This window comes from Capricornis sumatraensis, chromosome X (assembly GCF_032405125.1).
Source record: "Capricornis sumatraensis isolate serow.1 chromosome X, serow.2, whole genome shotgun sequence".
Lineage (NCBI taxonomy): Eukaryota > Metazoa > Chordata > Mammalia > Artiodactyla > Bovidae > Capricornis > Capricornis sumatraensis.
Window position 1 is genome coordinate 36474165 of NC_091092.1, and position 144179 is coordinate 36618343.

The 144179-nt window shown below is 37.3% G+C and overlaps 1 pseudogene; it reads right to left on the reverse strand.

Annotated features, from left to right (window-relative positions):
• Nucleotides 1–1238: 1238 nt before the first annotated feature.
• Nucleotides 1239–105975, reverse strand: LOC138071630 (mRNA export factor-like; annotated as a pseudogene).
• Nucleotides 105976–144179: the final 38204 nt, after the last annotated feature.

A 144179-nucleotide genomic window follows, 5' to 3' on the forward strand; every position in this document is an offset into this window, starting at 1 on the left:
TGGTTAGCTCAAGGTTTGAGAAAAGTTAAGTTCAGGTGGAACCAGGTGTCATGGCAACACAACATTTTAAAAGAAACCTTTTAATTTTGTATAGAGAGGGGGAAAAAAATGTCTGACACTTGTAGTTTGTTTCCGCCTGCTGCTTAAGAAAGAGGAAGAAACAGTCTGACACTTGCAGTCTATTTCCTCTGTTTGGGGGCCCGAAGCCTTCCTGCTTGTTACCCTCTCATTCCCCACTTTGCTTTCAGGAAAATTATATCCTCACCCTGCTTATTTAACTTATATGCAGAGTACATCATGCTAAATGCCAGGCTGGATGAAGCACAAGCTGGAATCAAGATTGCAGGGAGAAATATCAATAACCTCAGATATGCAGATGACACCACCATCATGGCAGCAAGTGAAGAGGAACTAAAAAGGCTCTTGATGAAAGTGAAAGAGGAGAGTGAAAGAGTTGGCTTAAAACTTAACATTCAAAAAACTAGGATCATGGCATCCGATTCCATCACTTAATGGCAAAAAGATGGGGAAATAATGGAAACAGTGAGAGACTTTATTTTCTTGGGCCTCAAAATCACTGCAGATGGTGACTGCAGCCATGAAATTAAAAGACACTTGCTCCTTGGACGAAAAGCTATGAGCAACATAGCTAGCATAGTAAAAAGCAGAGACATTACTTTGCCAACAAAGGTCCATCTAGTCAAAGCTATGGTTTTTCCAGTAGTCATGTATGGATGTGAGAGTTGGATTATAAGGAAAGCTGAGCACCAAAGAATTGATGCTTTTGAACTGTGGTGTTGAAGACTCTTGAGAGTCCCTTGGACTCCAAGGAGATCCAACCAGGAAATCAGTCCTGAATATTCATTGGAAGGACTCATGCTGCAGCTGAAACTCCAATACTTTGCCCACCAGATGCAAAGAACTGACTCCCTGGAGAAGACCCTGATGCTGGGAAAGATTAAAGGTAGGATGAGATGGGGACGACAGAGGATGAGATAGTTGGATGGCATTACTGACTCGATGGACATGAGTTTGGGCAAGCTCTGGGAGTTGGTGATAGACAGGGAAGCCTGGTGTGCTGCAGCCAATGGGATCTCACATAGTCGGACACGACTAAGTGACTGAAATGAACTGAACTGATGCTGCCTAGGGAGTGGGGCATTGTTCTCTTCCATAACTGCTTCTGAGCTGATGAAGGGCATTGTCCCTAAACTGATGAGGGAACATTCTCCTAACCCTCATATTGAGGATCTCTGATCCAGGGGCCCCAAGTAGTAGTTGGAGGAAGCTGTCATAGTCGTAGGAGTTTGAGCAACCATTTGTAACTTAAAAACCTTCATGAGGCTAGAAACAAATCCAGTTACACAGTTATAGATGCAGGAAGCAAACAGCAAAAACAGAACAATCAGAATTATTGCAATCAGGATAGTTTTCCACCAAGAGGAACTAGTTAACATTTCCCAAAGTGAGGAAATTGAGGTCAGGAATATCCACAGCCTGAATCATCTTGTTCATGCGTTTTGTAAAGTGAGTAATATTAGTGCTTATATCTGGTATATATGTACAGCACTGTGTATGAATAATGGCACAAGTTCCTCCTTGTGCAGCTGTTAGAATATCTAAGGTAAATCTGCTTTGTAAAACCACCATTCTAATCTGTATTAGTATTAAGAGCTGAAATAGCTTTTTGAGAATCTTGTAAAGCCTGTTGAGTAAAGTTAGTCAGAGCATCAACTCACAGCATAACATCTGTATTTCCTAGAGAGAGAAGAAGTATTGCAGCCAAATAATCATACCAGTTTAATACAGATTTGGTTCAACGAGTTCTAAGGTGTGGCAATTTAGCAGACTTCTCTGGAAGCTCTGAAAATGTGAAGCCATGAATAAAAGCTAGATCTAGGGTGCATCTCCCTAACCAGCCAGGGGCAAACCACACCCATAGGTAAGATGCTAATTCTAATATATTCTCAAAAATGAAAATGGAAAGCCATTTATATATGTGTATATATATATATATAGATATAGATTTAGATATGATAGGTAAATGGAATAGCAAATACTTACATAGAAATATTCATTATAGTGATAAGAGGTTGAGGAAAGAAACAGAATTAGAAGTGTTCTGAATATCCTATCTCAAATATGGGGCATCACATTAAACTAGTTTATTTTTTGACTCAGAAGTTAAAGAATTATTTTGAACAACATACAGGATAATATAATGAGATATAAAACATGACCCTCTAAGTCATTGGAAAACACAAAAATGAAGTCTCTATACTGAAAGTTAGAAAAGCACGGATTTTTTAAAGAAAGCATATAAGACAAATGGGCAGAATAAAATCAATATCAATTATTAAAACAAATGTGAGTTTAACTCCTACACTGAGATTGAATAGACAGATAGGTAGGTGTGTGTGTATGTGTGTTACACTGAGTTGAAAAACAATTTGTGAAAGAAAACCTTTGAAAAAGTTAAATAAAAAATGTTACACAAATGAAAACAAAAGGAAACAGGGGTAGCAAAATACCACTTGCAGTAAAATTCAAAACATTAAGTTTTAAATTTAATTAAATTAAGTAAAATTCAAAACATAAAGCATTAAGTGGGACCAAAAGTTCATTTTATATTGATAAAGCATAAGATTCTTAGTGTAGTAAATGTTTTATTTAATTGCTAAATGATTATCAGGAAAAATACAAATAACTGGTTTATTGAACCCACAAACTTTGAGAGGTATGGATAACAAATGTTTTGTTCTGTTTTGTTTTTCCAGTCACTGCCTTCAGTCACGCCCTGTTGACCTTGTCTTCTCAATCCATTTAATGACATTTCTGGTAGTCTCCTCAGTTGGTCATTTTTAGTGATCATTAAGCAGGATATATTCTAATTAAAAACTATAAACTCATTTCCTTCTTTCCCTCCCTGTCTTACTTGACGATCACACCAAAGGACCTGTAGAAGAGAGGTATGGGCTTCTTTTCTTTTAACCCTCCTTCCCTCTCTTCTGGTTCTAGCTTTTCTGGGATATAAAACCTGAAAAAAGGAAACAGAAGAAATAGCAGGGGTTCTTTCACATAATTGGCTGCCAAGGTGATATTTTTTTTTCTCCCAATGCTTCCCTAGCACACACTGTCTGACAATTAACATTTTCTCTTAGGTACTCACAAGAGAGAAAAAGAGTGTGTGTGTCAAGGTCTCCTGCAGGGCACATTATCAATTTTGTAGTGAGTCCCACAGAAGGTCCGTCCTAACATGCAATTTTTTTAACAGTTGGATTTGCTCTCTTCTACTTTCAACACCAGATCTAACCCCTCACATTATATTTCAAAGACTTTGCTGCTGTGGTCCTGTGATCTATCTGGTGGTCAGCCCTTTTGAACTATGTATGGCTCAAGGTCAACTAATTTCATCAATGTCCACTTGATCCCAGGAAATCCATTTCCTTGCCATGTCAAACACAGGGAATTCAAAGTAAATTGGAATGAACCTGGACTGGTGATTCGTTTCATATATGATATACATGTTTCAATGCCATTCTCCCAAATCATTCCACCCTCTTCCTCTCCCACAGAGTCCAAAAGAGATATCAATATACTTCATATATAGGCACACATTTCCTTGGAAAACTTGCTTCAGTTAACTACGGATGGGAGAAGCACTTCCACCTTTCCTTATGGAAAGGACAGGGAAAAGTTTTGGCACACATCAACAGGCCAATGGCTCACTACTCAAAAAAATCTGCCCACTGCACAAACAACTGTTAATATTAGGAGTGCCTGATCCTGACTTCTGTACCATAGAATGTGGAGTACTTGACATATTTTTGTCCTCAGCTTTGAAAGCTAACTCTCCAAGTTCAGGGAAATATGAAGTCTCATACAGTATTCTATTATATAGAATTAAAAAAAAAGAAATGTAGATGTAATGGTTATCCATAAAAAGAAAACAACTAGAAAATAATGATTCTTTTTTTCTCAATTTTCATTACTTGAATTGACAAAACTTATTTTAGAATAATGAAGACCTAAATATCACAGTTAATAATATTGACTTAAGAATAATCTATGGACTAGAGATCAGCCCTGGAATTTCTTTGGAAGGAATGATGCTAAAGCTGAAACTCCAGTACTTTGGCTACCTCATGCAAAGAGTTGACTCATTGGAAAAGACTCTGATGCTGGGAGGGGATTGGGGGCTGGAGGAGAAGGGGACGACAGAGGATGAGATGGCTGGATGGCATCACTGACTCGATGGACGTGAATCTGAGCGAACTCTGGGAGCTGATGATGGACAGGGAGGCCTGGCGTGCTGCAATTCATGGGGTCGCAAAGAGTTGGACACGACTGAGCGACTGAACTGAACTGAACTGATTATAACTAATAAGCTAAGATTAAACTGTATAACTGTGCCTACAAGTTCTTTAAATGATCTCTTATCAGGCCACACACACACAAAAAAAACTCAATAAATTCTGCAAAGTATTCAGTATACAGGTTCCAATAACATCTCTAGTGCAATGAGATGAAATTAATAACTAGGGGATAAAAACAACAACAAAAACTAAACCCACATGAAAAAGATTATCCTTAATTCTATTTAGGCAAAAATAAGAATCAGAACTTCACTCAAAAACCAAACTGAAAATTAGTGATTTCAGTCTCAGTCCACAGACTTTATACTTAAATCAAACTTTTGGCCTCCATGCTTAATAGTGACAGACACTATAAAGAACAAAAGTGAGCATACAATGGACTACAGGTAAATTCTAATCCACCACGCTTCTTTTTAAGAAATAAAGTTTTATGGGAACATAGTCACATTCATTCATTTTTACTTTTTCCATGGCTGCTTTGCTGCTAATCACAGTTTAATAGTTATGACAGAGATCATTAGACCAGAAAAGTCCAAAATATTCACTATCTAGCCCTTAAGGTGAGGTGAAGTCGCTCAGTAGTGTCTGACTCTTTGCGACCCCATGGACTATAGCCTACCAGCCTTCTCCATCCATGGGATTCTCCAGGCAAGAATACTGGAGTGGGTTACCATTTCCTTCTCCAGGGGATCTTCCCGACCTAGGGATCGAACCCGGGTCTCCCACAATGGAGGCAGACACTTTAACCTCTGAGCCACCAGGGCCTTACAGAATAAATTTGTAAGCTCTGATAAAGAGAGGAAACAAAAAAATAAATTCATGATCAAAACAAGATAAACATTTTCATGGACCATATATACAAAAAATATGCATTAACTTGAATGAAAAAAAAATAGGAATTGTAGCATAAGATTCAATAAATGCCAAAAGACAAGAGGTAAACACCCTTAAAATGTTATAAGAAAGAAAAAAAATGCCTGTCACCTTAGATATATGTGCTATGTTTAGTCACTCAGTTGTGTCCAACTCTTGTGAACTCATGGACTATATAGCCCATCAGGTTCCTCTGTCCATGTAATTTCCCAGGCAAGAATACTGGAGTGGGTTGCCATGTCCTTCTTCAGGGGATTTTCCCGACCCAAGAATTGAACCTGTGTCTCCTATATCTTCTGCATTGCAGGCAGATTCTTTACACATTGAAAATATATCCTTTAAAAATGAAGGTGGGGCAGCCAGTTTGGAAAATACTCTGACAGTTCTCCAAAAAGAGCAATGGAAAACTGTTCACACACACAAAAACACAAATCTTTTAAACCAGTGTTCTAGCAGAATTATTCACAAAAGCCGAAGGTTGAAAATCCCAAATGGGGACATCCCTGGTGGTATACTGACTAAAACTCAGTGCTTCCAATTCAGGGGGCCTGGGTTCCATCCCTTGTTGGGGAACTAGCTTCCACATGCTGCAACTAACAGTCTGCTTGCCACAACAGGCTACAACTAAGTCCTGGTACAGCCAAATAAATAAATCAATTTTTAAAAATCCCAAATGCCCATTCACTGATAAGTGGATGAACAAAATGTAGGCTATGCATATGCTGGAATATTAGTTGACATAAAAAGGAATACTGTACTGATAAATGGCACAACATGGATTAACACTGAAAACATTAGGCTAAGTGAAGAAATTCAGACAAAAAAACCCTACATATTATATGATTCCGGCAAGATGAAATGTATAGAATAGGTATTGAATTTATAGAGATAGAGGTCTTCCCTGGTGGCTCAGTTGTAAAGAGACTGCCTGCAATGTGGGAATCACAGGTTCGATTCCTGGGTTGGAAAGATCCCCAAATGGCAACTCATTCCAATGTTCTTGCTGAGAAATCCCATGGGCAGAGTAGTCTGGAGGGCTACAGTCCATGGGATTGCAAGAGTCATACACGACTTAGTGATTAACTACCACCACCATAGAGATAGAAAGCAGATTAGTGGTTGCCAGAGAAACTGGGAAAAGGTGTAAATGAGGAGTGACTACTAATGGGTATGGACTTCTGCTTTTATTTAGAGCATATAAAGCTGGAAAGATCACTACTTTCACTTAAATAATAATAAAAAAGTCAAATAAGCTTCAAAATCATAACTTTTCCTGAGTGCACTAGAAGACTTGAATTCACACGGCAAGCAACCAAATAAATAAAATTCCAAAGAGTGACAAGCCCCACCAAAGAGAAATATGATACCTGAACTGTCTCACCTTTGACAGAGCATGGGAAAGAGAGGCATAGCCATCACACAGGCAGGTAAGAAGTCAGTTCCTAAAGGCCAATTGTGGACTACACTTTGAAACTAAGCTCTTTCAACACAAGTAGGTGTCTAGTAAAATTTAGTGAACATTTTATATTCTTCCTTACATATTTTCATATTGTTTGAATTGTTCAAAATGAAATTTTTTCATTATAAAACCAATACAATGGAGGTTGTTTACTGTAGAGGGAGGGTGGGCATCTACAAATTATATGAACAGGAAAATCACAGAAGAGGAAGCTGAATGCCCCATGTGTGCATGTGTGCAGGGTCATCCCCAACTGTTTGAGACTCCATGGACTGTAACCTGCCAGGCTCCTCTGTCCATGGAATTTTCCAGGCAAGAATATTAGAGTGGGTTGCCATTTCCTTCTCTAAGGGATCTTCCCAACCCAGGGATTGAACACTCATCACGTGTGTCTCCTGAACTGGCAGGCAGATTCTTTACCACTAGCACCACCTGGGAAGGCTCAATGCCCTATAAACATACAGAAAGTATATAACCAATATTATTGATAGTAAAGGAAATGCAAAATACAAAAATAATGAAATACCATTTCATATCTCTGTAGTGACAAACTATTTTTATAAACTCCCTGTACCATTTGTTGGTAGGGATGTGAGAAAATAGGGAGAGGAGCTCTCACACTCTTGAATAAATTGTTATCACCACATTCTGGAAAAATCCTTTGAAGTTAAACATGGTGATATCCAAAGGAGCTTCGATTTCACATCCAGAAATACACCCTAGAGAAATTTGTATACAAGTGTATATGAGGTAAAGTAAGAATGTGCATTTGAGAAATAAGAACATCAATCAATAAACTGCAGTGGGTTAATGAAAATATACCATCACAAGCTGAAATTCAAGACTGCTGGTAGAAATGTCAACAATATCATATAGGCACATGATACAACTTTAATAGCAGAAAATGAAGAATAACTAAAGAAACTTTTTAAAGCGGAGAGTGAAAAGGCTGGGTTAAAGCTCAACATTAAAAAAAACTAAGATCATGACATCTGGTCCTATTCAGTTCAGCTCAGTTCAGCCTCTCAGTCGTGTACAACTCTTTGTGACCCCATGAATCGCAGCACGCCAGGCCTCCCTGTCCATCACCAACTCCCGGAGTTCACTCAGACTCACGTCCATCGAGTCAGTGATGCCATCCAGCCACCTCATCCTCTGTCGTCCCCTTCTCCTCCTGCCCCCAATCCCTCTCAGCATCAGAGTCTTTTCCAGTGAGTCAACACTTCACATGAGGTAGCCAAAGTACTGGAGTTTCAGCTTTAGCATCATTCCTTCCAATGAACACCCAGGGCTGATTTCTTCAGAATGGACTGGTTGGATCTCCTTGCAGTCCAAGGGACTCTCAAGAGTCTTCTCCAACACCACAGTTCAAAAGCATCAATTCTTCAGTGCTCAGCTTTCTTCACAGTCCAACTCTCACATCCATACATGACCACAGGAAAAACCATAGCCTTGACTAGACGGACCTTAGTTGGCAAAGTAATGTCTCTGCTTTTCAGTATGCTATCTAGGTTGGTCATAAGTTTCCTTTCAAGGAGTAAGCGTCTTTTAATTTCATGGCTGAAATCACCATCTGCAGTGATTTTGGAGCCCCCAAAAATAAAGTCTGATACTGTTTTCACTGTTTCCCCATCTATTTCCCATGAAATGATGGGAGACCAGATGCCATGATCTTCGTTTTCTGAATGTTGAGCTTTAAGCCAACTTTTTCACTCTCCACTTTCACTTTCATCAAGAGGCTTTTTAGCTCCTCTTCACTTTCTGCCATAAGGGTGGTGTCATCTGCATATCTGAGGTTATTGATATTTCTCCCAGCAATCTTGATTCCAGCTTGTGCTTCTTCCAGTCCAGCATTTCTCATGATGTACTCTGCATATAAGTTAAATAAGCAGGGTGACAGTATACAGCCTTGATGTACTCCTTTTCCTATTTGGAACCAGTCTGTTGTTCCATGTCCAGCTCTAACTGTTGCCTCCTGACCTTCATATTACTTCATGGCAAATAGAAGGGGGAAAATTGGAAAGTGACAGATTTTATTTTCTTCGACTTAAAAATCACTGTGGATGGTGACTGCAGTCATGAAATTCAAAGATACTTGTTCCTTGGAAGGAAAGCTATGACAAACTTAGACAGTATATAAAAAGCAGAGACATCACTTAACCAACAGAGATCTATATAGTCAAAGCTGTGGTTTTTTCCAGTCATTATGTGCAGATGTGAGAGCTGGACCATAAAGAAGGCTGATCACCAAAATAATTGATGTTTTCGAATTGTGATGCTGGAGAAGACTCTTCAGAGTCCCTTGAACTGCATGGAGATCAAACCAGTCAATCCTAAAGGAAATCAACTGAAACTGAATGATTCCAATACTTTAGTCACCTGATGCAAAGAGCTAACTCATTGGAAAAGAGCATGATGCTGGGAAAGATTGAAGAAGGTAAAAGGAGAAGGGGCAGCAGAGCATGAGATGGTTAGATAGCATCATCAACCCAACGGACATAAATGTGAGCAAACTCGGAGATATGAAAGAATTATATACCCATCTATAGAAGAATTACATATTGTGTATGGATAAATATATATAAATGAATGGTAACAAGAATGTGAAAGATGAGCATGGAAGTCATAATAAAGGGAGGTATGCTGCTGCTGCTAAGTCACATCAGTCGTGTCCAGCTCTGTGTGACCCCATAGACAGCATCCCACCAGGCTCCACCGTCCCTGGGATTCTCCAGGCAAGAACACTGGAGTGGGTTGCCCTTTCCTTCTCCAGTGCATGAAAGTGAAAAGTGAAAGTGAAGTCGTTCAGTTGTGTCCAACTCTTCGCGACCCCATGGACTGCAGCTTACCAGGCTCCTCCGTCCATGGGATTTCCCAGGAAAGAGTACTGGAGTGAGGTGCCATTGCCTTCTCCGAAAGGAAAGCATAGAGGGAGATTAATCTTAGGCAGGGTAAACTAGAGGCTTCAATTGATCACTAAAGTATTATATCTTTAAAAACATCTAATTGAAGCAAATATGAAATTATAAGATTTTTACAAACTGTCATGTTTGCTTCTGTATTCTTTTTGAGACTGAGGATTCTCTGGTGGCTCAGACGGTAAAGAATCCACGTGCAATGCAGGAGACCTGGGTTTAATCCCTAGGTTGGGAAAATACCCTGGAGGAGGGCATGGCAACCCAGTCTGCTTTCTTGCCTGGAGAATCCCCATGGACAGAGGAGCCTGGTGGGCTACAGTCCATGGGGTCGCAAAGAGTCAGACACAACTGAGCAACCTAGCACAGAATGCAGCACAATACTAAAATTTAAATGAGTGCAATTACAACAAAAATTCTAAACTCAGGAAGTTTGGCCTAAATCTGGTCACACCTGTAAAATTTTAATTTTTAATACATCCAATATAAAATTTGAAAGATGAAAAAAACTATTCATTCGACTTAAGAAAATAATAAAATCACTCCTCGGGGAGTAGGAGAAAGAAGTTATGAAAATAATTAGAGAAATTCTTAAATTATAAAATGGAAAAATATGTCAACATTGGTAAATACAAAATTTTCCTCTAAAAAGGGGGAAAACTTTAGCAAGCATAACAAACAAAATGAAAACATAAAGAAAGCAGATTAACAACATTAAGAATTAGAGGAGAAAAAAAAAAAGTAAATTATGATAATAAATAAACTTGAACAGTAGGTAATTTGCTAATTAAATAAAACTTAGATTGAATTTAATTAAGAAAGCTCAATATACAAATATCAGCTGATGTAATTACATGATATGCTATAGCATAATCTCCATATTAGTTGCCAGAATCAGCTTAAATTAATCCATCCTTTTAGTTTTAACCTATTTCAGAAATTATAACATTTCAGGAAAGTTTATTTTGCAAACCTAACAGAACCCTGAGCCCAATACCTATGAAAGAGAGCCCAAAGTAGAAAAATGAATCAATCTCAACTGTAAATAGAAATAATTAAATCATAAATATGAAGGAAATTATTGTAACTGAGTTGGATTTTTTCCAGGAATGTGAGACTCATTTTTTTAAATTAAATACATATTTTACCATAACAATTGAAATAATGGAAGCCCAAAACTCAAACTATGTGGTTTCCTCAGTAGGTACAGAACAAATATTTGATAAAATTGATATTCATTCCTAATGAAAAAAATCTTAATAACTTAAGGGGAGAAACATACTTAAAACACTAAATAGTACTTGTCTCAGACCAACAATAAATATTGAACATAATAGTGAATTAAGTGTATTAGAATTATCTGGGAATCTTTTTACCATACCAATTCCTGAGCCCCAATAATTCTAATTAAGGAAATTGCATCTGTAAAACTTCCCTGATTGTTCTAACGCAGACTGTGGAACACACAGTGAGGAACACTACATTACAGGCTGTCCATTATAGTGAGTAATAAGAGAATACCAACTATTACCACAGTTATTCAGCATTTTCTGGAAAATCTTGTCAAAAGTATTATGAAAAACATAAATAAAATACTCAAAGGTAGAAATCATTTTAGATATAATATTATCCAGAGAATAAGATAGAGGACAAATGAAAACTTATCAGAAATAATCAAGGCATTACTGTGCCAATAAGTCAGAAAGACAATTCATAAAACTTTCTATTTTTCTCCATACAGACAGGAATTATAGAAAAATGTTCCTAACACACAAAAAATGAAACATCTGAAAATAAGGACAAGACATTCTGAAGACTAGAAATTACTGCATAATTTTTAAAAAGTAATGCCACATAATGTATGATTTTTAAAAATGGAGAAAACTTCACAAGGGAAAGTAGAAACAGACGACTACTGAATTGCTTACCATGAACAGCTATACCCTCTAGCCCAGAGTCTCAACTAGAAATAATTTGATTTTTACAAAGAGCAACAGCTCTTTCTGCCAAATAAAGAGTGTATACAGGTCCAGTATTCAAGACAAAAAGGTGAGCAAATGCCAATGGAAAGTCAAGTTCACAGTCATAACTACTAGGTAGAGACTAGGGAAATGAACATATAATATACGGGATCATTAACATAGTCTGTGGAGCACCCTGAAGAAACTGACAATGGAAGATAAGCTTAGAAACACAGCTTCAAAAGTATGTAATAAAAAAGCATTAATAGCACAAAAGAATAAGGAAATTAGATAATTTATAAGAATGCAAAGACATGATTATAAATTAGAAAATTAAAGTCCTATTCAAACATTTCTAAAAATTTACAAACAAATAATTCCTTGAAATAAGTAGTGGGCTTATAAAATAACCCAACAAAATATATATGGAATAAACGTGAATCTTTTAAAGTAAGATTATTTGGGTAAATGAAAAATTAGCACACTAATTTTTCTGAAACTGGCAATTTCAAGGAAATAATAGGTAAGTTGATAGATTCTTAAAAATTAAAACATGTAAGTAGAGGAGGCTAGTTAGGTCATAGTATATATAGGACCTGTCACCCTATTACAGAGAAAGGATGCAAATAGATAACATTTTTATTAATGCAGCTTTGTATAAGGGATTTCCTATCACTTTTAATAGATCTCACCCTCATCAATATATTTTAGTTTTACATTATTCAACAAGCCTGAAGTTCTCAGAGTAGAGCTTGAAAATGTAAAGTTACTTTAGAATATTTTAGGCTTTAAGTTTGCTCCTGTTTCCAGGATCAGTTCCTAAAGAGAGAAGAGCCTTGCAAATCAAAGTGTGGTCTGAGGACCAGCAGCACTGGCAAGACCTTGAAGTCTGTTAGAAATGCAGAGTTTCAGACCATATGCAAGATCTGCTGAATTAGAATATGCATTTTTTAAGAGAGCCCCAATTAATCGTTATAATGTTAAAGTCCAAGACCACTGGCCCATAAACGGCAAAACAGTAAAAATTTAAGGATTCTGGACCACTCTGTCATTGTTGCAACTATTTGATCCTACCATTGTAGTGAAAAAGGAGTCAGAGACAATATATAAACAAATGAATGCATCTGTGTTACATGAAAACTTTATAAAAATAAGTGGTAGGGAACTTCTGATTTCACTAAGATGGAATATTCCCACTAGTCCTTCCACATAGAAATAATACAAAAAACAAACATAGAAGGAAAGAAAAACCCAACAAGAGGAACAACATGTTAGCAGGTTCTAACAATTTCCTTCTTGCTTCCGATATATCAGAGATCAGGGTGCTGGAAAATCCTATAACACAAAAGTACCGACATGTATAAATAATTCTGCTTCTTTTAGGAAAAGTAAAGAGGAAAATGGTAGCTTAGCAGAAAAGACCCACAAAAGGTGATAATACCCACAATTCTCCAGCCAAATACCAAGAAAAGTTGTACTTCAACCTTGTAGAGCCAGAAGGGCTGACACTTGGAGAGAATAAAAGAAAAAAATGAAGGTAAGATTTTTAAACTTTGCTTGAACTACTAAAATGTTGATACAAGAAGACTGGAATAAGTTACAAATATTAATAGTATTTGTAATATTATTATTATATTATAATAATGTGTAATATAAATATGTAACACAAAGATAAATTATAATAATAATAAATATAGTGTAATACCTAGAAAATCTACATATATATATATACACACACACAGATAAACTTAAAATTCTATATATAACTCTAAAGGAATTACTAAAAATATTCAACTAACCCATGTAAGGATGTGAAAAGAAGAACAAGAAACATAGCAAACAAACTAAAAACAAACTAGCAATCATTAATGCAAATAGTCTAAACAAATTAAAAGGCAGAAGTTTGCAGAATAGATACATATTTTAAAAATTCCCGCATGATCCATCTATATGTTATTCAAAAGAAACTTCCCTTTAACTATAATAATGTAGGTATTTTGGAAGTAAAAGGAATACCATGTGTACTAGTCAGGAATCTCCAGAGGAACCAAACCAATAGAGAGGAAAGAGGGAGAGAGCAAGCATCTACAGAACAACAAAATTATAGCTATCATTATACTTAATTGTAAGAAAACCTGAAAGTTTTCTCCTTAAGATCAGAAACAAAGCAAAAGTGTCTGCTTTCACCACTCTTATTAGATATACTGCTGGAAATCCACACTATAGAATAAATTTTAACAAAGAAATAAAGTATTATGATTACAAAGGAAGAGATAAAACTGTTGGTATTTGCAGATCCTGGAGCTAATAAGTACAAATCGACCAAATGTGTAAAGTGGTGACTCTCTTGTTGAGAAGCAATTATGTTGAAAAATAAGGAAGTGCGTGTCATAATGACACAGCAACTGCATTTCTAGAGAACATTTTCAAAGATATAAACAAGGAGTTACATATAAGAATATGTCATATCATTTTCATGATATCATGTTATCAATATTCATTATACCATTAATTATACTAAAATAGAAAACACACATAATAATATATTTTTATCTTTAATAGTAAGGTTTGGTTTTCTAGTTCCAAGTCCTAAGTACTACCATTGTCATTTTGGATCAGTCATTAAATAATGTAAAGTGCTACTGTAGATATTTTTATTTCCATTTCATGTTTTCTGTTAAAGAAATACAATTCATAATACTGGGCTTTCTTTTTTATTGAAGTATAGTTGTTGTACAATATTATACTATTTTCAGGTTACACCATAGCAATTCAATATTTTTACAGATTATACTCCATTTAACGTTATTTCAAAATAATGGCTATATTTCCCTGTGCTGTACAATATATTTTTGTTGCTTATGTATTTTATGCACAGCATGAGGAATATAAAAAATAAATAAATATAACAACAAAAAAGAAGAAACAGACTCACAGATATAGAAAACAAACTAGTGGATGTCAGTGGAGAGAGGAAAGGGAAAAGGAGCAAAACAAGGATAGAGGATTAAGATCTACAAACCACTATGTATAAAAAGAACTTTCTTTTTAATTTATTAAATGTACTTAATGTTGTTGAACAAATCAATTATCCTTCTTTATTCATTTTAAATGAAAAACTTTCTAAAAATGAAAAAGAAATCTTCATTGTTTATCTCTTATATTCCGGTACTATACTAGGAGTTGAAGATACAGAATTAATAGAGATGTGAGACATGTGTAGAATACTAATATTAAAATACAGACAATAATGAAATCCTAAATTAAAGTATCAGCAATGAGAACTTCAAAAAAAGTTTTCATTCAAGACATGACATGGAAGTAAAAATGACAAGACTTGACAATAGGTTGGATGTTGAAAATGAAAGAAAATGATAAGATATAATTAACTCCCAAGGATTTTTACTAGATGTTTGGGTGGATGGAGACACTCCTAAGTGAGTTAAACAATACAAAGAAAACACAACATTGAGGATAAAGATGGCTAAGTACAACTGAGATATATTTACTTTTCTGTGCCTATGAGACCTCTTGGTAGAAAGGTATATTTCTGATTTCATTGCTCTTTTATAGTTCATATTGTTCTGTTCTTGCCTAGACTTATTGCTGTTACTTTGTTTTTCTTTTTACATAACTCTTAATCCTTGCCTTTAGTTGCCCCTTATCTGATCTTTCCAATTCTTCTTTATTCAATTAGAGCAATCAGAATTTCTTACCATAACCCGGTTGATGTACCATGGTTCAGCACAAGTGGACACAAATATTCTGTTGTTTTCAACTGTCTTCCAGTTATACCAGAATTTCACTAGTTTTTCTGACTAATGACTCTTTCTTAGGACATAACAGCTAGAGAGCCGAAGTGTTGTGGGAGAAAGCTTATAAAACTCAACAAATCTAAAGAAATTATGAAAGTGTTAGTCGCTCAGTCACGCACAACTCTTTGCAACCCCATGAACAGTAGCCCACCAGGCTCCTCTGTATATGGAATTTTCCACTCAAGAATACTGGAGTGGGTTATCATTTTCTTCTCCAGGGGATCTTCCCAACCTAGGGGTAAGACCCAAGTTTACTGCATTGCAGGCAGATTCTCCACCACTGAACCACTGGGGAAGCCCTTTTAGTGCTTCAGTTCAGTTCAGTTCAGTTCAGTCGCTCAGTCGTGTCCAACTCTTCGTGACCCCATGAATCACAGCATGCCAGGCCTCCCTGTCCATCACCAACTCCCGGAGTTCACCCAGACTCACGTCCATCAAGTGAGTGATGCCATCCAGCCATCTCATTCTCTTTTGTCCCCCTTCTCCTCCTGACCCCAATCCCTCCCAGCATCACAGTCTTTTCCAATGAGTCAACTACTTGCATGAGATGGCCAAAGTACTGGAGCTTCAGCTTTAGCATCAGTCCTTCCAAAGAAATCCCAGAACTGATCTCCTTCAGAATGGACTGGTTGGATCTCCTTGCAGTCCAAGGGACTCTCAAGAGTCTTCTCCAACACCACAGTTCAAAAGCATCAATTAATTCCTCGGCGCTCAGGTTTCTTTATGGTCCAACTCTCACATCCTTACTTGACTACTGGAAAAAACATAGATTTGACTAGATGGAATTTTGTTGGGAAAGTAATGTCTCTGCTTTTTAAAATGCTATCTAGGTTGGTCATAGCTTTTCGTCCAAGGAGCAAGTGTCTTTTAATTTCATGGCTGCAGTCACCATCTGCAGTGATTTTGGAGCCCCCCAAAATAAAGTTTCTCACTGTTTTCATTGTTTCCCCATCTATTTGCCATGAAATGGTGGGACCAGATGCCATGATCTTAGTTTTCTGAATGTTAAGTTCTAAGCCAACTTTTTCACTCTCCTCTTTCACTTTCATCAAGAGGCTTTTTATTCCTTCATTTTCTGCCATAAGGGTGGTGTCATCTGCGTATTTGAGGTTATTGATATTTCTCCCTGCAATCTTGATTCCAGCTTTTGCTTCATCCAGCTTGGCATTTTGTATTATGTACTCTGCATATAAGTTAAATAAGCAGGGTGACAATATACAGCCTTAACATACTCCTTTTCCTATTTGAAACCAGTCTGTTTTTCCATGTCTGGTTCTAACTGTTGCTTCTTGACCTGCATACAGATTTCTCAGGAGGCAGGTAAGGTAACTATTAGAAAACTCTCAGAAGTGGAGAGTAGAAAGTAGAAGGCAGACCAACTAGAAAACTCATGACTCAAGGAACAACACAATAATAAACTCTCTGACTTTTTTTTTTCCTGCATATATGGCACACTGGAAACTAAACAACCCAGCAACCTGGAAATGCCAAGGAGTGAATAAAAAATAAAATCCTATCCTACCTTGCCACAGGACCATGAACTTGTAGGAAATAAAGCCTTGAATCTAGCCTGACACCATGGAATAAACTGTGATCTCAACACTGCCAGGATGTAACAGAGTATCCCCATATTCCCAGTAGATGATGTCAGGAAAGGCTGAGTAAAGATCCAGGTCATTCAGCCCCATAAGCAGGTAACAAGCACTCCCCCTCTGCAGTGTTACTTTCCCCATTCCACTGCTAGAAAGGTGTCAGAGGAAGTCAGCTAAAACAGAAGATTGAAAAACTGAGTCTCATGGTATAAAATATAGATCTTCAAGCTCTCAACAGAATATTACTAAATACATGAAGAAATAGAAGAATCTTAAACTGAATGAAAAGAAAATTAATAGATACCAACACCACAGTGACAGAAATGTCGGTTTCTGACAAAGAAACTCAAGTAGTCATCTTAATACATCACCAAGCAATGATGTACCTGCTTTAAACACATGAGAAAAAGAATAGCTTATCATAGAAATAGAATTTATTCAGAAAAATACAATAACTGAAATTTACAGACCTCAATGGATGGACCACAGAGTTACAGGAAAGGCATGGAGAAAAGAATATATGAACGATGCTGACCTAGATGGTGTTTCTTCCGATGGATTTGGGCAAAGTCAAATTAAAATCTTTGAGAAAAGATTCACCATTCTAGATGCCACTAGGAACACTTGTGATTCATGTTATGTCTGTTACATGTGTTCAATCACTCATTCGTGTCTGACTCTTTGTGGCCCCACAGCCTATAGCCCACAAGCCTCCCTCTGTCCATGGAATTGTTAGGCAAGAATACTGGAGTGGGTTGCTGTTTCCTTCTTCAGGGGATCTTCTTGACCCAGGGATCGAATCCATGTCTCTTGTGTCTCCTGCACTGTGGCAGGTGGATTCTTTATCACTGTACCACATGGGAAGCCCCTTGTGATTCATGGGAAGAGTTCTCAAAGAGTGGGATACAACTAGTGACTTTCAATGTCACTTTCACAGGGGTTTGGAAAAAGTTGAGTCCAACCCTCATGTAAGATTTTGAGGGAGACTGCAGATATGACGAAAATAGCAAGAGAACTAGAACCTGATGATGTGACTGAATTGCTACAACCTTATGACAAAACTTGAAAGACTGAGGAACTGCTCCTTTCGGATAAGCAATAAAGGTGGTTTCTTGAGATGGAATCTGTTCTTGTTGAAGATTAGGGAAATAACAACAAGGGTTTAGAATATTACATAAACTTAGTTGATAAAGCAGCCACAGGGTTTGAGAGGATTGACTCCACTTTAGAAGAAATTATGCTGTGGGTTAAATGCTATCAAACAGCCCTGCAGGCTACAGAGAATTCCATCATAAAAGGAAGAGTCAATCACTATGGTAAGCTTCACTGTTGTCTATCTTAAGAAATTTCCACAGCCATTCCCACCCTGAGCAACCACTACCCTGATTAGTCAGCAGCCATCAACATCTAGGCAAGACCCTCCACCAGCAAAAATATTACAACTAGCTGAAGGCTCAGATGATAGGTAGCATTTTTTTTTTTTTACCAATAAAGAATTTAGATATAACGCTACTGCATTACTCTTAGGAGACTATAGTGTAACCATAACTTTTCTATGTACTAGAAAACCAAATTATTAGTGTCATTATTATAATATTCCCTATATTATGGCGATCTGGAACAAAATCTCCAAGATATGCCTGTATACATATTTCCAGTTGTGTTGTATCCTGCCTCAACCTGTAAGTAGCAAGCTCAATCTTCACTTTTTCCAAGAAATATTACTTAATAAATTCCTTTCCATTTCTCTACCATCCTATTTCTATTTTGTTCTATTTCCTTAAGTCTTCTCACCAACTAGATTATAATCTTAACTACAGGGATTGTGTCATTCCTTCTGTGTCTTCTACATTTTCATGAAGACATAAAAGATAGACATATTTAGTGGGAGCAGGTATAGAGATGGAGAACGCATTGCCTGGCATCCCCTATCTACCAAATGGATAGGTCCACAGACTTGAAAATTTCTATCAGCTTATTGGATTGCATATTGGGAATCGTATAATGTCTTTTCTTGAATTGTTTATTGCTTTATCATGAAGGTAAAACTGGGGCGAAAATGAGCATTTTCAACAGCAGCCAGTGAAAATGTTATTGGTTTTGGAATAAGAGAGGCTTAGGAATAAAACTGAACTGCCATGAATTAGTTATATGATCTTAAGCAAGTTATTTAACTTCTTTGTGCCTGAGTCTATCTTATGCAAAATGGGAATTATGATAGCACCTATTCTACTGGATGACTGTGGGAAAAATAAGATAATATATACAATATATTTCATAGTGCCTAGCAGTCAATAATCAATAACTTAAGACAGCCATTATTAGCTATTCACCTAATATCCATTGAGCAATCACTATATGACAACCCTGCAGTAAGAACTAACTATATAGAGATAAACAAGATGCATTTTCTGCCTTTTAGCAGCTTAGATAATACCTGCAATCAGGCCTTTGTATAAGAGTTCTCTCATTTGAGGTTAAACATCTAGAAACAAATTTTTGTAGTCAGGAAATTCACCAGGTTCTTTTAAACATGATTTACTGTTAAGCTATATATACACCATCCTTTACTTACAAAATTGAATATTTTAAGTGAATTATATAACTGTATAGAATATTTGCTGAATTGCACCTGGGTTACTTCCAATTAATCAATTTATCTTTTAAATATTTTGATCTATAAATTCAATGCAGTGTTTAATATTACCAAAAAAATTTATCAAGTCTACCATTTATTCAAGTATTGAAAATTCTGAATTGGACAAGAACATCTTGCCTTATATCTAAGGCAGTGCTTAATTAAAATTCAACACTCATATAGGGTACATGTCCATCTGCAAATCCTTCAAAATACAGAATTTATTCCATATCTATCATAGCATTTACCATAAGACCTTGTACCTTAGAATTTAAAAATATTTACTGAAAAAATGTATAAATATATTAATGAAAATGACAATTTTAAACCATAGTACAGTCATGCATCAATAATCATTAAATAAATGGCACAGACAATAAAACTAAAGGAATTGGAAAAAGAAATGTCAAGAGCCTCAAGGAAAGTTTTTGAAAGAAAGTAGAATTTTAGTTGAGAATTTTCTGTAGAAAGCAGGACTTAAAATTGGGTCATTTTAGACTGCAGAAAATATTAAATGCTGACTAAGGTGTTTACACTTTATATTTCAAACAATGGAGAGGCAGTGAAGGTTTTTTGAGAAGAGAAAGTCAGATAGTCAACGTTCTACCTTAAGAGACACGAACATCACTGAGAAGAATAAACTGACAATGATTTTTGAGCAATTATTTATCATGTACTTTCACATAAATTATATGATTTATATCTAACACAGACATAAGTTAGCAGTTATTTTTTCCATGTTTTAAATAAGAAAACAACTTCAGAAAGGATATATGGTTTACCCTCGACAGCAAAATTACAACAAGTATTATTTCTATATCCCCAGTGCCTAGTATATTATCTAGCACATTATATGCTGATAATATTTGTTTAATACCTAATTGCTCATGTAATTCTTCATTCCAAAGAAAATGTCTTTTATCAACCAATTGGGTTGGAATTACAAAACATAGTCTTAGATGATAATGATGCCAGGTATAATCAGCATCATTATTCATACTGCAAATTTACTTTATCAAAGAAATTTGACTGGAATGCGAAAGTAGGAAGTCAAGAAACACCTGGAGTAACAGGCAAATTTGGCCTTGGAATGTGGAATGAAGCAGGGCAAAGACTAATAGAGTTTTGCCAAGAAAATGCACTGGTCATAGCAAACACCCTCTTCCAACAACACAAGAGAAGACTCCACACGTGGACATCACCAGATGGCCAACACCGAAATCAGATTGATTATATTCTATGCAGCCAAAGATGGAGAAGCTCTATACAGTCAACAAAAACAAGACCAGGAGCTGACTGCGGCTCAGATCATGAACTCCTTATTACCAAATTCAGACTCAAATTGAAGAAAGTAGGGAAAACCGCTAGATCATTCAGGTATGACCTAAATCAAATCCCTTATGATTATACAGTGGAAGTGAGAAATAGATTTAAGGGCTTAGATCTGATAGACAGAGTGTCTGATGAATTATGGAATGAGGTTCGTGACATTGTACAGGAGATAGGAATCAAGACCATCCCCATGGAAAAGAAATGCAAAAAAGCAAAATGGCTGTTTGGGGAGGCCTTACAAATAGCTGTGAAAAGAAGAGAGGTGAAAAGCAAAGGAGAAAAGGAAAGATATAAGCATCTGAATGCAGAGTTCCAAAGAATAGCAAGAAGAGATAAGAAAGCCTTCCTCAGCGATCAATGCAAAACAACAGAGGAAAACAACAGAATGGGAAAGACTAGAGATCTCTTCAAGAAAATTAGAGATACCAAGGAAACATTTCATGCAAAGATGGGCTTGATAAAGGACAGAAATTGTCTGCACCTAACAGAAGCAGACAATAATAAGAAGAGGTGGCAAGAATACACGGAAGAACTGTACAAAAAAGATCTTCACGGCCCAGATAATCATGATGATGTGATCACTAATCTGGAGCCAGACATCTTGGAAAGTGAAGTCAAGTGGGCCTTAGAAAGCATCACTACGAACAAAGCTAGTGGAGGTGATGGAATTCCAGTTGAGCTGTTTCAAATCCTGAAAGATGATGCTGTGAAAGTGCTGCACTCAATATGCCAGCAAATTTGGAAAACTCAGCAGTAGCCACAGGACTGGAAAAGGTCAGTTTTCATTCCAATTCCAAAGAAAGGCAATGCCAAAGAATGCTCAAACTATGGCACAATTGCACTCACCTCACATGCTAGTAAAGTAATGCTCAAAATTCTCCAAGCCAGGCTTCAGCAATATGTGAACCGTGAACTCCCTGATGTTCACGCTGGTTTTAGAAAAGGCAGAGGAACCAGAGCTCAAATTGCCAACATCTGCTGGATCATGGAAAAAGCAAGAGAGTTCCAGGAAAACATCTCTTTCTGCTTTATTGACTATGCCAAAGCCTTTGACTATGTGGATCGCAATAAACTGTGGAAAATTCTGAAAGATGGGAATACCAGACCATCTGACCTGCCTCTTGAGAAATCTGTATGCAGGTCAGGAAGCAACAGTTAGAACTGGACATGGAACAACAGACTGGTTCCAAATAGGAAAAGGAGTATGTCAAGGCTGTATATTGTCACCCTGCTTATTTAACTTCTATGCAGAGTACATCATGAGAAATGCTGGGCTGGAAGAAGCACAACCTGGGATCAAGATTGCTGGGAGAAATATCAATAACCTCAGATATGCAGATGACACCACCCTTATGGCAGAAAGTGAAGAGGAGCTAAAAAGCCTCTCGATGAAAGTGAAAGAGGAGAGTGAAAAAGTTGGCTTAAAGCTCAACATTCAGAAAACAAAGATCATGGCATCCGGTCCCATCACTTCATTGGAAATAGATGGGGAAACAGTGGAAACAGTGGCAGACTTTATTTTGGGCTCCAAAATCACTGTAGATGGTGACTGCAGCCATGAAATTAAAAGACACTTCTTAGAAAAAAAGTTATGAGCAACCTAGATAGTATATTCAAAAGCAGAGACATTACTTTGCCGACTAAGGTCCGTCTAGTCAAGGCTATGGTTTTTCCAGTAGTCATGTATGGATGTGAGAGTTGGACTGTGAAGAAGGCTGAGCACCGAAGAATTGATGCTTTTGAACTGTGGTGTTGAAGAAGACTCTTGAGAGTCCCTTGGACTGCAAGGAGATCCAACCAGTCCATTCTGGAGGAGATCAGCCCTGGGATTTCTTAGGAAGGAATGATGCTTAAGCTGAAACTCCAGTACTTTGGCCACCTCATGCAAAGAGTTGGCTCATTGGAAAATAGTGTGATGCTGGGAGGGATTGGGGCAGGAGGAGAAGGGGACAACCAAGGATGAGATGGCTGGATGGCATCACAGACTCGATGGACCTGAGTCTGATTGAACTCCGGGAGTTGGTGATGAACAGGGAGGCCTGGCGTGCTGCGATTCATGGGGTCGCAAAGAGTCGGATACAACTGAGCGACTGAACTGAATTTCATCCTTAAATATGTCCCATGAGTGCAGGTATTATTATTTCCAAAGGGGAAATTGAGAACCAAGTCATTTATCTTAGGGCTCATGCCTTAGTTATTGTAATGCTGGTGGGACCGAGTATAATTTTTTAAAGACAAAGTTATTCTTGTGTATATGGCATGAAGAGGGCTAAAAACCACACTTCGCATAATATAACATGAGATTTTCTTCTCTATAAGCCACTTTAATATCAATAATTATCCATTTCACACAGATAGAATCTCCTTATAGAAAATTACAAAGAATTGTTGAAAATACTTTCGTTGAGATGTTCTATGTTTTACTTAATCCTTACTCTTGAAATAACTGAGCCAGTTTAGAAAGAACAGGAATAATTTAGTTAAAATTGGCTTCTTCAGAATTAACTATTATAGTAATTTTGGGATGAGTACAACTAGCCTTACAATGAAATCACTCTGTTTTATCAAAGCCCTTAAAAGGTGAAATTAGAAGTGCATTCTGTTGGTTATATTAATAAAATTCACTGTCATAATATATTCATTATGGAGATTTCATAGGAGATCATGGCTATCCTTCCAAAGGTTCAATGCTTGTTCCTGGATCTCTCACGGCAAACAAGTATTGGTGAATCAAAACAAATTCATATGATTCTAAAAAGGCTAAATTCAACATTCACATATGGTATTTATTTCTACATTTCTTAACTCTTTTGTATATTTTCTTCCATCAAATTCAAGATTCGAATGTAATGTAATGTACAAGAATCTAATGTAATTGTACATTTCAATTATGACAAATGGCTTTACCTACTTTTGCTATTCTTGGCAAACTGTGCACTCACAGTTCTTTAGCAATCAGATCTCCCAAGAGTCCTATCTACAGGCTTTCTATAGCACAAGGCCAAGGCATAATTCATGTACTGCACGATAAAAATTAAGTTTCAGTGTATGAACCTCCAAGCAGAGGTTCACAAACGTATCTCACAACGTAAAGCTGAGTGTTCGGAAGATAATAGGAGGAAAGCAACTTAACCAAAGGGATCAAATTCTAAACTGTCCCCTCTTAATTACAGTTTTCTTATCCTCCTGAGAAAACTTCTTCCACATTCTCAGCCACCATTTATATATTTTAGTGATGAATGGAGATATTGTAGTACAATGTAGTAGCAGATTATAGTCAACTTTCTAGAAAATTTGAGGATAATTACAGTATTCTCCCCTGGAGAAGGAAATGGCAATGCACCCCAGTGTTCTTGTTGGGAGGATCCCATGGACAGAGGGGCCTTGGTGGGCTACAGTCCATGGGGTCCCAGAGAGTCCAACATGACTGAAGTGACTTAGCACACATAATATTCTTTCCAGAATGAAAATTGATTCATTACACATGTGTATTCTAAAATACGAGTGGCATGTGCACCAAGTTGATTCACAATGCCTTTAAAAATCAATAACAGAAACAAAGTTTATCTCTGTATTACTTGATCAATTGAAATAAGTAATTTTATCATTTTTTAATTCACATATTTATTGGTTCCTAGTAGTGTGATTTTTCATATGCCAACTTGTTTAATAGTCAAATAACTTAATTATATGTTTACCTGAAATAAATAGATTCAGTTCAGTTCAGTCACTCAGTCGTGTCCGACGCTTTGTGACCCCATGAATCACAGCACACCAGGCCTCCCTGTCCATCACCAACACCTGGAGTTCACTCAAACTCATGTCCATTGAGTCGGTAATGCCATCTAGCCATCTCATCCTCTGTCATTCCTTTCTCCTCCTGCCCCCAATCCCTCCCAGCATCAGAGTCTTTTCCAATGAGTCAACTCTTCGCATGAGGTGGCCAAAGTACTGGAGTTTCAGCTTTAGCATCAGTCCTTCCAAAGAACACCTAGGACAGATCTCCTTTAGAAGGGACTGGTTGGATCTCCTTGCAGTCCAAGAGACTCTCAAGAGTCTTCTCCAACACCACAGTTCAAAAGCATCAATTCTTCGGCACTCAGCCTTCTTCACAGTCCAACTCTCACATCCATACATGACTACTGGAAAAACCATAGCCTTGACTAGATGGACCTTTGTTGGCAAAGTAATGTCTCTGCTTTTGAATATACTATCTAGGTTGCTCATAACTTTTCTTCCAAGGAGTAAGCGTCTTTTAATTTCGTGGCTGCAGTCACCATGTGCAGTGATTTTGGAGCCCAAAAAATAAAGTCTGACACTGTTTCCACTGTTTCCCCATCTATTTCCCATGAAATGATGGGACAAGATGCCATGATCTTCGTTTTCTGAATGTTGAGCTTTAAGCCAACTTTTTCACTCTCCTCTTTCACTTTCATTGAGAGGCTTTTTAGTTCTTCTTCACTTTCTGCCTTAAGGGTGGTGTCATCTGCATATCTGAGGTTATTGATATTTCTCCCAGCAATCTTGATCCCAGGTTGTGCTTCTTCCAGCCCAGCATTTCTCATGATATACTCTGCATATAAGTTAAATAAGCAGGGTGACAATATATAGCCTTGACATACTCCTTTTCCTTTTTGGAACCAATCTGCTGTTCCATGTCCAGTTCTAACTGTTGCTTCCTGACCTGCATACAGATTTCTCAAGAGGCAGGTCAGGTGGTCTGGTATTCCCATCTCTTTCAGAAGTTTCCACAGTTTATTGTGATCCACAGAGTCAAAGGCTTTGACATAGTCTATAAAGTAGTCTGGAACTCTTGCTTTGTCGATGATCCGGCGGATGTTGGCAATTTGATCTGGTTCCTCTGACTTTTTTAAAACCAGCTTGAACATCTGGAAGTTCATGGTTCATGATGTATTGCTGAAGCCTGGCTTGGAGAATTTTGAGCATTACTTTGCTAGCGTGTGAGATGAGTGTGATTGTGCGGTAGTTTCAGCAATCTTTGGCATTGCCTTTCTTTGGGATTGGAATGAAAACTGAGCTTTTCCAGTCCTGTGGCCACTGCTGAGTTTTCCAAATTTGCTGGCATATTGAGTGCAGCACTTTCATAGCATCATCTTTCAGGATCAGTATTCTTGTCTTGAGAACCCCATGATCAGTATGAAGACAGTATCAACAGATTAACAACCCCTAATTAATCAGACATTAGCTAGATGTTACCATAAAGTTATTTTCCTAGTATAATTAAAGTTCCTGTTCAGTTGATTTTAAAAGAAAACTATCTTATACAATTTGAGGGTAGCTGTCTGAGTCTTATGGAAGGGTTTAAATGCAGAATTGAGGTTTCACCAGGGTAGAAAAGTAATTCTGCTTGGGAACAACGGCTTTGGCCCATGCGATAGGTTCAAACTTTCCCATAATCATCCCTTTCTGAGTACCCATCCTAGGAATTCAGCCCTGGCTTACTTGCCGTAATAGTGTAAGCCAATTCTTGCAATCTCACTCTTCTGTGTGCTCTCTTTCTATATGTGTGTGTGTGTATACGTCAGTTTTTTTTCTGTTAATTTGGCTAGGTTATCATACCACTGATCTAAATGTCGCCATGAAAGTATTTATATAATCAGCTGAATTTAAGTAAAGGAGATTATTTTGTATAATGTGGGTGAACCTCATCCCATCAGTTGAAGGTCTTAAGAGTAAAAATGAGGTTTTCAAAGAAGAAATGAATAAGTGTGTGTGAGATATATATATGTATAGATCTCATATGCTTTTCTCATTATGTATTATAGTTACATACATTGCATATATTATATATAAATCATTATAAATATATAGTATAGGCATACTTCCTATGGGATCAGTTACAAATAGATGCAAGACACTGTACTGTGTTCTCTAGGAGATACATACATACATGTGTGTGATTTAGGGATTTTGGTGAAGTCGCTCAGTCGCTTCTGACTCTTTGCGACCCCGTGGACTGTGGCCCGCCAGGCTCCTCTGTCCATGGGATTCTCCAGGCAAGAATACTGGAGTGGGTTGCCATTTCCTTCTCCAACATACATACATAGGAGTTCACTATTAGTAGAAAAAATACAAAGAAAGCATTAATATGCAATAGAAAGTGATAATAAGACTATAAACAAGATAAAGGTAAAATGATTTGGAAGTTCAATGCAGAAAAGTTATAGACAAACTGGAAAAACCCAAGAAGGGTGGAATCCAATTATTCATCAGTTTACACCTAATTTTATACTTTAGAGTGTAAGAGTAAATTTAAGACATATAAAAGTTATTTCAGTTATAAACTCACACAGAGTATATATATATAACTTCCATTTTAAAATCCTTTTCACTGTGAACTCTTAAAAAATGTGCTTCATGGCTTCACATATATAAATATATAATATAGATAACCTATGATAAGTTCATTAATTTATCAAAATTCAGCAAAAAGTATGACATTTTAAGGTTTTTAAATTATACTACTGTTTAGTTCAATAGCTGACTTATAAATACATTGTCCTGAGGGCAAAATATATAATCTATTTCTTTGGTATCAAATAGAAACAATTTAGGTCTTCCATCATGGCTCAGTCAGTAAGATTCTGCCTGAAATCCAGAAGACCCAGGTTCAAACTCTGGGTCGGGAAGATCCCCTGGAGAAAGAAATGGCAACCCACTCCAGTATTCTTCCCGGAGAATCCCATGGACAGAAGAGCCTGGTGGGTCCACGGGGTCAGTGTCAGACATGACTGAGTGACTAAACTTTCAATTTAGAATAAAAGGGAAAGATGATTAGATTTGAATATCTCTAAAGGCATGAATTTTTTAAATTAAATATTTGACCATGTCTCTATATTTAAGAAAAATTCATACCTTTAGAGCTATTTGAATCTAATAATCTCATCCCTTTTATTCTATTTCTAAAGTGAAAGTTCTAGAACTAACACCCAAAAAAGATATCCTTTTCATTATAGGGGACTGGAATGCAAAAGTAGGAAGTCAAGAAATACCTGGAGTAACAAGCAAATTTGGCCTTGGAATAAAAAACAAAGCAGTCAAAGGCTAACAGACTTCTGCAAAGAGAAAGCGCTGGTCATAGCAAACACCCTCTTCCAGCAACACAAGAGAAGACTCTACACATGGACATCACCAGATGATCAGTACTGAAATCAGATTGATTATATTCTTTGCAGCCAAAGATGGAGAAGCTCTATACAGTCAGCAGAAACAAGACTGGGAGCTGACTGTGGCTCAGATCATGAACTCCTTATTGCCAAATCCAGGTTTAAATTGATAAAAGTAGGGAAAACCACTAGACCATTCAGGTATGACCTAAATCAAATCCCTTACGATTATACAGTGGAAGAAACAGATTCAAGGGATTAGATCTGATAGAATGCCTGAAGAACTATGAACAGAGGTTTGTGACATTGTACAAGAGGCAGTCATCAATACCATCCCCAAGAAAAAGAAATGTAAAAAGGCAAAATGGTTGTCTGAGGAGGCCTTACATACAGCTGAGAAAAGAAGAGAAGCAAAAGGCAAAGGAGAACAGGAAAGATATACCCATTTGAATGCAGAGTTCCAAAGAATAGCAAGGAGAGATTTTAAAAAAGCCTTCCTCAGTGATCAGTGCAAAGAAATAGAGGAAAATAATAGAATGGGAAAGACTAGAGATCTCTTCAAGAAAATTAGAGATACCAAGGAAACATTTCTTGCAAAGATAGGCATAGTGAAGGACAGAAATGGTTTGGACCTAACAAAAGCAGAAGATATTAAGAAGAGGCAGCAAGAATACACAGAAAAACTATATAAAAAAGATCGTCATGACCCAGATAACCATGATGGTGTGATCACTCACCTAGAGCCAGACATCTTGGAATGCGATGTCAAGTGGACCTTAGGAAGCATCACTATGAACAAAGCTAGTGGAAGCAATGGAATTCCAGTTGAGCTATTTCAAATTCTGAAAGATGATGCTGTGAAAGTGCTGCACTCAATATTCCAGCAAATTTGGAAAACTCAGCAGTGGCCACAGGGCTTGAAAAAGTCAGCTGTCATTCCAATCTCAAAGAAGGCCAATGCAAAAGGATGCTCAAAGTACCGCACAATTGCACTCATCTCACACATTAGCAAAGTAATGCTCAAAATTCACCAAGAAAGGCTTCAACAGTACATGAACCATTAACTTCCAGATGTTGAAACTAGATTTAGAAAAGACAGAGGAACTAGAGATCAATAGGCAGTATCCATTAGATCATTGAAAAAGCAAGAGTTCCAGAAAAACATCCAATTCTGCTTTATTTAATAAAACAGATCTTTGACAGTGTAGATCACAATAAACTATTGAAAATTCTTAAAGAGATGGGAATACCAGACCACCTTACGTGCCTCCTGAGAAATCTGTATGCAGCTCAAGAAGCAACATGGAACAACAGAACATGGACATGGAACAACAGACTGGTTCCAAATAGGAAAAGGAATATGTCAAGGCTGTATATTGCCACTCTGCTTATTTAACTTCTATGCAGAATGCATCATGTGAAATGCTGGGCTGGATGAAGCACAAGCTGGAATCAAGATTGCAGAGAGAAATATCAATAAACTCAGATACACAGATGACACCACCCTTATGGCAGAAAGCAAAGAACTTCTTGATGAAAGTGAGAGTGAAAAAGTTGGCTTAAAACTCAACATTCAGAAAACTAAGATCATGGCATCTGGTCCCATCATTTCATGGCAAATAGATGGGGAAATAATGGAAACAGTGGCAGACTTTATTTTTTTGACTCCAAAATCACTGCTGATGATGACTACAGCCATGAAATTAAAAGATGTTCCTTGGGGAAAGGCTATGACCAAACGAGACAGCATATTAAAAAGCAGAGACATTACTATGCCAACAAAAGTCTGTCTAGTCAAATCTATGGCTTTTCCAGTGGTCATGTATGGATGTGAGAGTTGGACTATAAAGAAAGCTGAGCGCCGAAGAATTGATGCTTTTGAACTGTGGTGTTGGAGAAGACTCGAGAGTCCCTTGGACTGCAAGGAGATCCTAAAGGAAATCAGTCCTGAATATTCATTGGAAAGACTGATGCTGAAGCTGAAACTGCAATACTTCGGCCACCTGATGCGAGAACTGACTCATTGGAAAAGACCCTGATGCCAGAAAAGATTGAAGGCGGGAGGAGACAGGGATGACAGAGGATGAAATGTTTGGATGGCATCACTGACTCAATGGACATTTAGTCTGAGTAAGCTCCAGAAGTTGGTGATAGACAGGGAAGCCTGGAGTGCTGTAGTCCTTTGTAGATCACAAAGAGTCGCGCATGACTGAGCAACTGAACTGAAATGAACTGACCATGTCACATAAAACAACATGTATGTGTTGCTGCTACTGCTACTGCTACTGCTAAGTCACTTCAGTCGTGGCCGACTCCATGTGACCCCATAGACGGCAGGCCACCAGCCTCCCCCATCCCTGGGATTCTCCAGGCAAGAACACTGGAGTGGGTTGCCATTTCCTTCTCCAAGGAAATGTATGCATTGGAGACCCTTAATAAACACAAATGAAATATGTCTGTGGCAATTACTCTTCATTTCTGGGACACGTCAAAATTCTGTAATTATTTCAAACAATGATACTAATATTTTAATAGTCAGTCTTAGTTGGTAGACTAAATTATAAATGTTATAATACTTAGATATGTATCCTGGCCACAGTTACCCATTTGTTTTAGCTTGTAGTAAACCCTGTTTCTCCATCATTCATACTTTCTGTGTTCTTGTTCATTTCCCTTTATTTTCACTTTAAATCTATATAACTGAAAGACTAAGTTTTCCACTGATGATGCAAAGTAAAGCACAGTCATCAGTCAATCTTACAAACTTTCTGAAATGAGAAAAGGATTTGATTAAATTAAGCAGATAGTATTCACCTGGTCAAAAATGTATTACTAATCAAATTCCTAGGTAAACAAATTTCAAATTTTAGCCAGAGAAGAAAAAAGTTCTCTCCATGCAATATGAACACAGGGTTAATGTTGGCTCTCCTGATATAGCAGTCTATATGGCAATGACACAACATATACACATAAGTTAATTTTTAGTAAATTGGACCAAATGTCTCTGTTTACATTTGGTAGACACATTTTAAAATGTATTATATTACCTCCCAGTGAAATAATTAAGAAGCTCTCTTCTACCTACAGCAGGCTGTCTCAGCATAGAACACTGTTCCTTGGAAGCAGGTACTATGACACATTTTTAGAGTTCTACTAATTAATCCCCCTGGAATGGTACATCTGAGAGAAGCAAATGCATCCTTTCATTAAAATCCAAGTCCCTCCCATAAAAACCAGTAATTTCTGTTTTCATTTACAGAAAAGATGATGGGAATTCACCAAATTGGCTCCTAGTGTGGTATTCAAGGAGTAAGTGTGAAGGTCAGAAAGCAAATTAACACAGACCTCAATCAGATGTTGAATAGCTTCATACTGACAAGTGTAGGAGGAGAATTAGTTATTTAATTCCAGCTGAATAAGACCATTTAGTTGAAATGAGACAAATTACTGAGTAAACAGTTTAACTGCATCTACATGAGGCTTAATAATATTTTATTTGTTTAACCAAAAATCAACAATGGAAATAGCATAGAAAACCAGTTTTCACTACCACTGGTAACTAACACTGTTTCTGTATCCCACGGCTTTAATAGTCAGGAAATGTGTGATTTATTGCTGTTGAATTAGAGACCTGTTTTCAACACAATTTAATTAATGTGATAAGCATTTATACAGCAATAATGTGGTTACAAGAAGTGCAATATGATAAAGTAGAAAAAGATACCATTGAAAGTATATAAAACTATAAAATCATCCTGCAGCAGAAAGGAAGGCAGTGTCCCTTTGCAAACTACCTCCAAATCCCATCTCCAAACTTCTCCAATGACCCTCCAATGTGAAGATGCTCTCTCAAGATTATATAAGCTAATGAAATCATTTATCTATACAGACTCTAGTTTAAGCTCAAAAAGTTGTAGTATACCAACCCAACTAAGGCATAACCAAGCAAAATGACTTATGAAATCTGAATAAAAATCAAATTACTGAGAGGAAAAATGTAAAATCCACTATTTACACAAAAAAGAGAAGAAACCTGCATGAATACTAGATTTTATGCAGCTATTAAAAATGTGTATTTTTTAAGAAACATGGTTGAATTACGCCACTTTAAATTCAAAGCAAAAAAAAAAAAAAACAATATGTACAACAAACTGCAAGCATCTGAAAATGTGTGTGTAAGTGAATAAGGACAAGAAAGGAATACACGAGGATAAAAAATGTTGCTCTGTTAGGATTATATAATTTTGGAATTTTTCTCTTTCAAAGACTCTTTTAGTATTATTGATACATCAACTTATTCACTAAAGTCCAATGAACAGAAAATTCAAACAAAAAATCAACATAGCCAACAAAGAAAAATTTTAGCCCATGGCTCAGTACAATTTTCATTTCAAGCATTATACTTTAACATCACAAAAACTGTATCATAGACTGTATATGTTAAATGAAAAGCTCTTGTTATGGTTGGGTCCCCTCTCTTCCCACTGTTTCAGAATACTTGAAAAAAGGGCAGAACAAATAGACAGTGGTATCCATTAGGAGGACTTCTATTATAGGGAAATTTTTACTTTAAAACATTAGAATTGCTCATTTGAATATCATCCTCAGGGTCTTATTGATCTTTGTGTTCTTAGTTTAGGCCTGGCTCAGTTGCTCAATAAAGACTTCTACAATTAATAGCTAAATGATTATTATTATATCCGAACACAAACTTTTTGGCTACAATCTTTGTATAATAGCAACTGTGAATAAGATTTATTGGAGATTTCAGAATAATTACATGGTCCATTATTGAAAACATAATACTCAGTGATTTTTATAAAACTGGTCTACTAAATCAGAAGCCCAAGATGATTTATTTTATGAAACTTTGCAAATATTTAGTAAGCTTGTAAAAAAATTTTGAAAATATACTTTGTGTATGTTAACTGACTTTTCAGGTCTCTAAAACAAGAGAAATAAACCAGTAATGTATTCTACAGAGAATGTACTCCCAAGAAGTTTGGTAATAACAAACATCATGAGAACAACATAAAAACTATTATTGTATTTCATTACTATCCTTTCATAAATATAGGCAGAAGCATATGTGCACATACACACACACACTCTTATGAGTGGTAGTGTAACTATGCATTTAGTAGAGGCAACATGTTATAATAGCAACTAGTGATGACAGATAATTGGTGTGAACTTTCATCCAAGATAACTTCTGAGGAAATCAACCAGGTATCTGATAAATGCTGTTCATTTTTTTCAACAGAGTGAACTGATCTGGCATCACAGGAATTTTTGAATCTTTAGAACAGAGTTCATCCTAAATTGCTTCTCTGATGTTTATGAGAAGAAAAACTTTTCTCAATATCTTGAAGAAAATTTGTGGACTAAATAATACATCACTGCTCTAAGCCAATTTGACATATAGGATTATAATTTTATAACATTTCTAGAGCATATAGTATATTTATTTCATATAAATCAGACAATAAAGGTTAGGATATTCCCACCCTGGATTACAGTATGTAACATCTCATAGAAAAAAGAAGTAATTTGCAGGTTAGCCTTATTAGATTTGGTATATAGGCAGAGGAAAACTGAAAGTACGATAAAGTTGAGTTTTTAAAAACATGTAGCCACACTACCCACACCAGCGGTCCTAATGATGATACAGCAGGGTATTACCATCCTCCCCCGACCTGATGGCAGCAGAACTCTGCTATCCCTGCAAAGGGGGTGCCAACAAGACTAGTGTTTCCTGGCCCCCTACTCAGCAGCAGTAGTAGCAGATCTTAGTCTTGCATCTCCCAGCCATTCACACAGCAGCAAAAAGCAACCAAAATCTCCAGTTTCCCAGCTCTATACTCATGAGAACAAGATGGTCCAGACTTGATGTCTCCCATCTAACTACTCAACAGTAGGAAAAAAAATAACAGGCTTGATATCTTCCTGGCTCCAAATCTAGTGGTAGATGGTGACTTAGAAACAACATTTATCAACACTTCCACCCAATGACAAAAGGTAGCCCAGGCAGCTGTCACCACCCCCCACCCCCCCCCACCCCAGCAACAGTGGCAGAGATTGAGCAGGAAGCTAACTGGCAAGGCAACTCAGTGCAGAACAAGATAAATGCTCTGGTCCACAAACCCAGTGTTACTCATTCTCCTAGTGGCATATCAAGAGGCCTAGGGAATCCCTTTTGCCCACATGGGATAACCAACAGGGACTGTGACATAGGAAAAATGCTTCATCTGGCAATTATTAATTATCTTGAAGCAAATGAAAAAAAAATTACAAAATCTCAGCAAAGAAGCAGAAGCAAGGAAAAGAACCAGATGGAATTAAAACACTGGAAAAGACATACAAAAAAAATAGAAATCAAAACCTTACTGAATGGTCTCAATACAGGAATGGAGAACACAGAGAAAAGATTTAGTAAACCTCAGGACATAGAATTCACACAAATTGAAAACCACACGCACACACACTCACACACTCACACACACACACACACACACACACACACACACACACACGCACACAAGAACAGGGCCTCAGAGACCTGAGAGGCAATAACAAAAGATCTAATATTTGTATCACTGGATAAGGAAAAGAGAATGGTATTCGAAAAGAAGTTAAATCCTTAAAAATGACTAAAGAAAGCTCTCCAAAAAAGAAAGAAAATAAAAGCAGAAGAAGGCGTGAAACTTCAGAAAGGAAAAGAAGGAATAAAAGAATGAATAATATACGGATGACTATACGGTGAGTTTCTTAAATCATACTTGATGTCATACTCAATGTTTTTATATTTATATATTTTAATATCTATAGCAACCATGAAGCAAGCTATAGGGTGATATAGTTTTAAAAAACTATAAGCACATCAAGATTTACAAAAGTATCCAAATCATTATAGGAAGACAAGAGCAGAGAAACAAGACAGTGAGGGGGGAGAAAATAGTAAATATATGTTAAAATGGTAGACTTATGCATAACATATCAATAATTTATCTATAAATGGCATAAATACACAAAAGAGATCAGCAGAGTGGATAAAAACCAGTACACAACTATATGCCATTTACACAAAATTCACTTCAAACAAAGAAGATTGAGTATACAGGGATGGAAAATATATATAATTGAAACACCAAAATAAGTGGGAGTAGCTATGTTAATGTACTTTTCAGAGCAAAAAGCAAATTATTCAGTTTGAAACGGGACATTAAACAATAATGAAAGGATAAATCCATCAAAAATATATAGAGATCCTAAATGTGTGTGTATCAAACAAGAAGCTGCAAAACAGGTGAAGCAAAACCTGAGCTGTACACAGAAATAGATAAATTCATGATTATACTTAAGAAATTCAACACCTCAGTTGCACCAGTTAATAAACTAACCAGAAATCAGGAAAGACATAAAAAATGAACAATATACTGTCAACCAACAGCACCTAATTAACATTTATAGAACACTCCCACACTATAGCAAGATAGGTATTATTTCCAAGCACCCACTAAACATTCACAAGATATACCATATACTGAGTCACAAAACAAATCTCAATAAAATTGGAACACGTGTACACCTGTGGTGGATTCATGTTGATGTATGGTAAAACCAATACAATATTGTAAAGTAAAAAATAATAATAAAATTAAATTTTAAAAAATTATATAGAATATGTTCTCTGAATATAATTGAATCAAACTAAAAATCAATAGAAAGAACACAATATATTTTAAAGACAAATATTTAAAAATTAAACAATGTACATCTAAATAACCATCAATCAAAAAGGAAGTCTCTTGCTAAATTTTGGAAAGTACTAGAAATTAAAGAAAATGAACACACAATATATCAAAATTTGTAGTATACTATTAAAGCAATGCTGAATGAGAAATGCATACAACAGAAAAGAGAAAAGCCATCAAGTAAATATGCTTAGTTCCTTCCTCAAGGTGATAGAAAAAGGAAGAGCAAAATAAACCTGAAAAAACATAAGGAATAAAATAATAAAGAAAACAATAAATTTAAAAATATAGAGAAAACAAAGAAAACAAAAGGTTGGATCTTTGTGGCATTTTAACTAATGAGGCAAAAAACCTTCTACAAAATTAGGATTTGCTATGTACTATATAAGATCTTTCCAACTGGCGCTAGTGGTAAAGAACCTGCTTGCCAATGCAGGAGATGTAAGGGACATGGGTTTGATCCCTGGGTCAGGAAGATTCCTGGAGAAGGAAATGGCTACCCACTTCAGTATTCTTGCCTGGAGAATCTCACAGACAGAGGAGCCCCATGGACGGGCATAACGTTGCAAAGAGTTGGACATGACTGAAGTGACTTTGCACACACACACATATTAAAAATAAATGTAGATGCAATCATCAGTTAAACTAATAAACTGCAACTCCCAAATTAATTCTGTGACTTTGAAAGTTAGAAGAAAATTAGATATTATATCAGAAGTCATTATTTAGTCTATACGGAAAAATCTGTGATGGACTTTTAGAATATGGCTACTCAAACTCCTAATCACTCATACCTTCTTCTCTCCCAATAATTTGTAAATATGGTACTGAAGCTTTATGATTTCAAATAACAATTCAATATGTTAAAGACTCAAAAGGGGATTCCTATTCATATATATATATATATATATATATATATATACACACACAAAATCTAAAACTTTAAATCTATATTTTAAAGATATGGGACAGTTGAGTAGGGAAGATGCTTTTGTATTAAGGCAGGATAAGGGCATTCTCAAAACAAGCAGAGGGCAATATTACATTTATTGTACTTATAGGCGAGGATAGCTATAACTTCTGGAAAAGAACATAAACTAGAATTTTGGAAAGGAAGGAGAACTAATTGTCAAGTTCCTAAACTGGAGAATAATATTGTGTGTGTGTGTATTTGTTTAATGATAATATGTTTTCTACTAAAAGAAAAACAAATTTGAAGGTCTTAGATACAAACTAGAAAAACATGTGTAAGATGTGCAATTTAAGATTCAACATAGTAAAGATGTCAAGCCATTGGAATGCTAGGAAAGATTGAAGGCAAGAGGAGAAAGGGACAACAGAGGATGAGATGGTTGAATGGCACCACCCACTAAACGGACATGAATTTGAGAAACTCAGGGAGATAGTAGAGGACAGAGGAGCCTAGTGTTCTGCAGTCCCCGGGGTTGCGAAGAGTGGGACATGACTTAGTGACTGAGCAATAAAAACAACATGTTTATTGCCACATAATTCAAAATAACCAAGATATGTAAACAACCCAAACACTCATCAATAGATTAATGGATAAAGATGTGTTACATATACACTATGGAATACTATTTATCCAAGAGGAAAGAAGATATCCTTTCATTTGTGACAACCTTGAGCACATTATTCTAAGTGGGTTAAGTCAGGCAAAGACAAGTACCATATGGTATTACTTTTATGTGGAGTCTAAAAAAATTAAACCTGTAAGGAACAGAATAAAATAGTGGTTACCAGGGAATGTGGGTAAGATATAAGAGAGAGGGTAAAAACTTTTAATAAGTAGTAAAAAAAAAAAAAAAGCCCATAGCTAATTAACACAGCAATGAACATAGACAAAACTATTATACTATAATTCTGTAATGTGATAACTATCACTACAAGGGAATTGTATCACAATTTATAAATGCATCATTGAAAAGACCCTGACTCTGGGAAAGATTGAAGGCAGGAGAAGGGGACAACAGAGGATGAGATGATTGGATCCCATCATTGACTTGATGGACTTGAGTTTGAGTAAGCTCTGGGAGTTGGTGATGGACAGGGATGCCTGGGGTGCTGCAGTCCATGGGGTCGCAAAGAGTCAGACGTGACTGAGCGATTGAACTGAACAGAATGCACTGTACATCTTAAACTTATACAGTGTTACAGATCAAATTAATTCAATAAAGTGCTTATTAAATAATAATCATTTCAATTCTCTTCATTTCAATTTGTAGATACAGAAAAACCTTAGTGATCTTACCTTAGGTGACTGACAGCTTTAACTACACAGAAATGAGGAGAAAGATACTTTAGCTTTATCTTAGCAAACCAATTCAAATCATTTTCAGCATGTGTTTAGGTTATTGTAAATTCCAGAGATAAGACTGGTTTATGATGAACTGCTAGAGTGGGTGCAGCAAGAAAAGGATGAAAAAACCAATAGCAGAGTTCAAAATGCAGTTCTTAACTGCTTTGAAAAGAATTGTAGAGCATTTTAAGCAGGTGCAAACAAAGGGAAGAAATATCTTTTAACAGAAGTTTTATTTGGTTATCCAGGAAATACTTCCATCTCTGGAGGAATACATTCATTTGCTCTGTTTAGTTATGTGAATTTCATCTACGCATATGTACGCTTTTGTTATGCAAAATGCCATGGGGGTGTTTTTAGTGCTTATTTTCTTCTGTCTCTCTCTCTCTCTCTCTCTTTACATTAAGAATTACATATCAAGGGACAATATATTATTTTGTGGCAAAATACATAACTACAGGCAAAGCAGGAAGAAGCATTTAAATGCTGTTGCTATGGATAGAATCTTGAGGCCAATAATATTTTCTAATTAGAAGTTTGCTCTGCATCATCCTTTTCAAATCCATTATGGTTTTAAACGTTAAACTGTGGTGGTTTTTCAAATATTGCTTGGATAATGGTGATTAGGAAAATGTTGAAATAAATGTCCACTGGGTGCCCCTACCTGAATTGTTCTCAGGCAATTAAAAACGAGAATATCCTATACAGAATTCCATCATTTATGCCACCAATACTCCTTCTGTGTCCCTTATTTTGATAAAATGCTCTAAATTTCTTGCAGATCCCAAATCAAATAAATGTTGTTCCTTGATTCTCCACCACAGCAGCATATTAGGACAACCTAAACAGATTGTTTTTAATCAATAGGCCTTGTTTTCTTTAGAGGAGTTTAAGTTTATAGACAAGAAAGTACAGGGTTTCCACGTCCTCCCTTTCTCTATGTACAGTTTCCTTTAAAATTCACATTTTGTGTCAGTATGGTACAATCATTATAACTGTTAAAAAGAAAGAACATGTCCACAACGGAGTCACTTACGCTAACATCCACCAAGACTTAAAACCTAAACCCACTGCAATCTCAGTCTCTCCCATGAGTGGAATTTTAAACCAAAATAAGTTTAAATTCTGGTCAACCCCATGGAAGTAATTTGCCGAAAATCCCCAATATTCCTCTAAAGGCAGGTGATCTTACTTGCACCAATACTCCATTTTAATTTCCTTGCCCCACCATTTTCCTGCCTATAAAAATTTTTCTTTTTTTTTAAATTGGAGGATAATTGCTTTACAAGGCTGTGTTAGTTTGTGCTATACAACAGTGTGAATCATCTATAAGTATACATATATCTCCTTTCTCTTGAAACTCCTTCCCATGCCCCCATCTCCCATTTTCATTTTGTACAACTCCTAAGAGTGCCTTTCTACTTGCCAGATGAGATACCACCGGGTCCAAGAACTGTGGATTAAAACCAATTAGACATTTAAATTTACTCAGTTGAATTTAAGTTTTTTAACACATCTGGTGAACCAATACTGACACATTATTAACTGGATTTCCATAGTTTACATCAGGATTCACTCTTTGTGATACACATTCCATGAGTTTTAAAAGATGCATCATGACATATTTCCATCACTATTGTATCATATAGAATAGTTTCAGGGTCCAAAAAATCCTCTCCTCTCTACCTACTCATCCATCCCTTACAACCTCATAAGCCCTAGCAACCACTGATCCCTTTACTATCATAACAGTTTTCCTTTTCCACAAAGTCATAGAATTGGAATCATAAAATATACAGCCTCCTTAGGCAGGTTTCTTTCACTTAGCAATGTGCTTGTAATATTTCACCATGTGTCTCCATGGCTTGGTAGCTAATTTCTTTTAACCTCTGAATAATATTCCATTGTCTAGATGGACCACAGTTTGTTTGTCCATTCACTTATTGAAGGTTATCTTGACTGCTTTTGTGTTTTGGCAATTGTGATAAAGATGCTATAAACATTCATATTCAAATGTTTGCATAGACCTTAGTTTTCAGGTTATTTGGGTATATACCAAGAAGCAAGACTACTAAATTATATGGGAAGAGTATGTGGAGTTCTGTAAGAAACCGCCAAACTGTATTCCAGTTTGACTATATCATTTTTCATTCCCACCAGCGATGAATGTCTGTTGCTCCACATTCTCATCATTTGTTGCCAGTGTTTTGAATTGTAGCCATTCAAATAGATGAGTAGTAGGATTCCATTGTTTTAATTTGCAATTAGCCCATGGCATATGATGTTAAGCATCTTTTTACATGATTCTTTGCTATCTGCATATCTTCAAGGATGTGTCTCTCTTCAGATATCTGGTCAACTTTTGAATTGGACTGTTTTCTTTTTGATGAATTTTATGAGCTCCTTGTATATGTTGGATATTGGTACTTTATAAGATATGTATTTTGCTAAGATTTTCTCCCAGCCTGTGGTTTATCTTTTAATTTTCTTAAAAGTCTTTCATAGGGCAGAAGTCTTTAATTTCACTGAAATTCAACAAGCAATTTTTACTTTCATAGATGATGCTTTTAGTGTGGTATCTAAACAATCATCACCAAACCAAGGCACAATATTCCATTTTTTTAAAATGGTGATATGATATCCAGGCCACAGATAAGAGATGGCTTAGGCAATAGCATTTTTAAAGTCCATCCCTCCCCCTGCAATTTTCATGCATGACTATAGTGAGAAACTACTACTAAGAAAGTAACCTTAGAGTCATCTTAGTCTATCATGGTTCTTAAAGCCTAAGAACTCCTAGTTTATAGAGACCTTTCTCAATCTGTTCATGAAAACTGCCTGTTGCTTCTTCATTCCAAAGTACAAAGTGTGTCCCAGATACATGAATACATAACTTATAAAGCCTTTGATGAAACTTCATTTTAAGGTTTTCTTTTAATACAGAACAGCAACATTTCAATGTAAGAATTATGTTGTCAAAATTTAGCAAGATCCGAAGATGTTTCCTTCCTTATAAGAAAAATATCAGTATTAAAAATAATTACATATTTCCATGTTCCACTGAAATATTTTGGGTCACAAATTGGCAAAGCATCATATTTGTTTCAAAAGTGTTTCCATGGTGTCATATTTGCTGCATTAAAAAGCACCACACATTATAATATCCTGGTACCATGACATTCTAGTTTATCCACCTCTCGATAACTTCCACATGCTTCTCTCTCTCCAAAGCTTTTACTGTTACTGCATAATTCAGACCCTCATCATCCTCCAAATGATTTTTCACTTGCCTTCATGACACCCATTCATTGAATTCCCACTGTATATAGATTAAAGGGCAATTTACTTAGCAAGACATGGGGGACTCTGTAAGCCATATCTGTTAGTCCAAAAGTACACAAAGTCTGTCAAAACACAATGCTTGGTCCACAGAAGTGATGAGGAATGTGAAAAGCAAATCTGGCAGATCTCTGAGATCATCGTGTTATTCCTCAACCTCAGTCAATCCTCTCAAACCCTGCTGTTGCTCTAATAAGAAAGTTTATGTAAAATTCCAAATCCTTTGTTACTATTTCAACAATCTTCACAATATCTTCACCAGGAGTAGTTCTATCTAAAGAAACAGCTTTATTTACACATTCCTAAGAAGCAATTCCTCATTCATTCAAGTTTTAGCTTGAAATTGCAGCAATTCACTCACATCTTTAGGCTCCACTTTTAATTCTAGTTTTCTTGCTGTTTCCACAACACCTGGAGTGACTTCTTTTACTGAAGTCTTGAACCCCTCAAAGTCATCCATGAGGGTTGGAATGGATTTTTCTCTGGATTCAGTTCAGTTCAGTTCAGTCACTCAGTTGTGTCCGACTCTTTGCGACCCCATGAATCACAGCATGCCAGGCCTCCCTGTCCATCACTATCTCCCGGAGTTCACACACTCATGAGCATCGAGTCGGTGATGCAATCCAGCCATCTCATCCTCTGTTGTCCCCTTCTCCTCCTGCCCCCAATCCCTCCCAGCATCAGGGTCTTTTTCGATGAGTCAACTCTTCGCATTAGGCTTTAGCTTAAGGGAATTTTGTGGCTGATTTGATCTATCCAGACCATTAAAACTTCCTGTGTATCAACAATAAGTCCGCTTCACTGTCTTATCATGTACGTGTTCACTGGAGTAGCATTTTTAATTTCCATCAAGAACTTTTTCTTTGCATTCATAACTTGGCTAATTCTTTCACAAAGGAGGCTTATCTTTCAGCATATCACAGCTTTAGCATGCCTTCCTCACTAAACTCAATCATTTCTAGTTTTTGTTTTAAATTGAGAGAGATGTTACTTATCCTTTCACTTGAACACGTAGAGGACACTATAAGGTTAACAACTGATCTAATTTTAATAGGGAGGTCTGGAAGAGGGGGTTGGGATCAGGAGAATATCTGGTCAGTGGAGCTATAAGAGTACACAAACATTAATTTTACCATCATATTTGAGTACAGTTTGTGGCAGTTTACAATTTGTAAAAACCATGATATTTGCAAAGCACAAAAAGCTAAGTGCAACAAAATGAGGTATGCCTGTATTTGGCATCTGCAACATCACCTAGCATCCATTTGGTCACACAGTAGGTGGACTTTCCTGGTAGCTCAGCTGGTTAAGAATCTGCCTGCAATGCAGGAGACCCCATTTTGATTCCTGTGTTGGGAAGATTACCCAGAGAAGTAATACGCTACCCACTCCAGTATTCTTGGGCTTCCCTGGTGGCTCAGCTGGTAAAGAATTTGCCTGCAGTGTGGGAGACCTGGGTTCAGTCCCTGAGTTTGGAAGACCCACTGGAGAAGGGAATGGTTGCCCATTCCAGTAGTCAGTCCTGGAGAAGTCCAAGGGGTTGCAAAGAGTCGGACACTACTGAGTGATTTTCACTTCACTCCAAGTGCTCATAAGTTTATTAATTAGACAATTTCAGAACTCTTCAGTATTGGTCCAGTCCATTAATATGTGATTTGCATATATGGCTGCATTAATACTTATATATTACTAAACATTATTGATTGTCCATGTACCAGGAACTCTGCTATGCACTAAAAATACAAAGAATAAGGTAGAGTCCCTACCCCTAAGGAGCCTGAAATCTATGGGGGGAAACATGCTTTTAAACACATTACATTACAGATTGTTGTGTACTCTCTTAAGCATAGACTCCTATGGCCACAAAGAAGACCAACAGGATTTGGGGTTGAGGAGTAGAAAAGCCTTCTTAGAGGAGATGAGATCTAAATTAGGTTGAGCTATAAAGAACAGGATTCACTTGTGGGTATTTCCCAGATGAAATGAGTGCATATATACCTCAAGAGACATATATAAGAATGCTCATAGCAGCTTAATTCATAGTAAATTCAAAGTGGAAACTATTGAAATGTACATAAGCAGTATAATTAATTTTTAAATGGTTGCAAATTCATATAATGGAATACTATATAGTAATGAGAATGTGTGAACTACTGCTACATGCAACAATGTGGATGAATTTCATAAAGAATGTTGAGCAAAAGTTATAAAGTAATATATACATTTATATTAAATTTTAAAAACAGAAAAAATAACCTACAATTATGGTGATTAGGTTTAGACAGAAGGAAATAGTTTGAGGGATCATAAAGAGATTTTTTAGAGTTACTGTAAAGAGAATTTAGTTATGTTCTTTTTTTTTCATCTGGTTACATGAATGTATTCATGGGTATGAAAAAATTTATGAGAATAAGAAATATGGTAAAGGTAAGAAACAACAATCAGTTAAATTTTATTGAAACTCAAAGTTCCAGGCATAAGATTTTAAGAGGTAAAGCTGGAGGGATCATAGAGGGACTTATAATCATTAAGTGGAGATTGAGCTTTATCCTAAAGAGAATTTAGAAGACATGAACTATTTTAAATAGAAAGGGGATATGATACTTTCACTATTTAAAGATGTACTTGGATGCTCTAGGAAAAATAGTTTGGACAGGTTAAAAAATGACAACAGGAAGACAAAACAGATGTCTATTGGAGCAGTATGGGTGAGAAATAAATTATATTAAGGTTTTAGGGCAGATGGAGAAAAGCAAATATATCCTGGATATTTTGAAGATAGTGCTGAAAGAATTCAGGTATTATATAGATTTAATGAAGCGAGAAATTAAGATTAAGATTTTTAGGTTTCTGGATTAGTTTATGTGAATTCATCTCATGTAATAGACAGTCTTTTAGCCATAGGTGTTTGTTTTGAACTCTAAGTCTGAATAGTGAGGGACCAGAGCCATGAATACATAATGCCAGCATCTGTCTGCCCCATCCCTGTATATTTAGAACAGCCTAGTCATAAACAGACACCAGTGTCATACTGCTCAGTAGAGTAGTATCTCACTTTTTTCCACAATACTCTCCTGCTGTAGGCTAGCTATGGCGTTGATTCTGTTTACTTTGTCACTCTTTGCAGCCAGTCCTGCCCTAACCCTTTATTGCCTGATCTTGATTCTTCACATTCTTTTGGTACATCATTTCCCATACTGTGATTTGTAAGGAAGCAGAATCAAAATCACCAGGGAAACTTAGTGATCAATCAGATTCTGAGACCATTTCCATCACAGCTACCTTAAGCATAAAAACTGGGGTGTGTTTGTTTTGCAAAGGTATTGCCATGAATGAAATTAGGTCCACCACAAATTCATGTTGGCGTCTTAACCCCCAGTGTGATGGTACTTGAAAATGGGGTCCTTTGGAGGTAATTATATTCAGATAAGGTCATGACAGGGATTGGGGGTGGGTGGGAGGTTTCATAATGGGATGAGTAATCTTATAAGAGGAAGAAATACCAGATCTCTCTCTGCCATGTGATAACACAGCAAGAAGGTAGCTATCTATAGCCACGAAGATAGCTCTCACCAGAACATGACTATGCTAGCAACCTGATCTAGGAACTCCAACTTTGAGAAAATAATTCTCTGTTGTAGAAGCCACCCAGTCCCTTGAATTTTGCTATGGCAGCCCTGGTTGATTAATATAGATATAGAACACAAAGGCAACAAATGGAGCTGGCCTGCATAATGGAATGACACCAGGAAGTGGAAGGTTGACAGGAGCACGAATTATTCTCTTCTTACCTCTGGAGCTACATGAGCTGTTGTCTCTCCTTCTCTCTGTGATTTTTCTTCAGACTTCTTTCTCATAAGATAGATTTTCTCGTTTTCCACATAGGTCCTAACATGGTTAACCCTGAATGGCAGCCTCGGTTCCTGGGTCTAGATTTTCTCAGTTCCAGGGGTCAGAAGAGACCAAATAAAAGAATTGTTGTGTTCCAATTCCAAGTTTCTAGCATGGAGAATATGAATAGTTCTCCCTGGATCAGGTGTCTACCCCTTCTTCATTTAATTGTAGCCTAAGGTGAAAGTCTTATAATCCACTATTCACCCAATAGGCATACAGAGCAGGCTCTCTAAGAAATAAGTGTATGTACAAGATCAGATGTCTGACCAGTTCAAGAGATATGTGTCCTCTGAGGTATTATAAATGTATCTTTCCAGGAAGTGATATGTGTCTTTGTAGATTGTGACTGCTTTTAACAGCACATGTCTACTTGTTTTGTTATTCTTCTCTCCTCCTCAAATTATCACCAGAATTGAAAGAGACACATGTACCCCAATGTTCATCGCAGCACTGTTTATAATAGCCAGGACATGGAAACAACCTAGATGTCCATCAGCAGATGAATGGATAAGAAAGCAGTGGTACATATACACAATGGAGTATTACTCAGCCATTAAAAAGAATACATTTGAATCAGTTCTGATGAGATGGATGAAACTGGAGCCAATTATACAGAGTGAACTAAGCCAGAAAGAAAAACACCAATACAGTATACCAACACATATATATGGAATTTAGAAAGATGGCAATGACAACCCTGTATGCAAGACAGCAAAAAAGACACAGATGTGTATAGTGGACTTTTGGACTCAGAGGGAGAGGGAGAGGGTGGGATGATTTGGGAGAATGGCATTGAAACATGTATACTATCATGTAAGAATCGAATCGCCAGTCTATGTCCGATGCAGGATACAGCATGCTTGGGGCTGGTGCACGGGGATGACCCAGAGAGATGTTATGGGGAGGGAGGTGGGAGGGGGGTTCATGTTTGGGAACGCATGTACACCTGTGGTGCATTCATGTCAATGTATGGCAAAACCAATACAGTATTGTAAAGTAAAATAAAGTAAAAATAAAAATTAAAAAAAAATTATCATCAGCATAAGTCTACTCATTTCATTTCTTCCTATTTTTCATTTTCTGCCTTTTTTGGTTTTTCACCCTGCTCTTCTCCTCATCCTCCACAACATTTTCCTCTTCCTCCTTCTATTCTTTTTTTCCTCTTTCTGTCTCTCTCCCTTTCTCCTTTCCTCCTCTCGTCCCCATCCCTCCTTCTTTCTATTGTCTTTAAAAGCCAGGAGTGCATTGATCCTTACAAAGGATATACCTCTATTACCAGAAACACTAATTAATGGAATATGATAGTGAGAAGAGACTGACACTGTCAAAGTTAATGACAAATCACCTACAATAAGATATATTTGAAGTAAAACTGGCTGTGTTATTCATGCTATTTGAAAATAAGAATAGCATTAAGTACACATTTCTGAAGGGTTTCACTGTTTCATCTTGGATAGATAATTGCCACTGATTATCTACCAAGTTGTACCTGAGGCTTCTTAGAGATCTTAGTGTTAAAATTCATTCCAGGATGACTTTCTCTCTGAAAAGAGAATGCCAGGAGAAATTATACTAGAGAGGAATAATGGGAATGAAAAACTGTAGTGCATAAATAATGATGAGTCCCCGAGAATTTTCAGTTCATAAAAACCAGTCAAGGTTTTGTATTGGCAGTACAGTCACACACTGCCCCATCCACTTATTAGAAATGCCCTTGAAGGCCAGAATATTTTTCTAGTGCTACCTTCAGTGATATTCTTTGAAAGAATGTTATCCACATTGAGTTCTTTGCCAACAGAATTTTACAAAAGGCTGCACTCTGGAAATTTCAGCATACAGTTATAACCCCAGGACCACAGGACATTGGTGAGACTTTAATTACTTGGTGGTTACCTAGTAGCTAGATATTTAGTTGACTATGGTACTAATCATCTGTAAAGAGCTACTGCTTCCTCCTCTTCAATAAAAGTTCATTAAAATAAAATAAGAGAGAAAAATAAAACCCGAGTAAGCCTTTAAAGAAACAAAACACTGAAACACTATTACACTTCATCCTACCATAAGGAAAAGATATATATTCCCTAATCAAACAACCCTTGGACTGCAAGGAGATCCAACCAGTCCATCCTAAAGAAGATCAGTCCTGGGTGTTCACTGGAAGGATTGATGTTGAAGCTGAAGCTCCAATACTTTGGCCACCTGATGCAAAGAGCTGACTCATTGGAAAAGACCCTGATGCTGGGAGGGATTGAGGGCAGGAGGAGAAGGGGACAAAGGAGGGTGAGATGGTTGGATGGCATCATCAACTTGATGGACATGGGTTTGGGTGGACTCTGGGAGTTGGTGATGGACTGGGAGGCCTGGCATGCTGTGGTTCATGGGGTTGCAAAGAGTCGGACCTCACTGAGCGATTGAACTGAACTGAACTGAATCAAACAACCCCTGATATATTTTCCTCCATGGAAACAAAGGCCAATTTGCCCAAAGCAATGATTAATCCTGATTATTAAGATTTTCTCAGTGCATTTAAGCAAGTATTTTTATAGTACCTATAGCATACAAGGAGCTTCCCTGGTACCTCACTGCTAAAGAATCCACTTGCCTATGCAGGAGACGTGGGTTTAACCGCTGGGTCAGGAAGATCCCCTGGGAAATGGCAATCCACTCCAGTATTCTTGTCTGGGGAATTCCATGGATAGAGGAGCCTGGTGGGTTAGAGTTCATAGGGTTGCAAGAGTTCGATACAACTTCGCAACTAAACAACAACAATTTCACACAAGTCGCTCAGTTGTGTCCAACTCTTTGCAACCCCAAGGACTGTAGCATGCCAGGCCTCCCTGTCCATCACCAACTCCTGGAGTTTACTCAAACTCATGTCCATTGAGTCGGTCATGCCATCCAACCATCTCATGCTCTGTCGTCCCCTTCCCCTCCTGCCTTCAATCTTTCCCAGCATCAGGATCTTTGCAAATGTGTCAGTTCATCACATCAGGTGGCCAAAGTATTGGAGTTTCAGCTTCAGCATCAGTCCTTCCAATGAATATTCAGGACTGATCTCCTTTAGGATGGATTGGTTGGATCTCCTTGAAGTTCAAGGGACTCTTAAGAGTCTTCTCCAACACCACAGTTCAAAAGTATCAATTTTTCGGCACTCAGCTTTCTTTATAGTCCACCTCTCACATCTATACATGACTACTGGAAAAACAATAGATTTGACTAGATGGAATTTTGTTGGGAAAGTAATGTCTCTGCTTTTTAATATGAAGTCTATGTTGGTCATAGCATATCTTCCAAAGAGCAAGCATCTTTTAATTTCATGGCTGCAGTCACCATCTGCAGTGATTTTGGGGCCCCCCAAAATAAAGTCTCTCACTGTTTCCACTATTTCCCCATCTATTTGCCATGAAGTGATGGGACCAGATGCATGAATTTAGTTTTCTGAATATTGAGCTTTAAGCCACCTTTTTCACTCTCCTCTTTCACTTTCATCAAGAGACTCTTTAGTTCTTCTTCACTTTCTGCCGTAAGGGTGGTGTCATCTGCGTATCTGAGGTTACTGGTATTTCTCCCTGCAATTTTGATTCCAACCTGTGCTTCATCCAGTCCAGCATTTCTCATGAAGCCCTAGTAAGGAACAAATATATGTGATATGGCCTATGCATCTTAGAACTTAAAATCTAGAAGGAAAAAGCAGACATGCAGATGGGTGTATATTAGAGTTACTTAGACATAGCAGAATGTGCACAACCAAGTAAAAGAGGAGCAAAGAGAAAATAGCTTTCTATCAGGAGGTGGGTTTGAGTAGGTCCTTGCAAGATTTAAGGCATAAAAGAAAAAATTCTAGGCATAGGTGGGAAGTGAATGGGTGAGAAAAGAAATGAGAACCAGAACTTGGATGATATATTGACTAGAATATAAAAGAGCAGATGGATGACATATTACAAGGGACAAATAGGTTACATTTTATGAATGACTGAAATGCTTATGAAAGGTGGGAAAAATGAGAAAATGACATTAAGGATGACTACAATTTTAATGTGTGGTGACTGGACAGATGGTGAAATCGTAAGAGAGAATATATGAGATTAAGATTACGTGTTTGAAGAAGTAATGATATATTAGACTTTATACATACTGAGGTTGAACTACACAAATATATTCATAAAAATCACATTTATAAAATCAGTCTCAAATGCATGTCCACAATTAAATATGAGTGATATTTAGACATGTGAGCACTGAATAAAGGAAAGAGTTGAATTCAGTAGAATAGACACACCATGCCCGAAAAAGCACAGCGTACATGACAGTTATGGATAGACTTCTGGGGAACCAAAACCTTATGAATTATATAAAAAAAGAGTTGTCTGTGAAGAACATGAAAATATAAAGTCAGAGTAAAGTTAAGAGAAGAATGTAAAGAAGACTTTGCCAGACTAAAATAGATGAGTTCTAAAAAGAACATAGTTAATAGTATCATACCTGTTGTTATAAGACTGTCAATAGAATACATTTTTAAAAATCCTAAACTTATAAATACATATACATGGGCTTCCCAGGTGATGCTAGCAGTAAAGAACCTGCGTGTCAGTGCAGGAGACATAAGAGACGCAAGTTTGATTCCTGGGTCGGAAAGATTCCCTGGAGGAGGGCATGGCAACCCACTCTAGTATTTTCACCTGGAGAATCCCATGAACAGAGGAGCCTGGCAGGCTACCATCCATAGGGTAGCAAAGAATCGGACACAACTGAAGCAACTTAGCACACACATACATATATACATACTTTGTTGTTTTGTTTCTAAATCATATCAGGAGCCTGGCGGGCTACAGTCCATGAGGTTGCAGAAGAGTCAGACATGACTTAGCAACTAAACAACATACACATACACACGCATATAAAAGCATATTTAAGCACAGGTGACAAATGAATGAATGAGAAAAAAATTACTATATGTGTAATTATACATATAAGAATTATATATACATATTTAGATATAGATCTCTAGTTCTGTCTACATTAACTAAGAGTAAAGGTTACAATAAGTATACCCAAGTCAACTTCATTGAAACTTTATTCCCTCTCAGGATTAACAATGTCTATTCCTAATACCTGGGTGTAAACCATTTCCAAATGAGGCCCAATTCTTCCTCTCTCTCTCTTTGCAAAATCCAGTGGCTAACAGCTCAACCAGAAGCCAAAAAGAAACCTCTATATAGTATTTGTATGTCTCAGGTGCTATCACACTGCCTACTGTAGCTTGAAAGGAAAGATACACTATGGACACTTTTTAAACCTTCATATTGGGTAGTCTTTGTACAATCATTTAAACCACTCTGAATAGTTCACTGTGAAAGGAAGGCTATGAATGAATTATTCACTGAAGCACCTGGCCAATGTCTTCAGAGCAGATACTGGAAGAGCTCATTGCTTAAAATGGTTTCTGTTCAAAAAATAGTTTGAAAAGAAATCCTACTCTAGATATATTCCAGAGTGCCATTATGGTTTATTTAAAGCCTTATGAAAAATTGAAGACTTCCTTACTAGATCTCTTTCAAGGACATAAAAAATAGATTATAATTCCTAGCAGATTCTGTGTGGCATAGGGATCACAGCAGGAAGAATATTTAGAAAATATCTTAAGCATCTTCTGTTTATCCCTCAAATACATGTTTATTACCTATTCAGCTTGCAGACTGTGCTTTGTTCATGGGATATCAAGGGCTTTATATTAATGAAAACTATATTCAAAACACATAATCAGGTTTAAACTTCAAAATATCTTTAGCATTAATCCCAGGGAGGTAAACTAAATCAACTGCTTTCATAGAAAAGTCTTCTGACTAGGCTCAAAGGGTGATTTACATTGACATGTTGCTTTTGAAACTAATCTGTACATGGGGAAATAATTTATGAACTTGCTACATGTTATTCCTTACTTCCAAAATGATACCACATTCACCTTTACCTCTAAAAAAGACAGTAAGGAAATTCCATCAGAGGAACAAAGTATATTTCATGGCAAAGTTGATACAAAACCGAGATCTATTTGCATTCCCATCTGGAATAGGTATGTAACTGATTAGAAGGGTTCTTGCTTCAGAGATATTTGAGAAGGATTGCTTTCTTCAAATATCACAAAGTATAGACTTTTTTCCACTGTATTCTAACTCAGTACTTCCATAGTTCTGGTCCCAAAGCAATGCAAATTGTAGCCAGTGTTTTAAAATATTCAAAGAATTTTATCTGCAAGAAGGCTAGGAAGTATGGTTATGCAGAGCTCTTGAGGATGTAGCACCACGATACAGTTTTCAATATTCATGTATTCACAGTGCAACAATTCTTGTTCCACTCCCTTGGTTTTGACTAAGAAGTTAAATGATACCAATTTATTTTAGAGTTTCCTTTTTCCCTTGAGATAATCACTAGCAGTCCACTTTAGTCTTTGAGTCAAAAAGTGATACATTTCATAGAATGAAGAAAAAATCCAAAATATAAAGAATTCATAAAATCTTTATGAGTAAGTAGACTGAAAATCCGTTCATGTACCCGAAAAGGTATTTCTACTTTGAATAGGTAAAGGCAACTTAACTGACTTGAACAAAGATAGCATTTGGATGCTGCTTCAGAACCATTCTACTTATACAACATACCTATTGAGGCTGCAGTAATTTTAACTCATATGGCAACCTAGTGACATCTTCTCTAGTTAAGCTTATCCTTATTCAGATCACTCATTTGCCTCGTGTGCACACACATCTAATTTTTAACTATATTCATTTGCGCACACTTATTTCATAATGCCTAGTTAAGTGTTCTAACTTTCAGTATCATCTGCACAGAGCAGACATTCAATAGATATTTATGCTTAGTAACACAAACAACATAAACAAAGTGAGCAGTCAATAAATACTGCTGATAGACTATTGTTGTTATTCTAAGCATTTTTCAAAATATCATTTAGGAGAGTTATTTTTCAAGTCAGTGATTTATTTGATATCATTCATCATGTTTAAGTAATGGAAAGTAGAATGGCATATTAATTTATTTTGAAATAAGCCTTCCAGCTTATCACATTTAAGAATCTCTTCCAAATGACTGTTGCTGACCCTAACATCAACTAGCACCATTTTTAGTGAAACCCTCTCCTGTCCAAATTCACTGAATATTCTCCTTTCAAACTTCATCATCATGTAAATTTTATTATGAGCTATGTTCACCTGGGCATGAACAGAGGATAAATAGGTACTGTACACAAAAAATATTTCATATCCTGCATGACAGGAGTTTAATACAATAAATGAGTTTCTGTAAGAAAAAAACCTCTATGTTATAAAGGCCATTTTAATTTAGCAGAAATATACCTTTATATTAGTTAAGTCAAGGGGGAGTTGTCAGAGATAAATAATTTGGTAGTGGTGCATACAAATGTCAGTAGTCTACAGCAATACTCTGAATAACTTCATACAAAGTATGCCTGAACTGAATGCTGCTGCTGCTGCTAAGTCGCTTCAGTCATGTCCAGCTCTGTGTGACCCCATAGATGGCAGCCCACCAGGCTCCCCCATCCCTGGGATTCTCCAGGCAAGAACACTGGAGTGGGTTGCCATTTCCTTCTCCAATGCATGAAAGTGAAAAGTGAAAGTGAAGTCGCTCAGTCGTATCCGACTCTTAGCGATCACATGGACTGCGGCCTACCAGGCTCCTCTGTCCATGGGATTTTCCAGGCAAGAGTGCTGGAGTGGGGTACCATTGCCTTCTCCACCTGAACTGAATAAGTCATGCCTAACAGAACAAATTTTATAAAATTGTAATAAAATACCATCTATTCACTTCTAAAATAATCTCTTAGAAATTGTATCATCAATCTCTGACACCAATCCCAGCTGACGCTATTCCATCAGAATATGGAGTAGCTTAAGTGTTTGTTGTACACACAGAACACCACAGTGGTTCTCACATTTAATGCCCTCTTTGATTGATTTTACTATGCATTCTCTCTAAATTAAGGTTGGTCTATTTTACCTATGATTATTCTATTCTTCACAGAAACTGTCATTTCTCTCACAAAACCAGTGTCAATCTTCTAATTCTTTCTGTAGACTCCCTTAGACGGCTCCTCACACCTCACAAGGCAAATAAGCATTCTAAACTAGTAAAATCATCCAATGATCTTACTCATATTTTTCCAACTTTCATTTAAACACAGTCATGGGCTTCCCTGGTGGCTCAGTCAGTAAAGAGTCTGCCTGTCAACACAGGCGACCGGGGTTCAATCTCAGGGTCAGGAAGATCCCCTAGAGAAGGAAATGGCAACCCACTCCAGGATTCTTGACTGGAGAATTCCATGGACAGAGGAACCTGAAGGCCTACAGTCCATGGGATCGTAAGAGTCAGACACAACTTAGAGACTAAGCCACCACCATGAAACATAGTAAAAAATAATATGTCTCCCCCCCAGAAAAAAAAAAACACTACAAATTTACAAGATGTTGAACAAATACGGGTCCTGAAAACCATCCTTTATTACCAAGACATTTAAGAGAATATAAATCCCATGATCCCCAGAAGCCTTTTTTAAAACTAGACCTATCTTCTGAGGTAAATATGCTTCCAGCGGGCCCTGTTCCCAGAAAGAACTCAGATGGCATGTGATCTATCAATTGTTAGCCCACTAAAAAGCACCTGATAATCAGTCTACTCCAGCATAAGGTGCAACAAACATGCGTGAATCTCTCCTTATGCATTTAAATGAACTTCTAAAAGGCTTCTCCTTTTGTGCCTCCACATTTTCCTAATTATTTTAATTGCCTGAGCAATTATCATTTGTCAGTTCAGAAATTAAAGGGAAACAATGATAAATACCAGACTTTGGGTGTTTATTTTTGGCACTGATAACTTTTTGCTTATTACCTCAATTTCAATGGCAATATTTTAATGGGATGAGAGTTATTTTTAATTCAACAAGTAGCTAAACTCTTGTATGCTTTCCCTAAAATGATGCCTCTCAGGTGAGATGACCTACATGTAGAAAAGGCCCATTGAAAGTTTTCCTTTCATGGAAATGCATAGAGGCACAGGTGCACATTTCATTTCCAAGTTTGCATGGGAGGTAGATACAGTGGGGAAAAATATCTAAACTAAAAAACAAAATATAAATATACATAGGAGACTTTCCCTATTGGTTATGATTTAGACATTCACAAAGGAGTATCTTTCCCATTCTAAAAATAAGAAGTTGTACAAACTATAATAATCATATGTTTAACACAAGAGAGGACTAAGGATGCAAAGAAAACCAAATAATCTAAGTTACATAAAGTCATGAGCCTGTCCTAGGAGAGAAGAAACAACTGATTTACTCTCTGAGCAAAGCAGGAGGAACACCAAACTTGTCATAGACTGGAGAAAAGATAAACCAAACAAAATATTAACTTTTAACCACTACACTTGGGCTGGAATGGTGGAGTAAAATCTAGAAAATCCCTAGGCACAGGACAATCTGCTGATGTTTCCTATGGAATCTTTACTAAATGCACAGTGGGAGCAAACCAAAGGCTGGTGGTGACAGGGTAGGAGACCTAAGAGAGACTTCAAAGGTTATCAGGGCCCAGACTGAGTTAATGACACCAACACATCAAAGGATGAGATATTGAACTAAATATGAGATCTTGAGATACACCAGTCTTCACCAAGTGTAAGAAATGGCCCAGCAAAAGTGTTACCTAAACCTAGGCTTGCAAAGCCAGCAGAGAAAGTTTACAGCAAAGAGAATTACACTAAGACTTAAAATACTGGTATTTGAGCTATACAGAAGGGAAAAACCTCTGTGATTTAGAAATTTGATGTGCGTGCTAAGTGGCTTCAGTTGTGTCTGACTCTTTGTACCCTGTGGACTATAGCCTGCTGGGCTCCTCTGTCCATGGGATTTTCCAGGCAAGAATACTGGAGTGGGTTGCCATTCCCTCCTCTAGGGTATCTTCCCAACCCAGGTATTGAATGCATGTCTCTTATGTCTCCTGCAATGGGAGGCAGGTTCTTTACCACTAGCGCCACCTGGGAAGCACAGAAATATCACCAGAATCTTACCACTGTACTGGTAACAAACTGAATAAGGGAAATTCCTGACCCCATCTTAAAATATTTGGTACCATGATGAAGTAATGAACTGACATTAACTATATGTACAACAAGGGCTTCCCCAGTGGCTCAGTGGTAAAGAATTCTCCTGCTAATGCAGGAGATGCGGGTTCAATTTCCAGGTTGGGAAGATCCCCTGGAGGAGAAAATGGCAACCCATTCCAGTGCTCTTGCCTGGGAAATCCCATGGACAGAGGAGCCAGGCAGGCTACAGTCTACGCGGTCACAAAGAGTCAGACACGACTGAGCATGTATATCTACAACAAAGTCATGATCCAGATAGTCTTCCCTGATATAAGGAGAATGAGATCAGAATTAAAAGAGACTGAGACATCTAAAAATTTAGGGGAAGAATACCAAATTGAAAGTAAAACCCAGAGAACACACTCTAGAAAACTGCACAGGGGTCCCCTTGCATCTTTAGATAAATTCTAAGGGGAATGACCACAGAATGAAATTTCAAAAGGTCAGTTCAGTTCAGTTCAGTTCAGTAACTCAGTCGTGTCTGACTCTTTACGACCCCATGAATTGTAGCACGCCAGGCCTCCCTATCCATCACCAATTGCTGGAGTTCACTCAAACTAATGTCCATCGAGTCGGTGATGCCATCCAGCCATTTCATCCTCTGTTGTCCCCTTCTCCTCCTGCCCCCAACCCCTCCCAGCATCAGAGTCTTTTCCAATGAGTCAACTCTTTGCTTGAGGTGGCCAAAGTATTGGAGTTTCAGCTTTAGCATCATTCCTTCCAAAGAACACCCAGGACTGATCTCCTTTAGAAAGGACTGGTTGGATCTCCTTGCAGTCCAAGGGACTCTCAAGAGTCTTCTCCAACACCACAGTTCAGGTAAAGAACAAATAGCAGAGAAAAACAACTACCTGAGGGGAACAGTTAACAGAACGACTATCACTGTTCATACAAGACTGAGACAATCAGAGTAGAAAGAACTCATTGAACAACACTTGAAGCATTCAGTATGAACATAAGGAAGGCCATGACATCAGCTTGAACTTAACTGGTACTATTAAATACTACTTTAGATCTACACTAAGAAAGCTTTAAAAAAGATTCAGAAGGATATAACTGACTCAAATATCTTCACTGCTTGTCAGAACAAAGTTCATCATTTTTTATACAGAGACGTATGAGCAGACACACAACAAAACAATATTCACAATATTCAGGATACAATAAAATCTAATAGACATGCAACAGTGCAGGAAATTTGTTGGCTAGGGGCTAGAGGGAGGGGAAAATGTGAAATTGTTTCTCAGTGGGTATAGAATTTCAGTTATATAGCAGGAATAAGTTCCAGAGATCTGTTAAACAACTTATTACCTATAATAATACAATATGTCACACTTAAACATGTTAAGAGGATAGAACTCATGTAAAGTATTCTTACTACATGCAAATCACACAAACATACACAACACAAAGAACTTTCTTAAGGTGATGAATAGCTCAGTACTCTAACTGTGATACTGGTTATAGTTGAATTGATGTATGCATATGTCCAAACTCATCAAGATGCATGCATTAAATGTTAGCAAATTTTAGATTCTATTTCAATAGAGTTTAGAAAGAAAATATAAACATATAACTATAAACCAAAGTTTCCTTTGAATGCCTAACAAATAACCATAGTCTTTGTTGCTAAAATGACAGAAAATTATTTTCTTAAAAGTCTTGAGGCCAGAAGTCCAAAATCAAAATGCTAGCAGGTTCTCTCTCCTTCTCAAGGCTCTAGGAAGTATTCTCCCATGTTTCTTCCAGCTTCTGGTGTCTGTTGACTTTCCTTGACTTTTCTTGTCTGCATCATTCCAGTCTCTGTGGTCATGTTGCTTCCTACACTTCATGCATCATAAACCCTTCTTTTGTCTTTATCTCATAAGGACACAGGCCATTGGATGTAGGGTTACATGGATAACCCAAGATAACCACATACTGAGGTCTTCAATTATATTAACAAAGATACTTTTATCCAAATAAGAAAACTTTCACAGGTTCTGGGTGGACATATCTTTGGGGGGCTACCTGTCAACATACTCTAGCATCTAATAACAGAGAACCAAAATATATGAAGCAAAACTAACAGACTTGAAAAGGAAAATGGACAGTTCAACAATAATAGATGGGGACTCCAATACTCCAATTTTCAATGATGAATAGAACTACAAGGCACTGTATCATCAAGGAAATCACATGACTATATAACAACTAGATCTAAAAAATATTTATAGAAACTTGCACCTAACAACAGCAAAATACCTATTTTTCTCAAATATCCATGGGATATTCCTCAGATAGATGACGTTTTCAGCTAAAACACAAATATCAACAAAGACTTGAAACCATACAAATACAGTAGATAAAATTAGAAATCATTAGGAATCAATGAAATTTAGGAAATCCTAAAATATGTGGAAATTAAACACACTAATACTTACTAAATGAGTCAAATAATAAATCATAAGGGGAATTAGAAAATATCTTGAGATGAATGAAAACTTAAAAATTGTAAAATGCAGCTAAAGTAGAGCTTACAGAGGAATCTATGGATGCCATTTGTATATTAAAAAGATCTCCAAATAATAACCTAATCTTCCACCTTAAAAAAAAAAGAACACACTAAATCTAGTACATGCAGAAGGAAGTTAATAATAAAGGCTAGAATGGAAATTAAAATAGAGAATAAAAGAACAATACAGGAAAAAAAAAACATTTTTTCAAGTTGGTTCTTGAAAAGATCAGCAATATTAACAAACTCTGGCTAAAAGAACCAAGGGAAAAAAGATTCAAATAACTAAAATCAAGAATAAAAGAGATCCACTACTGAAATTTCAGGAATAAAAATAATTATAAAGGAATCTATGAACTACTGTATTTCAACAAATTAGATAACCTACATGAATGAAGAAAGTTCTAGAAAGACACAACCTACTGAAACTGACTCAAAAATAAACAGATAATCTAGACCTATAACTACAACAACAAAAATTAGTAATTTTAAAACTTTAGGGAAAACAGTCTAGGCCCAGATGTCTTTAATGGTGAATTCTCTTCAATGTTTAATGAAGGATTAGTAACATCATTCACAAACTCCTTCAAAAAATAGAAGAGGAGGAAACACTTCCTAACTCACTGAATGAGGCCAGCGGTATACCCATATTAAATACAAAGATGCCACAGAAAGGGAAAACTGCAGATCAATATTTCTTATGAACATAAATATAAAATTACTCAATAAAATACAAGCAAACTGAATCCAGAAATTAAGAGGATTATACATCATTACCAAGTGGTATTAATCTCAGGATGCAGGTTAGTTTATTATCTGAATGTCAATTGATGGAATACACAATATTAACAGGAAAAGGAAAACAAATTGCATGCTCATCTCAACAAATGCAGAAAAATTATTTGACAAAATCCTATATCATTTTATGTAAAAACACTGAAAGACATTTATGAAAAACCACAGGTATCATCGGAAAAGGCAGTGGCACTGCACTCCAGTACTCTTGCCTGGAAAATCCCATGGACAGAGGAGCCTGGAAGGCTGCAGTCCATGGGGTCACTGAGGGTCAGACATGACTGAGCGACTTCACTTTCACTTTTCATTTTCATGCATTGGAGAAGGAAATGGCAACCAACTCCAGTGTTCTTGCCTGGAGAATTCCAGGGACAGGGGAGCCTGGTAGGCTGCTGTCTATGGGGTTGCACAGAGTCGGACACAACTGAAGCGACTTAGCAGCACAGGTATCATCATATTAAACTGAGAAGCTTGGGTACTTTCCTGCTAAGATCAGGAACAAGACAGAGATGTTTACTCTTGTCACTTGTATTCAAAATTGTACTTAAAGTTTTAACCAGGTCACTCAGACAAGTAAATAAAAAGCATACATATTGAAAAGGAAGCTCTCTAATCATAGATGACATGATTTTATATTTAGAAAATCTGAACAAATTCACTAAAATGCTATTAGAATTAATAAATAAGTTCTGCTAAGTAACAGGATATAAGATCAATAAATAAAAATCAATGTTATTGCTATATACTAACAGTGAAACTCTGAAAATGAAATTTTAAAATGATTATCAAAATTAAAAAGAATAAAATATGTAGAAACAAATTTAACCAAATAGGTTCAAAACTTGTGCTCTGAAAATGACAAAACATTTTTGAAAGGAATTTAAAAAGATCTAAAAATAAATGGAAAGACAATCCATGTTCGTGAATCACCAGATTTAATATTGGTAAGAAGTAATATTCTCTAAACACTCTACAAACTCAATGAAAGCCCTCAAAATCCCACTGGCCTTTTATGCAGAAATTTGTATGATTACCCAAAAATTCATATCAAAACATAAGGAACACAGAAGAGCCAAAACATCTTTAAAATGAAGAACAAAGATGGAAGACTTACACTTCCCACCTTTCAAACTTCTTACAAAAGCTACATTAATCAAGATTGTTTGGCACTGGGATGAGCACAGGTATCTAGATCAAAGGAGCAGAATTGAAGATAATAAATGAAGTATTAACTTTATGGTTATTTGACCATCAATAATGGTCTCAATTCAATAGGAAAAATAGTCTCTTCAACAAATGGTGTTGTGATAATTGGATATCCTCATGCAAAGGATGACTGCCAAGAAAACAATGAAGAATGAAACCTCAAGCAAGCTGCCAACCCTACTCCAACCAGAAAAATGGGAAATCCTGTATCTTTCACTTTAACTGTTATCTCTAAGAACAATAGAAGTTTACTACCGATTTTAACCATTAGCCCAGAAGCACGCCTTTCCTATTAGGTCCACACCGGCAACAAAAATACCAGCTACAACAACTAAAGGACACAACTTCTAGCCCTGCTTCTTGATCTCCACAAACCTGGTGACCGGGATACTGTCTTACAGGTAAACCAAAAACCTCCATGATTATGTTTGCCACCTGGAACCACTTTGACTTCTGCTTTTCAAAAATCGTTAACTGTATCTCATTGGTGAATGCTTAAACTAAATAATATATGGAAGCTCCAGTTAGAAATGTAATTTTTAACTTTTCAAGTAAAAATGTGTGTGTGCGTGTGTGAGAGATGTATTCAGAGTAACAGTTCACTTTATCCACCATATATTTTTATGCAAAAATCACTAGTGTTTTAAAGTGCTGGCAATTAATTAAACTTTTAAAAATATTAATGGGCAGTCTAATAGTGTGGGAGTTGATAAAGTACATTTGTGAGCATATTTGGCTTCATGAGAAATAACTGGATGATAGTTTGTAGTCTACTTCAGTATGTAGAAATAAAAGATCAACCTCTGCCCTCCAGTCTATAAAGGAATACCAATGATGCTTTCCTCTAAGAAAAGCACGTAAAATTGTATTTATCTTACAAAAGTAGAAATTCTTGATCAAATAGTCCAGCAATATGCAAGTTTCTGAAAATTTCTCCCCTATCGCTGTCATGCCCCTTTTGTAACTTCTATTAACATTGTGAAATAAATCATACCTCACTGTGAAAAAAGGTGAGATGATAAAGCAGAAAAAATGCAACCAATAATCAAGAGAAAATAATTTTAAATAGAAGAAAATCATCAGATAACCCAGATGTAGGATTTAGCTTACAAAGACTTAGCACTTTAAAACAGCAAAAAATGAAAGTACTTAAAATTATGTGGGTTGACTGGGTGATTCTGCCACTGGATGCAGTGCCAGTTGGGATTGTTTATATGACTTCATTCATTTAAGAGCTTAGCTGGAGGGCTGTGTTTCTCCTCTATGTGGACTCAGTTTTCATACCGTTTTATCCTCCAGGACTTTCTACATTTATACCCTTGATTTGATCTTGACCCTAGTTAAGGGCTCAGGATTTAATCAATTCCATGAGGCTATTTCTTAGAGAACCATTTGCCAGCTGGAAAAGAAACAAACGAGAAAATATTTTATTTTCCAAATCAATGTTTAATATTAGACATATTTATTTCATATTATGATTGAAAACTACACAGTTCCTTCTTTAGCTCATCTCTCTCTTCTCATACATTACCATAGCTAAAAGAAGGCAACTGACACTTCTGACTTCTTGATATTTTGATCTCCTGGCTATCATTTTAACCAGTTCTAAAATTTTGTTAGTTATTTTTTTCTACCTTCCAAGTTATCACAAGTGACAATCTTGTCAATGTTATATCAATATATAACAGAAAGCCCTTTTTTTAAAAGGGCAATAGCAATTTCCTCACTGCTTTCTCAGCCTTAAATAACTATTTCTTCACCATTCTTCCAGTCACCCAGTCTAAAAGACAATGGCATCTATTTCATGTTTTTGTTACAGAAACCACTTCACTTCTAGGGGGAAATTCTATTTCAGTTATCTATTATTGTTTAACAAGCACCACAAAAACCAGTAATTTAAAAGAACAATGGTGTACTATTTCTTAGAAGTCTATAAGTTGACTCAGTAGTTATTCTGTCCCACATAGTATCAGCTGGAATCGCTCTGCATTCCACTGGGAGTAAAACTGAGTCATTTCAGTCTCTTGCACTGTACTTTCTCATCACAGGGTCTCATCTCTCAGTGCTTCTCTACATGCCCCCCATAATAGAAACAGATAGCATGGACTTCCTTACAAAATAGCAGCTGGTTTTGAAAAGGAAATTCAAGGGCCCTGAATGGTGATTCCCAGAAGTAGCACATGGTTGCTTCCACTGCATTCCATTGGTCAAAAACTTACAAAGATAACCAGGATTCAAGGAGACTGAAAATAGACTCTTACCCTTTTATGGGAAAAGTACTAGATCATACTGCGAGGGGAGAAAACTGAAAATCAATCTACCAGTTTCAGCAACCTACAAAACTAAAAAACTCAGAACCCCCCCCGGCAGGAAACATACAAAGAAAACTCCATCTAGGCCTATAGGCAGCAGTTCAACGATAAAGGTAATCTTAAACTCTGTCAGAGAAAAACTAAATACTATATGCTACTGCTAAGTCACTTCAGTCATGTCCAACTCTGTGTGACCCCATAGACGGCAGCCCAGCAGGCTCCCCTGTCCCTGGGATTCTCCAGGCAAGAACACTGGAGTGGGTTGCCACTTCCTTCTCCAATGCATGAAAGTTAAAATGAAAGGGAAGTCGCTCAGTCGTGTCTGACTCTTCGCGACCCCATGGACCACAGCCTACCAGGCTCCTCTGTCCATGGGATTTTTCAGGCAAGAGTACTGGAGTGGGGTGCCATCGCCTTCCCCAAAATACTATATAGATGACAACAATAATAGGAATGACATTATGCTCATCAAAATAAAATAATGGAGGCTAGAAGACAATGGGATCACATATCTAAAGTGTTGAAAAAATGTAAAGTTAGAATTCTATATATGGCAAAATATCTTTCAAAAGAGACTAAGTGAAAACATTTCCATACACACAAAAGCCAAAGAATGTGTCTCAAACAGGTGTATACCACAGGAAATGATGAAAAAAAAAATTGCTCTTCAGGCAAAGGGACAGATTGACTGGGAAAAAATGAATAGCAGCAAAAACTATGTAGGTACCTAAAAAACATATATTAAATAAAAATAAAACTACATATGTGTACAGCAATTTATTATGGGGTTTATAACATATGTATAAACAATATGACACCAAAGTACATATATTGGAAGAATATGGACTTATACTAATCTAAAGTTCTTATATTGTGTGGAAACCAGTGGTATATTATGTGAAATTAAATTGCCATTAGTAAAGTATGTATTTTATAATTTTCAGAGAAACCACTAAAAATAACACCAAAAGATATATTTAAAAGTAAATAGAGGAGATAAAAGCCAATACTAAAATATACATAATTAGCACAAAAGAGGGAAGGAATGAAGGAACAGAAGAAACAAGAAAATGTGGCATAAATATAAAACAAATAGCAGGATGATAGACAAACCCAACCACAGTAAAAACTAAAAGTAAATGGGCCAAATACTGTAATTGAAAAACAGAGATTATCAGATAGGAGAATAAAGCAAAACCCACTACATGTTTTATGAGTTGTCAAACATAAGGACATATACTAGTTGAAATTGAAAGGATGAAAGAAGATGTACTATGGCAATATTAATCTCAGAAAATTTAAACTGTATGGAAAATGAGAATGCCAGAAAGAAAGCAATTTTATAATAATAAATGTGTAATTTATCAAGAAGATATAACATAACCCAAAGAGAAGCCTGCGCATTGCAACTAGAGAGAGGCCTTCTTTTGCTGCAACTAGAGAAAGCCCATGCACAGCAACAAACACCCAGTGCAGCCAAAAATAAACTACTAAAACTCAAACGAGAAAAAAATAGAAAACATAAATAACCTTCCATCCATTAAAGAAAATGAATTAAAAAAATCAATAGCCTTCCCACACAGAAATCTTTAGGCCTGAATACTTTCCCTGGTAAATATCGAAAACTTAAGAAAGAACTAATATCAATCCTATGCAAATTCTTTTAAAACTTAGTGGAGGAGAGAATACGCCCCATCTCACTTTATGAGGTAAGCATAACACTATTACCAAAATCTGACAAAGAATGACAAGAAAAAATTATGGATCAATATTATTCATGAATATAGTAGCAAAATTCCTTAATAAAACAGTAGCAAATCAGTTCAGTTCAGTGCAGTTGCTCGATGCTCAGTCGTGTCCGACTCTGTGACCCTATGAACCACAGCACGCCAGGTCTCCCTGTCCATCACCAACTCCCGGTGTCTACCCAAACCCATGTCCATGCAGTCGGCGATGCCATCCAACCATCTCATCCTCTGTCATCCCCTTCTCCTCCTACCCTCAATCTTTCCCAGCATCAGGGTCTTTTCAAATGAGTCAGCTCTTTGCATCAGCTGGCCAAAGTATTGGAGTTTCATCTTTAGCATCAGTCCTTCCAATGAATGTTCAGGACTGATCTCCTTTAGGATGGACTGGTTGGATCTCCTTGCAGTCCAAGGGACTCTCAAGAGTCTTCAACACCACAGTTTAAAAGCATCAATTCTTCAGTGCTCAGCCTTCTTCACAGTCCAACTCTCACTTCCATACATGACCACTGGAAAAACCATAGCCTTGACTAGACGGACCTTTGTTGGCAAAGTAATGTCTCTGCTTTTGAATATGCTATCTAGGTTGGTCATAACTTTCCTTCCTAGGAGTAAGTGTCTTTTAATTTCATGGCTGAAATCACCATCTGCAGTGATTTTGGAGCCAAGAAAAATAAAATCAGCCACTGTTTTCACTGTTTCCCCATCTATTCGCCATGAAGTGATGGGACAGTAGCAAATAAATATCAGCAAAATATTGAAATGACAATACATCATGAATAAGTAGAGTTTATACTGTGCTTAGTTGTTCAGTTGTGTCTGACTCTTTGTGACCCCATGGATTGTAGCCTGCCAGGCTTCTCTGTCCAAGGGATTCTCCAGGCAAGAATACTGGAGTGGGTTGCCATGCCCTCCTCCATGGGATCTTCCCAACCCAGGGATTCAACCCAGGTCTCACGCATTGCAGGTGGATTTTTTACCATCTCAGCCACGAGGGAAGCCCAGAGTTTATACTAGTAATACAAAATTGATCTATCATTTCAAAAGCAGCTGATGAAATTCACCATTATAACAGACCAAAATTAAAACCATATTACCTTTTCAATAGGTGAAGAAAAAGCACCTGAAATACTTCAATATTAATTGATTATTAAAATTAAAAATTTCAATACATTAGGAATAGAAGGAAATTTATTCACCCCGATAAAGGCACCTATGAAAAATATACAATATTAGTTAGCCTGGTTTTTTCAAGTAGAATATCTGGGTGTCCCTCCCTGTAACTGAAAGTAAAGTAAAGTCACAAAGAGGAAAGTAGTCATCCATCAAAAACAAATTTCCAAAGCTCCTATCAGAACAAGGTACAAGCATGTATGTGCACAAACACACACATGCACATCAAAATACCTGACAAGCATATATTCACAGATATTTAACAAAGATTGTAATTATAAATTTTAAACTATGCTTTTCCAAAATAGCCTAACTCCAATGGAGACAGAGGCAGGGTTGCCATGTACAGCTGAACTAACTGTACACTGCACAAAGCAGTGGGGCACGATTCACATAGACAATAATGTGAATGGCATCACGTGGAGTTGTAAAATACGGTTGTCCTCTGAAGCATCTGCTTCTAGCAAAGTTATTTAAGGAGTATGAATTACATCTACCAAATCGCTTCTTCTCAAATTCATACTGCAACATTGCACAAAGAAACCAGGCTCCTACTTACTGATAAAATAAACTTTCATATCTGTCCCCAAATTTGTTTGCAGTGTTCTGCAAAACTAGTTTTGAATATTCATTCAACCTACCAAAAAAGAAAAAAAGAAGCAGCAGCAGCAGCAGCCTTGAGCTTCCTGAGTAGTCTTCTGATGGAAAATACCTCTTTATCACATTTTGCATCCAAAATGAACCTATCTTGAATTATATGCTCTTAGAAGGCAATCTTAAAAATTATTGTTGACGTGTTGTCAACTAACATTTATATTATTAACATAGTGGATAACATCTTCCAGATATCTTTTGCAGGAAAGTCAGAAAGCTTTTAAAACAGCTTTTTCTTATTGGATCCCCTTATAAAAGCCAAGTTACATTAAATTGTAACTCAAGTGAAAGTACTTCCAATGAAAAATCAGAGGCCCATTGCCTTCTGTGTGTCTAACATGGTATAGGGATAGAAGTATAAGAAACTAGAAGAATTGATAGTGAATGTAGCAGCATAATTCTCTCTCAAATATCAATTGTCTCAATTGTACCATTATCAGGAGCTGGATAGCAGTAACTTCAAAGTTGGGCTCTCAGAAGCATTGTCTAGAATTCTGATATCTCAAGCTATTGATTAAAGTGAAACCCATATACTTTCAGTATCTTATAACCTAAAAACTAAGCTAACATCATGTTAGATGACAATTCATAGACCTAAATTGTATTCTTACTAAGGCAGAGCTAGCCCACCTATACACAGAACTATCTATAGGGTTGCCTTTAGGCAAAGCCAAATCTCCCCTTAAAAGAATGAATTTTGTCTAATAGTGCTTAGACAAAAATCCTGTTGTGTTCTCAGAGTTCAGAATCATAGGACATGGAAGACATCATCTTGACTTAGAAAAATTAAAGGAAAAACATTCCCATAAACTTAAATCATCCTAGCTTATTACTTTGTTGTAGACAATCTAATTTGAAGTAGCACTTTATTGAAATGATTCTGCCAAGTTGGGTATCTCCAAGTATTTGAACAAATTAACTTGTTGGGTGGAATTACTGATTTTCAGGTAAACCATTTAAAATATTCCAATTGGGAGGCAACCTGTTTCTATGCCAGACTATATTTGATATTTTGATCACAATCAGGTGGAAATGTCTGGTCTCTAAAATACAGATATTGACATGGCCAAAAAGCTCGCTCATTTTTTCCCCACCACAAGATTGCACAGAAAAACCCAAATGAACATTTTGGCCAACCCAATACTTATCAAAAAGGCTTAAAGCATCATTCTCCAGCCAATGAAATATTCAAATAATATACAGATAACATAAACAATGTTTTCAGCCCACTGAACAAATATTCAGTGATAACATACTCATAAGTCCAGAACTAACACTACCCCATTAGTGACAGTGGTGTAGACAAAAGTGATTTTTACCTTCAATCAACAGCAGGGAGACTGCAGAGACTACAGAGTCCATATTCCAGAAAAGGAACTAAATTCTTTAACACATTTATTCATGTCTGTGGGTGGATACTGTCAACCTATGGTGAAATCAGTTTACAATCTCTATGTGTTACCTGGCATTCAAAGGAAAATGTTCCTCATTAAATAAAAGAATGAGACTACAACATCGCAAATTGAAAAGGCATTATTCTCTCTCATTACACATGTGTAAAGTCCATAGGCCAACAGTTGCAAACTAATAGTCTTACCTGTTTTCAATATAAAGAAAAAAATCATCAAAAGCATGGATCATAACATCTGAAAATCAATTAATGTAATATATCATATCAATAAAATAAAGCACAGAAACTACATGATCATATCAACAAACAGAAAAAAAAAAAAGGAAAATCCACCATCCCTTTATAATAAAACCAAGAAACTAGAAATAGAAGGAAACATGCTAGAGTTGATAAAGGGCAACTATGAAAAACAGCTAACATTATATTCAAATGAGAGACTAAGTGCTCTACTCTTAAATGAGATCAAGAACAAGACAAGAATGTCCATTCTTGCTAAGCCTGTTCAACACTGTACTAGAATTTCCAGCCAGAGTGATCATTCAAGAAAATGAAATATCAAGGCTTCTATATTGGAAATGAACTATTTGCAGAGGACATGATGTTGTATATACTAAGTCCTATGGAATTTACACACGAAAACCTATTAAAACTAATAATGAGTTCAGCTAGTTGACAGGATATAAAATCAATATATCTGAAGCAAGTTTATTCCCATAGATGATTAATGAACAATCCAAAAAAGAAATTAAGAGAACAATTCAATTTATAATAGTATCTAAAAGAATAAAATATCTAGGAAACTCTGAAAACTATAAAAATTGCTGAAATAAATTAAAGTGACTAAAATACATGTAAATATATCCCACGATCATGGAACAGAAGATAATATTGTTAAGATGACAATACTCTTCAAATTGATCTATAGATTCAATACAATCTCTATCAAAATGCACACTGCCTTTTTGCATAAATTGACAAGGTTATCCTAAAACTTATATGGAGATTTAGAAAAAAAAATAGCACAAAATTTCCCTGAGGAAGAGTAAAGTTGGGGGACTCACAGTCTAGATTTTAAAACTTACTACAAAGCTACAATAATAAAGAAAATGTGTTAATAGCATATAGACATATAGATGAACAGAATGGAAATTAGAGGCCATAAATAAAACCAATATATTTATGGTCAACTAATTTTAGAGAAGAGTGTAAAGATGAATTAGAGGAAAGAATAATTTTTAATAAGTGGTTCTGATATGAGTGAATAATATACACATGCAAAGGAATGAAACTATGACTTCCTTATATCATAAACAAAATTAACTCAAAATTAACTGTAGATCTAAATATAAGATCTAAAATATAAAACTCTTAGAAGAAAATATAGGAATAAATCTTGGATATGACAGGGGGCAAGGCATAAAATAAAATAACAAATGAAGTGATCAAACTGAAATTTTTTGTGATTCAATGGACAACATCAAGAGGTTTAAAAGGCGCCCCAGTGATTTTCTCAATTAAGGGTTGTTACCTGAAGCAATTAAATAGATGGTTGTACCTAATATATTCAATTTACAATGACCCTCCAATATTTCTGGTATTAAAATGTTCCAAATGGAGTTACATCAATAAACAAAAAAAGGTAGAGTAAGGACTTCCAAGGATATGTCCCTCCAATGAAGTAATGATAAACTATCAAAAACTGTCAGAATGACTTTTTCAAAACTAAAGCATATTACCCTCCCAAATATGAGTAGGCATCAACTAATTTACTGAGGGCCTAAATAGAACAAAAAGGCAGAGGAAGAGAGAATTTCATCTCTCTGCCTAAATGTATGAGCTGGGTCACTGGTCTTCTCCTATCTTTAGACAGGGACAAGCATCATCAGTTCTCCCTATCCTCAGGCCTTTAGATTAGAATCAGAATTTATTAATACACCATTGGCTCTTCTCAGTTTCAGATCTTCAGACATTGACTGGTACTACATCACTGACTTTCCTGGGTCTCTATGAATATATATATGAATATATACACTATAAATATATAAAAAATATAGTAAAAATACAAATATATTCCCTAGATCTATTTATCTGAAAAATCTTGATTAATATAGACTTTGGTATGAGGAGTGGGTCCAGAGGAATATACTTTTAAGGATTTGTTTTCTAAATATAAATTGGTCTAGGGCTTCTAGACTTGGCTCTCTAATCTGGTTAAAGAATCACTCTTGCCTATAGTAAAGAAAGCACTGATAGTCCATAATGTGATCTTGCAGTATAGATATGTAAAATATTACTGGATATTCCTAATCAACTACGGTATGAGAAGCAAGGAACTAGGTGCCTGTGTACTTGAAACTTTAACAATTGATTTTGGAAAACAAGCAAATATAATGAAGTCAGTTGGTTGCTTCTAAGCTTACTGGACAAAGTGGGGGGAAAAAGGATGAGCTCTGGATTCAAATTCCCAGGTCAAATGCAGCATAAATGACCTTAAAGTTTCTATGTATAACCTGAAGTACATACTTATTTTCTATAGCCATAAGAGAGACTGCTGAAAATGGAATATAGAATAATGGCATCCTAACTGGCTGAATAATAACATAAGTTGAAGTTTCAGTCTCACAGGGCACAGTGATTGGGAAAGATGGGATCCTACACCTTGGGATGGAAAGAGTAGCAAGACCTTGATGAAGCTGTAGTCATTCAGACCATAAACTCTGGTGAGAGTTAAAAAAACAAAAAAAAAAAAATCAATGGACGAGGCCTCCCTCCCCCTTCTATCAGAAGCAGGGGTTAATCCTGTATTATCTGAGGAACCTATACTGGCCAACCTAAAGACGGCTATATTGCAAGACAATGCTGAGTGTATATCCTCAGGACTCTATCCCACCACCCCTCTTTGCTTCTAGACCTTTAACTAGATTCAAGTCCCAGCAGGTCCACAATATGAAGTTCAAGTATCATCCATAGTGAGGTACACCTCACTTCAAAAGAATAACTTCTGTTTTCAAATCTAGACAGAAAGAAAGAAAGGAAATATATGTGGAAATAAACATTAAGGATGCGGGGTAATGGTAGAAGGAACATACAGTTGGATCAGGAGGAATTTATTGATATGAATTCACTAAGCAGAGATTCTGCATTTAATGTGTGGCTCTGGAGTCAGAAAGAGTTCTAACAGTTTGTTTAGTTGGTTGGCTGAAAAGTAGATGAAAAAGTGGTCCACTGTGAAAAAATGAGCATGCTGGGCCTCCCTTGGTTTAATGGAGAGACAATGGATTTGTCATTTAAGACCAACACTCCCACAATGGGAAGATCAAGAAGACATACCTTTCACTAACACTGTGAGAAATAAAATTGTGAGGTGAGTACTGGCAACCTTGAGGAGCTCTGTAATTAGTTTTCTGTGTAGGCCTGACCTTACAGTTGGAACTGCAGACCCTGAAACAGGAAACCTATATACAATGGAACTAAATGGATTCCAGGTGGCAGTGACCAAGAAATCAAGGTTGGTGGGGTTGCTGTAATAGACAACAGAGTCAAAGCAGCAGTCAGACTATAGACTCAGAGCACATAGAATACAAAGGAGTCCAGGCCTCATTGAGGAAGGAATTTGGTCCACTGCCAAAAATTTATACTGTTAATCTTTCTCCCAGTCTCCTCTAAAGGGACATGACTGTAGACTGGGGGAATGAAGATAAAGCTTTTATGGACTTTGGATCAATCAAAGACAAACATATTCCTATATGCCAGCAATGAACAAGTAAAAAGTGAAATAAAAGCACAATATCATTTATATTAGCACTCCCAAAATGAAACTCTTAGGCATAAACCTAACATAATATTAAGAGATCTATGAGGCAAAATGGCAAAATCCTGATAAACAAGATCAAAGAAAAACTAAGTAGAGAGAAATCTCATGCTCATGAATAAAAGAACATTTTGTCAGATGTCAGTTCCTCCTAACTTGATCTATGGATTCAATATAATCCCAGTCAAAATTCCACCAATGTATTTTGTATATATCAACAAAGTGACTGTAAAGTTTATATGGAGAGGCTAAAGACTCCAATAGCCAACACAATATTGTAGGGAAAAAAACAAATTTGGAAAGCTGATGTCACCCAACTTCAAGAGTTACTAAAAGCTAGAGTAATCAAGACAATGTGATATCAGTGAAAGAATAGACATATAGATCAATGGAACAAAACCCAGGAATAGATCCACAAAAATATAGTTAACTGATCATTGAAAAAGGAGCAAGAGCAATACAATAGAACAAAGATAGTCAGTTCAACAAATGGTGCTGGAACAACTGTACATCCACATGGAAAAAAAAAATCTAGAGACCATATACTTCACTTTTCACTTTCACGCATTGGAGAAGGAAATGGCAACCCACTCCAGTGTTCTTGCCTGGAGAATCCCAGGGACGGGGGGAGCCTGGTGGGCTGCCGCCTATGGGGTCGCACAGAGTCGGACACGACTGAAGCGACTTAGCAGCAGCAACAGCAGCAGAGACCATATACCTGTCATAAAAATTAGCTCAAAGTGGATCATACACCTAAACAGTAAATATGAAAGTATAAAATTATAATAAAACATGGGACAAAATCTTGATGACTTTTGGTATGATGATGACTTTTTAGATACAACAGCAAAGGGACAATCCTTGAAAGAAATAACTGATAACTCATTAAAAATAACTGATAACTCACTAAAAATAAGTTTTATTTTGTGAAATATAACAAGAGAATGAGAAGATAAGCCCCAGACTTAGGTAAATATTTGCAAAAAACACATCTGAAATAGAACTATTATTCAAAATAAACAAAGAACTATGAAAACTCAATAGTAAGGAAATTAACAACATGATTAAAAAATGGACCAAATACGTTAACACACACATCATCAGAGAAGATACAGATGGCCAAAAAATTATGAAATGATGCTCCTTATCATAAGTCATATATGTTATCAAGGAACTATAAGTTGAAACAACAGGGTGAGAAACCACTATATACTTACAAGAATGGCCAAAATCCAGAACACTGACAACACCAAATGCAAGTATGTGGAGCAACAGGAATACGCAGTCATTGCTGATGGAAATGCAAAATGGCACAGCCACTTTGGAAAACAGCTGGGAATTTTCTTACAAATCTCAACATACTTTTCCTATATGACTGAAAAGTCATGCTCCTTACTATATACCCACATGTATTAGAAAACTTACATCCACATGAAGTCCTGTACGTGAATATTTATGTCAGCTTCCTTAGTAATAGTCAAAACTTAGAAGCAAACAAGACACTCTTCAGTAGTTAAATGAATTTAAAAAACTGGTACATACAGACAATGGAAAAGCTTTAACACTAAAAATAAATGAACTGTTAATGTAAGAGAGCCCATGGAGAAACCTTAAATATGTATCACTAAGTGAAGCAAGCTAACCTGATAAGGCTATATACTGTATGATGCCAACTACAGACATACTTCAGAGATATTGCATGTTCATTTCCATACTACTGCGATATACCAAATATTACAAAAAAGAAAGTCTCACAAATTCTTTGGACACCTAGTGAATATAAGAGTTATGTTTATGTCTAAAAAATGTACATACCATAATGTACATGCTATAAAATGCTATCATCTGAGACTTCAGCAAGTTATAATCTTTTTGCAATAGTAACATTAAAGATCACTGATCATGGCAGAGGAACCAGAGATCAAACTGTCAACATCCGCTGGATCACTGAAAAAGCAAGAGAGTTCCAGAAAAACATCTATTTCTGCTTTATTGACTACACCAAAGCCTTTGACTGTGTGGATCACAATAAACTGTGGAAAATTCTGAAAGAGATGGGAATACCAGACCACCTGAACTGCCTCTTGAGAAACCTGTATTCAGGCCAGGAAGCAACAGTTAGAACTGGACATGGACGAACAGACTGGTTCCAAATAGGAAAGGGAGTACGTCAAGGCTGTATATTGTCACCCTGCTTATTGAACTTATATGCAGAGTACATCATGAGAAACACTGGGCTGGAGGAAGCACAAGCTGGAATCAAGATTGCTGGGAGAAATATCAATAACCTCAGATATGCAGATGACACCACCCTTATGGCAGAAAGTGAAGAACTAAAGAGCCTCTTGATGAAAGTGAAAGAGGAGAGTGAAAAGGTTGGCTTAAAGCTCAACATTCAGAAAATGAAGATCATGACATCCAGTCCCATCACTTCATGGCAAATAGATGGGGAAACAGTGGAAACACTGGCTGACTTTATTTTTCTTGGCTCCAAAATCACTGCAGATGGAGACTGCACCCATGACATTAAAAGACGCTTACTCCTTGGAAGGAAAGTTATGGCCAATGTAGAGAGCATATTAAAAAGCAGAGACATTACTTTGCCAACAAAGGTCTGTCTAGTCAAGGCTATGGTTTTTTCAGTGGTCATGTTTGGATGTGAGAATTGGACTATAAAGAAAGCTGAGTCCCGAAGAATTGATGCTTTTGAACTGTAGTGTTGGAGAAGACTCTTGAGAGTCCCTTGGACTGCAAGGAGATCCAACCAGTCCATCCTGAAGAAAATCAGCCCTGAATATTCATTGGAAGGACTGATGTTGAAGCTGAAACTCTAATACTTTGGCCAACTGATGCAAAGAGCTGACTCATTTGAAAAGACCCTGATGCTGGGAAAGATTGAGGGCAAGAGGAGAAAGGGATGACAGAGGATGAGATGGTTGGATGGCATCACCGACTCAATGGACATGGGTTTGGGTGGACTCTGGGAGTTGGTGATGGACAGAGAAGCCTGGTGTGCTGCGGTTCATGGGGTCGCAAAGAATCGGACACGCCTGAGCGACTGAACTGAACTGGTCACAGATCACCATAATAAATATAATAAAGAATAAGTATTACTGAAATACTGCAAGAATTACCAAAATGTGACACAGAGACTCAGAGAGAGCAAAGACTGCTTAAAAAAATGGCATCAATATACTTGCTATATACAAAGCTACCAGGAAACTCCTATGTATAAAAAATACATTATCTGCAAAGTGCAAAAATAGTGAAGCATAATAAGATGAAGTGTTATTCTGTATGATGTTCCAGAAAAGGCAAAATTATGGATTCAGTAAATTGATCAATGAATGCCAGGGATTGGGGGTAGGTGGGAAAAGATGACTAGGTGAAGCACAAAGAATTTTTAGGACTGAAAATATTCTGTATGATATCATAATGATAGAAATATGTCATTATACATTTATCCAAACCCAAGGAAAGCACGTCAAGAGTGAATTGTAACATTAACTGTGCACTTTGGGTGATTATGTTGTATCAATGAAAGTTTATCAATTGTAACAAATATAACACCCTAATGGGGAATGTTGATAATGGGGGAGGCTATGCACTTGTGAGGGCAGAGGGTGTGGGGGAAATCTCTGAACCTTCCTCTCAATTTTGCTATGACCCTAAAACTGCTCTAAAAAATAAATCCTTAATTTTAAAAAATGGATTCAAGAAATAAAAAGAACCTGAATGTCATGGATCAATAACAAATAGAGATTGAATAAATAATCTCGCAACATAAAATACAAAATCTCAGAACCAGATGACTTCACCAGTGAATTCTCTCATTTAAAAAAGAAATAATCCAAATCTTTCAAAATATCTTCCAGAAAATAGAAGGAAACACTTTCTAATACATAATATGTGGCCAGCATTGCTCTGATACTGAAAGAAAAGGCATCATGAGAAACTATACAGTGATATTCTTTATGAATATAGATGTAAAAATCCTCAACAAATATAGCATACCAAATCTAGTACCCTATTATACAGATGACAAAATGGGATTTATCCCAGGAATGCAAGGGCAACTCAACTGAAAATCAATGCAATACATCATGTTAACATAATGAAGAGGAAAAAAAGCAAATGGCCACCTTTAATGATCCATAAATGCATTTGCCAAGGCCAATACCTTCCATGAAAAAAGAAACACTTCAAAGACAAGTAGAAGGTAGTATAGTTAAAATGATGAAAGTCATTTATGAAAAACTCACATCTAACATATTGTGAAAGACTGAAAGCTTTCCTCTATGATCAGGAGCAAGACAAGTATATTTTCTTTCACCAATATATTCACCATTGCACTAGAGATTCTAAAGAAAGCAATTACATAAGAAAAAAGACATGAAAGATATTGAAACTAAAAGGAAGAGGACAGTTCACACCAACAGTGGATTGTAATGTAAACAGTGGAATTTGGATGATTATTATAATCTCTAGTTTCAGATTTTATATACACACACATCCCTTAAGTACCCATACCAAAAAAGAAATTTAGATTGAATTCAGAATCTGGAAGAGATATTTGCATTCTCATGTTCATTATAGTATTGTTATAATAGGCAAGAGCTGAAAACAACCTGTTTATCAATAGATAAATGAATGTATTCTTTCAAGAAAATAATTACAACCTTCTCTAACAGAGAGTGTATAATTCTGCAGATGGGATATCTATGACTAAACGTGACAGTAAAGAGCATTCTCCCTCATAATTTAAAGAGCCATGAAGTTAAAGAGCCATGGGTTAAATATCAGAAATGAGCAACAGTGAATAGAAAACTTGAATTTCTTAGATGCTGAGCTGATATTTTATCTCATGTTAAATAGGGACTTTTTAATTCTGCCAGCACTTTCCGGATTTCATAGAACACTCTCCTGTTCTGTAACCAGCAGCAAGGCAACACTTAGGACAACTGTGACTAGCAGAATGGGTTGTAGAGACATCAGCCTTCATGGAGATTGACCTCTAAGGATTCTGCAAGATGGACTGTTGAGAAAACCAATGAACAGACAAGGGTTTACCTAGTAAACCTTGTTCAAGGGTCAATCGTACTCATTCTTTCTCTTATTTTATTATAAAAAGGATTAATTTATAAAATAAAATAATTTATTCATAAAATGATTATTAATGAAAATTATTTATTTGTCCATATTGCTTCAGTTCAGTTCAGTCACTCAGTTGTGTCCGACTCTTTGCGACCCCATGAATTGCAGCACGCCAGGCCTCCCTGTCCATCACCAACTCCTGGAGTTGACTCAGAGTCATGTCCATCAAGTCAGTGATTAGATCAATCCATTCCCTTATTCATTAGATCCAATCGCATCTTGCCTACTCAAAAGACGTATTTCAGCATCATACCCTCTCTATTACATCATCCATCTATTGTCCCTGCTGAATCATAGAAATCATTTTTTTTTGTATATCAGGAAAAACAAAAACAAGAAACTTGTCTATAGAGCCCACAACCTTTCACCAGTTACTGCCCTATTTCTCTGCTTTCACTAAGTAGGAATATTCACCAAAATATTAATAGCTGTTCATGCCACAAGCAATCCTTTTTTACTCATTTTTCTCTTGAACTCAATCCACAATTAATTCAATTAGCTACACAACTTATTTAGATGATTTTCATGTTGCTAATTCTAACAGTCAATTCTCAGTTCTCTTTTTTGACATAACAGCAGCATATACCACTCCTTTCTCCCTTTCTCCTGGGAACATTGTTAAATTGGTTTCTAGGATAGCATACTATTTTGCTTTTCTTTCCGTCTCACTGACCACTGCAAGTCAACTTTTTATTATTTTTATTTTTACTTTATTTTACTTTACAATACTGTATTGGTTTTGCCATACATTGGCATGAATCCACCACGGGTGTACATGCATTCCCAAACATGAACCCCACTCCCACCTCCCTCCCCATAACATCTCTCTGGGTCATCCCCATGCACCAGCCCCAAGCATGCTGTATCCTGCATTGGACATAGACTGGCGATTCGATTCTTACATGATAGTATACATGTTTCAATGCCATTCTCCCAAATCATCCCACCCTCTCCCTCTCCCTCTGAGTCCAAAAGTCTGCTAGATTTTGTAGTTCTTCCTTTTCTCTCCATCTTACTAACAACTTTGGAGTGTCCCAGGGCTCAATCCCTGGATTGCTGCTTTCTCTACATTCACTCAGTAATGATCTCATCTATTTTCATGTTTTCAAAGCCCATATATATGTTGTTGATTATCAAATTTATATCATCTTTTTACATTTCTCCCTTAAATTCCAGACTTACAAATAAAACATGTTCACCTCAATGTTTAATAGATATCTCAAACTCAGCACATTCAGTATGCAATTGCTGACCTCCACTTCCACAAACCTGGTTCAACACCAGGCTTTTTTTCCTCGCTACATTGGATAGATACTGATGCATAAAAATTTACAATATACTTAGTGGTGTAACATAACACATATTTATTATTTCATAGTTCCTTTGGGTCAAAACATGGCTTAGCTGAGTATTCGAATTTCACTCTTTTGTCGGGCTTCCCTTGTGGCTCAGCTGGTAAAGAATCTGCCTGCAATGCGAGAGACCTGGGTTTGATCCCTGAGTTGGGAAGATCTCCTGAAGAAGGGAAAGGCTACCCACTCCAGTATTCTGGCCTGGAGAATTCCAGGACTGTATAGTCCATTGGGTCACAAAGAGTCAGACACGACTGAGTGACTTGCACTTGCACTTTCACTTTCAAAGTGTCAGTCATGTCTCAGGTCTCACCTGAAAGTTTAATAACACAGGATCCACTCCTGAGCTCCTGTGTCTGGTTACAGAATTCAGATATTTTCTGGCTATCCACTTGAAGTAAGCCTCAGTTCATTGCCACATGGACTTCTCTGCTTACTTCATCAAAGCCAGCAAGGGAAAGAGTCTGCTAATAGTATGGAAGTGATCATCTTATATAGTCACCGAAGTCACTTCCTATCATTTTTGCCATATTATATTGGTTAGAAGCAGTTACTGGTCCCTCCCACACTCAAGAGGAGGTGATCCCACGAGGGCATGAATACCAGTAGGCCCAAACCACATGGGGTCATCTTAGAATCATTTTGCCATACCTGATGCAAAGAGCTGACTCATTGGAAAAGACCCTGATGCTGGGAAAGATAGAGGGCAGGAGAAGAAGGGGACAACAGAGGATGAGATGGTTGGATGGCATCACCAACTCAATGGACATGGGTTTGGGTGGACTCCAGGAGTCTGTGATGGACAGGGAGGCCTGGCTGCGGTTCATGGGGTCGCAGAGTCAGACATGACTGAGCGACTGAACTGAACTAATGGCAACTCCACTCAAGCCAAAATCCTTCGCATTATTCTTGGCTTCTCTTTCTTTCACACTCCACATCCAGTCAGTCAGCAACTCCTACAAGTTCTGCTTTCAAACTATACAGAGTCTGACTATTACCACCTGTACCACTCTAGTACCACTGCTGCTGCTAGGTCGCGTCAGTCGTGTCCGACTCTGTGACCCCATAGATGGCAGCCCACCAGGCTCCCCCGTCCCTGGGATTCTCCAGGCAAGATCGCTGGAGTGGGTTGCCATTTCCTTCTCCAATGCAGGAAAGTGAAAAGTGAAAGGGAAGTCGCTCAGTCGTGTTCAACTCTTAGCGACCCCATGAACTACAGCCCACCAGGCTCCTCTGCCCATGGGATTTTCCAGGCAAGAGTACTGGAGTTGGGTGCCACTGCCTTCTCCGACCACTCTAGTACAAGTAACCATAATTTCTCTTGGATTACTTGTTGTTGTTTATTTGCTAAGTCGCGTCTGACTCATTTGCGATCCCATAGACTGTAGACCAACAGGCTCCTCTGTCCATGGGATTTCCCAAGGAAGAATACTGGGATGGGTTGCTATTTCCTTCTCCAGGCGATCTTCCTGACCCATGGGGATCGAACCCATGTCTACTGCATCAGCAGGCAGATTCTTTACCACTTAGGTACTAGGGAAGTCCCTTGAATTACTTAATAACTCCCTAACTGGTGACTTTTCTTCCACCTTTATCATCCACCATGGTCTACTCTACATACAACACCCATGATGACCTATTTAAAAGACAAGTATATATCTTATACTTATATCTGACAGCCCCCTTTGCATACTGTTTAGGGCCTCCCAGGTTTGATTCATTTAGCAGGATTGCTGACAAGTGAAACTAGAAGGATTAAGGACTCAGTACGTCTAAGTTTTCTCATTTTCCTGTTTATCTTATCTCCCTATAATCATTTTTCTTCCTCAAGACATGACTCCAAGGTATATATTTTGAAAATATTACCCACCGTCTTTGGTTAATATATTATAATCCATTCAGATGCATAGCATATCTTTTTCTCCAACTGTGAAGGCTTCCACTGTTCTTTCAAATAACTCACAGACAGCATAATACAATGATCTGAACCAGACAGAAAATAAGACAGCTCTTTCTATCAGTTATACCAGAGAGCTAGAGGTCATATAATTAGAAACACACCTGAAACTGATTCCCTTAGTGAATTGGTCTCATCAAGGTAAGACTACCAGATTCAGGGACAATGAAAACTTTAGGCAACATTCTCTACATTCAGGATTTTCACAAAAAGCGAAAGAGAGAAACAACTCAAATCCCTCATTTACCACTGATAGGATTTGTATAAAAGACTCCTATGAGCTGTAGAGGGGCTGTTTAAGCAGAAGCTAGGTGGAGGTGGAGCAAAGTTTTACACAGGAAGCATGGATGAATATATTAGCTAAAAGAAGGATCTGCAGCAAATTGGGCCTGTTTAATTTATGAAGGCTGTAAGCTCCTGGAGAAAGAGGAGTCTTGCTTCCACAACTGAACTCCTGGTGGACTAGATGGGGGCATCTGGACATCCACAGACACCAAAAGCTGGAAAGCCGCCACAGCAGCATCTCCAAAGCAGTCGAATAGTTATCATTTAGCCCCTTGAAACATACAGAGGGCATAATAAGACTGGAAGGCTGAAATTTGCTGCAGAATGTAGATGGGTGCTGAGTTACTGGGAGAAAGCTGAGCTTCACAATTGTAAATCAGTATACATTGCCACTGTCTATATAATATCCACAAAGATAAGTAATACCTTTCTTTGGATTTTAACAAGAAAGATGACATCCAAAGGAGATGGGGAAATGTCTCCTAATTCAAGTCATACATTTGAAGGAAAAAAAAAAAAAAAGGAAGACATCCTGGTAGACATCTTTTAAGAATTTGATAGAGCATTAAGAGAAAGGGTGAGCATGGGAAATTCATCAATTCACCAACGTCAGATATAAAAAAGTCTCAAGGCAAATAAATATGGTTACTTTCTCAAAGGAATTATGTGCACTGTGTTCTTACTATGAACACATGCTCCTTTAAACTGTCTACCTTTGGTTTTCAAAATCCTACAGATCTCATAGTCAGCAACAACAAGAAAAAACACACTGCTTAATTGCTTAATTTCCCTATTACAGTTAGGTTAACTTTTCCTAACACTTCCACTATCTCTAAAGAACTGCAAGAGGATATCCCCTCTCTCCAGTAATTCCATCACAAAGGACTTGAAAGGGGAAAGCAGAAAAGAGAATTAAAATGTATTTTACTTTTCTGCACCATTGCTTTATTCTTCCCCTACCTGGTGGTGCTCACTTTTGCATCTGAAGAAAGAAAGAAACGGGGGGAAAGTGTTCTGGTGAAGGAAAGAATTTTTAAAAAGAAAGCAGAAGATGTGTAACAAGAGGTACACATACATATATTTTTATTATTAATTTCTAATTTGTATTTTGGCCCTCAATGTGCCCTTTATGTTACTTGTTTCATGACAAGAACATGATGAATTCTCAAATATGTTCCATGCAGAGTTAAAAAGAATGAATATTCTGCAGTTAATAAATGCAGCTTTTTTCCCAGTCACACACATTAAAAAAACATGTCAATTAGATTGTTTATTTGTATGTAAATATAGGAATACAGAAAATGTATAACTATTTTAGAAACCTCTTTGAACTATAAAATAGAGATAACTGTGCTAAAGTCATCCTCTATGTTGAATTTTTCCACCTCTTTCCATTTTTTTCATTATTTTATATAGTTGTGTTATTAGGTGCATTGAAGTTTAGAAGTGCTCAGTCTTGCTAAGGAACTTATTCCTTACTTCTGTGTTTTTACTTCTCTCTTTAGATTTCTTTTAATTAAAGTCTATTTTGGCTGGTATTAAAATAATCACCCTAGCATTATTTTTGCAAGTATCTTACTGGCATTTTTTAAAATGTTTTAAACTTTTTAAAACATTCAAACATTTCTGTGTCCTTAGGTTTTAGCAGTTTCTGATAAATACCATATGGTTGTGTTTTTTAAAATTCTGTCCTGCCAAACTTTGTCTTTTACCTGGAAAATTTATTCCATCTAAAATCATTGTAATCCTCCTATATATAGATTTAGTTATATCATATTAGTTTCTATCTTCTATTTGTCTCTTTTCCCATACTTCTGTTTTCCTTCTCCTTTCTTTTTCTCTTTTGTGTTTTTCTCCCATAATCTACTTTTTTTCTCTCACAATTTTAATTTCTACTCCTTTTCAGTATCATACTAGTGGTCTCTTAGTAGATTCAGAAAACAAATATGTACAAAGTTTTAATATTCCAAATCAGCCATACTGTGGCAACCTGGAAACCAGTTTGTTATAGCCATCACACACACACACACACACACACACACACACACACAAAAGGGTAATAAGCCTGGATTTCCAATGGTTATTACAAAGTCTAATAACCATAACAAATTTGGAATCAGAAAATCATTTCCAGTTCCAGACTTAGCCTTTCAACACAAGCTACAGAGTAGGCAGCAATCTTAGGAAGCATCATGATGGTACATACATCTATTAGATACATATATTAGATGGTACATACATCTATTAGATATCTAACACATCACAGGGTAAGAGGTTTTGACAGTGAATACAGAGGCAAAATACATCCATGTTAAATCAGAGGCAAGATTACTGAAAAGGGGGAAATTTTTACTTCGATGTGCTTCAATCATTAAAGCCCAAATCTTACAGGAATTGTATCTACCTTTTTTTCTTTTCCTAGTAAAGCATGTAGAAAAAGCTTCATATTTAAGATTTCAGCTATCTTACCCATGAAAAGGTACACAGTAATCTGTACTAGTTCCAGCATCATAAAAGAGGCCTATCAGGGCTAATGCCTGCCTGCAAGAGGAATGTTTCTCCTGATGAATAAAACATCCATATATCAAAATCATGGGTGGCACGTAAAATTTCTGAGCATTTTGGGCAAGGACTAGATGTAAGTGTTGGCTTAAACACGAATGAACAATAGCATCAGTGTTACTCAATTCTAGAAAGATGACAATGGCCCAAGAGTCTTGAAATACAGACATTACTTCTTCCAATTAAGTGAAAAATCCCTTTTGTACACTGCAAGTCACATACCTGATATACTATAGAAGAACAATTATAGATACAGACATTGAAAAATAAAATAATGTTGGAAGCAGAGTCAAATAGCATAAGACTCCATAACTATAATCAGAAATAGCTTTTGACTCAGAAGGGAGTTATGGGAAAGGCAGGTTCCAGAATGCTAAAGACATCTTCCACTCTCTATTAATACCTGTATTATTGAACAAATAAATGCTAGACACAGAACTAGGAATTTCACACATATTAAGTCACTTAATCTTCATAACAACCATGTGAATAGAACTATTCGTATCCATTTTTTAACAGATAAGGAAACTGATATATCAAGTAGTTAATGGATTTGTCCTTGGACAGATAAAAAATGTCCTTAAACCTGTAAAGTATTTACTGTCTCTGCTACTTACTCTGTATGTTAGACAGTTTATAACACAAATCTCCCAATCAGTGTACAAAATTAATTCTTCAAGTAACCACACATCACCTAGTATAGAACTAAATACGCAATAGATAACCAGTAAATTTTTTGTAATAAGTTGACCAATTACATTGGGCTTCTATGAATTTTTACATTCTATCTACTCTCATTCAATGCTGTTTTGTAGTAAATGATCCCTAATGAATTCCCAGGAATGGTTTAGAGAAACAAAAGCAATCAGCAGGGAAGCCTGTGCCACCTGGTTTATACATTCAAGCCAAGCACTGTCTTCATAGTTTAGTTTATCAGGAACCATTTGTTGAAATGTAATAGGCTCATCATTTTATTACAAACCCACTGTTTCATGCTAAATACATATTCATGGTACTTATAATTTAAAAAGAGAAGACTCTCTCTAAATAATAGACTCAACACTAAAGTTGCTAAAGGGATAACAAATATTTTCAAAATAAAGAGAGTAAAAATATGAGTTCATTGAATCATTGAAATAGCAGCCTACATGCTGAGAATGGTGTTCTCTATATTATAATTCTGTATGTGTTACAATGAACTCTTTGAGAGTTGTGTTTGAGATAAGGGAAAGCCAAGAAATGAGTGTCTCAGGTGGGGCATTCTGAATAAAGTTACATGCTGTGAGGTTTTACTGGTATAAATGGTTAAAAGTCACATCAGTTTTCTCACAGAATTGATATTCCTGATTAACCTCTTAAGTAAGCTATGCTGCTGCTGCTGCTGCTAAGTCGCGTCAGTAGTGTCCGACTCTGTGCGACCCCATAGACGGCAGCCCAACAGGCTCCTCTGTCCCTGGGATTCTCCAGGCAAGAATACTGGAGTGGGGTGCCATTGCCTTCTCCTAAGTAAGCTATATTCTTTAATAAATCCTCTCAGATTATAAAAATCAATAGGACTTCAGTGTAACAGTGTTGAAAATATTTTAGTATTAAAAGAAATTTAAAGCATTTATAATCTCACTACCCACAAATAATCAGGATTAAGGTTATTGATGAATTCCCTTGTTCTCTACTTTCAAATTTCACTTCTTTGAAATTTGATGCAGTGATTGGTAACCATGAAGCTGCCCAGGTGATTGGCTACCCGATGGAGAACCAATAAAAACTAGCCAGAAATTAAGGGCACAGCTATTATCTAGCTTTGATTAACACTATACTCTATGCCACTGATTCTCAAAGTGTGGGATCTGGACAAGCAGCATCTATATCATGGGAAACTTGTTAGAAATACTAACATTCAGATGCACCTGAGTACTACTGAATCAGTAGACCTGGGTGTGAAGCCCAGTAATCTGTGCTTGAAAAATCTCTCCAAGGGATCCTTATATACCCTCAAGTTGTGGAGCCACTATTCTAAGCAAATTTATTACCTAGAAATGCAGTCAAGGTGAGAATGATAACAGCTAACACTTTCTGATTACTTACTATGATCCAAGTATTGCACTAACACTTAAAATACATCATGTCATTTATTCCCACACGTATATATATACTTAACTCTTAAGGTAAGTACTAATGTTTCCATTTCACAAATGAAGAAACTAAGGAGTTCAAGTAACTTGATCAAGGTTACACTGATAATAAATGATAGGCTGATGTTAAAAATCCAGGTACAAACCTGCTTCAGGGACCCTGCGTTTAACTAGTATAATATTATCACTTTCTTCCTTAAAATACTAAGGCAAAAGTAGCCTGAATATCCCTGTTTGCAGTGCTGTGTAGAAATAAAGATGCTTGTCTCAAAAGTAACTCTAGCACCTCAATATTCACCATAATGAAAATAAAGTGAGCAAGGCAAATTATGTATTCTTTTGTTCTCCAGTTGATAAAGGCATCTCCTATCTCTTTTATCTCAAATTTAATAAACACAATAAAGATAAATCACAATATAATAAAATTTGGAGCCAGGAGCTTTGCAATTGCTAGTTGAATTATTTACATTCTCTAAATACTCAGTTTCTTTCTCAGTAAAAAATGAGATAATAACAATATCTCCCTACCAAAAATTCTATTATGAGAATTAAAATAAGCTGTGTTTGTGTGTGTGTTAGAGAGCGACAGACACACACACACACACACAGAGATGATACTGGTAGTACATGTTATTGTTGTTACTGTGGCCTTTAGATGTTATTTAATGTCTAAACTTTACCCAGATTTTTGGTAAATTCATCAGGGTTCTCTATGTGAAAGATGTTTAGAAGGATCAGAAGATGTGAACAGTGCCTATGAAAATTTGGTCTCTAGACACTCAAGTCTGGTGCCCCATGTATTTAACTGACAGTCAAGCTTGTTGCATTTTTTACCTTAAGTTATCAGAAAAATATTTTTATTATTGTACTTAGAAAATTACAGAGGTCAGCTATCTGGAACAGAATTTCATTATGAGGTTAACAGGAAATTTACAGTGTTGGGAGCTTCCAATATTTAGGCAAAGGTCTACCTTAGTTTTAGAATTTAAGAGAGCTTATATAATACAAAGCTTTCCTCACCCCCATGGCACCTCTGAATCCCTCGAGTAGTAACAATCTGATGACTTGCTGCTTCTTTATATGGTGACCTATACTGGTCATATATGTTAGATTTAACTCTGCAGCCATATTAGAAATTCTTTAATAGCATAAACCTTCTTTTCCATAACATAGTACTAAATATACGGAAAGGACCTAGTGCTCATTTAATTTTCATAAATATTCATCATTAAGCCTGGATTATACACTTACACCTGTGGAAAGAGAGACATGCAACAGGATGTTCACTACTACAGCACTCTTTGTAATAGCAAAATACTGGGAAAAGCCTAAGTGTCAATCAGCAGGAAAGATCTACTTAGAAGCCACTAAGTAGTTACTTCTGTAGTATAGATGCCCATTCCGTGGAGACTGGATGTTTTGATCAGCCTGTCACAGTGCCATGGTAAACCGTGTCATTCTGTCTCCTTGCATATATCCCATGCTTCAGGCCTAACAATTGCTCCTTTTGATTGCTGAAGACTTTCTTTTAACTTACAGTAATATTTCCATTTAGATTATACATAAAGTCCTGCTGCTGTGAAAACCATTTTTCTCTTAAATATGATTTAGCATCTCTTCTGTGCTACCTATATGCTGATATCACATTTTAACTCTCATTCATTGTTTCCCCTCACATATACACAGTTGTGTACATGATGGTATCATAATATGCAGATTGATATGATTACACATAGATATTTTCATTTTTATTCCTCTCTCTGTGCTCATCTGCAAACATTTGCAATCATCTCCATTGTTCTCTCTATATAAAGCCTTTGCTACCAATTTCCTTATGATAGGTGATTAGTGGGACATTATATCTTCATTACCTTCTTCTGTGGATGAGCAGAAAGAGAGGAGAGTCAATTCATTTTGTTAAGTACTATATTAAACATCTCTACATAAGTGTAAAAAACTACTATATATCACTATGATTTGTATTTAAATCATTATGTTGTAAAATGACCACAATATTTCCATTACAAACATGAGCTTAGATAGAGATATATATGGTGGAGAAAGAAATGGCAACCCACTCCAGTATTCTTGCCTGGAGAATCCCATAGACAGAGGAACTTGGTGGGCTAAGTCCAGGGGGATCACAAAGAGTTGACACAACTACAGTGACTTAGCATGCCTGGAGAGATATATATGGTGCCTTGGATAGATTAACGAACCTTCCTAGAGTGACACATGTTCATGCAAAAATGGGCACAGTAAAGGACAGAAATGGTATGGTCCTGACAGAAGCAGAAGATATTAAGAGGTGGCAAGAATACACAGAAGGACTATACAAAAAAGGTCTTCATAACCAGATAACCACAATGGTGTGATTACTCACCTAGAGCCAGACATCCTAGAATGTGGAGTCAAGTGGGCCTTAGGAAGCATCACTACAAACAAAGCTAGAGGAGGTGATGGAATTCCAGTTGAGCTACTTCAAATCCTGGAAGATGATGCTGTGAAAGTGCAGCACTCAATATGCCAGCACATTTGGAAAACTCAGCAGTGGCCACAGGACTAGAAAAGGTCAGTTTTCATTCCAATCCAAAAGAAAGGCAATGCCAAGAATGTTCAAACTACTGCACAATTGTACTCATCTCACACACTAGTAAAGTAATTGTCAAAATTCTACAAGCCAGGCTTCAACAGTACATGAACCGTGTACTTCCAGATATTCAAGCTGGTTTTAGAAAAGGCAGAGGAACCAGAGATCAAATTGTCAACATCCACTGGATCATTGAAAAAGCAAGAGTGTTCCAGAATAACATCTACCTCTGCTTTATTGACTATGTGAAAGCCTTTGACTGTGTGGATCACAACAAACTGTGGAAAATTCTATACCAGACCACCTGACCTGTCTCCTGATAAATCTGTATGCAGGTCAGGAAGCAACAGTTAGAACTGGACATGGGACAAAAGACTGGTTCCAAATCAGGAAAAGAGTATGTCAAGGCTGTGTATTGTCACCCTGCTTATTTAACTTCTACGCAGAGTACATCATGTGAAATGCTGGGCTGGAAAAAGCACAAGCTGGAATCAAGATTGCCGGGACAAATATCAATAACCGGGACAAATATGTAGATGATACCACACTTATAGCAGAAAGTGAAGAAGAACTAAAAAGCCTCTTGATGAAAGTGAGGAAACAGTGGAAACAGTGACAGACTTTATTTTCTTGGGCTCCAAAATTACTGTGGATGGTGACTGCACCCGTGAAATTAAAAGACACTTGCTCCTTGGAAGAAAGGTTATGATCAACATAGATGGCGTATTAAGAAGAAAAGACCCTGATACTACAAAAGATTGAAAGTGGGAGGAGAAGGGGACGACAAAGAATGACATGGCTGGATGACATCACCAACTCAATGGACATGAGTTTGAGTAAACTCTGGGATCTAATAGATCTCTGATCTAATAGATCAGTTCAGTTGCTCAGTCATGTCTTACTCTTCACAACCCCATGGACTGCAGCACACTAGGCCTCTCAGCCCAACAGCAACTCTCAGAGTTTACTCAAACTCATGTCCATTGAGTCAGTGATGCCATCCAACCATCTCATCCTCTGTCAGCCCCTTCTCCTCCCACCTTCAATCTTTCCAGCATCAGGGTCTTTTCAAATGAGTCAGTTATTCGCATCAGGTGGCCAAAGTATTGGCGTTTCAAGTTCAACATCATTCCTTCCAATGAATATTCAGGACTGATTTCCTTTAGGATGGTCTGGTTGGATATCCTTGCAGTTCAAGGGACACTCAAGGGTCTTCTCCAACACCACAGTTCAAAAGCATCAATTCTTTGGTGCTCAGCTTTCTTTATAGTTCAACTCTCACATCCATATATGACTACTGGAAAAGCAATAGATTTGACTGGACGGACTTCTGTTGGCAAAGTAATGTCTCTGCTTTTTAATATGCTGTCTATGTTGGTCATAGCTTTCCTTCCATAGAGCAAGTGTCTTTTAATTCCAAGGCTGCAGTCACCATCTGCAGTGATTTTGGAGCCCCCCAAAATAAATTCTGTCACTGTCTCTATTCTTTACCCATCTATTCACCATGAAGTAATGGATCCAGATGCCATGATCTTAGTTTTCTGAATGTTGACCTTTAAGCCAACTTTTTCACTCTCCTTTTCACTTTCACTAAAAAGGCTCTTTAGTTATTCTTCGCTTTCTGCCATAAGTGTGATGTTATCCACATATCTGAGGTTATTGATATTTCTCCCGGCAATCTTGATTCCAGCTTGTGCTTCATCCAGCCCAGTGTTTCTCATGATATAATCTGCATATAAGTTAAATAAACAGGGTGACAATATACAGCCTTGATGTACTCCTTTCCCGATTTGGAAACAGTCTTTTGTTCCATGTCCAATTCTAACTATTGTTTCCTGACCTGCATACAGATTTCTCAAGAGACAGGTCAGGTGGTCTGGTATTCCCATCTCTTTCAGAATTTTCCACAGTTTGTTGTGACCCACACAGTCAAAGGCTTTCACATAGTCAATAAAGCAGAAATAAATGTTTTCCTGGAACTCTCTTGCTTTCTCAATGATCCAACGGATCTTGGCAATTTGATCTCTGGTTCCTCTGCCTTTTCCAAAACCAGCTTCAACATTTGGAAGTTCATAGTTCATGTTCTGCTGAAGCCTGGCTTGGAGAATTTAGAACATTGCTTTACTAGTGTGTGAGATGAGTACAATTGTGCAGTAGTTTGAGCATTCTTGGCATTGCCTTTCTTTTGGATTGGAATGAAAACTGACCTTTTCTAGTCCTGTGGCCACTGCTGAGTTTTCCAAATGTGCTGGCATATTGAGTGCTGCACTTTCACAGCATCATCTTCCAGGATTTGAAGTAGCTCAACTGGAATTCTATCACCTCCACTAGCTTTGTTTGTAGTGATGCTTCCTAAGGCCCACTTGACTCCACATTCTAGGATGTCTGGCTCTAGGTGAGTGATCACACCATCTTGGTTATCTGGTCATGAAGATCTTTTTTTTTAATAGTTCTTCTTTGTATTCTTGCCACTTCTTTTGAATATCTTCTGCTTCTGTTAGGTCCATACCATTTCTGTCCTATATAGTGCCCATCTTTGCATGAAATTTTCCCTTGGTATCTCTAATTTTCTTGAAGAAATCTCTAGTCTTTCCCATTCTATTGTTTTCCTCTATTTATTTGCATTGATCACTGAGGAAGGCTTTCTTATCTCTCCTTGCTATCCTTTGGAACTCTGCTTTCTTATCTTTCCTTTTCTCCTTTGCCTTTAGCTTCTCTTCTTTTCACAGCTATTTATAAGGCCTCCTCAGACAACCTTTTTGCTTTTTTGCATTTCTTTTTCTTGGGCATGGTCTTGATCCATGCCTCCTGTACACTGTCATGAACCTCTGTCCATAGTTCTTCAGGCACTCTTTCTATCAGATCTAATCCCTTGAATCTACTTCTCACTTCCACTGTATAATAAGGGATTTGATTTAGCTCATTCCTGAATGGTTTAGTAGTTTTCACCACTTTCTATAATTTAAGTCTGAATTTGGCAATAAGGAGTTCATGATCTGAGCCACAGTCAGCTCCTGGTCTTGCTTTTGCTGACTGTTTCAAACTTCTCCTTCTTTGGCTGCAAAGGGTATAATCAATCTGATTTCAGTATTGACCATCTGGTAAGGTCTATGTGTACAGTTGTCTCTTGGTTTGTTGTAAAAGAGTGTTTGCTATGACCAATGTATTCTCTTAAAAAATTCTCTTTTTTTTTTTTTTTTACTATGATGGCTATTCCAGTTCTTCTAAGGGATTCTTGCCCATAGTAGTAGATATAATGGTCATTTGAGTTAAATTCACATATTCCAGTCAATTTTAGTTTGCTGATTCCTAAAATGTCAATGTTCACTTTTGCCATCTCCTGTTTGACTACTTCCAATTTGCCTTGATTACTGGACCTAACATTCCTATGCAGTATTGCCCTTTATAGCATTGCACTTTACTTCCATTACCAGCGACATCCACAACTGGGTGTTTTTTGTTGTTCTTGTTGTTGTTGTTTTTTTGCTTTAGCTCTGTCTTTTCATTCTTTCTGTAGTTATTTCTCCACTGATCACCAGTAGCATATTGGGCACCTACCAACCTGGGGCATTCATCTTTCAGTATCCTATCTTTTTGCCTTTCATAGTGTTCATGGGGTTCTCAAGGCAAGAATACTGAAGTGGTTTGCCATTCCCTTCCCCAGTGGACCAGATTTTGTCAGAACTCTCCACCATGGCCCATCTGTCTTGGGTGGCCCCACACAGTATAGCTCATAGTTTTGTTGAGTTAGACAAGTCTGTGGTCCACATGATCAGATTGGTTAGTTTTCTGTGATTGTGATTTTCAGTCTGTCTGCCCTCTGATGGAGAAGGATAAGAGGCTTGTGGAAACTTTCTGATGGGAAGTTTTATATATTAAGCTGTAATTTTTTATTTCCTCTTTTGAGTCAAAAGAGCAGTAGTAGTATAATCTCTTACTCTGTTCATTTAATTGGATTGCTGGTCACTTTTCTACTTTGGATGTTACTATCTAGTTTATTTCCTTTCCTTGGCCTTAATGGAACCACAACAGAATTTTCTATTTCTAAAAGATTTCTTATTTACTCAAGTATATAAAAATCACCTTTCCACTCCACCTACTCAATTTCTATACCATACCTAGAATAGGCTCTTGACACATACTGAAGAGTCTGCTATTGTAGATACCTGTATTTGTTTCATTTCTCCTATAAGTTCCTTAAGGTCAGAGACTCATCTTTTTGTCCCAATGTACCTAACAGAGTGTCTAGTATATCATAGATATATCTAAAATATAAATAAGTTAACTAATGGCATAGAATTCTGGGTGACTTCAAGTGTGCTTTGGGTGAATTATATTATGTGACAGGGTACTTAAGTCTGTTTTCTTTAAAGCATTGCTTAAAACATATTGAAATATACATTTTAACTGACTGGAATAATGGCATTTATGTATTATTTATAATACAAATGACATCATTCTTTTAGTGCTATATACAGCATTAAATCTTATGGAATAAACTACTACACTATTGTGAAAGAGTCTTTCAAAGTGAGTCATAAAGAAAAAAAAAAAACTTTAACAAAATGAAAAGACAACCCACAGAATGAGAGAAAATATTTGTAAACAAAGCAACAGACAAGGGATTAATTTCCAAAATATACAAACAGGTCATGAAGCTCAATACCAAAAAAACAAAAAACAGTTTAATTTTAAAAAAAGGACACAATGGGGGAAGGGGAGGGTGGGTGTAAATGTATAATGTACATATATAGTACTGTGTGTAAAATATAAAGCCAGTGGAAGTGAAAGGTTTCTGCTATCAGCCACGAATGACGCCAGGATTCCTGGCCTCCTGAGGAGAGGAATTCGTTCTGGGGCCAGTGATGAGGCTAGATTACTCAGAGTTTTTCATGTAGCAAAGTTTTCATAAAGTGTAAAAGAGATAGTGAAAGCTTCTGACAAGCATCAGAAGGGGACAGAAAGAGTGCCCCCTTGCTAGTTTTTAGCAAGGAGTTATATATATTTATCGGTGGTGGTTTAGTCGCTAAGTCGTGTCTGACTCTTGCAACCCCATGGACTATAGACTGCCAGGCTCCTCTGTCCATGACATTCTCCAAGCAAGAATACTAGAGTAGGTTACCATTTCCTTCTCCAAGGGATCTTCCTGACACAGGAATCAAACCCAAGTCTTCTGCATTGCAGGCAGATTCTTTACCAACTGAGCTACAAGGGAATCCCGTATATACCTATTAGCAAAATTAGAGAAAGGAAACACCTCAAAACTGAGAGAGTTGCACCAGGCCCCTCCCCACAACATTAATTTTGAGATAGCATTCGCACAAAGTGAGTCATCCCTGGCCATAAAACAATTGACATGAATCTTGAAGAAAGGCAGATTTCCAAGCAAATACATAGTCCATTAACATAGCTTAAGAAAGACATTTCCATAAGAAAAGCACAGTGGTTAGCTCAAGATTCGAGATAAAGTTAAGTTCAGGTGGAACCAGGTGTCACCATGGCAACACAGGATTCAGTTCAGTTCAGTAGCTCAGTGGTGTCCCACTCTTTGCAACCCCATGGACTGCAACACTTCAGGCCTCCCTGTCCATCACCAACTCCCAGAGTTTACTCAAACTCAAAAGTCTGCCATTTGCAGTTTACTTCCTCCTTCCACTTGGGGACCTCTGACCTCCCTAGCTAGGCTGTTAACACTCTCAGGAGTTTGATGTATGCACCACCCAGGGAATCCAAAGCCAGTGCTCTGTGACAACCCAGAAGGTTGGGATGGGAGTAGAGGTTCAACCAAGAGGGAACGTAAGTATACCTAATGCTGATTCATGCTGATGTACGGCAAAGGTCATCACAATACTGGAAAGTAATTATGCTCTAATTTTTAAAAAATGAAATAAAACAATGGGCAGAAGATTTAACTATACATTTCTCCAAAGAAGACATACAAATAGCCAGCAGGCTCATGAAAAGATGCTCAGCATCACTAATTACCAGAGAAATGCAATTCAAAACTACAATGAGGTGTCACCTTACACCAGTCAGAATGTCCATTATCCAAAAATGTACAAACAATAAATACTGGAGAGGGTGTGGAAAAAAGGGAACCCTCCTATACTGTTGGTGAAAATGTAAATTGGCAGACCCACTATGGAGAACAGAAAGGAGATTCCCTAAAATACTAAAAAATAGACCTACTATGTGATTCTGCAACCCCACTCCTGGGCATATACCCAGAGAAAAATGTAATTTAAAAAATACATATATCCCAATGTTCATTGCAGAACTAAGTAAAATAGCCAAGACATGGAAGCAACATAAATGCCCATCAATTGAGGAATGGATAAAGAAGATGTGATACACACACACAGACACACACACATATGTATACACACACACAATGAAATATTATTCAGCCACAAAAAAGAATGCCATTTGCAGCAACATGGAAAAACCTAAAGACTGTCATACTGAATGAAGTAAGTCAGACAGAGAAGGACAAATACCACATGATATCACTTTTATGTGGAATCTAAAACATGATACAAATGAACTTATTTACAAAACAGAAATATGTAGAAAACAAACATGCTTACTGAGGGAGAAAGAGGGGAAGATAAATTGAGAGACTGATATTAACATATACACTATTATATACATAATAGATAACAACTGTATAGCACAGGGAACTTTACTCAATGCTCTGTATTGAACTATATGGGAATAGAATCTTAAATGAAGTATATATGTCTATACATAATGAAATTACTTTGCTGTACACCTGAAACTAAAACAACATTGTAAATCAACTACACTTCAATAAAATCTTTTAAAAAATGATGCGCACAGTAAACTAGAATAAAATTAAACATCACATATTTGTGCGAAATGCCAAGAAACAGAATAGATTGTTGTATCAGCACTTGGATACAGGATGCTGTTGGGTTAAATTTGTTAGCATAGAACTCTAAGTTTTACACTGAGATGATTTTACACTGAGGGGAAACATCAGAATAAGCCCTAGTGTAGCATAGGTCATGTGCATTTTCACATGTAATCATAGATAATTATATCTTCCTAAATGTCCTTGTCCCTTTGTGACCTGGCAAAATCTGATTCTTCTTTTCAACCTTAGGTTAAATAGTGACTCCTCTCTTAAAATCCTACCCAGTTTTCCATGATAGAATTAGTAATTCTGTCCTTTCAGTTGCATCTTGTTAATATTACTAATAATGTATACCACACTAACAATTTGGTTACTATAATGAATCTGCTTACATATCTTTTATCTTTGATTCTTCCACAATTCTTCCACATTATTTTCAGTTAATTGGGCTTTTACTGATCTTCAAATTTCCCCAGAATTATGTGGCTTCATAAATAAATGTGAAATCTTTAAGTTTCATTTTATAATATGAAACAGTAGCATTTTTCACAGGTGAAACAGAAGCATTTCTTCATTTAATATAATAGTATGTAGAATTACACATTGGAGCTAGAGTTAAAATTTGATATTTTTCTTTTTATGTTTAGTTTTCTCTTAGTAATAGCAGAGAGGGTAGGAAAAAATGGCCTGTATGAACAAACAAAGAATATATAGCTACCTTTCTTCTAAAATGACTAATGTATTGCTATAATTTCAGACTCACTGTACCTAGCTGTCCAAACCAAGCCTTCTGTTTTCTTCTGTCTCACACCCATTGCAATGGATTGTAATGCTTTTGTGCCCACAATTGCATGTGTACCCTCTCCTGCCATATACATTTATCATTCCGAATGTAAATTCCCCACCAGGGCTATAGATTATGGCTCTACACTCTGCACTTACAGAAAACCTAATGAAAAGAATAAATTACAGAGGAAGAAATTACCAACTATTACTATGATTCCCAATACTAGGGACCTTGAGCTACTTTAATGTGTATGAAAACTACTTCCAATGATTACAGCATCAGTGGGGAAAATGGAAAAAAGGAATTAACATGAACTGAAAAAGAACCTCCCTTTTGCTTTTGTTCATATAATAACGTGGTTATGTAGTGAATTAACTGAATTAAGTAAATCGTTAGGCTGTAATGAAATGCAGGGCTATGTATTGTTATATTGTCCTGAATAGAATAGAGAGTTTTACCACTCTAGGGTATTCGGAAAGCATAGTTATAGGAAGAACAAAAATATTTCCAGGGACTTCTCCTTTGAAATAACTCCCTCTCTCCTAAATGTCTAGAAACTACAAGTAATATGTTTTCTCCCTATGATTTGATGGGCAGCAAAAGGCTCCCCTGCCCCAAATATTTCCATCCCAAAGAACCAGAACTCTTCATATTACTAATATCTTTGGATGGAATTTATAAAGGTTCCAGTAACCATATAGTTTTAGCATCTGAATGGAAGAAGTTTAGACATAACGGCCTATCAACTAAGACTTACAGGTTTGGTTTTGTTAAATACCAGAAAGCAAGAAAAAATTAATGTACATTTAAACACAGACAACTTTCACACAAATTAGATTCTATACTGCTTTTGAAAACTCATGAAATCTGGCAAAACTAGACTCATATTCCTGCACAGAGAATATTTACTTTGGGCAAGTCATTTCATTTCTTTTTTAAAAATTTATTAATTAGAGTATAATTGCTTTACAATGTTGTGTTGGTTTCTGCCATTCAACCATGTGAATCAGCCATATGTATACATATATCCCCTCCCTCTCTGAATCTTAGTTTCCTCATCTGCAAGATGAATATCTAGGTCACAAAATTGTTAGTAGAATTAAATAAGATAATAAATAGAGCCTAGTGCATATTAAGCACTTGATAAATGATAATTATTAGTATTAACCCTATCTCCAGGGGCATGTATCCTGCAGTTTGGCATCAACCCTTCTACACCAGGCTTTTCTCTCAATACAGATGTTGAACATCAGTGCTAGTCTACGAGTACACTTGCACTATCTTCCTTATAATAAGAATATTTCTATTTTTCAAAATGAATGATAAATTGAGAGGACTTTTGTATTTCAGAAAAACAGGAAAGAATACTAAAACACTAAATATTCTCCAGATACTTTAAGCATGGCCCAATTTCTAAACAAGGTAGATGTGTCTACCATGAAAAGTGCTACTTTAAAGTTTCCCCCCCACTTGGCAGCAGTATTGTTGTTGTTTTCACATTGTGTATTTCAAACTGGTCATTCTTAGTTTCAAAGTTTCAAGACTTCAAAAAGATCCCAAGATATCTGAGTAGTGCATTAAAAACAAAGTTGGCATACTTTTCTTTTAAAAATCTGTTTGAAGTCAAGATGTGTTCAAGAAGAAAAGACACTTCATCTTCTGAAGCTGTGATACTTATTCTCTGTTTGTCCCTATCCATTCCTCCCCAGATCTATTCTCTACCCGTTTCTGACCTGCTCTGTGCTTTTGGAAAACTATTAATAATATCCACTAACAGCATTACAGGAATTCTCTTCTTGGCTGGCTTCTATGTATTTCTTAACTCTAGTTATGATCAGGAGGAGATTGAGGGTGGAGGGTGGAAGAGAGGGAAGGATAGAAGAGAGGTCAAAGAGAGGTCCCTATGTTTATGCTCTCTCCCCTAAACTCCATGAACTGCCATTTAGTGGTTCCTCTGTGGTCAAAGTTCTTATACTTTGCCCCCTCTTCCATGGCTCTATACCCTCTATAAATTACAGTAACATCATTCTCCCTCCCTGCCCATTCAAGGCTAAGGATGGTGATAGACTCCTATTGTGGTTATTTCCTGGTAACTTCCACATGTCTCACTAGTTCCCTTAACCCTAAATATTTTGCACTAAGTACTCTCCTGAAATATTGAATTAGATTCTGTCTCTTGACTAATATAGAAGCCATTACCAAATGTACTATTTTGTTTAAAAGATATTAATTTTTGCCTTAATTTTTGAGCTACACTCATTAAAGCAATAAAAATAAAATCTGTGACTATTCTACAATAGTGACTCTATGACTTATATAACCTTTATAATTGAATAGACATACGACTATTTAAGTGTTTCTTCTTTCAAGGTAAATATATATAAATGTGTAACATTTTAGTATTGTTGATTTTGGCATGGAAGAAATTATTGAATAAAACAAAAACAAAGGATAAGGGCTTCAAAGGTGGTTCAGTGGTAAAGAATCTGCCTGCCAATTCAGGAGATCTGAGTTCAATCCCTGATCCAGGAAGATCCTACATGCCACAGAGAGACTAAGCCCGTGCACCACAACTACTGAGCCTGTGTTCCAGAGCTAATGTGCTGCAACTACTGAAGTCCATGTGTCCTACAGCCAATGCTTCACAACAAAAGAAGTCACCACAATGAGAAGCCTGTGCACCCCAAATCACCACAACTGGAGAGAGTAGCCCCTGCTTGCCACAACTTGAGAAAAGCCTACACAGCAACAAAGATCCAGTATAACCAAAAATAAATAAATACAATTTTTAAAAATGAATAAAAAGCATAAAATCACCTAAATAGATGTGCAAACAGAATCTGACAAAATTAAACATCTATTTATGATAAAAAAAAAGAACTCAGCAAAATATAGGTGTCTCAATATAATAAAGGCTATATATAACAAATCCACATTTAACATCATATAGAACAGTGGAGAAGGCAATGGTAACCCACTGCAGTGTTCTTGCCTGGAGAATCCCAGGGACAGGGGAGCCTGGTGGGCTGCCGTCTATGAGGTTGCACAGAGTCGGACACGACTGAAGCAGCAGCAGCAGCAGCACAGTGGAAAGGTTAAAGCATTTCCTCTAAATTCAGACACAAGGAAGGATCCCACTCTCACCTCTTCTATTTAACATAGTATTAGAAGGCATAAACACAGGAATCAGACAAGAAAAGAAATAAAAGGCATCCAAACTGGAAGGGAAGAAGTAAAACTATCACTGTAGATATGACACTATATATAGAAAATCCTAAAGTCTCCACACCAAAATAAAAAATGAAGAATAAATGAATTCAGTAAACTTGTAGGATACAAGATCAATATAAAGAAATCTGTTATTTCTTTATATGCTAATAATGAACTATCAGAAAAAAGAATTCAAGAAGACAACCCCAGTTATGATTGCATCAAAAAGAATAAAATAACTGGGAATAAACTTAGCCAAAGAGATAAAAGATCTATACTCAAAAAACTCTAAGACATCAACAAAGGAAACTGAAGACAATACAAATAAATGGAAGGCTCCATGTTCACAGACTGAAAAAATCAACACTGTTAAAATTTCCATACTATAAAAGCAATCAACAAATTTAACATAATGCCTATAAAAATACCCATGACATATTTCCGATCCTAAAATTTATATGGAATCACAAAAGACCCAATTCAGCCAAAGCAATCTTGAGAAAAAAAGAACAAAACTGAAGATTTACATTTCCTAATTTTAGACTTTATTAGAAAGCTACAGTAATGAACATAGTATGTTACTGGCACAAAAACAGACACACAGAATAATGGAATAGAATAGAGCCCACAAATAAATCCATGCACTTATGATCAATTAAGCTACAACAAAGGAGGCATGAATATACAATGGAGAAAAGACAATCTCTTGAATAAGTGCTTCTGGGAAAAATCAGACAACAACATGTAAAAAAAATGAAATTAGAACATTCTTCAACACCATATAGAAAAATTACCTCAGGATAAAGACCAAAATATAAGATGAGAAATCATAAAAATCCTTGAAGAAAACAGGCAGGACAGTCTTTGACATAAATCACAGCAATATTTTTTGGATCAGTCTCAAAGGCAAATGAAACAAAAGCAAAAATAAACAAATGAAACCTAATTAAACTTAAATGCTTTTGCACAGCAAAGGAAACCACTGGCAAAAAGAAAAGAAAACTTACTGAGTGGGAAAAAATATTTTTCAAATGATATGACTGATAAAGGGTTAATATCTAAAATATGTAACAGCTCATAAAACTCAATATCAGAAGAACAAATAACCCAATCAAAAAAAAAAAAAAAAAAACAGGCAGAGGACCAGAATAGACATTTTTCAAAAGAAGCTATACAAATAGCCAATAGGCACATAAAAATGCTCAATATTGCTAATTATCAGAGAAATGCAAATCAAAACCAAAACGAGACATTACCTACACCTGTCAAAATAACTATCATCAAAAATTCTACAGATAAATTTTGGTGAGGATGTAGAGAAAAGGGAACATTATTTACAGTATACAAGATACAGAAGAAATCTAAGTGTCCATCACAACAGATGAACTAATAATGGAGATGTGTATATGTATGTATGTGTTCACACACACATACACAGGGGAATAATACTCAGTCATAAAAAGAATGAAATTTTGCCATTTGCAGCAACATGGATAGACCTAGAAGGTATTGCACTTAGTAAAATAAGTCAGATAGAGAAACAACAATACTCAATGTTACCACTTAAGTGGGGGATTCCCTGGTAGCTCAGTGGCAAAGAATCCACCTGCAATGCTGGAGACATGGGTTTGACCCCTGGGTTGGAAGATCCCCTGGAGAAAGAAATGGCAAACACTCCAGTATTCTTGCCTAGGAAATCCCATGGACAGAGGAGCATAATGGGCTAGCCCATGGGCTCACAAAAGAGTCAGATATGACTTAGCAACTAAACAATAACCAACAATCATTTAAATGTAAAATCTAAAAAATAAGTCAAATAAATGAAATAAAAAGACAAAAACAGACTCAGAGAAAAAAATTGTGGTTACCAGTAGGGAGAAGAAAGGGGACAGTGGCAAGACAGGGATAAGGAATTATGAGGAACAAACTATAATAAGGTAAAAAAGCTTCAGGAATATATTTAATAGCACAGGGAATATAGCCAATACTTTATAATAACATTAAAGGGATTATAAGCTATGCAATTTTGAATCACTCTCATACACCTAAAGCTAACATAATATTGTAAATCAACTATACTTCAATGAAAAAAATTAATCCTAATAATGATACTAATTATTATTCCATCTGGTAGAATGTCACTTTTAAAAAATCATTCAATTAATTGAGTTATAATACTGCAATTAAGAATTACAGTAGTGCATGTGCTGGAAATACTTATTACTTAATAAAACACTATTTAGCCCTGGGATTGAGTATGTGTTAATACTCAAAAGATATAGAAATGCTTACTTTTATTGAAACCAAACTATTAGGAGAATCAAATAAATGTAATTTTAGCACACTGACAACAATGAGACACAAATAACAACCAAACAAGGTGATAAAAGATGTTTACCAAAAAAAAGAAAATCATTCTCTAGGGGCTGTCCTATGCCAAGGAGAGAATTAGTTCATATATTTTCATTTTCAACCAAAATACTGGTCAATAATCATCCATGTTAACTAAGATGACAAGAAGCTCTTAAACCAAAACAATTTGAAAGAAAAAGAAATGCAAGAAGGCAAAATGGTTCTCTGAGGAGGCCTTAAAAATAGCTGAGAAAAGAAGAGAAGCAAAAAGCAAAGGAGAAAAGGAAAGATATACTTAACTGAATGCAAAGTTCCAAAGAATAGCATGGAGGAAAAAGAAAGCCTTCTTAAGTGAATAATGAAAAGAAATAGAGGAAAACAATAGAATGGGAAAGACTACAGATTTCTTCAAGAAAACTGGAGATACCATGAGAACATTTCATGCAAAGATGGACACAGTAAAGGAAAGAAACAGTATGGACTTAAAAGAAGCAGCAGATCTTAAGAAGAGGTGGCAAGAACACACAGAAGAACTACACAAAAAAAGGTCTTAAAGATCTGAGTAACCATGAAGGTGTGATCACTTACCTAGAGCCAGACATCCTGGAGTGTGCAGTCAAGTGGGACTTAGGAAGCATTACTACAAACAAAGCTACTGGAGGTGATGAAATTCCAGCTGAGCTTTTTAAAATCCTGAAGGCGATGTTGTTAGGGCTAGTGTACTGGGATTACCCTGAGGGATGGGATGGGGAGGGAGGTGGAAAGGGGGTTGAGGATGGGGAACACATGTACACCCATGGCTGATGTATGTTAATGTATAGCAAAAACCACTACAATATTGTAAAGTAATTAGCCTCCAATTAAAATAAATTAATTAATTTTTAAAATATGCCAGCAAATTTGGAAAACTCAGCAGTGGCCACAGGACAAGAAAACGTCAGTTTTCATTCCAATCCCAAAGAATGTTCAAACTACCATATAATTGTACTCATTTCACATGCTAGCAAGGCTGTGCTCAAAATTCTCCAACCTAAGCTTCAACAGTACATGAACCGGGAACTTCCAGATATACAGGCTGGATTTAGAAAAAGTGGAAGAACCAGAGATCAAATTGCCAATGTCCATTGGATCATAGAAAAGGCAAGAGAATTCCAGAAAAATAGCTACTTCTGCTTCATTGACTATGCCAAAGCCTTTGACTGTGTGGATCACATTAAACTGTGGAAAATTCTTCAAGAGAAGGGAATACCACACCACCTTACCTGCCTCCTGAGAAACCTATATGCAGGTCAAGAAACAACAGTTAGAACCACACATGGAACAAAGGACTGGTTCCAAACTGGGAAAGGAGTACGTCAAGGCTGTATATTGTCACCCTGCTTTTTTTAACTTATATGCTAAGTATATCATGAGAAATGCTGGGCTGGAAGAAGTACAAGCTGGAATCAAGATTGCCAAGAGAAATATCAACAATTTCAGATATGCAGATGATACCACCCTAATGGCAGAAAGTGAAGAGGGACTAAAAAGCCTCTTGATGGTGAAAGAGAAGAGTGAAAAGGCTGGCTTAAAAATCAACATTCAAAAAACTATCATGGCATCTGGTCCCATCACTTCATGGCAAATAGATGGGGAAAAGAAATGAAAACAGTGACAGATTTTATTTTCAGGCTTCAAAATCACTGTGGAAGTTGAGTACAGCCATGAAATTAAGATGCCCACACCTTGGAAGAAAAACTATGACAAACCGAGACAATGTATTAAAAAGCAGAAACATCACTTTGCCAACAAAGGTCTTATAGTCAAAGCTATGGTTTTTCCAGTAGTCATGTATGGATGTGAGAGCTGGACCATAAAGAAGTCTGAGTGCTGAAGAATTGATGCTTTTGAACTGTGGTGTTGGAGAAGACTTATTAAATTTTTTTAATTAATTAATTTATTTTTAAATTAGTTATTTTAATTGGAGGCTAATTACTTTACAATACTGTAGTGCTTTTTGCCAAACATCAACATGAATCAGCCATAGGCACATATGTGTTCCCCATCCAGAACCCCCCTTCTACCTCCCTCCCCATCCCATCCCTCAGGGTCAGCCCAGTGCACCAGCCCTGAGCACCCTGTCTCATGCATTGAACCTGGACCAGCAATCTGCTTCACATATGATAATATACACATTTCAATGCTATCCTCTCAAATCATCCCACCCTCGCCTGGAGAAGACTCTTGAGTCCCTTGGACAACAAGGAAATCCAACCAGTCAATCCTAAAAGAAATCAACCCTGAATACTCATTGGAAGGACTGATGCTGAAGCTGAAGCTCCAATATTTTGGCCACCTGATGCAAAGAGCTGCCTCACTGGAAAAGACATTGATGTTGGGAAAGACTGAAGGCAGGAGGAAAGGGGGCGACAGAGGAGAAGGATGTGATGGTTAATGGCATCACTGATCCAATGGACATGAATTTAAACAAACTCCAGGGGATGGTGAAGGACAAGGAAGCCTGGTGTGCTGCAGTCCATGGGGCCGCAAAAAGTAGGACACAACTTAGCAAATAAACAGCAACAACAAGCTCTTAAAATATTCCAAAGTGCCTATAGAATTATCAAGGAATCAAGATATGCTTTGTTTAGTTTTGGTTTCCTGTACTCTTAACTGCGGAGAAGGCAATGGCACCCCACTCCAGTACTCTTGCCTGGAAAATCCCATGGACGGAGGAGCCTGGTAGGCTGCAGTCCATGGGGTCGCGAAGAGTCGGACACGACTGAGCGACTTCACTTTCACTTTTCACTTTCATACATTGGAGAAGGAAATGGCAGCCCACTCCAGTGTTCTTGCCTGAAGAATCCCAGGGGCGGGGGAGCCTGGTGGCCTGCCGTCTATGGGGTCGCACAGAGTCGGACACGACTGAAGTGACTTAGCAGCAGCAGCACTCCTAACTGCATAAGTTTATATCATTTTCTCATAATTGCTAATGCACATGTTTATTTAAGAAATAGTGTTGGATGCTTACTTTATGCAAGATGCACTTAGAACTACAGATGAAATGACAGTGAACGATAATGGTGTTGGAATGTTCTGGTTAACTGAGAAAAATTTTGAAGGTCATTATGCACTTTACTCCATCTCCCATACTGGCTACAGTGAAATTTTCTCTATGTGGCCAAATATGTTAAATAACAATATTAAATGACCAGGATTCCCTTTAGATTACAATTTAACATTCTTACTAATTTCTAATTTCTCTTACCTCAGTTGCTACTTTTGTAAAAATCAGCAGAATGTTGGTTACAGCTACTTTGGGTAAATATTTGTTTACTTGATAATGTATTCTGCTTTAGGCTGGCTTTAGGCATCTGTGATGGTGACAGGAAATTCATCTATCCCTCTCAAACATGATGCATTTAAATCAGTTTGGGTTTGAGTTGGTAAAGGATAAACTGCTCAGAAAGGGAATACTAAGTGGGATGCATTTACTTTTGGTCTCTCAGGAGAAAGAGAATTTGAACAGGAGACCACACTTCATGTTCATCTGCAAAACGAGGCACCCATCCCATTGCCAGGTGTCATTTGTGTTTCACAGACATATGGATAACTCAAGGGACATGCCAAAATGAATTTTTTAAAAACAATGTTTTAAACTGGGTGTAAATTGTTAATGGCAGGATATCTTGACACTAATCAAAACAGAGTAAAGGTTACACTTGTATATTTCCAAACTAAATAACATCATCAAATTTATGAATACCTATTGAACACCTACAGTATGCAGGGATGATAACATTGAAGATGAAGGATTCCTGATACTCCACATACCTTTGACTAGTAGTAGTTAGAAAGTTAAATTGTTAGTCGCTCCATCCATGTGCGACTCTTAGGGGCCCCTTGGACTGCATCCTACCAGGCTCCTCTGTCCATGGAACTCTCCAGGCAAGAATACTGGAGTGGGTAGCCATTCCCTTCTCCAGAGATCTTCCCGACTCAGGGATCAAACCTGGGCCTCTCACGCTGGGCTGATTCTATACCATCTGAGTGACTAGGGAAGCCCCTAGTAGTAAGCTGGAAGTGTACACAAATACATTTCTATTGTGATTGAAGCTGTTAAGCTGATATTGGCTGATCTAACTGCTCCAAAATTCTAGTTTGTTCTGGCATCTTTGTCCCAAGAGCTGCATTTACTATCAGATCCCATAGTTGCAAGGGTGCCTTGAACAGGTTGGAACACAATTTCATTTACCCCGTAGATATCTTGAGGCGCTGGTTGGTTCTGTTAGATTAATGATATTTAAAAGTGAAGTTATCTTTGGCAGAAATTGGGGGGTTGATGAAATGAATAGCAATTCTCCCCTCAATGCTTCCCAGGGCAAACCTGTTCAGTTTATTCTGTTTGTCTTTAAAAAAACAGCCACACGTTGAGGCTGATGCTTCAGTGGAGACGCTATCCTCCTGAGTTCAGAAGGTTGATTCTCTAACTGATAGACAATCCGTTCCCTCTCTGCAGCTGCCACCCAGCCATAGGATCACCATGTCATCAGAGTGACACCTTTCAGGAAGTTGTAAAATCATCATAGGAGGTGATGATTGTGTATCCCCAAACTTCAAAGTCTTATCCTAGTTCCAGGTCATCACACAACTGTAGTTTGGTGTTGTGATCCAATGTATGGTTTTCACAGGAGTATCATGTTGCACAATGTGTCTATTGCCTGCTTACTGTTGAGGTCCCATGTTTTGGCAGTCTTATCACATGATGCTGTAAACACTTGGCTCCCATCATCACTCCAGCCGACATCTAGCACAGGCTAGGTGTGTATCTGCTGGGCTTTTGCAATAGTCTATCCACTATCTTGAGCTTCCTGCTGCTGCTGCTAAGTTGCTTCAGTCATGTCCAACTCTGTGCGACCCCATAGATGGCAGCAACCAGGCTCCTCTGTCCCTGGGATTCTCCAGGCAAGAATACTAGAGTGGGTTGCCATTTCCTTCTCCAAAGCATGCATGCATGCTAAGTCGCTTCAGTCATGTCCGACTCTGTGCGACCCCATGGACAGCAGCCCACCAGGCTCCTCTGTCCACAGGATTCTCTAGGCAAGAGTAGTGGAGTGGGTTGCCATTTCCTTCTCCATTGAGCTTCCTAGCAGCAAACATCAACATTGTTAGCCCACGATCCTACAGAAGAAAGTTCCCCAGCAAAGTTGGTAGGCTAAAAGACAGACAACCAATCCTATCATCAGGAGAGGATGTTACCTCAATATCCTTCATAAAGTGAAAGTGAAATTTGAAAGTCTCTCAGTCACATCTGATCCTTTGTGACCTCATGGACTATACGGTTCATGGAATTCTCCAGGCCAGAATACTGGAGTGGGTTAACTGTTCACTTCTGCAGGGGATCTTTCCAATCCAGGCATCAAACCCAGGTCTCCTGCATTGCAGGCAGATTATTTTACCAGCTGAGCCATCAGGGAAGCCCTTCATATCCTTCATAAGGTTGTGATTTATCCGTGGTTATGTTGCCAAACATGCTGGTCCTGCCAGATCCAAAACCCGAGCTTGTTCCAAACAGATTCATGCCACGGAGGGAAGCCAGCAACAGGGAGCGGGAGGAGCTCAGAAGCCTGTGACTCCACTTGCGCATGAAGGAGATGGAAGCCAGGCAGCAGGCCGGCCGAAGAAACTGCCCTCCAAATTTCTAAAAGCAAGATTTTCAACCATGGGATTTGGGGGCAGATATGCCAGTGAACAGCATACTTCTCCTTCTGCCTCATCTTCTACGTCTAATCAACACCAATGTTTTATGAACTGTAACTCCTAAACATCACTGGAACATACCATTCCTCTCCATCCATCCGAATGTCACATCCCTAAGCGGAAGCCACCCTCATCTCTTACGTGGACCTTCTCCTAACAAGTCCCCCTATACCAAGTCTTTCCCCATTCCAAACTGCTTTTCATATCACAATATCATGAATCATTCTAAATAAAGCACAAATATAATCATTACCTCCACTGCCTTGCCTTCAGGCTTCCTGTTGCCTGCCAAGTTAAATTCAAATGGCATAGCAAGGCATGTGAGTACAAGTCTTATACTCTTTCACTAACCATCCCCATGTTTCTGTGGATATATTCCATGTTCTAATTAAACTAAACTGCTTACAGCTCCACACACACTTATTCCCTCTCATCTGCCCATAATTTAGCACATGCTAGTCCCTTTGCCAGGCACACCCTTCACCCCTTCACCTTCACTTTTTCTAAAGCTCACTTTACTCACTATTCAGGTCTCAGCTAAGACACCTTCCTTCAGGCAACCCCATTTGACTCTCAAAGACTGTGCTAAATATGGCTCCTGGTTTTACCAGAATAATTTGTGATTCCTTGTTACCACTTAATCCCACTGGATTTTAATTGCTTGTTTGTCTAGCTGTTTCACTGGGCTGTAAATTCCATGAGAACAATTTTATCTTGCTAATCCTTATATCCTCAATCCCTAGTATAATGGTTCCACATAATCTGTCGTTGCTAATAGCCCTCCTATTTTAAATGCATGGATTTTTTTTTTTTACTTCAAAGAACCGTGTCCAATCTGAAAATGGGGGTGCATTTGAATCTGGGGGAAGTGGACAGGTAACTTGGGTTACCTATCATGTCCAGAAACTCAACCTACAAAATGATATACTATAGAGACAGCTATGTCTTATAGGAATTCTTTTTCCACTTTAGCACTACAAGACACCCACAGAAGCTTTACAAGCATTTGCCCCCCTCATTCACCAGTGTTGTGCAAATTAAAAACATCTTGTCAAGGCAGAGAATCTTCTCCATATAAGATACAGAAAGGAAAGGACACCACTTTAGTACTTTATAAGCACTGAACCAGATTAAAACGCACATCACAGGCAACCTGCTAATAGATTCTGAAGACAGAAAGCGATTCCGCCCTATATATCATCAAGCAGTTACAATGCATTACATACATGTTCTCAAGATTAACCATAATTTGTCTTTCCATAAGAGGATACTACAACACCGTTTCATATGCATTCTTTCACAGTTCATCCCCAATTCATCTGGCATTGAGATAGCCATTTCTGTTAGCTAATTGCCTTTGTCTGAAGGAAAAACAAAACTCCTGTCACTAGGACAAGCATTTGGTTACAGCTCAGGAAAAGGCATTCCTACAGTAACAGGGAAACATTCACGCTCTATATTCCTTGATGTTTACATTCCAAAGAGATGCTTCCCAGATGCTTAAGAAAAACACTCCTGGGTTGCAAAGCTAGCAAGTGGCTTACCTTGCTAGCTGTACAAACAGATGTACAGAGATATTAAAGGGAAAGGAGAAGGATTCACAAATAATAGATTTTTCACAGAAATATACTGAGAAAGGGAGAGGGAATTTTCCTCTTGGCAATGGGAAAAACCATTTTTAAAAAATCTACCCTTATCCCAGTCAGCTCAAAGTTAGGTAGGCCTTTGTCTTTTCTTAACAAGCAGGCCTCCCTCAGAGAATATATTTCCTCTCTCACAATCTATGTATCTCACATAGTAGAAGAAATGTTTTGAGAAAGCCATACCCATGGCTTTAAAAAACATATATATGCTAATGAGGCAGCTTTAAAAAACATATATGTGCTAATAAGAAGTCCAGATTATATTACTAGTCTGGCCTTTCCCTTGAACTCAAGACTCAAACAGAAGAGATATTAAAATATTTAAAGATCAGGACTTCCCTGGTGGTCAGTGGTTAAGACTCCATGCTCCCAATGTAGGGGGCCCAGGTTCAACACTGTTCAGGGAACTAAGATCTCGCATGCTGTATGGCAAGGCCAAAATGAATAAATAAAAAAACACTCTACAAAATAAAATATATAAAAATATTCAAACATTGATATTTCCTGGATATTGGGAAATCAGAAAAGACACCAGCCTATGTTCTATGTAGGTATGCTCTATATATGCAACTGTCTGATCAAAATTTCCACTTAATAATGAATTAGTGTCTTAAGTATATTGTGTGAAACTTCTATCCCTAAACTGCTCATAGCATGGTCTTCCCTGTACCAATAAGAGATAACCCTATTGCTTGGGCCAAAAAAGTAAGAGTCATCACTGATTCTTTTTCTTACGCTCCACACCCAGCTTATAGGGAATCCTATCTTCTCCAATTTAAAAATGTGTCAGCAAATCTCAACATTTCTTATCTCCTGCACTGTTAAGACTCTAGTCAAAACTACCATCACTTTGGGGCCTGGATTACTGTAAAAACCTACTAACTGGTCTCCCTGCTTAACATCTTCTGCTCCTACATTCTTCTCCATACAAAAGCCAGAAAGATTTTGTTAAAAACCCCAAATAAGATCATGTTTCTCTTCAGCTCAAACCTCTTAAGACTTCCTATTTCAGGAGAGTATAAGTTAAAGTCCATACAATTGCTGATAAGCCTCCACAAGGCCTCCTGTTATTTTCGTCATCTCATCTCCTATTTCTTGTCCTTTTGCTCTCTTCACTGTATCCCCACTGCCCATTTGCTGTTCCTAAATCATGCTAGGCTTCAAACTGGCCTTGAAGCCCTAGACCTGGCTATTTCTTTGGTCTTGAACTCATTCCTCAGCTATTGGCATGGCTCTCCTCTTCTTTCACCAATTTATAAAAGAACTTTTTAAATATATTCTTTTTGAGACACAATTTACATACCACAATATTCTCTAAGTTAAAGTGTAAAATTCAGTGTTTTTTAGTATATTCATCGAGCTGTACAATCATCATCCTTTTATAATTTGAGAAACTTTTCGTCACCTCAAAAGGCTAGTTTGAACTCATTAAACGGCCACTTCTCCATTCCTCCAGTTCCTTCAGTCCCAGGCAACCATTACCTTGCCTCTCTGTGGATTTGCTTACTCCTGTCATTTTGTACAAATGAATTCATATAATATGTGGTCATTTTGTGTCTGGTTTCTCTGAGTTAGCATCATGTTTTTGAGGTTCATCCCCGGTCTCATATCACTACTTCATTCCTTTTTATGGGTAAAAATACTTCATTGTAAGTATATATGACAATTTGACTGTATTCATCTGTTGATGGGACAGAAACATTAACCTTTAAGGACTAAAACTATAATTCAACATTAGTGCATCCACAATTATAACTGCTAATGACAAGATTACATGTGGTATGCACAAAATGTTGTGAAGAATAATATTTAAATTATTTGCCAGCAAGTGATTTTTAAAATAAAGTCCCTTCTAGTTCTTGTTTTATTAAATATGTGAATACAGTGTTTTCATTAATCTCTTACCTCTGACAACTTGTATTTGGCATGGGTTCAGCTAGATCCCTAGGACAGCAGTAGAGTTTTCAGTCCATTCCTGTCCATAACTGCAGTAGTCCACACAAGTTATAACCCTGGATATGTTCTCAAATAAGAGAACACGAAGGCATCGCCCTCAGGAATTTCACTATCAGAGAAACAGCTTTGCTACTATATTTTTTTTAACTGTTCTAGGCCCTATTTGGGGGGCTTCCCTTGTAGCTCAGTCAGTAAAGAATATGCCTGCAGTGCAGGAGATCCGGGTTCAATCCCTGAGTTGGGAAGATCCCCTGGAGAAGGAAATGGCGACCCACTCCAGTATCCTTGCCTGGAAAATCTCGTGGAAAGAGGAGCCTGGTGGGCTGCAGTCCATGGGGTTACAAAGAATCGGGCATGACTGAGCGATTAACACTTACTTACTTGAAAGTGAAAGTGAAATCGCTCAGTCGTGTCCAACTCTTTGTGACCCGTGGACTGTAGCCCACCAAGCTCCTCCGTCCATGGGATTCTCCAGGCAAGAATACTGAAGTGGGTTGCCATTTCCTTCTCCTTACTTACTTACTTAGGCCCTATTCAGTGACGCATTCAACCCTGTGCTAGACTTGTGTGCTGTGCTCAAGGACAGCTGGGATGTTCTGAGAGGTCTTTATAACATCTTAACTCAGGGATTCGCTCATCTGGGACTGATCTGCATAGTATTCTGCCTATGTGTCAGAAGACGGCCCAGGTTTGGGAAACACCCTGGGCTGCCTGCCTCCTTCCACTTTCAGAGGCAGTTTGGTTAAGGTTAGAGTTGAAACCATCAATCTAAGGAAAACTAGCTTAGACTCTGCAGAAATATGACTTTGTCTTGAGGCTTTTAAATTAATATAATTTACACATCATGTAGTCAACCATTTTAAAGTGTACAGTTTAGTAGTTTTCAGTCTATTTACAAGGTTGAACAACTATCACCATGATCTATCTTCAGAATATTTTCATCACCCTATAAATAAACCCCATACACAGTAACAGTCATTCCTTACTCCTTTCCTCAGACTCCTAGCAACCACTAATCTACTTTCTATCTCTAAGGATTTTCCTATTCTGTACATTTCCTATAAATGGAACTTACAATCTGTATCCTTTTGTGCTTGCCTAGTGTCTTTGAAGTTGATTCATGTTGTAGCATGTATCAGAATTCATTCCATTTCATGGTTCAGTAATATCTCATCCTATAGATATAAAACATTTTGTATACCCACACATCCAGTGATGAGCATTTGATTTGTTTCAATTTTTTGAATATTAGAAATAATACTGCTATGAACACTGATGTACAAATTTTAAAAAATTATTTATTTTAAATTTATGTGGACATATTATCCACTTATTTTTTTAATCAAATTTCCCCTCCCAGCAAAACCTGTCCTAACAGTCCTCTTTAAAATATCATTCCCACTCTCTTCATGACGTTTTCTATTCCTCTTCACTGGGCTGTATTTCTCTATACACTTGCAATCATCTGTTTATTATTCATCTTTCTTCATTTGAATGCAAACTACCTGAAGGCAGAGAATCTTATTTCTTTTGTTTAATGCTGTAACCTCAGTGCTAGTAAAGGGTCTTAGGCAGAGCAGATACACAATATGAATTTTTAACACTTTCTGTGTCCCCTTTCTTCTGAACAATTACTCTCTTCACTGTCCCCTCTACACACATGGCTTGAAAAGTCAATTCTGATAAGGTTTTACCTGTCTACTTTCCATACCAAAGGAACTGGAAAGGGTATGTAGACATTCTCCAGATATTCCATTTCTGTTTCTAAAGAAAACAATGTGAGTGAACTGTCAACATCACATGAACTTTATAATATGGATATTAAACAATGGACGGTGGAGGCAAAAGGCCTAGATTTGAATTCATAGTCTTCTACCTTTTAGCTGTATGACCTTGAATAAGTTTCTTTACTATACTTTTCTCATGTGTGTAAAACAAGTAACAACTGTATCTGTCTCATGGGGTACTTGTCAGGATATATGCATTAAAGAATGTGAAGTATTTATGACAGCATAAGATATCTCAGTTTAGTTCAATTCAGTTTCTCAGTCGTGTCTGATTCTTTGCAACCCCATGAATCGCAGCACAGCAGGCCTCCCTGTCCATCACCAACTCCCAGAGTCTACTCAAACTCAGGTCCATCGAGTCAGTAATGCCATCCAGCCATCTCATTCTCTGTCATCCCCTTCTCCTCCTGCCCCCAATCCCTCCCAGCATCAGAGTCTTTTCCAATGAGTCAACTCTTCGCATGAGGTGGCCAAAGTACTGGAATTTCAGCTTTAGCATCATTCCTTCCAATGAACACCCAGGACTGATCTCCTTTACAATGGACTGCTTGGATCTCCTTGCAGTCCAAGGGACTCTCAAGAGTCATCTCCAACACCACAGTTCAAAAGCAGCAATTCTTCGGAGCTCAGCTTTCTTCATAGTCCCACTCTCACATCCATACATGACCACTGGAAAAGCCATAGCCTTGACTAGACAGACCTTTGTTGGCAAAGTAATGTCTCTGCTTTTGAATATGCTATCTAGGTTGGTCATAACTTTCCTTCCAAGGAGTAAGTGTTTTTTAATTTCATGGCTGCAATCACCACCTGCAGTGATTTTGGAGCCCAGAAAAATAAAGTCTGACACTGTTTCCACTGTTTCCCCATCTATTTCCCATGAAGTGATGGGACCAGATGCCATGATCTTCTTTTTCTGAATGTTGAGCTTTTAGCCAACTTTTTCACTTTCCTCTTTCATTTTCATCAAGAGGCTTTTTAGTTCCTCTTCACTTTCTGCCATAAGGGTCGTGTCATCTGCATATCTGAGATTACTGATATTTCTCCCGGCAATCTTAATTCCAGCTTGTGCTTCTTCCAGACCAGTGTTTCTCATGATGTACTCTGCATAGAAGTTAAATAAGCAGGGTGACAATATACAGCCTTGATGTACTCCTTTTCCTATTTGGAACCAGTCTGTTGTTCCATGTCCAGTTCTAACTGTTGCTTCCTGACCTGCATACAGATTTCTCAAGAGGCAGGTCAGGTAGTCTGGTATCCCCATCTCTTTCAGAATTTTCCACAGTTTATTGTGATTCACACAGTCAAAGGTTTTGCCATAGTCAATAAAGCAGAAATAGATGTTTTTCTGGAACTTTCTTGCTTTTTCGATGATCCAGCAGATGTTGGCAATTTGATGTCTGGTTCTTCTGCCTTTTCTAAAACCAACTTGAACATCTGGAAGTTCATGGTTCATGTGTTGCTGAAGCCTGGCTTGGAGAATTTTGAGCATTACTTTACTATCGTGTGAGATGAGTGCAATTTTGTGGTAGTTTGAGCATTCTTTGGCATTGCCTTTCTTTGGGAATGGAATGAAAACTCACCTTTTCTAGTCCTGTGGCCACTGCTGAGTTTTCCAAATGTGCTGGCATATTGAGTGCACCACTTTCACAGCATCATCTTTCAGGATTTGAAATAGTCAGCTGGAATTCCATCAGATACCTAGTAATTATTATTATCATCATCACCAGCAAATAAAAGGTAAAGCAACTCATAATTTCTTTGCTTCACAATGGCAAGAAAGTATAAAATTTCCATCAATACAGAAATAAAAGAAAAAGCATATACACTTTGATACTACCCAACTGACAATGGCATTTCAAGTAAAGACTATGAATAAAAATAACAATAATTATTCCAACTAACAGTTAATGAGAGGCAGTATAATATGGTAATCAAGAGCACAGTCTCTGGAGCCACATTCAGTCAGTTCAGTTGCTCAAGTCATGTCCGACTCTTTGCAACACCATGGACTTCAGTATGCTGGGCCTCCCTGTTCATCACCAACTCCTGGAGTTTGCTGAAACTCATGTCCATTGAGTTGGTGATGCCATCCAACCATCTCATCCTTTGTCATCCCCTTCTCCTACTGCCTTCAACCTTTCCAAGCATCAGGGTCCTTTCAAATGAGTCAGTTCTTCACATCAGGTGGCCAGAGTATTGGACTTTCAGCTTCAACATCAGTCTTTCCAATGAATATTCAGGACTGATTTCCTTTAGGGTGTACTAGTTGGATCTCCTTGCTGTCCAGGGAATTCTCAAGAGTCTTCTTCAATACCATTGTTCAAAATCAATAATTCTCTGGCATTCAGCTTTCTTTATAGTTCAACTCTCAGATCCCTACATGACTAATGGAAAAACCATAGCCTTGACTAGACAGACCTTTGTTGGCAAAGTAATATCTCTGCTTTTGAATATGCTATCTAGGTTGGTCCTAACTTCTCTTCAAAGGAGCAAGCCTCTTTTAATTTTATGGCTGCATTCACCATCTGCAGTGATTTTGGAGCCCAAAAATATACAGTCTGCCATTGTTTCCATTGTTTCCCCATCTATTTGCCATGAAGTGATGGGACCAGATGCCATGATCTTAGTTTTCTGAATGTTGAGTGTTAACCTAACTTTTTCACTCTGCTCTTTCACTTTTATCAAGAGGCTCTTTAGTTCTTCTTCACTTTCTGCCATAAGTGTGATATCATCTGCATATCTGAGGTTGTTTATATTTCTCCTGGAAATCTTGATTCCAGCTTGTGCACAAGCTGGAGCCACATTGCCTGAGCTCAAATATTATTACACTGCTTACTAGCCATGCGAGCCTGGGCAAGTTATTTAACCTCTCTGTGCCTTGGTGTCTATAAAATGGGAGTATAACAGTACCTAGTTCATTGAATTTTTGTTAAGAATTAAAGAAGTTTATACATGTAATGAGCTTAGTTCAGTGTCTGGCACCTGGCAAGGGCCCACTATATTTTAGCTACTACTACTGGGTACTATGTTACACACAAAGACTTTCACCATGATTATACAAAAGTAAATCAAATCACTCTCAAACACTCTACATATGCTGTGCCAATAAGAATGGTTTAAGTCACACTGCATTTCTATCTTCTTGACTCAACTAAAACCTAGAATTTGGTAAATAATGGATAAATGCTTATGGATGGAAGAAAAGGAGGGCAGAAGGCAGTAGGCTTCAGGCATTGCTGCTGCTCTGTCCCAGAGTCTACCACTTCGTTTTCGTTTAGGTACTAAGTCCTATCCAACTCTTTGCGACTATAGCCCTTCAGGCTCCTCTATCCATGGTATTTCCCAGGGAAAAGAACACTGGAGTGTGTTGCCATTTCCTCCTCCAGGGGATCTTCGTGACCCATGGGTTGAACTTGCATCTCCGTATTGGCAGTTGGATTCTTTACCACTGAGCCACAGTGGAAGCCCAGAGTCTTACCACATTGTTGTTCAGTCACTAAATCGTGTCTGATTCTTTGCAATACCATGGACAGCAGAACACCAGGCTTCTCTGTCCTTCACTATCTCCCAGAGTTTGTCTAAACTCATGTCCATTGAGTTGATGATCTGCCATATATCTACTTGTTTTATATATAGTCATCTTACTCATGTAATTCTTCATGTTCTGATTTCTTAAGCTTCTAGTATTTAGGGCTAACAGAGATGGCAGAGTGGTTTCAGAGGCCCTTGCCATACATATGTCCAGAATAGTCAAGCCTCAATGTGTAACCTTCCCATAAATCATTTTATATCTCTAACATGTCAACCCACTCCAGTGTTCTTGCCTGGAGAATCCCAGGGACGGTGGAGCCTGGTGGGCTGCGGTCTATGGGGTTGCACAGAGTCGGACACAACTGAAGCGACTTAGCAACAGCAGCAGCAGCAACAACATGGTTTTAATGAATGGACTAAATGGGCAAATCTTTAATTTGCAATAAATTCATAAATAATGACACTGATCCTCCTAAACTGGGAAACCGGAGGACCTGTCTATGGAATTTTAAGATAGACTTTAAATTACCAGAAGAAGGCTGATTTCTGTAATAAAGAAGTAATGAAATGAAACAGGCTATTTTATAATAAGAATGGCCAACATCTGTTACAGTCATCATGAGACACCATCATAGGGCAGCCTTAATTTTTACATGATGGACTCAAAACTACTGGATAGTGGAGGTCTTAAATCCCTTATTTGTATTTATGATTTTATGTTTAAAATGAGCTGTCAGTATCAAAATTGGATAGTTGACACTTACACAGAAAATTGAACATCAAAAGTCGGGGAAAGAAAATACCTATCATCTTTTGAAGTTTCCCTCCCAAACCTAATTTGGATTATAATTTGCTATATGCCATCTAAACTTTTTGTTATTATGAAAACACAACATCCAGAGAGTTAAGTTTCTTGTTTCTCATGAAAAAAATATGGCTGTGGCAAAATATTAATCATCAGTGAATTCTACTTCAGGCCTCCAAACACAATTGTATTAATTTGAGGGGTTAAAAGGAGCAGAAAAAAAGATGATTCTGTAGTTTTATCCACAGAAATGATATCTACTACTAGTCCCCAAGCGATGCCAGGGCGTCTACACTTTTCATATAACAAAACAAGCCAAATATGAAAATAGAAGCATGTATTTTCCCATGTTTGATGATAATGCCCCTAATATTCAGTGAAGTAAGAACAGAGACCCAAGAGTTTCAGGGTTGCAAAGAACAGAACTTCTCAGCTAGACGTGACAAAGTACAAATAGGAAAATATATATATATTCACTGGATATTCTCAGGAACACTGGGCTCTCTTTAACTTCGGAATTTACCATTATCTTTGATTTGGGTATTCTCCTAAAACCATCTTTACCTAATTGACCCCTTTGAGGAGATCAACCCTGAATATTCGTTAGAAAAACTGATGCTGAAGCTGAAGCTCCAACACTTTGGCCACCTGATGTGAAGAGCTGACTCACTGGAAAAGACCCTGATGTTGAGAAAGAATAAAGGCAGCAGGAAAAGGGGGTGACAGAAGATGAGATGGTTAGACGGCATCATGGACTGAATGGACATGAGTTTGAGCAAACTCTGGGACATAGGAAAGGACAGAAAAGCCTGGAGTGCTGCAGTAATTGGGATTGCATTGAGTCGGAAACAACTTAGTGACTAAACAACAACAAACTCTGTGAAGTCCAACTCAAATGCCACTAATAGTTGTAACACAAGGTAGAAAGTTTAGAGGCCATGAAATGGTACAGGAAAGGCACTCTAGAATTCTTTTTTTTTTTTTAAAGATAATGAGATTAAGGCAGCATCTTCTATGTTTCTCAGCTACAAAGTTATATGCCAAAGAGCTTTCCTTCATCCTTCCAGGAAAAGGACTATGTCTTGATAGTTCAGAAGCCAGGGTTGGGCAGTGGCTGGAGGATAAATGAAAAGCATGTATTTCATCTAAATGACAGGCTTTATTCCTCTCAGTTCAGTTCAGTCACTCAGTCATGTCTGACTCTTTGCAATCCTATGGACTGCAGCTTGCCAGGCTTCTCTGTCCATCACCAACTCCTGGAGTTTGCTCACACTCATGTCCATTGAGTCAGTGATGCCATAGAACCATTTCATCCTCTGTCATCCCCTCCTCCTCCTGCCTTCAATCTTTCCTAGCATCAGGGTCTTTTCCAGTGAGTCAGTTCTTTGCATCAGGTGGCCAAAGTACTGGAGCTTCAGCTTCAGCCTCAGTCCTTCCAATGAATATTCAGGACTGATTTTCTTCAGGATGGACTGGTTGGATCTCTTTGCAGTCCAAGGGGACTCTCAAGAGTCTTCTTCAACACCACAGTTCAGAAGCATCAATTCTTTGGTGCTCATCTTTCTTTATAGTCCAACTCTCACATCCGTACATGACTCCTGGAAAAACCAAAGCTTTGACTAGATGGACCTTTGTCGGCAAAGTAATGTCTCTGCTTTGTACTATGCTGTCTAGGTTGATCATAACTTTTCTTACAAGGAGCAAGTGGCTGCAGTGATTTTGGAGCCCAAGAAAATAAAGTCTGTCACTGTTTCCACTGCTTCCCCGTCTATTTGCTATAAAGCGCTTACTCCTTGGAAGGAAACTTAATGATCAACCTAGATAGCATATTAAAAAGCAGAGACATTACTTTGCCAACAAAGGTCCATCTAGTCAAAGCTTTGGTTTTTCCAGGAGTCATGTACGGATGTGAGAGTTGGACTATAAAGAAAGATGAGCACCAAAGAATTGATGCTTCTGAACTGTGGTGTTGAAGAAGACTCTTGAGAGTCCCCTTGGACTGCAAAGAGATCCAACCAGTCCATCCTGAAGAAAATCAGTCCTGAATATTCATTGGAAGGACTGATGCTGAAGCTGAAACTCCAATACTTTGGCCAGCTGATGCAAAGAGCTGACTCATTTGAAAAGACCCTGATGCTGGGAAAGATTGAAGGTTAGAGGAGAAAGGGATGATGGAGGCTGAGATGGTTGGATGGCATCACCGACTCAATGGACATGAGTTTGAGTAAACTCCAGGAAATGGTGATAGACAGGGAGGCTTGGCGTGCTGTGGTCCATGAAGTCACAAAGAGTCGGACATGACTGAGTGACTGAAATGAACTGAACTGAACTGATGGGACCAGATGCCATGACCTTAGTTTTTTGAATGTTGATTTTTAAGCCAGCTTTTTCACTCTCCTCTTTCACTTTCACCAAGAAGCTCTTTAGTTCCTCTTTGCTTTCTGCCATAAGGGTGGTGTCATCTGCATATCTGAGGTTATTAATATTTCTCCCTGGAATCTTGATTCCAGCTGATGCTTTATCAAGTCCAGCATTTTACATTATATACTCTGCATATAAGTTAAATAAGCAAGGTGACAATATATAGCCTTGATGTACTCCTTTCCCAATTTGGAACCAGTCCATTGTTTCATGTCCAGTTCTAACCATTGCTTCTTGACCGCCAAATATATTTCTCAGGAAGTAGGGAAGGTGGTCTGGTATACCCATCTCATTAAGAATTGTCCATAGTTTGTTGTGATCCACACAAAGGTTTTTGCATAGTCAATGAAGCAGAAGTAGATGTTTTCCTGTAATTCTGTTGCTTTTTCGATGATCCAGTAGATGCTGGCAATTTGATCTCTGGTTCCTCTGCCTGTTCTAAATCCACCTTGAACATCTGGAAGTTCTCAACTCACGTACTGCTGAAGCCTATCTTGGAGAATTTTAAGCATTACTTTGCTAGCATGTGAGATAAATGCAATTGTGAGGTAGTCTGAACACTCTCTGGCATTGCCTTTCTTTGGGGTTGGAATGACAACTGGCCTTTCCAGTCCTCTGGCCACTGCAGAGTTTTCCAAATTTGCTGCATATTGAGTATAGCACGTTAACAGCATCATCTTTTAGGGTTTGGAGAGAGGGATTTGGCTATTTAAAGTCCCTCAAGGAAACAAGGAGGTTTCCAGATTTGTTCTGCATCCATGGTCATTTAATTCAATTCATTTCAACCCAACAATGATTTATCAAGCACATAAGTGTTGAAAGTTTTACTCACTCAGTTGTGTCCAACTCTTTGAGCATGGACTGTAGCCTTTCCAGGCTTCTCTGTCCATGGAATTCTCCAAGCAAGAATCCTGGAGTGGGTTGCCATTCCCTTCTCCAGGGAGTCTTCTCACCCCATGGATCAAACCTGGGTCTCCTGCACTACAGGCAGGTATTTTTACCATCTGAGCCACCGGGAAAGCCTATATAAGTGAACATGAGTGTTCAGCCAAGTGTCGGATGCCACTGTGGAGAAAGAGATACACAATACTGCTCCCACCCTTGAGAAACTCATAACTTCACTGTTTTAACAAGCTTATAGTGGAATTAAGTAAACATACCAGGTAATACATGATTAAGCATGTAAGTGAATGGTACAAATTCTGAAGCAGTTTATAAGAGGGTTCAGTTCAGTTTAGTCACTCAGCCATGTCCGACTCTTTTCAACCCCATGAATCGCAGCACACCAGGCCTCCCTGTCCATCACCAACTCTTGGAGTTCACCCAGACTCATGTGCATTGAGTTGGTGATGCCATCCAGCCATCTCATCCTCTGTTATCCCCTTCTCCTCCTGCCCCCAATCCCTCCCAGCATCAGGGTTTTTCCAATGAGTCAACTCTTCACATGAGGTTGCCAAAGTATTGGAGTTTCAGCCTCACCATCAGTCCTTCCAATGAACACCCAGGACTGGTTTCCTTTAGGATGGACTGGTTGGATCTCCTTGCAGTCCAAGGGACTCTCAAGAGTCTTCTCCAACACCATAGTTCAAAAGCATCAATTCTTTGGTGCTCAGCTTTCTTTACAGTCCAACTCTCACATCCAAAAATGACCACTGGAAAAACCATAGCCTTGACTAGACGGACCTTTGTTGGCAAAGTAATGTCTCTGCTTTTGAATATGCTATCTAGGTTGGTCATAACTTTCCTTCCAAGGAGTAAGCGTCTTTTAATTTCATGGCTGCAATCACGATGATTATCACAATTATAGGAGGGTAAGCTCTGGTGAATTGAACCAATCATAAATGACTTTGGAGAAGAAATGCAATGTGAGATGGATTGCTGAAAATACAGTAGAAGTTGAATCATGTGCTATTTGAAAATATCCTACCTATTAATTGGAAGAGGGCTTCCCTGATGGCTCAGAGGGTAAAGAATCTGCCTGCAATGCATGAGACACAGATTCAGTCCCTGGGTCAGGAAGATCCCCTGGAGCAGGAAATGGCAACCCACTGAAATATTCTTGCTTAGATAATCCCATGATAGAGGAGCCTGGCAGGCTACTGTCCATGGGGTCAGAAAGAGTCGGACACAACTGAGTGACTAAACACACATTAATTGGAAATAGCAACACTGATCAAAATGTTATGAAATTTTGGTTGAGAACTAGTATTCCTGATACTTGTTTTTTTTAGAAACTAACTGTAAAAACTGTAGTCAAGTTGCTTAGACAATCTGGACCTCAGGTTTTTTTCATAGGATGAGGGGATATTGCTAAATGATTTCTAAGGACACTGAGAACAACACCATGTTCAGGCTGTGATTCAATGACTGATCCCATGCTCTGATGACTTATGTGCTTGAAGAGAACAACTGCCTTCCTTTTAAAATGATTGTAATTTTCATCTTTCACTGGTTCAGGCTAAGCTTTACACTTCATATAGCAGTCTTTGTATAAGTCTGAAACACAGAATCTTACAGTGCCAGTCTGGTTACATGAATATATGAAGTGGATGGAGTGTTTAAAAACAGGATTTGGTGAAAGCTGTTCAACAGACTTCCTGCCAGAGCTAGAGCTAAGGATGAATATGAGATCCCTATGGTAAGATTGTTCAAAAAAAAAAAAAAGCCACAGATTTGGATTTTTAGGTGAAATCTTTGAAGTTTTACATTTCTTTTAAACCATATGGAGGTCTATGCCCTCTTGTTGAACCAATACATGTGTAGTGCATATGCCAAAAGAAGCCCAAGGACTACCAGTTTGAAAGCCCTCGTGCAGTACACACTCTCTATTATTCAGGATAAAATTCATACATAGGTTTATTGACAGACAATCATGTTGTCGATTCACATAACTCAAGATGAAAACTTTCTTTCATACACAGATGACACATTTGACTGAGCATCAGGAAGGCAAGAAACTAGAGACAGTCATGGGGTTGAATTTACCCCAAGCCACAAGGAGTATCTGCTCACATTAACTCCCTTGAACCAATAGTATATACTTATAAGCTGGCTGGCTGGCTAAAGCCAATATGAGAGAGTACAACCTTTCTTCTCTGCATAAATTATTCCATACCATGGGGCAGGAATGAGTGCAGTACATGGCATTTGAAATTCTCAAATAGAAAACATTTCATGTTTCACTTAAAGCCATTTTAGAAATTAGCTTTAATCCACCTGCTTTGTGGCAGCTGTTGCTAACAGATAGTTAATAAAAAGGGAGTGGATCCTGCCTCCCCATGCCCTGCTCTTCAATGCTTATTTCATTAATAGCCGCCTATGAAAAATAAATGGATCCCAAACTTAGGGAAGTTGCTTTATTTGCTTTTTAACCTTCAAAAAGTAATCTATGCTGAGAGATATGTAAGTCAACAGAGGTGCTTAAATCATTACCACAGTTTCATTAACTTGACTAGACTCAATAGACATGGTCCTGGGGATGGTGGGTAAAACGGAATACTAAACCCAAATACACAACAACATATTTGAAGTATGACTTCAAGATGTAAGTAACATTCACTTGATAAGATTGAGAGACAGGAGGTTCCAGTTGTATTATTTCCTAGAAAAGGATCTCTCTCTCCAGCTCACAATCTGTCTAGTTTCCTCCAGGGTCTTCTATTGCTGGGAGGTCAAAAAGAAAGATTTTGGCTCTGGGGTTCTGTTGCATTTGCATTTGCAAGGACTGTCACTTGGAACATTCTTAAAGGGACACACAAGGAGCTGAGCTCCACGCTATCAGAACCTGGCTTATTTGGAATATAAATCTTCATGACATTATTATGTTTTTGCTAAGGCTTGTTCCCAACTGTCTAAAATGTTGGCTTGACTCTACAGCTCGTTTTTTATTAAAATTCATCTCACAAACACAATGTATAGCTATTATCAGAAAAGGGCAATAGTTGAGATGGAATTGGAAAATGATTAAAAAAACGAAGGGGAACACACAAAAACAATAGCCCAGAGGAAATGAAGTTTTTTAGCTTATTCACAGAGAGAAATTTATATCTGATATGTGACCCAGGCATCACTCCCTACCAATATAAGAAATAAACACATCTTCTGTGTTAGTACCAGAGGCCATGGAAAGAATATGTAATTTTTCCACAATGTAAGTTAAATGTAGAAAGAGAAGGAGCTATCAAAAGTATCATACAGTACTCCAAGAGTTTGCAATGCTCTTCTCCACACCAACATTGTTATACATGTTATAACACTCCTATACGTATTGTTCTTCCTCTGTAGGATGCATTATTCCTTCAATTAAGGTGACTTACATCATTGAGCACCTACTCTGTACATAGTAACCTGCTAATCGCTACTCACTGACAATTCTGGAATAAATAGGGTATGGTCCTTCCCTAACAGAGACTCTAATTTCACATTGCCTAGTATATGTTCAGACTATACCTGTGAATGTATTTAAAACTTGGCTTTAGACTTCTGTCTCCCAATACAAAGCTTTTTGCCACCCCTCCCATATTAATTTCTTTCTGTTATACATTATGAATGTCATTTAATTTCTTCTGTTTGCTTGCCACTTTGCCTTCATATTGCCTCAAATATGCATGTGGATCTACGCAGCTGGATGCTAAGCTCTTCAAAGGGATTGACTAGTCAAAGTTTATATATATGAAGGACTGGGAGAATGGCATCAAGCGGTTAAGTCCACAACTGCCATAGAATGAAAACATCTTATGTAATTCTGTTTCTAAACTCAACTCTAAACTCAATGCAAATTTTCATTAGGAATAAAATAATAATTTATATCCATAAGAAGACAGGTGGCTTAGAGGAAAAGAGTATTACATATGATGAGTGAAAACAGATTCAAGGGCTGTTATTCAGTTTACTGTACGACTTAGGGCAAATCACTTCAAATCTCTGAGCTACAATTTCCATCTCTGTAAAATTAGATAAAAAACATCAGCCTTCCCCTCCTCTTACTTGGATTTGTGAGACTAAAATTAGAAACCATGAAGTATATATCAATTTCTAGTCATTTTCATTAAATATTATTACTGGCTTTTAATAAAAATCATTGCATTTTAATAACAACATTTTCTCATGAATTCTCTTCTCATTCTATTCCTTAAATATATTTTTCTTTTATTACATTGTATTACATCCATGTTCCAAAAAATTCCAAATAAATAAGGTGATGAGATATGCCTATATGTGATTTTGTATTTAGTCTAGGCACTCACAAATTTATTTTCAATTATCCTTTTAAAAAATTCATCTCTTTAACAAAAAAAGGAAGCAAGGTATTCCAGGTGATCAGATATTCTGTTAATAAGGCTACTATATATGACACATCTAAGTAACAATTTTGAAAAATATATGATATAATAGATTACCCTGATAACAATTTAAGTTTTTATGACCGAGAAGGACATCAAGAATTGACAAAACTTTCCTAAAATTCATATGGAAATGCAAAGGATCCAAAATAGTCAAACGAATCTTGATAAGAACAAAGTTGGAAGACTTACATTTCCTGATTTCAAAACATATTTTGCAGCTGCAGCAATCAAGACAATGTAGTACTTGCATAAGGATAGACATACAGACCAATGGAACCAAATTGAGAGTCCATAATTAAACCCTTTTGATTTTCAAAAAGGATGCCAAGATGATTCAATGGGGAAGGAATTCAACAAATTCTTCTGGGACAAATAGCTATATCACATGCTGAGAAGTTTGGCTTCAAGCCAAAATCCTATAGTGACCTTTCAGGGCAGACCATAAGCAACTGTGGAGGTTTGATCTGGCAGGCCTAATGGAGGAAAGCTGCATTCTCCACACCAGATGTGGTACAAGGTACTGTATTTCAAGCTCTGAAGGGAACTGCAGTCAGGTGCAACACAGGCCACGATACTATGCACATCTATATTCCTATCCCATGTGCCTCAATGGGACTTACTTATCAAGGGCCTTATCTCCATTGTTTAGTACCCTTTTGACTCCCAAACCTTCCTCTTCTCCCTCTCCTCAGCCCTTGGGTCCATAAAATGGCAAGAACCTTTTGTTTGACCTCTTGCTTATACTATCACAGTAAGAGAACAAAGCTATGATGGTTAATTTCAACTTGACTTGTTATCACAATTCACTTCTGTGATATCTCATACATGTAAAAGAATGAAGTTGAACCCCTAGCTCAGAATGGATCACAGACCTTAATGTAAGAGCTAAAGATACAAACTTCTTAGAACAAAAAATAGATGTAAATCACCAGACCTCAGGTTATACAAAGCCATCTTAGACAGGGCACCAACAGTAAAAGTAACAAAAGAAAAATATAAATACAACTGCGTCAAGGCTTCCATGATAGCTCAGTTGGTAAAGAATTTGCCTGCAATGCAGGAGACCGTGGTTGGATTCCTGGGTGGGGAAGATCCTCTGGAGAAAGGATAGGCTACACACTCCAGTATTCTTCCGCTTTCCTTGTGGTTCAGCTGATAAAGAATCCGCCTGCAATGCGGGCAACCTGGGTTAAATTTAAAACCTTTGTGTTTCAGAGGAAACCATAAAGAAAGTGAAAAGACAACGCACGTAATGAGAGAATATATATTTCCCATCATGTATCTTATAAGGAATTTGCATCCAGAATGCATAAAAATATTTATGTGCATGCGTGCTAAGTTGCTTCAGTCGTGTCTGACTCTACACAACCCTATGGACTGTAGCCCACCAGGTTCCTCTGTCCATGGGATTCTCCAGCAAGAATACTGGAGTGGGTTGCCATGCCCAGGGGATCTTCCTGACCCAGTTATCAAACCTGTGTCTCTTACATCTAACTGCACTGGCAGGCAGGTTCTTTACCACTAGCACCAACTGGCTTTTAACTGAACACTAAAAAGATTTTTAAAAAAAAAGGAATTAAAAATCTATAAAGGATCTGAAAATATATTTCTCCAAGGAAGATATACAAATCAGCAATACATACATAAAAAGATGCCCAACATCATTAGCCATTAGGTAAAATGCAAAATAGAGGCTCCCTGAGATACTGCTTCACATCCACTAGGTTGACTAAAAATTAAAAGGATCAGTTCAGTTCAGTTCAGTCACTCAGTCGTGTTCGACTCTTTGGTGACCCCATGAATCGCAGCACGCCAGGCCTCCCTATCCATCACCAACTCCCGGAGTTCACTCAAACTCACGTCATCGAGTCGGTGATGCCATCCAGCCATCTCATCCTCTGTTATCCCCTTCTCCTCCTGCCCCCAATCCCTCCCAGCATCAGAGTCTTTTCCAATGAGTCAAATCTTCGCATGAGGTGGCCAAAGTACTGGAGTTTCAGCTTTAGCATCATTCCTTCCAAAGAAATCCCAGGGCTGATCTCCTTTAGAATGGACTGGTTGGATCTCCTCGCAGTCCAAGGGACTCTCAAGAGTCTTCTCCAACACCATAGTTCAAAAGCATCAATTCTTTGGTGCTCAGCTTTCTTCACAGTCCAACTCTCACATCCATACATGACTACTGGAAAACCCATAGCCTTGACTAGACAGACCTTTGTTGGCAAAGTAATGTCTCTGCTTTTTAATATGCTATCTAGGTTGGTCATAACTTTCCTTCCAAGGAGTAAGCGTCTTTCAATTTCATGGCTACAGTCACCATCTGCAGTGATTTTGGAGCCCCCCCCCCCCAAAAAAAAAGTCTGACACTGTTTCCACTGTTTCCCCATCTATTTCCCATGAAGTGATGGGACCAGATGCCATGATCTTTGTTTTCTGAATGTTGAGCTTTTAGCCAACTTTCTCACTCTCTTCTTTCACTTTCATCAAGAGGCTTTTTAGTTCCTCTTCATTTTCTGCCTTAAGGGTGGTGTCATCTGCATATCTGAGGTTATTGATATTTCTCCTGGCAATCTTGATTCCAGCTTATGCTTCTTCCAGCCCAGCGTTTCTCATGATGTACTCTGCATATAAGTTAAATAGGCAGGGTGACAATATACAGCCTTGGCGTACTCCTTTTCCTATTTGGAACCAGTCTGTTGTTCCATGTCCAGTTCTAACTGTTGCTTCCTGACCTGCATATAGATTTCTCAAGAGGCAGGTCAGGTGGTCTGGTATTCCCATCTCAGATATGGGAATTAAAAGGATAAACAGTAGCAAATGTTGGTGAGGGTGTGGAGAAACTGAAACCCTCAGATACTGCTAGTGGTATTATAAAATGATTCAACTACTATGGGAAACAGGCAGTTTTCCAAAAAAGCAGAGTTACAACTACTGCCACCTGGGAAGCCCCATGGTATGAAACAGTGGTTCAATTTCTTAGTATATAAGAGAAATGAAAATACATTATTGCACAAAAAATTGTTCATGGATGGTCATATCAGCACTACTAATAATGGTCAAAATGTGGAAACGATCTTAATGCCCATCAACTGATCAATGAAGTTTAAAGATATGGTATATCCATATAACAGAATAGTATTCAGTTTTACAAGGGAATAAAGTAGATTCTTTATATAAAGTGACCAGAAATAGGGAAATCCAGAGATAGAAAATAGATTAGTTATTGCTAGGGTTTGAATGGAAAGGGGATATGGGGAGTTACTGTTAATGAGTACAAAGTTTCTTTTTGGAGTGATGAAAATGTCCTAAACTTAGATAGTGATGGTTGTAGAACCTATAAATGGAAAAAAAATTGAATTTACTATTTAAAAGGTTGAATTTATGGTATGTGAATTTTCCTGTCTGTAGGCTACTTTGTGATGAGTATTAGCAACGTCAGTTGTCATAATATTTAACAAAACAACCAAAATGCTTGTTAAGAGAGCCTAATATCTGACAGAACTCTTGGCAAATCCCTCTTATTGTTTCTTTATTCATGCACACACAAACCTTTTCTCCATGCCCAGAAATAACTAATTTCCAAAATAGTATCATCTGAGCCACAGAATGATGTAATAAATAATGGGTTTCTACCAAAAAGACCAGGATGCTAGTCCCCAATTTTGTTATCTTATAAGCATATATAAGTAATAAACCTCTCTCATTCCAACATCCATCAAACTGGAGCTTGTGTAGTGATACATTGCTTGGTGAGAATGTAGCAGCCACAGTGGAAAACAATCTGGCAGTTCCTCAAAAAGTTAAAAGTTAACATGGAGTTACCCTATAATCCAACAAATTTACTCAAATTGAAAGCAGGTATTTAAATACAAATGTACAAGACAGTTTATAATAGCTTATTCATAATAGCCAAAAACTGTAAAAAACATGAATATCTGTCAACAGATGAATGGGTCACCATTTGTAAGATATACACACAACACCCATAAACAATGGAATATTATTCATCCACAAAAATGGAATAAAGCACTGAGACATGGTATAATATAAATGAACCTTGAAAACATTTTGCTAAGAAGAAAGACACAAAATGTAACATTTAATTATAATTATATGAAATATCTAGCATTGGCAAATTTTATGGGAAGAAAAGTGGGAAAGGATTATTTTATCTAAAAGATTATCTTCAAATATGTCTTCTATGAAGATTATCTTCAAACACATGTGAATCCTTAGCCTCACATACACTAAGACTGCGGCTAGATATCAACTATTTGAAAAATTGGTATCTTAGATGAAATTCCAAAACTTGTGTGAAAGTTTCATCCAAAAAGGGAATGAATTCATTGATAAGGGTGTGTGAAACAGTCACTCTCTTTCTTATACCATCTAAATTAATCTAAAACACCCAGATGGTTGACTTATTTTTTCTTTTTCCATTCAGATACTTTCCCTTCTTTCCTCGGGCTCTCATTTATTCTCTCTCCCTCTAATACTAAAAGCAAAATCAGGACAAACAGAATCTCCCAGAGCTTCCAGGAAATAGACAAGGTCATCAGTTGCTCATAATCAATGTAAACTGATCCTAAAAATATCCTCTAAGCAAGTGTATATTTTCAGGTTTTTTTTTTTTTTTGGCTATTGCTTTTTATTAATTTTTTATTAATTTTTTTTAATTTTTATTTTATTTTACTTTACAATTCTGTATTGGTTTTGCCATACATAAGCAATGTAAACCCCAGTGTTACCATTAAACTGGAATGGTAAACATACTGTCCTGGAGCAGGGAATGGCAACCCACTCCAGTATTCTTGCCTGAAGAATCCCATGGACAGAGGAGCCTGGCGGACTACAGTCCATGGCTTTGCAAAGAGTCGGATAGAACTGAGCACACAAACACACTGTACCACTCACATGTCCATCTTCACACTGGTCCATGTAAATAATTTATTGATTCATATAAAGAATATAAGAATTCAAATAAAGAAATAAATTTTATAATTTATTGCAAATACTTTATATAATGATAATTAAATGATTGTCAGTTTTACACACATTGTCTTTTATACTCACCTTCTCTGTAAAACTCTCCCAGGACTTTTCATGAGAATTGCTCAGAAGCAATAGGAAGCCCCCAACTGCATTATAACATCACTGATATTAAAAACAGTGTTGGACTCAGTCTCCTAAATTTGAACCCATTTCTACTCTGAAAAGGCTGTTAACACCTTAGATCCAGTGAGTCTGTGAACCATTAAATCTGTACTAGCCAGAATGTATAAATATGTATGCACATTTTCATTTGTATATGTAAATATCTACACAGTCCCTGCCCCACACCTTTCCAGCTACCTATTTCTTTCAAGAGCATCTGGTACTGTGAATGAAAGTGGACTAGAATAGTTCTCAGCTCTGAGATGTGCTCTCCAGAAAAAAAAACTAACTAAAATCTGCAGAACTGTAAGTTATAGGCCTAGACGCGAGCCCAGCTACATAGCTCTCCACAAATTATAGGTAGACAGTAGACTTAAAGAAGAATTTCCTTCTTTAAAAAGTGTTTCAATGCTTAGATACCAAGGCGACAGATTCCTTAGAAACACGGCAATAGGGAAATGATATCCATGCTGAATATGAATGCCCTAAGTGTGCAATTATTCTATTAGCCACAGAAGAATACCTATTCTAAATTGTCTCCTTTGTGAAAATATAGGGCAGGTGTTGCTATTTGGCATTGCATTTTTCTTTCAGTTATCTTGGCACTACTCTTAATGAAGAGAGAAGATTTGGTTAAGTGTGAAATTAGTTATCCAATTGAAGAAATGCCTGCTGTTTGCACATATTTTAAATTCCTGAAAAATCTGACAAATGCCCAAAGAACTCCCCACTACAATTTAGATAAAAGAAAGTATAAACTTTCAACAACAATTAATCATGCATACATATATATGTAAATGTGCATGTACAGTTTGAGGGAGAGAAAAGGTCTTGCTAAGGTGAACTACAATTCTCATTCCTCATAGGGGTCTGAAAAGGAAAATAGGAACTGTAATGGCTACAACTTGAAGTTTTAAGATACTTTATCTAGTTCTGATTCCACCATCTTCCACTGATCACATGGCTACTGCTTTAGTGTGTCCAACCTGGTTAATACTATATTTTCAGAAAAAGTAGGAAAGAGAAGGAAAGGGAAATTATGATGATAATACAAATCTCATACACACATTTTAATGATAACATTTCTATCTTTCCTGGGTGAATTTGAAGATAATTATGATAAATGAAAAAGTCAATTCCCAAAAGGTTATGTACTGTATGATTTCATTTATATATGCTGCTGCTGCTGCTGCTGCTGCTAAGTCGCTTCAGTTGTGTCCGAATCTGTGCGACCCCATAGACGGTAGCCTAGCAGGCTTCCCTGTCCCTAGGATTCTCCAGGCAAGAACACTGGAGTGGGTTGCCATTTCTTTCTCCAGTGCATGAAAGTGAAAGGGAAGTCGCTCAGTCGTGTCCGACTCTTCGCGACCCCATGGACTGCAGCCTACCAGGCTCCTCCGCCCATGGGATTTTCCAGGCAAGAGTACTGGAGTGGGGTGCCATTGCCTTCTCTGTCATTTATATATAACATTCTTTAAATAACAATATCATACAAAGAATAATAGATTAATGGTTGCCAGGGAATAAGAGGTCGAGGTGGGAAGGAATGATGAGAGTGGATGGGGCTATATAAAAGAGATCCTTGTAGTGATGGAAATGTTCTGTATCTTGATGGTATCAATATCAATAGCCCAGTTATGATGCTGTATTACAATTTTGTAACATTTTACCACTGAGACAAATTAGGTTAAGTACATGTGGAATTTTCCTGGATCATTTCTTACAATTCCATATAAATATGAAATTATCTATCTAAAAATAAAAAGTTTAACTAAAAATCAATTATAAATTATCCTACAAACAATAAAAAAAACTCAATTTAAAAACAATATTCATAAGGAGCATAAAATATGAAATATTTGGGGATAAATATGATGTGTATGACCTATACACTGAACACAACAAAACATTGCTGAGATGAACTAAAGAAGAATTCATTTAATGAAAAGAGATCTTGTGCATGGGTTAAATTCAATATTAAGATGTCAACTCTCCCCAGATTCTAGTATACATTTAAAGTATTCCCAATCAATGCAAACTAGTACAGCCACTATGGAGAACAGTGTGGAGATTCCTTAAAAAACTGGAAATAGAGCTGCCATATGACCCAGCAAACCCACTGCTGGGCATACACATTGAGGAAGCCAGAATTGAAAGAGACACATGTACCCCAACATTCATCACAGCACTGTTGACAATAGCCAGAACATGGAAGCAACCTAGATGTCCATCGGCAGACGAATGGATAAGAAAGCTGTGGTACATATACACAATGGAATATTACTCAGCTATTAGAAAGAATGCATTTGAATCAGTTCTATTGAGGTGGATGAAACTGGAGCCTATTATACAGAGTGAAGTAAGTCAGAAAGAAAAACACCAATACAGTATATTAAAGCATATATATGGAATTTAGAAAGATGGTAACGATGACCCAATATGCGAGACAGCAAAAGAGTCACAGATGTAAAGAACAGACTTTTGGACTTCGTGAGAGAAGGCAAGGGTGGGATGATTTGAGAGAATAACATTGAAACATATATATATTCATATGTGAAATAGATCGCCAGTCCAGGTTCAATACATGAGAGAGGCTGCTCAGGGCTGGTGCACTGGAATGATCCTGAGGAATGAGATGGGGAGGGAGATGGAGGGGAGTTCAAGATGGGGAACACATGTACATCCATGGCAGATTCATGTGAATGTATGGCAAAACCACCACAATATTGTAATTAGCCTCCAATTAAAATAAATAAATTAGTTTTAAAAACAGTATTCCCAATCAAAATCTCTCTAGATTTTTATGTGAAAATTGACAAGCTGGATCTAAAATTCATATGAAAATGCAAAGGCCCTAGAACAGTCAAAATTTCAGTCTTATGAAGCTTTATGACAATGTGGTATTAGCCTAAAGATGAGACAGATTAAAAGAATGTAAAGTATAGAAATAGATCCACACATAAATGGGCAAATGATTTTAAACAAAGGCAGTTCAGTGGAGAAAGAACAACCTTTTCAAGAAATAGTCATACAATATTGTAAAGTAATTAACTTCCAATTAAAATAAATAAATTTATATTAAAAATAATAATAATAAATAAAAATAAAAAAGAAATAGTCCTGGAATAACTGGATATTTACGTGCAAAAATAACAAAAAACCTCACATCATGTATAAAAAGTGTCTTAAGATCAATCACAGATCTGAACACAAACATAAAGCTATGAATCTTCTAGAGGAAAATGTAGGAGATAAACTGACTTTGATTTAGGCAAGTATTTCTTTTTTTCCATAATTTGAAGCTTTTTTTAATGTAAATTGATTTATTTTAATTGGAGGTTAATTACTTTACAATATTGTATTGGTTTTGCCATACATCAACGTGAATCCGCCACAGGTACACATGTGTTCCTCATCCTGAACCCCCCTCCCTCCTCCCTCCCCATACCTGTCGGGCATAAATGAAGAGACTTAGATACAACAATGTGTGCATGCATGCTAAGTCTCTTCATTTATGCCCGACCCTGGACCCTATGGATTGTAGCCGGCCAGGCTCCTCTATCCATGGGATTCTCCAGGCAAGAATACTGGAATGGGTTGTACTGCCCTCCTCCAGGGGATCTTTCTGACCTAGGGATCAAACTCACATCTCTTACATGTCCTGCATTGGCAGGTGGGTTCTTTACCACTAACACCACCTGTGAAGCCCAGACATAACAATGCAGTATGCAAAATTCTAGGATACATCCCCAGCACCACTACCACTAAGATCCATGGCCCCTGTTACACACACCCTCCCCCAGTTATTCAATCAAGTGAAGTGAAGTGAAGTCGCTCAGTCATGTCTGACTCTTTGCGACCCCATGGACTGTAGCCTACCATGCTCCTCCATCCATGGGATTTTCCAGGCAAGAGTACTGGAGTGGATTGCCATTTTCTTCTCCAGAGGACCTTCCCGACCTTGGGATCAAACCCGAATCTCCTGCATTGTAGGCAGACGCTTTACCATCTGAGCCACAAAGTCTTCTTCAAACCACATTTACTTTGTAATCTATTCCAATGTTGTTTCTATACTCATCACTCTACTGAAACCACTCTTGCTAAAATCACCGCTACCCTCGTTGTTGAATCTAATGACTCCTTTTGTAATACTCATCCTAAAACCAACTGGCTCCTTTTCAAGATCCTCTTCTCCCTTGCTTTACATAAAAGCACATTCTCCAGATTTTTCGCCTTTCTAGTCTCTTTTGATGGCTAGTTTTACTTTTCCCATTCCTTAAATATGAGTAGGGTTCTATTCTAATCTCTTATCTTACTACTCTATATACTCTCTCTGTTGTTCTGCTGTTCAATCACTATCCATGTGTTGATGAATAATATTTATATCTTCATCACAAATTCTCCACAAAATGACAACCCACTCCAGTATTCTTGCCTGGAGAAGCCCATGGACAGAGGAACCTAGCAAGGTACAGTCCATGGGGTCGCAAGAGTTGGACATGACTTAGCAACTAAGCCACCGCCACCCAAATTCTCCTCTACATTCCACTCACATATCCAACAGCTTCGGAAATAATTGCAAAGCGACATCTCATTGGAAAAACTCAGTTATCACTCCAATTCCATAATTCTCTTCCTACAGTGTTACCTCACTTAGAAAATGGTGGTCTAAGCCTTGGCTGATGTGGTTCATCAAGTCTCGTGAACTATAGCACCAAAATCTCCTGAATCTATCTTCACGGCCACAACACTAGTCCATGCTTCCATTTTGTTTCATGCTGATTGTTGTAGTGTTGGTCACTCAGTCTTGTCCGACTCTTTGTGACCTCATGGACTATTGCCCAGCAGGCTCCTCTGTCCATGGAATTATAAAGCAAGCATACTGGAGTGGGTTGCCATTCCCTTCTCCAGGGGATCTTCCCAACCCAGGGACCGAATCCATGTCTTCTACATTGCAGGCAGACTCTTTATGGTCTGAGCCACTGGGGAAGCTCTTGTTACAACACCTTCCTAAATGATAATACACCTCTCCTTCTGCCCTTCCACTCCACTCTGCCCTACTAGTTGCACAGAGCCATAAGAGTGAATTTTGAAAACATACCTGTTTGTGCCATTCCCTACTTAAAATCATTCAATGGTTTCTCATTATAATTAGTATTGAGTCTAATACATGGCTTTACAGTCCTTACTGTTTAGCTTCCCTCCCAAGTTTTACCCACTGTTACTACTCCTACCTTCAGGCTCTCGGCTCCAGGAATGAGTTTTCAGTTCCTGAAGATCCTGAGTTTGTTCTCACCTCAAAACCTTGACACATTCTGTTTCTTCCACAAAAGCATATTCATTCTTCCTTTCTTCTCTTGGCTAACTACTACTTATCCTCATGTCTCTCTCTATGTTAAGACTTCCCAGAAATCCAGACTGATTGAGATGTTTTTCCTCTCTGTTTACAGACTACACTGAACTTCTATCTTAGTACTGATCACACTGCATTTGAATTCATTTACTTGTTGCTCATTTACCATTAAACCACTAGAACTTGGCAAAACTATCCGACATATAGTAGAGAGCCAATAAAAATTTTCTGGTGAAAGGGAAGGGGAGACAAAAGGAGAGGGAAAGGAAGGAAAACTCTGAAGACTCAGTTTGGAAGAGTCACTCTCTTGCTGACTGTTCATTAGGTTCAAATAGCTCAGAAAACAATCTGATATTTGCTTAAAGTAAAAAATATTACTTTTAAAACTCTCCTACTGAAGGAATAAATAAAAGCTTCCCACATCCAAACTCTTAGCTCTACAATCCCTAATTCCTGATCACAATATAAATTCAGACATCAGCCTTGCATTTTTCAAGTCTGCACACAATAATGTATTAAAGAACCATCAATATCAATTAAAAGTTGTGATTTTCTTGGAAGAAAGTCAGGACTTTATTAATAGCAATGTAGTTTATCCAATATTGCATGAAGGCATGGGGAAATATCACTAATTCCTCAGATATCATATATTACAAGATAATTTTTTTAAAAAAAGAACAATCCCAATTTCCCCAATTTACTGCACTTTTCAGTTCTTTAAGAAATCCTTATTTGCCTTATATAAACTGTATTTATGAGTCTCACAGGTTAATTTTATGTTACTTAAAAATATTTTCTTTAATCCATTTTTTAAATTTAACACCATTAATTCCATTACAAGGATTCTCATTAAAGGCACTAAGTGGAAAACATGTTTATCCAAATTCAAAAACAAATAATCAATTTTCCACTCTTCTCTCAAATCATTTTCCAGTGTGTATTGCTAAGCTTTTTCATTATAATTGATTCTATACAGCCTTTCTTCAGATATTTAATCCAGATTATTTGTGACCTTGAACTCTATTCTCAGTAATGCATTTCATTCCAGAGGTTTCCATCTTCTTGGGAACATGTTGAGATTAATTTTCAGAGTTCAAGCTGAATCATACACCTGAGTAACTCCAGGCAGACAAGGTAACACTCTTAAGTATCAGCATAGCTCCCCAATTAACATTACAAAACATAAATATTGTTGCTCCTTACTACGCTCATCTCAAAATCCTACACTTCATTCAGTGTGACAATCTCTAAGTCCTTCCATATTGCTGTAAATGGCATTATTTCTTTCTTTTTAATGGCTGAGTAGTAAGAGTAAAAAAGTAAGTCAGACAGAGACGAAATATTGTTTGACATTCCTTATACGTGGAAATCTAAAAAGAAATGATACCAATGAACTTACAAAACAAAAAGAGACTCATAGAGAACAAACTTAACAGTTGCCAGGAGGAAGGATGAGGGGAAGAGACAGGGAGTTTGAGGTGGACAGGCACACACAGCTATATTTAAAAGGAATAACCAAAAAGACCTACTATCTAGCACAGGAAACTCTGCTCGATGTTATGTGTTAGCCTTGTTTGGTGAGGAGGAGAATGCATTCTCATATATGCATGGCTGAGTCCCTTTGTTGTTCACCTGAAATTATCACAACATTGGCTATACCCCAACACAAAATAAAAAGTTAAAGAAAAATCTTACAGTCTGTACTAAAGACCAGAGGGAAGAATGACAAAAGCAGTATTTATTATTTCAGGCTCTTCAGTGATGTCTATAGGAAGCCAACTCCAAGTGCCCAAAAAGGGGGGAAATCCTGTTAAATCACTTCTTTGATTTATTAGTTTGTCCACAGGACACAAATAATCAAGTTTCACTGAGCTCTATAACTGAATTAACCATTTTTTTTTTAAACAGAAAGTGTGGGCAGTAAGACCACAAAGTTTTCTTCAACTACTATAATGAATTATTTTTGAGTAATGAAGCAATCTCCAGATAGTTCACCTGATTGAGTAGTACAGACAATTCAACTATATCCACTGTGAACACATTCTTTTAGGCAGAATTGGGCATAGGGGATTTATATACCATCTTGTATCCAACTAGATAACACACATACACACTGGTTGCTTCTAGAAGGCTTTCCACTCTTCAAGAAATGGTCATTGCTGAATGTGCACTTTCTCACCCCAATCCATCGCAGTCACTGCTCTGTTAACTGATCTAGCTTCTTGTTTTCGTTTACAGTTTTAAGTCTCCCCCTCAAAGAATAATATATTGACTTGGGCACATCAGTGTATTTCATTAAGCATCTCCAAGTACTCCTGCAAAATAGTCATTCCAATTGACCTGTGAAGTTATAAGAATTTATACATAGGTAGACGGTAGCACAGAATGAACACAAGTATTGAGAGTTATACCTAAACTCAAACCTAGATCAGTCACTTAACAACTGTAACATTTTGGGCAAGTTACTTACATTTCCCAAAATCCATATTCCTCATCTTTAAAATGAGAATAATAATGATTTCATAGAGTTGCTATGAGAATTAAGTACCAGCATATGGCATATGCAAAGTGATCAGAAACTCATGGTTCCTTCCCTTTCAGCTTTGTAAATTGTATTTAAATTTGGAATTTTCCAAGCACTTTACAAAGTAGCATAAATCTTTTGCTTTTCTCTAGACAATATAAATGATGTTTTCTCACTGTATGAAACCAGCACAGTAGCCCCATTTGATTCTGAGTCCTAACACATTGAAGGACACATCTAATGTAGTTTTACTATTTGTTGAGACTCCACTAGTTAAGCATTTCTCTTGCTCCTTGTAGCTGCTGTCATTTCTTTCACATTAAATGGTTCTGGTAGCAGTGATGTTCTGCATTTCCAATCTCCATGAAGGAGCAATTTAGAAAGTCTAATAAATAAATAGCCATTCAGCCATGTGCCTTTAATTTTCATTCCTCTAAATCCAGACAGTGGCAATAATGGAAAACTCCTAAGTGCTAGAGCAAGGAAAGATATGAGAATATTTTTGTGGCAGCATACTCAGTTCTACAATTCTACAATGAGCAAAAATCTCGAGATCTCACAGCAAACTGGTCTCTATATAAAGGCTTTGACAATTCAATGTTGTCAAAGTGACCACAAAATTATAACTCTTGCGCCAGTACAGGAATATAGGACATGCATGGGTTTTGATATTCAAGGGGAGATATTATTGTTGGTATAGACAATTATCTAAGGGCTTCTCACTTGTGTGCACATCTTCTCATCAGAAGCACTGGGAGTTTTTGTTCGGGACTATTTTCTTAAGGATGTTTATATAGCAAACAACTTTGGAAGATGGAGAAAGTATCTTCCTCCAATGCAAAGGACAGAGTTGTTTGCTCTTTGGGATAATAAAGATAATATCTTCCTCCAGTACCAATGGTGGGGAGTTTAAAATATTGAGGTTTCCTAAGCTCGGGTCCTCTCAGCTGTGAAGAAAAGAAGACCATTCATCAATCACTGAATGGATCATTTACTACTGGATTTTTTATTACTCTCTTACTTTAATTATTCCAATTCTCCAAATAGTTTCCCCACCTCCATTTTTGAGCCTTCAAATTCATTCTCTACAGTAGTCAGATGAGCTTTACAAAACATGAATTTAATCATGTTCTTTCTTAAACTTTCAATAGTTTCCCATTATCCTAAGGATGAGGCTCAAACTCCCAAACTGGCTTACAAGATCTTTTTTAGAAATTATTCATTTATTCATTTTTGACTGTGCTGGGTCTTCACTGTGTGCAGGTTTTTCTCTAGTTGCAGCGTGCAGAGGCTACTCTCTAGTTGTAGCGTGTGTGTTTCTCATTGTGGAGGCTTCTCTTGTTGCACACCATGGGTTATAGGGTACACAGGGTTCAGCAGTCATGGCATGAGGCTCAGTAGTTGTGGCTCCCAGACTCTAGAGCACAGGCTCAGTAGTTGTGGTACGTGGTGTTAGTTGCTCCCTGGCATTTGGGATCTTCCCAGTTGAGGGATCAAAACCATGTCTCCTGCATTGGCAGGGGGATTATTTACCACTGAGCCACCAGGGAAGTCCTTGGCTTACAAGACCCTTTATGATCTGGTCTCTGCTGAACTCCAGAGGTTCACATCTCCTATTCATGCCCGTGCATTATGTATACTGTATTGAATTCCCATTGTACTGAGCGCCTTTCAGTCCCTTAAAAGCCTCATGTTCTTCTTCATCTCTGGGACTTTGCATATACTGTTCCATCTGCCCTGAACTATTTCCCATCTTCCCAACCCCTTTCCATTCATCTAACTCTATTTCTTTAGGCTTTAACCTAGAAGGAGAAAAGTGTTGGACAGTGCATACCCTTAAATACATAACATGCATACACACACACACACACACACATACACACACACTTCCATATAGACTGTGTTCTTCTGGATACATACTGTTTGCTCCTTCCTCCCTGATAATGGGGACTTCAGTCCTCACCAACAAATGTTTATTGTCTGAGCTCACATACAGGGAGCAGATTAGTGACTGCCAAAGGCAGGGAGTAGAAGGAGGGCAAAATGAATGAAGGGGTCAAAAGGAACAAACTTCCAGTTAAAAGATAAATAAGTCACGGAAATGTAATGGACAGCACAGGGACTATAGTTAAGAATACTGTAGTGCATATGAGACAGTTGCTGAAAGAGTAGATCTTAAAAGTTCCCATCACAAGAAAAAATAATCTGGTAACTATGCAACAGGACGGATGTTAACTAGACTTATCATGGTGATCATTTCACAACATAAAAATGAAACATTATGCTGTACACCTGAAATTAATATAATGTTATATGTCAAGTATACCTCTGTAAAACAGTTTGACTTTTTCATAGCTGCATCATTGCTATTTACTAATTTTATGGTTACTGCAACTATCCAAAACTGCTATCAGTTCAGTTCAGTTCAGTTCAGTCACTCAGTCGTGTCCGACTCTTTGCGACCCCATGAATCGCAGCACGCCAGGCCTCCCTGTCCATCACCAACTCCCAGAGTTCACTCAGACTCACGTCCATCAAGTCCGTGATGCCATCCAGCCATCTCATCCTCTGTCGTCCCCTTCTCCTCCTGCCCCCAATCCCTCCCAGCATCAGTCTTTTCCAATGACTCTTCGCATGAGGTGGCCAAAGTACTGGAGCTTCAGCTTCAGCATCATTCCTTCCAAAGAAATCCCAGGGCTGATCTCCTTCAGAATGGACTGGTTGGATCTCCTTGCAGTCCAAACTGCTGTCAAGGAGTATCTAATCTGAAATCATGAATGACACCTCCATTTAGGAGTGTTTAATGCTCAGTGGGAATCAAAGTAAGAAATGTCTATTTTCTTCTTTAAAACTATTGTTTTGAAAAGGCAGCGCAATAAACCTATCAGAATGAGTTTCACAACAAGATTCGTTCATTGCTGACACTTTCCTAGTGTCTTGATGTTGTCCTAAAGTGTGTCACCCATGACCTCAGCATCGTCAGGGAACTTTAATAAACAAGATTATCTCTCTAGGAATCTTGCCTAAGACCATTCTTATGTAACTCTGGTCCGAACATGTAGGCTTTATTTTCTTTTCTCTGGGTTTTGAACTGAGACTTCAGTTGTTAAGAAGACAGAAACGCTACTCAAAATCTCTCATGTTTCTCCCAACTCCCCTCCAGCTAAATTCTCATTAAGAGAGTCCCTATCAGTGGGTTCCATCACATAAAATGACCAACGTTTCTTCAGCCTGGACTGTGAGCTGAGGTTACAAATTGTTTAATGAACCTGAGAATTCAACACAGAGCAAGGAGAAACATTTGGCTGGCAGACACTAACATTTCTTACAGAGCAAAAGACAAATAAAGCTTTTTTTTCTTTTCCTCCAGAGAAGCATATTCTCAAATCCTAGAATCATATTTGACTACAGATGTACGGAGAATAAAGATCTTATATAAGTTCCAGGAAGGACCAGATCTACTTTCAAAGCTGTTAAGATTCAAAATAATAACAAAGTGAAGGAAGAGGAAGAACAGAATTGCAGATCACTCAAAGTATTGACTATTTTCACTAGTGATGGGAAGTACCGGTACGGGAGGGAAAAAAAAAAAACCTACAGATAATGGAATAAATATCCTAGCTATTTCAAGTTTTTGCCAAGTTAGGGGAAAATACTAGGTTAATATAAAATAACCACTCTGACATTTATTTAAAATTATGTAGGCTTTAGTTTCTCTTACCAATTCAGTAGGTGAACTGAATGAATTATGAGGCAGAAAAACAGTACCAAATTAATGATGGAAGAAAACAAAAACCCTGGAAAATCAGAATGTAATGGATTGCATCTGTTCACCAACTAATGTAACAAATGCATCCCAGATCGCAGAGGGCTGACCTTGTTTTCAGTTTGAAGTTTTTGAACTTCAGACTAGCATCATGGATTAAGTTTGATATGCCATCATTAAGCTTACAGCCCTCTATTTGGAACGTTTAGAATCCTTCCTGTGTCTCAAAATGAAAGGAAGTTCATGCCAATGTGCTTCTGATTCATTTACACTGACTCATTAAAATGCATTTCCTTCCTCATGTGATACTTTATATACAAAGTGTCATTTGACTACTTTGATGAGCCAAATTAACATGTTGACCCTTGTAGAAATACAAAATACTGGAAATATCATTTTTGTGTGTGTCAATACACAAGTCATAGTTGATATTATTGAGAGATCTCAGGTTTAAGTGTTATAGATCATTTCAAAAACAGTGTCATTTGAGAAGCATGCTACAACTCTGCCTACCCCAATCTATTCCATCCCCACCAGTGTCCATGCTCACTCTTTCTGCTGAGCCAGATATTCTTACTATCAATCAGTAGACTGCTTCACAAGATAGATCACAATTGTTCTTATATTCCAAAGGCCATTGTTTAAATGGACAACACAGATCACTATATCAAATTAGTTTTTCCCCTTAAAAGGTACAGTGTTTTTTGTTTGTACAGTGTTTGGTGTTTTGTTTTGTTTTGTTTTGTTTTTGACAAGTAAAGCGTTAAAGTGGCCATGAGTCTACCAGTAAAAAGAAAGCAAGTAAGATGACAACTATGAGAAAATAGCCAAAATACTGTAAATATCAAGACTTCACATAGTACAGTGGATGGCTATGGTTCCAATTTTCCAGTTTTCTTTTATTATACATAGCTGCCTTAAGAGATTTCAAAGAAAATTTGTATGTGTGCAACCATCAGGGACTTAACTCTTATTCAGAGCATTCACAGATTTAATTTGGAAATTTTTGTAGCCTTTAAAATCTCCATTTTCATAAATTTGAATATGTGTGCATGCCATTCCTTTACTATAAAATATAGAGTTGAATGGAAACTAACTTCATCTTTCAAAGAAATTTTAGCAAAACTGTCATAATGTACATGATAGTGAACTACTAATGAGTTCACTGATTAATTATTTTTACTCAGGACAGAAGTATCCTGACAACTATCTTCTAAAAATTGATTTTTTTTCTGATCAAAAAAGTAAAATAAGCACTTAGTGAAACAGTCAAATAACAAAAGTACAAATGACTAGAAACCGAAATTTCCTTGCAATTCCACCCTTTGATTTGATAGGATTCAATTTGAGCACTCGTGACCATTTACAAAATGGCTGATTTCTATGGGTGCACTATGTCATACATATATTTTCCCTAAAAGCTTTCAAGCATGCACTGTGTACTGGTGAGGTACAATAAATGAAGTGAACACAGAGCGTACTTCCATTGCTTGAGTATATTATAACTATAAGTCTATATATACAGATTATGTAAGCATATAAACAGAAAATGTTTATATGTGTAAACATGCACACATATATACACACATGCACCTGTTTGCTATAAATAAGCATTTTTAATGAATCCAGGTCCTCAGTCAATATGACATTCTCCCAAACTGCTTCCCTCAGGAATATCGTGCCTCTGTACTACATAAATAGTCCAACCAGAAGAAAGGTATGACTAGTCTTAATGTTATTTGTGTAGAGTATGTAAACATATTAAGTCAAACTTCAACAATTCAAAATTAAATGAGCATCTCCTTATTTTCTGGGATCTAGAGCACTCTGGAGGAGAAGGCAATGGCAATCCACTCCAGTACTCTTGCCTGGAAAATCCCATGGACGGAGGAGCCTGGTAGGCTGCAGTCCACGGGGTCGCACAGAGTTGGACACACCTGAAGCGACTTAGCAGCAGAACACTCTGGGACAGGAATAGCACATATATGTATGTCTGTGTGCATATATGTATATACCTGTTTATAAGGTTAACTGGTGCAAGACAGAGTGAAACACAGTACACTACTTCTTCCAAAAATAGTTCTGTTAGCAGATATATCATGATACATGTGGATTATAAATACACAACCATTGGTACTATTCAACAAATGACAAAAAAAAATTTCCCCCTGTCCATACTGCATTATGCATTTATATATATTGATTTATAAATGTCTTTCATATATACTCATTTCAGGTCTCAGGCCCTAGAAATTCTGGATGTCCCTTGTTCAGTTCAGTTCAGTTCAGTTTGGTCGCTCAGTCATATCTGACTCTTTGCGACCCCATGAACCGCAGCACGCCAGGCCTCCCTGTCCATCATCAACTCCCGGAGTTCACTCAGACTCAGGTCCATCAAGTCAGTGATGCCATCCAGCCATCTCATCCTCTGTCGTCCCCTTCTCCTCCTGCCCCCAATTCCTCCCAGCATCAGAGTCTTTTCCAATGAGTCAACTCTTCACATGAGGTGGCCAAAGTACTGGAGCTTCAGCTTCAGCATCATTCCTTCCAAAGAAATCCCAGGGCTGATCTCCTTCAGAATGGACTGGTTGGATCTCCTTGTAGTCCAAGGGACTCTCAAGAGTCTTCTCCAACACCACAGTTCAAAAGCATCAATTCTTCAGCACTCAGCTTTCTTCACTGTCCCACTCTCACATCCATACATGACCACAGGAAAAACCATAACCTTGACTAGACGGACCTTAGTCGGCAAAGTAATGTCTCTGCTTTTGAATATGCTATCTAGCTTGGTCATAACTTTTCTTCCAAGGAGTAAGCGTCTTTTAATTTCATGGCTGCAGTCACCATCTACAGTGATTTTGGAGCCCCCAAAAATAAAGTCTGACACTGTTTCTACTGTTTCCCCATCTATTTCCCATGAAGTGATGGGACCAGATGCCATGATCTTCGTTTTCTGGATGTTGAGCTTCAAGCCAACTTTTTCACTCTCCTCTTTCATTTTCATCAAGAGGCTCTTTAGTTCTTCTTCACTTTCTGCCATAAGGGTGGTGTCATCTGCATATCTGAGGTTATTGATATTTCTCCCAGCAATCTTGATTCCAGCTTATGTTTCTTCCAGTCCAGCGTTTCTCATGATGTACTCTGCGTAGAAGTTAAATAAGCAGGGTGACAATATACAGCCTTGGCGTACTCCTTTTCCTATTTGGAACCAGTCTGTTGTTCCATGTCCAGTTCTAACTGTTGCTTCCTGACTTGCATATAGGTTTACCAATTAGACAAATGAATCTAATCTAATTGTCAACCATGGGACTTCCCTGGTGGTTCATTGACTAAGACTCCGCACTCCCAATGAGGTGGCTCAGATTTTACTCCTAGTCAGGGAACAAGATCCCACGTGCTGCAACTGAATGTTCACATTCCACAACTAAAGATCCCGTGTGCTGCATCTAATACATGGTGCAGCCAAATAAATAAATGTTTTTTAAAAAATTGACAACCACTTACTCTTTTGCTATTTAAATACCGTGCATATAGAATAAGGTAAAATCATTGCCCTTAAGGAGCATATGGCCAGCTGGGAAGATAGATACATACATTGATAATACAGCTTAATAAGTACCAAGAGAGAGCAAAAAGCAGGTGGTATGGAATTACAAGGGCTTCCCAGGTGGCTCGGTGGTAAAGAATTTGACTGCCATTGCAGGAAATGCAGGTTTGATCTCAGAGTCAGGAATATCCCCTGG